This window comes from Muntiacus reevesi, chromosome 18 (genome assembly GCF_963930625.1).
Source record: "Muntiacus reevesi chromosome 18, mMunRee1.1, whole genome shotgun sequence".
NCBI lineage: Eukaryota > Metazoa > Chordata > Mammalia > Artiodactyla > Cervidae > Muntiacus > Muntiacus reevesi.
The window spans coordinates 19021425-19152182 of record NC_089266.1 but is presented as its reverse complement, the minus strand read 5'-3'; the positions used below and the strand labels follow the sequence as shown (position 1 = coordinate 19152182).

Sequence of the window (130758 nt, the reverse complement as noted above, 5' to 3'; positions counted from 1 at the left end):
GAAGTTTTGAGAATTAGTTAAGCAGCTCAGCGAGGTCCGATTCGAACTGGGAACTTGTCGAATCTGGCACTGAGTCAGAATCTCCGAGATTCTCTTGGCTCAGAAGCTCTGAGAATCTCTGACATTCTTCATGGTTGCAAGATAACTGTCACAACTCCAACATCACATCCTCATACAATCGCCTTCCAAACAGGAAACGAGGCCAAAAACTTCCATTTCATGTACCTCTCTCTTTTGAAGGAAGGCAAATCCTCTTATTGTTGGTAGACAGGACTGTTAGATGCTTCCTTGGAACAGTTGCTGTCAAAAGGAATAGCAATGACCAGGAATGACTTAGATGAATCCTGAGTCATCTTTAATGCTGGGTACATTGTTGTGTGACAAAAGCAGGGTTCTGAATCAAGGCAGAAGAGGAAATATCTACTGGATCATAGATACTCTATGCTTGTCACTGATGTGTTCTTCCCTGGTCCAAGTTCTGCCAGAATCCTCACTGCTGTCTTGGGCACTTCTAGCATACATGTGGTTCTATGGTGAACTTGCTGCCCTGGCGCAGGAACAATCCCTAAAGGCTCCACATTTAGTGACCCATAGCTGAGGTGGTTATGTACAGTCTTGCAGCTTTGTGAATGTGTCCTCTAGCAGAGCTGCTGTAGACAGTTGTGAGGGTTGTTTGTTGCACATGAGGGTCTGTGTCAAGGGGAGCAAGCCAGGACCAAAAATCCAGCTTCAGCTCCGCCATGCACTGTTGCAGGGGGTTGTGTCTCCTTGGAGGTAGGGGCATCTCCTCCCAATCCTCACAAAGGTACCCTAAAGGCTGGGGCTGCCCTGCCTTCCGGAAAAGTTGTAACAATTTATGCACATTCCAGCAGTAGGAGAGAATGCGTCTCTCTGTTACCCTCTCCCTTGCTAGGTATTATGGCTTCAGAAAATCTTTCATAATCTCTTATCCAGTCCCCCTGACTCCAGCTGATCTCTATGTACTTACTCCCAGACTTATCTTCCCCCAAATCTTAGATCAGTCACTTCCTTGCTTAAGATCTTTTATGACTCTCTCTTAGGTATAAATCCAACCCCTTACTTGGCCTTCTTGGCCCCTCAAGACCTGTCCCCACCCTAAGCTCCTGGCCTTATTTCTCATCATGAATCTTTGGTCTGAGCCAAATATTTGCTTATGCTGTCCTCCACCCTCAAATTCTTTTCTTTTCTGCTCGTTCTCAAAGCCATGGCTTGGTTCCCATCTCCTGCAGAAACATTCTTTGGTCACTCTATCCTGCCCTCTTAATCACCTCTGAATTCCTTCAGTTCAGTGGTTCTCAAACTTGGCTGCACCTTGGGTTTCCTGGTGAATTTCATAAAGTACTCATGGCAGAGTCCACCCAGGGGCATTCTGATTGAATCGGTCTGGGTGCCAGGCTGGGGGCACTGGGAGTTTTAGACCCTCTAGGTGATTTGAGTGTGCAGCTAAATTCCAGAACCACCCATTGAAATCATTTGGCCTTATTGTCTTGCATGTGGGAGAGCTCCCTGGGGGAGCTTTAAAATTCAGATTCCCAGGCTGCACCCCTGGAAGTTCTGACATCTGTTGTTTTTTTTTTTAAGCTCCCCAGGTGATTTTGATTTGATATGTGATTGATGACCTATGTAGTAGGCTCATACTTTTTCATATTTCCCAAGGGGCCATGTGCAGAGGTGGTGCTTAATAACATCTGACTGTTGATACATTGAGTATGGAGAAATAGAATGACCTAAGTATGTAAAAGAGATCCGACAACTATAATGTTCTGTGCAAGTGTAAGAGTTTATAATTAGGAGGTTATTGAGGGACTTCCCTGGTGGTCCAGTGGTTAAGAATCAGCTGGCCAATGCAGGGGACACAGGTCCCTGGTCCGGGAAGAGCCCACATGCCTCAGGGCAATTAAGCTGGTGTACCACAACTCCTGAGCCACACTCTAGAGCTCGTGTTCAGCAACTACAGTCAGAAGCCACACGCTGCAACCAGAGAAAGCCTGTGCGCAGCTCCGGAAACCTGGTGGAACCAAAAATGAATAAAATAAAAACAAATATAATGAGGAGATGCTTTGTTAAAAAAAAAAAAAATCCTTGGTGTCCAGTAATTAGGACTCAGTGCTTTCACTGCAGTGGACCTAGGTTCCATCTCTGGTTGGGGAACTAAGATCCTGCATACTGTGCAGGATGGCATAGGGGAAAAAAAGAGTTATTATGACTATTTTAAAGTTTCAAACTTGTCTTTGCAGTTTTTAAGGTAGGGCTATGTTTCCTGCCAATGAGTGCTTGGGGGACAGTTTGCTGAGTGGGTACATGAAGGTCTTTTGATGTCATGATGCAGGTCAGTACTCAGGCTTTCAGCCTCAGCACAAGCCCTTACCCATGTCCTAGACTATGGCAGCACTGAGCAATTCTTGGTTTGGAGAATAAGCTAGAGCCCTGAAGGTTACTAAATGTTACTATGTTACTAAGTTAGAGCCCTGATGTTACTAAGGCTTGTATTTTTAGGTCAGAGGCAAAACCAGTTTAAAAAAACAAAACAAAACAAAACAAAACTCTGTTTGTTCTCCTTCCTGCCCCTCCTTGTCCCCAGGTGCAAATGATGATGTGAGCCTTGCCTGGAACAAAAAGTATCCTCTCCTTTTTTCAACTGAGCCCAGAGATTTTGCAAAGGAAGACAAGATTAGGGTGGGGATAGGGGCAAGGAGGTGCCTTGGAGGAGGGTTGGGATGAAGCTGGGGGGTGGGATGGAGGTTAAGAGCAGAGAGCAGAAGATGGCAAGTCCCACTTTTATTTTTTCCTCTTCCCTCTTATTAATTATAGAAATAATACAAATTCAGTATGGACCTGAAAAACACAAAGAGAGCCTCTCAGAAATATATAGACATATCTAACTACCTATGATCCCACTACCTAGACAGAATCATTATTAGTTGAATTTATTTCAATCTTACACCTATGCATAACAAAAATGGTATCATGTGGTAGCCTGATTTTTTAAATTTTCATTTAGCAATATATCAAAAACATTGTATATATTCTTCTATAGCAGAGGTTGGCAAAGTTTCTCCACAAGGATTAAGATGGTAAATATTTCACCCTCTGTAAGTCATAAGGTCTGTTGGAACTACTGCCGTCATATAGCATGAAAGCAATTGTTGAGAGCACAAAGACAATGAGCATGGCTGTGTTCCAATAAAACTTTATTTACAAAAGCAAGAGAGAGGTCCGTTTGGCCTGTGGGTGTGGTTTTCTGACTCCTCTTCTATATTGCATTATTTTTAAAGAGCTTACTAGGTTCCCACTGTATGTCTACAATTTTTAATCTCTTACTCTTGAACATTAAATCATTTCAATGTTTCAATATTATAGATATCACTGTAAGTAATATCTGTGTACCCTGGTTTTCTTCCTTGAGATAGATTCCTAGAACTGTGATTGTTGGGGCATGGGATTTGCCTAATTTTTGCCCAGTTGCCCTCTAGGAAGTACAGTAGAAGAGAATGCTACTCACTTCTTGCACAATTGGGTATTAAAATTCTCTTAAATCTTTGTCAATTTGACAGATGTTTTAAAGTGTTTTTTGTTTTTTTTTTTTTTTTTTTTTTTTTTGCCATGATCATAATCCCAAGGGGTTTCATTTAATTTTCTTTTCATTCTGTTTTTGTTTTTGTTTTTTTTTTTTTTTTTTTTGGCTACTTCAAAACCAAAATTTGCAGATTCATTGGGGTTTTTACCTGTCCTTTGTGTTCAAGGCTGTAAGTATTTTAAAAAAATTATTTATCTAGTTATATTTTTGGCTGTGGTGGGTCTCCATTGCTGCGTGCAGGCTTTCTCTACTTTTGGCGAGGGGGACTATTCTCTAGTTGCAGTGTGCGGGCTTCTCATTGCTTTGACTTCTCTTGTTGCGGAGCATGGGCTCTAGGGCACAGGCTTCAGTGTTTGTGGCGAACGAGCTTAGTTGCCCCACAGCATGTGGGATCTTCCCTGAGCAGGGATCAAACCCGTGCCCCCTGCATTGGCAGGCATATTCTTAACCACTGGACCACCAGGGAAGTCTGAAGCTGTTGGTTTTTGGTAAGTGATGAACTGTAGTAAAAACTCTTTGAAAAACAAATGACTTGGTCTGGGTTGGGACCCCAGATTCCTGCTCTCAGTGTTTGGTGGAGAGTGAGACAGGAAGACTGCTACAAGTCTGAAGTTAAATATCATCTCTCCCCACCTCCAATAAAAGGAGAACATCTTTGTGATTTTTGTCTAAGGAAACAAACCCAACTCCAGGGGCCGGGGTGATGTCCTGCTCTGTGACACAGGAAGCATTGCCTTTGTGTGGTTTCCAGGCTTTGCTGGCTTCTTAGGAGTTTGATTTGGGAAAGGGAAAAAGAAGGTGACTGCCATCAGTTCACAAGATAAATGGCTAAGGGATGTTTCCGGTTGGACAATTTGCATCTTACAGGCGGTTTGGGAGTTTGGTGAATAGCTCATGATTGCAGATAAACACCACCTGCCATGCTGTCCACCGCAGCCCCCCCTTTGCTTGGAAGAGAGGTTTTTCTCTTGGGCAGGATTGCTGTTCTCCTTTTCCTTAACTCTCCAGTGCTTTTATGCTAACGCTTTGGAGCTAGATGAGCAAACTGGATTTATAGGAAAACTAGCTGGTTCCTCTGGGAAGAAGGAAGAGCCATTTCCAATAGAGGTTCGTCTACATTTTGATTAAATTGGAAAGTGGTGGCTGCAGAGGCCCTTTCCCAGTCCCCAGAGGTCCCCTTTGTATGGTCTGTGGACAGCATGCTTGTTGGAATGCAAAGTCCATGGCTCTACAGCAGGCCCAAGGCAAGCCAGGATTCTGAGTTTTTAACAAGCACTCCTGGGATTATGGGCCTTTACACAAAGGGTTCTAAACCTAGGTAAGCCTCATAATTATCTAGAAGGGGTTAAAAAACTGTAGATCTTCAGACCTGAGACCCTGAAGATTCTGACTCCACAGATCAGCTATATGTGCATGAGAAGTGGAAAGGGTTTTCCCAAGGGATCCTGGGAAGCAGCCAGGTCTGGGAATCACTACCCTCAGGAATTTATCAGAGGTGAAATGCTGCAGGACCTGGGACTTCCCTGGTGGTCCAGTGGCTGAGAATCTGCCTGCAGATTCCCTGCCTGCAGCGGACACAGGCGGGATCCCCGGTCCAGGAAGATGATTCCACATTCCACAAGGCAACTCAGCCTGTACAGCAGAACTACTGAGCCCACACTCTAGAGCCCTCATGCTGCAAGTACTGAAGCCTGAGTGCTCTAGAGCCTGTGCTCTGCAACAAGAGAAGCCACTGAAATGAGAAGCCCACGTACTGCAACGAGAGTACCCCCGTTTGCCGCAACTAGAAAAAGTCCACGTGCGGCCACAAAGACCCCACAGAGCTAAAAAATAAAAATTGAAAAAAGTAAAGAAAAAAAAAGAAATACCATAGGACCTAGAACAGAAGAGGCAAGGCAGGAGACCCAATAGCAGGCATCCTTTCTGGGGGCTGCTTCCATGTACCTCTTAAGACCTGGCTGAAACCTTGGAGTCAGAGGGGAGTTAACTACAGACCTCAGAGAGAGGTCTTTTGAACCAGCCCCTCCTTTGCTCCTCATCTCAGCACTGAGCCTAAGGCAGGCTGAGCTATGGGGTGGGGCACAGAGAGCACTGGACTAGGTAGATCAAAAATGTTCCTTCTAATTTGACCGACTCTGTGAACTCAGACAACTTTCCCTAACTTCTCTGGGTGGGTTTTTTTAAATTAATTACTTAATTTTTGGTCATGCTAGGTCTTCCTTGCTGCACATGGGCTTTCTCTAGCTGCGGTATGAGGGCTTCTCATTGTGGGGGCTTCTCTTGCTGCAGAGCATGTGTGTGGCTTCAGTAGTTGTGGTGTGTGGGCTTAGTTGCCCAGTGGCATGTGGAATCTTCCCTGGGCCAGAGATCAAACCCATGTCCCCTGCATTGGTAGGCAGATTCTTAACCACTGGGAAGTCCTCTGGATGGGACTTTGATTTCCTTTCTAGACACTATGTATTATTTATTAATGTAAGGAGGAATCCAAATAATAAATAGTACTAGGAAAATGCATGAAATCACAGACTTGCAAATTTAAGCCACTTTATATATATATGGATGGAATTTTTTTTTAATGAAAATCCTCAATGCTGGTGAAGTTGTAGTAAAATTGGAGCATGTATAGACTGCCAGGAAACATTGTAAATTGGTACCTATCTCTGGGAGAGTGATATGGAACTGTATGCCAAGAGCCATGAAGATATCCACATTCATTGACTCAATAGTTTCTGGAAATTATTTGAATAATTAAAGCAGAATCAGAGTTATGTATATAAACATATGTACTGCAGCATTCCTGATAAAGCAAGAAACCCAAAATCAATAAACATGGAAATTAGCTAAACATTTAACACTTGGGAGAGCATTTAAAATTAAAGTAGATCTGTGCAATGGAACACTATGTAGACTTTGAAAAGATCATTCATTATGAAAACCATATAACAACATGGAAAACATTCCTAAATGTTAAGTGAAAATAGCAGAACCCAGATGGTAGACACTTTGCCTGTATCTGTGTACACTGTAAGAGCAGGTATAAACAGGGAATGGAAGTAAAATGCAAAACTGAGAGTACTTATGCAGGGTGTTAGGATTATAGGTACTTTTCTCTTATAAACTTAAAAAAATATTAACTATGGCACCTTTTTTTTTTCACAATAAAAATTACTAGTTCCTAAACTGTGAAGATTGTTGTACATTTGTGAAAGCTCATTGGAAGGGAAATTACCATGTATGACTCATATTTTCATTCCTATCATCCCAGGTTGGTAAGATTGGATGCCCAGCTAAATGCTGGGGACGAAGAACTGGAGTAAGAGCTCTGGGTACCTTTAGGCCAGATCCTGAAGAAGGAGAAGAAGAAAGCACATGGGTATTAGCTTTAAGAAGCTCACAAAATAGAGAAGTAGACAACTTTGTGGGTGTCTGTTTATCCCAGTGGTTCTCATCTGAGGATAATACTCTTCCAGAGGCTTTCCTGGTGGCTCAGTGGTAAAGAATCTGCCTGCCAGTGCAGGAGATGTGGGTTCAATCCCTGAGTCAGGAAGATCCCCTGGAGAAGGAAATGGCAACCCAACCCAGTATTCTTGCCTGGGAAATCCCATGGACAGAGGAGCCTGGTGGGCTACAGTCCATAGGGTTGCAAAAGAGTCTGGCAAGACTTAGCAACTCAACAAATACTACAACAAGAATGAACTCATAGGATTATTCTTAGGATTGAATGAGTTAATACATGTAGAATTTAGAACAGTGCCTGGCACGTGGTAAATATTCAATTAATGTTGGATTATTATTACTCTTTGAGATCTAACTTCCCTATCCACTAGGATGGAGGCCCAGGTTCTACTCCCTGATCTCGACCATAGATGCCCAGATTCCTGTTTTCTCTGAGGCTTACCTTTTCCTGGTCCCACCCGTAATTCTATTGTAAATTCCCCTGTTGCTTGAGCTTGCCTGAGTTGGTTTTTGTAATCTGCAACTTAAACTGTGAGAAAAGACTCACCTGCGTGAAGCAACATTACAATAACACAAAGTACAGATAATACTAAAGGGCTCTCAATGAAATATGAGATCAAGAAGCTTAGAACATTTGTAGATGCCACAGATGATACCTAATCATAGCTGAGTGAAATTGTAATTCAGACTACTGTCATGAAGCGAATGGAATACTGCTAGCTAGGATCTCACTCTCTAAGAAAAGAGGCCAGGGGACTTCCCTGGTGGTTCAAGTGGTTAAGAATCCACCTCACACACACACACACAGACACACACACAGATACACACACAGACACACACAGACACTCACGGATGTGTGTTTCTGCCTATGTGAGACACGTTCACCCCAATGTTCATCACAGCACTGTTTATAATAGCCAGGACATGGAAGCAACCTAGATGCCCATCAGCAGATGAATGGATAAGGAAGCTGTGGTACATATACACCATGGAATATTACTCAGCCATTAAAAAGAATACATTTGAATCAGTTCTAATGAGATGGATGAAACTGGAGCCCATTATACAGAGTGAAGTAAGCCAGAAAGATAAACACCAATACAGTATACTAACGCATGTATATGGAATTTAGAAAGATGGTAACGATAACCCTATATGTAAAACAGAAAAAGAGACACAAATGTACAGAACAGAATTTTAGACTCTGTGGGAGAAGGTGAGGGTGGGATGTTTCGAGAGAACAGCATCAAAACATGTATATTATCTAGGGTGAAACAGATCACCAGCCCAGGCTGGATGCATGAGACAAGTGCTCGGGGCTGGTGCACTGGGAAGACCCAGAGGAATCGGGTGGAGAGGGAGGTGGGAGGGGGGATCGGAATGGGGAATACATGTAAATCCATGACTGATTCATGTCATTGTATGACAAAAACCACTACAATATTGTAAAGTAATTAGCCTCCAACTAATAAAAATAAATGGGAAAAAAAAAAAGAATCCACCTCCCAGTGCAGGGGACACATGTTCGATCCCTGGTCTGGGGAGTATTCCACATGCTGTGGAGAAACAAAGCCAGTGCTCCACAAGAGGAAAAGCCACTGCAATAAGAAGCCCACCCACCGCCACTTGAGAGTAGCCCCTACACTCTGCAACTAGAGAAAGCCTGTGCACAGCATCAAAGACCCAGTCCAGTCAAAAATAAATACATCATTCAATGAATCAATCCAATCAATAAGAAAAGAAAACTGACAGGTCAAGTGATTGCTTCTCCTGTCTAGGCATGTGCCAGAAAAGTCCCGGGAAGAGACCCTCTGCCATAAAATCATGCCCACTAGCATCTGAAATTCCATCCTTAGCATTCCAGGCCTGTGTTTTACAGGGAGTCAGCTTTGAAAACATGAATGTTCCTGGGAAAGGTCATTTAGAAAGCCTGCTACACCCTGCTGAGCATGCTTTCATTAAGTGGACTCCTCCACTTCACCAGCCCCAGCTGCTAACCCAGGCAGCCAGAGAGAGAGTCTGGGGAGGATGGAGGGGCAGAGCATGACAGAGCAAACCCTCCTTCAGAACTGCTGGTGGTCTCATCAACCATGCCCAAGAGAGCAGTGGCCCTTAAGGAATTGGAAAGAATGTTCAGATTTGTTTCTGTCTGGCACAGTGAACAGCATGAATGATTGGAGCTGTTGTTTGCCAAGGACAAATCTGATCTGACCGCTCTGAAATGGAGGAGGGGAGGAGGGCTGGCTTTTGGCTCTCCGGAATGGTTGTTCATCAATTATTTCCTAAGCCAGTGGTTCTCAAATTTTGCTGCATTTTAGAATTACTTGGGAAGTTTTAAAAATGCTCAGTACCCAGATTTCACCCCAGACCAATTAAATCAGAATGTCTAGGGGTGGTTGCCAAGCATCACAATTTTTAAATAACATCCCCACATCAGGAAGTTCCAAGGTGTGGTCAAGTTTGGGAACTCCTGTCCAAAATGGTTAGTGTGTGAGGCACCTTACACAGTAGGTAAGAACCTTGTTCCTACTCTCCAGGCATCATACTTAATTGTATTAAATTTGACTTTTTAAATTTATTTTTTTTCCTGCGGGTGTAGAGTTCAATGAATTTTTTGTCAGTATAATTCTTATGCCATAAAATTCACCCTTTAAAGTACATAATTAAGTGGCTTTTAATATATCTACAAAGCTGCTCAACATCACCAGTAATTCCAGAAAACTTTCATCATTCCCCAAAGAAACTCCATATTCATTAGTAGTTATTTCTCATTTATTCCTTCCCCAAAGCCCTGCCAAATGTGGATTTACTCTCTGTCTCTGTGTATTTGTCTATTTCCCCCTTAATATTTATTCAGTTATTTGGCTGTGCCGGGTCTTGCTTGTGGCACTTGGAATCTTTGATCTTTGTTGCAGCATGCTGGATCTTTAGTTGCAGCATGCGGCATCTAGTTCCTTGACCAGGGATTGAACCTGGACTCCCTGCATTGGGAGTGTGGAGTCTTAGCTAGACCATCAAGGGAAATCCCTATTTGTATAATTCTTGACATTCCATATAAATGGAATTATACAATATATGGCCTTTTGTGTCAGGCCTATTTTACTTACATAATGTTTTCAAGATTCATCCATATTGTAGCATGTATCAATACTTTATTCCTTTTTTAAGACTGAATAATAATACACTGTCTGCATGTACCACATTTTGTTTATCCATTCATCAGTTGATGGGCATTTGGGTTGTTTCTAGTTTTTGGCTATTAAGAATAATGCTGGGGGACTTCCCTGGAGGTCCAGTAATTAAGACTCTGGTATTCCACTGTAGGGGGTGTGAGTTTGATCCCTGATTGGGGAACAAAGATCCCACAGGTCGCTTGGCTAAAAGGGGGCCAAAAAAAGAATAATGCTGATATGAACATTTGTGTACAATTTTTCTATGGAAATATGCTTTTATTCTCTTGGGCTTATATCTAAAAGCCTACTGGATGTTTAACTTTTTGAGGAACTGCTAAACTATTCTCTAGGGTGGTTGCTCCCTTTTATATTCCCACTAGCAATGTATGATGGTTCCAGTTTCTCCACCTCCTCACCAACACTTTTTATTATTTGTCTTTTTAAAACTACTTACTTACTTAATTTTTGGCTGTGATGGGTCTTTGTTGCAGTGTGTGGGCTTTCTCTAGTTTTGAGCAGGGGTGACTCTAGTTGTGGTGTGAGGACTTCTCATTGCGTTAAGCATCTCTTGTTGCATAGCACGGGCCCTAGAGGCACAGGCTTCAGTTTTGTGGCTCTCAGGCTTAGTTGCCCCTTGGCATGTGAAATCTTTCCCAGCCAGGGATCAAACCCATGTCCCCTGCATTGGCAGGCGTATTCTTAACCACTTGACCACCAGGGAAGTCCTGTCTTTTTGTTTATAGCCATTTCTAGTGAGTAGTTACAGGAATTTTGACACATGTATAGATTTATATCACCATTCGCATAATCAGGATACAGGATTGCTCCATCATTCCAAAAAACTCCCTGTGCTATCCCTTTATTTCACACTTCTCCATACCTAACCCCTGGCAACCACTGATCTGTTCCCTACAGTTTTGTTATTTGAGAATGTCACACAAATGGCATCACACAGCATGGAACTTTTAGAGACTGGTTTCTTTCATTCAGGATAAAACCCTTTGAGCTCCTTCCAGGTTTTCTGTGCCAAAAGCTTGTTCCTTTTTATCGCTGAGTTATATTTCATTGTCTGGATGGACTTGGTTTCTTGATCCATTCAAAGACATTTGGAGCTATTTCTAGTTTTTGCCAATTATGAACAGAGATGTTATAAATATATATGTGCAGGTTTTTGTGTGGACATAAATATTCATTTCTCCAGAATACATGCCCAGGAGTGGGACTACTGGGTCATGGAGTAAATGTATGTATACTTAGCTTTGTTAAGAAACTGCCGAAATATTTTCCAGAGTGACTGTTCCATTTTGCATCCTCACCAGCAATGTATGAGAGTTCTAGTTGTTTTACATCATGGCCAGACTTTGGGACTGTCAGCAGTTTAAATTTTAGTCACTCTAATACTTGTGTAGTAATATCTCATCAGAGGTTAAATTTGCATTTCCCTAATGACTAATGATATTGAACAGTTTTTCATGTACTTATTTGCCATCCTTATTTCCTCTTTGGTGAAGGATTGTTCATATCTTTTGCTCATTTTTTTTTTTAATGTATTTATTTGTGGCTGCGCTGGGTCTCTGTTGCTGCTTGAAGGCTTTCTCTAGTTGCTGCGAGTGGGGGCTACTCTTAACTGTGGTGCACGGGTTCCTCATTGCAGTGGCTTCTCTGGTTTCCAAGCACGGGTTCTAGGCACGTGGGCTTTGGTAGTTGTGGCACATGGGCTTAGTTGCCTTGTGGTGTGTGGAATCCTCTCGAAGGAGGGATGAACCTGTGTCCCCTGCGTCGGCAGGCAAACTCCTAACCTCTGTACCACTAGGGAAATCCTTTTGCTCCTTTTTAAATCAAGTTGCCTGTTTTCTTATTGTTCAGTTATGAGAGTTCATTATACATTCTGGATATGAATCCTGTGTTGGGTATGTGATTTGTAAATATTTTCTCCCTGTCTGTAGCTTGTATGTGTGTGTACTCAGTTGCTTAGCCATGTCCGACTCTTTGCAGTACTTTTTGGACATGTGTCTGATGAGAGAAAGGAATGAAATTGATTTTTACTGAGTACCTAGTGGGCTTCCCTGTTGGCTCAGCGGGTAAAGCGTCTGCCTGCAATGCAGGAGACCTGGGTTCGATCCCCAAGTTTGGAAGATCTCCTGGTGAAGGAGATGGCAACCCACTTCAGTACACTTGCCTGGAAAATTCCATGGATGGAGAAGCCTGGTAGGCTACAGTCCATGGGATAGCAAAGAGTCACACACGACTGAGCAACTTCACTTCTTATGAGTACCTACTATGTGCTAGATGTTGGTTGGGTTCCTGGAGGAACAGAGGTGAGACAGTGTCCTAGAGACGGGAGTAGAGGTGAAATTTGAGCCACAGGCCAAGTCTGAGCCACTGGAGGGCACAGATGGGGCAGAAGAAGGAAATGGTAGTACTGAGTGGTGGAAAGCGAGAGCTCTGGAGTCAGACTCTCTGTTTCTAGCTTTACCATTTGCCACCTGTGTGACCTTCGGCAGGTTACTAAACCTCTCTGTACGTTGGTTTCTTTGAAAAACTGGGGTAGCAACAGTGTCTACTTCAAAGGGTTGAGGGATTAAATGAGATGATGCAGCTGGCACGTGGTACACTCGCCATCAATGTTATTATTTCTTTTTGTAGTAACATGGTCTTGTGGCAATCAGCAAAAGCTCCCTGGAAGAAGTGTCCTTTGAGCTGATCCTCAAGAACCAGAAGGACTTCCAGAAGCTGAGATGGCAGTGGTGAGGAGGCTGAAGAACCACAGATTTTGTCTGAAAGCTTGTTATTTCTTCCCTCTTCCTCGTTCCGTCCCTCCCTCTTCAGCTGGTAGTCTCTTCTCCCGGAGTCTCTCTCTTTCCTTTCCCGACCTCCTCCTTTTCCCTCCTCACCCACTGGAGGCCTCCCTCTGGTGTCCTTGACCTCACAAGGTCGCAGACTGCTGGGTTATGAGGCGCTGCTCTCGGGCTGCAGGGTCACCTTGTCGTCCCTCCATGGGGACTCTGTACCGGTTCCAAATGGAGGTGGGATGCTGTATCCAGGATTCTTCCCTTGCAGTTCAGGGAGAGATGGATTTAGTGCCGGTCACTTTCACTACAAATTATCAAGCGGGCTTCCATGTGGATGTCAGGCCTGTGTTAGGGCAACAGCTGTACCAGCTCGACCTTGTTCAGTTAATAATTTACTGCCGGGAAATGGGAGTTAAATGGGCCAGAAGGCATATTTTGTGTGAACCTTGGGACACCTCTGACAGCAATCTGTGTAATTTGTCCGGGAAGAGCCTAAAGCTATCTGAATTCTAATGTTCTGCCTGTCACACTGACCCTTAGACTCCTTTTATTAACAAGGTTGGCTTTGATTTATATTTATTTTTTTCCTTTGGTTTCTCTTCTGATCTCATGACTGGAGCAGTGGTGAGTGTGGAAAATGGCTGTGTGAGGAATTATGTTCCCCGTGTCCTTATTCGAAGAAATCCACCAGCAGCTGTGGTGTGGGTTTGTTTGTATGCAAAAGGAACTCATACTTGATTTAAAGCTCTGTTTGTATGCAAAAGGAACTCATACTTGATTTAAAGCTCTGCTATTACCATTTTTGGAATTCTTAATAATTTGTGAACAAGGGGTTGCCATGTTATATTAGGTCCTGAAAATTATGTACCTGGTCCTACAGGTATGCCTTGGTTTTTGATGTTGAACTTGAGTGTCCCTCCAACATCATTGTGTCCTTTCTCCTGCCTCCTGGACCATCCTGAAATTGTGTCGAAGACCCTCAGGGAGCCTATGGTGACTCTTTCCAATAAACCCTACCAGTCAAAATATCTTAAAACACAGACACAGGTAAAAGAAGTTGTTTGGTGGTTTAGATGCTAAGTCATGTCTGACCCTTGCGACCCCAGGGACTGTGTAGCCTGCCAGGCTCCTCTGTTCATGGGATTCTCCAGGCAAGAATACTGGAGTGTGTTGCCATTTCCTTCCCCAGGGGATCTGCCTGACCCAGGGATCAAACCCAGATCTCCTGCATTGCAGGCAGATTCTTTACCCACTGAGATATGAGGGAAGCCCAAAAGAAGTTGTTTTAAAATAAGTAAGATATGGATTTATTTCAAAATTCAAAGTACTGAGGGGTACTGTTGTTTTCCCCCAGTTTTCTTGTTCTCTTTCTGCAGAAGCAAGCAGTTATCCATCTCTGGGCACCTTCCCAAGAGAATCTGTGCTTTGATGAACACATATGTACATGTCTCCATATTTCTTTTTCTTCACCAGATGGTGAGATAACTTGTATACTATTTTGAACTTTCCTCTTTTTACCTAACTCTGCATTGTAGACATTCTAAATCACCATATAGATCCACTTTATTATTTTTCAGGTAATGATTTCCCATTGTTTGGATTTTTTAAAATTTACTTAACAAGTTCCCTGTTGACGGACACTTAAGGTGTTTCTGAATTATAAACAATGTTCTTGGAATAGGGTTGCCAGAATTAATATATTGAAATACAGTCTTTCCAGCTCAATTTCAATTTCAGATCAACAGTGAATTTTTTAGTGTAAGCATTTCCCCTACTTTTATCCCAAGAGGGCAGGGCATTTGGGACATAGTTTTTTTTTTTTTTTTGGTTTTGTTTTAGTTTTTATTGAAGTATAGTTGATTTACAACATTGTGTCAGTTTCTGCTGTATAGCAAAGTGACTCAATTATACAAATATACACATTCTTTTTTATATTCTTTTCCTTTACAGCTTATCCCAGGATGTTGAATATTGTTCTCCGTGCTATACAGTAGAACCTTGTTGTTTATCCATCCTATATGTAATACTTTGCATCTACTAACCCCAAACTCCCAGTCCATCCCTCCCCACGGACACAGATATACTAAAAAAATATTGTGATTTGAGGACTTCCCTGGGGGTCCAGGGGTTTAGAAGTCACTTTCCAATGCAGGGAATGTAGGTTCAACCCCTGGTCAGGGAACTAAGATCCCACATGCCTTGGGGGAGCTAAGCCACGACTACTGAGCCTGTGCTGCAGTGAAGATCCATCACAGTCAAAAATTAAAAATTTTTTAAAAATATTGTGTTTATCTGAAATTCAAATTTAGCTAGGTAGCCTATATTTTACTTGGCAACACTGTCCTAGAACAATGCCTAGCATATAGTAGGGGCTCAGTAAAGATTTATTAGATGAGTAAATAAATGTTTCATCTCTGGAAGGAAAGCTCATCAGGGCAACTACTTTGGCATGTTTCCTGCTATATCTGCAGTGTTTAGTATTTATTTGTTTGCTACATGGACAAGTGCTACAGTGAATGTCTTTGTGAATGCTTCATTTGGCCCATGAGAGAATATATTTGTAGGATAAATTCATTCATTTAAAAGTGTGATTCTGCCAAATGGCCCTCCACAGGCCTCTGACACCTCTTGCCTGAGTCGTCTAATTGTATTCATGCTCATCACCTAAAGTCATTTAACCCTTGGGGAACTTCCTCCTTAAGGCTGCCCTAAATGGGGGTCAGAAAGGAATTAAAAGTGACAACCCCATTATACCACTCCTTTATGCCTCCCCCATCAATTCCTGCCAAGAAACCAGGAATTTTAGATGCAAATGGCAGGGGATAACATCTGGCTCATCAGGGCCCCTGGCTGTCTGGTCCTTGGAGGGGCTGGAGAAGCCCATGGGTCCTGCCAGTTCCTGGTGATGGATGGTTCATGTGGGTTGGGCTGTCCCAGAGGTGCTTCCAGGTTCCTAGTCCACCTGCCTCTCAATCTTCTAATCTGTCACTGACACAGGATGATTTAATCATTGTAACAAGGCTGTCACAGAGCCTCTGCTGCCTCTGGTGGGAATGCCTGTTACATTTCTTCCCCAGCCAGCCTAGACATATGTGGTCTCCGTTTGCCAACCACCAAGATCTGTATGGATCTGAGGTTCTGGGAAGCAAAGGAACACAGTGGTAAGCTCTTTGAACTAGGAATCTGGATGCTTGGACCAGAGTCTCTATTTCACCACTTCCTGTATAGTGGCAGGGTGACCTTGGACAAATTACTTAACCTCTCTGAGCATCAGTTTCCTCTGCCGTAGCAGTTTCCTCTGCTAACACCTACATATGAACTCAAGGGTTTGTCATGAAATTTAAATCAATAACTTATGGGGGAAGGGGTGTAGAAATCATGAAGCATTCTATAAATATAAAATATTTTGAGTTGGGAGTGTGGACAACAGAGGGTCTTGAGTGGTTTCTGAGTTATATTACTTTTTTGCTGGCCAGGCCTCGAGTCTTGCAGGATCTTAATGCCTTGATCAGGGCTTGAACCTGGGCTGTGTCAGAAAAGAAATGAGCCTTAATCCCTGGACCGCCAGAGTATTCCCTATTACTATTATTATTTTGTTATTTCTTTTATCATCATGGATTCAAAATTTCTATCCAGGGGACTTCCCTGGTGGTCCGTTGGTTAAGGAGCTGCCTTCCAATGCTGGGGAAATGGGTTCTATCTCTGATCAGGGAACTAAGATCCCACATGTCAGGGGACTACTGAGCCTGCACACTCTGGAGTCCATGCCACAGGAAAGAGTCCACGAGCCGCAACTAAGACCTGATGCAGTCAAAAATAAAACAAATAAACATTTAAAAATTTCTATCCAGGAGGGCTTAAAGGATTCCTGGATAAAAATTGGTGGGAGCAGTGACCTGCCCTTTAGGAAAAATTGGAAATAGTCAATATCAATCACTAGCCCACATCAAAGCTGGGGAACAGGGCTGGCTGGTTACAGGAATGGGTGAAGTCTATTTAAGCCATCCCTTGGTGACCCCACTGTCTCCTCCCAGGGCTGGGAACTGGTGTTTCTGCTCTCTTGGCATCCCAGTTTCTCTACCTAGAAGATTCTTTCCAAGACTGTTCATCACTGACTCCACCAGCTTCTAGAAAACTTCCATTTCCAAAGAGGCAACTGTCCAACCTGATTTAGGATCAGGCTTCTTCCAAGTTCTCATCTTGGCACCTCTTGATCCACGGTGGATGGAAGCTCTTGCAATTTAAGGAACAAAGCCAGTTTCTCAGCTCTCCGGTAGGTGTGGAAGAGCCTTCCCAGAAGTGGCTGGGGAGCAGAGGAAGCACTGAACCCTGGGGCGAGGGAGGCTGGTTCATTATTACACCATGATGAGTGTCAGGACCTTTGAAGTGAAGGTCTTGATTCACCCCATCCCTGCTGCCAGCTCTGGGTTTGTGGCTCTGAATTCCTCTTTCCCCTCTGAAGTACAATGAAAGGTGGCAAATTATTCTGTGTGTGTGTGTGTGTGTGTGTGTGTGTGTGTGTGTGTGTGACAGAGAGAGAGAGAGAGAGAGAAAGGTGCAAAAGGCATTACTGACCTGGCCCCTTACCTCAAGGACCAGTGAGTCCTGGTGTGAAATGCCAGTGAGCTGCAAATTAAGAATAACTTCCAACATCTACTTCCAGTGTAAATTACCTCCAAAAGCATCATATTACACCTTTGCAGAGGAGTTGCCCTTGTAGAGATGGCTTTCTTTGCTGGTTTTCAGGTCTGACAGCTTCACACCCAGAGGGGGAAAAAACACAAGAATGAGAGTGAGTTTGTCTAGGCTGCTTGGGGGTGGGAGGAATTCCCTAGGTGGAAAAAGCAAACAGAACCAAGCAAAGCAGATCAAAACACAGCTTATGTCACATTGTTTTGCACCTGAGAGCCGACAAACTCTAAGCTCTAACAAAGCAGAGAAGTGACAGGTGGCTGGCTCTAGGATTTGGGGATGGTGGTGGTGTGAAGCTAGTTATAACTATTACAGTACATTGCCCTGGATGCCTCCACTCCCTTACTAGAGAGAGTGGAAATGCATGTAGCAGAGGAAGCCTCTAAACTTTGGAGAGAACTGATGGGCTACTGCCCTGGAGGGTGATGGCACACCAGTGTTGCCTCACCAGTTCTCTGAAAGCTGAACATGTCCCTTTCAGGGTTCTGTCCCAGGCATGGGGAAAATGGGTGAGTGGAAGAAGGATGTGAAATTTCCCATCTCCCATCTCCACTCCTAGACCCAGAGTCCCAGGACTCCCTTACCAAATAGAGTTTGGAAATTTGGGATTTTTCCACAGACTATCTGTTCCCTCCTGCTTCACTTCAGCTCCACTGGCCACCTTCCTGCCTCAGGGCCTTTGCATCTGCTCTTCTGCCTGCCAGGTTCTTGGAGAGACTTCCTCTGCAGCTCAGAAGTCTCTTCCTCAAAGAGGTCTCCCCCATCACTGCTTCCCACCCCAGTACTCTTGCTTGGAGAATCCCATGGGCAGAGGAGTCTGGCAGGCTCGCAAAAGTCTGATACAACTGAAATGAGTTAGCACACACGCATGCACAGGTAGGTGACAACCTGGACTTGGAATTAGCAATTGGCAAGTGGGGTGGGGGGCAGTCTTGTAGGACTGAGCCCTTAACCTGTGGGGTCTGATGTTTTCTCCAGATAGATAATATCTGAATTGAGTTTACTTGTATGACTCCCAGCTGGTATCAGAGAATTTCTTGATGGGGTGGGGAGAATTATCATCTATTGTAACTGGGTGCAGAATCCTACCTTCAATATCTTTTGGAGGGACACAGTTCAGCTCAGAACAACTGTTTTACCTTTGTGCTATAAATACATCACTGGGACTGGCTTCCCTAGTACGGAATAGTCATTCCTTGGTATGTTTAGGAGGGTGGGTGATTGGTTCCAGGACCCTCCAAGAATACCAAAATCTGAGAGGCTCAAGTCACTTATCTAAAATAGTGTGATAGTATACCCTGATAAACTAGAATGCTTGGGAGAAGAGGAAGTTCCAAATAATGGAGTTTTCTAGTTAAAGGAGGGCTACATTGTCCTGATGATTCTAGTATGGTATAGTAAAGGTGTTTGGATTTTTCTTTTTTATTTTTTTTTGACCCCACCACATGGCTTATGGGATCTTAGTTCCCTGACCAGGGATTGAACCTGGGCCCTCAGCAGTGAAAGTGCCAAGTTCTAACCACTGAACTGCCAGGAAATTCCCCTGGATGATTCTTAATTCAGGATCGACAGAAATGATGACTCCTGGCCAGCAATGGTTGATCTGTATAGCAAATGTACATAGGTACTTCAGGCCAAAACCAGTTCTGCATCAAAGACTACGCCTGGATTTTATGTTTGGGGAGACCAAAAGATTGGCTAGTTCTGCTTTTGTGCCTTTCAGTTAGAAGGAAAATACTGAACAAATAAAATTCAGTTAAAGATCCAGGTTAGATTGTGTCTGGTCAAAACAGAGATTTTATTGTACATTTGGATTATGCTTTGATATTGCACAACTTTGAATTACTAGTAGTATGTGACATATACTATAACATACATCACACCATCACACATAGCATACTACGTGCTAGGTACTATCCTGAGCTGTTTATGTTCATTAACACATTTAATCCTCACAATAATCCAATGGAGGTACTTTGGTTATCTCCATTCTACAGATGAGAAAACCGAGGCTCAGAGAAGTTATGTGTCTTGTCCAAGGTTATAAAGCTAAGAGGTGGAAGGATCAGAATTGAATCCAGGCTCCAGAGCCTACATTATGCTTTTCTGCCCTTGGTGGCTAACTTGTCCTGGTTTGCTAGGACATTTTGGATTTGGTACTGAAAGTTTCACATCCTGAGAACCCCTCAGTTCCAGGCAACCCACGATGGCTGGTCATCTTACCTCTGCCTCTCAAATACAGCATTCCAAGGTCATCTGTTTTTAAGTAGAGCCATAATTACCTCTAGCCTGTGTACCATTCAGTTTACTGATTGCTAATAAGATAGAGGGGTTGTGAAAATGACTTTGATCATGCTCTTGCTGTTGAAGTGGGTCATATATGGAGAAAATCTGTGGAGAGAACAAACAGGAGCCAAGGAAAATATTTCCAGATCGGCGATAAATAATGACTGAAAGAGAATGGAGTGGGTGAAGAGCTGGCTGTGACTGAGGCCAGAATATGACTGGAAATGCCTAAAATAATGAAGGTGGAGATGGTGATGGTGTTTTTCTAATATTGCTTGAGTACCTTGTGCCAGGTTCTGTGCTAAACACCTTACTCATTCAGCCTTCACGACAACCATGTGAGGTAGGCACTAGTATTTTGCCACTTTACAGATGGCAAAATTGAGACCCAAAGAAGTTAAAGGAAAGGAAAAGAAGCAGCAAAGGAAGCAGGTGGCTTCTGGGTGAGAAAGACAAAGTGGATCTAGGCCTGTTCTTGGCTCAAAAGATTTTTTCAATATGTTTCCTACTTAGAATTTTTTCCAGAATCTCTAAGGACAAAGCATTTTTTCCAGACCTGTAGTCTGCTCAGACTGGAAAACAGGAAAAGGACTGAGTGCCAGTCTGTCCCTCGTGCTCACCAGATATTTCCCTGCGATCAGTGCACTTATATATGCAGAGCTTGCCACACGTCTCTGGTTTTTCTGAGTGGGCTGGAGTCAGGCATCTCTTATGTGACTTGGCTAGACAATTGTATGTTAATGAGTGACTGATGAGAAAACTCAGGAGACAATTACCTGCAGGAGGTCTTCGTGCTGCAGGAGAAGCTGTGGGGGTGTCTGTGCTGGTCTCCCTGAAGGGCCCTCCTTTATTTTATATGCTTTGATGTATTATTCACCTGCCACCCCTGAGGGCTTGCAATTAATTTTCATTTATCCTGGTTCTTTACCAGAGGATTTCAAGTTACAAATGGCCCCCTTTCTGGTGTCCTACCAAACAACCTTTCCTTTTAAAATAATGCCCTGTTAATGGAGAGAAAAGAGCTCTGTAGATGGGTAATATATGAAGGAGTTTTTGTTTTGTTCTAAGGAGTGAGTGTCTTTAATTTGCCAAAATGCCAGTGGATGCCCTTGATTCTGCTTTCAGAGAGAATGCATTAAAAAAAGGAGTAGGGTGATGCACCGAGAGATTACCATACTAAGTGAAGTGAAGTCATAAAGAGAAAGAAAAATACCATACTATTTTATTTACATGTGGAATCTAAAATATGGCACAAATGAACCTATCTGCAAAAGAGAAACAGACTCACAGATATAGAAAACAGCTATGTGGTTGCCAAGGGGGAGGGGAGGGGGCGAGAAGGACCGGGACTTGGAATTAGCAAAATGTAAACTATTATATGTAGGATGGATAAACAACAAGATCCTACTGTTTGGCGCAGGGAAACACAGGATATATTCAATATCCTGTGATAAACCATAATGGAAAGTATAACTGAGTCACTTGGCTGTATAGCAGAGATTGGCAAACATGGTAAGTCAACTATACATCAATTTAAAAAAAACACCCAAAAAAGAAGTAGGGTGTTTGTTTTTGTTTTATTTTCTTGTTACCATAGGCTTTAAAAAAAATCCTTGTCTAATGGATGAGCAGTTTGATTTAGTCAATGAGGCTGAATGGAAGGGGAGCTGTCTGCAAGCATTCTTTTTTTTAATTATGATAAAATGTACATAATGAAATTTGTCAGTTCAGTGGCAGTAAGTACATTCACACTGTTGTATAACCATCACCTCCATCCATCCAAAGAACTCTTTTCATCTTGCAAAACTGAAACTCTGCTTCTCTAACTCCCCATGTTTTGCCTCTCACCTTTCTTCTGATAGTCTGTGTTAGGATGGTCAGAAGCAGCATTAAAGACATGAATTTGTCTCCCTTAACTGACCCAGCTTTCTGCTCATCACTGTTTCTCGGAAGAAATGATTATACAACCACATGGATCATCTGCCTCTAATGGGGTCAAATGAGTAAACATTCCCCCTTTACAATTGTGGGCAGGGAAGGGGCCTTGGAGTCATAATTCCCTGAGGCCTCTTAGATTCAACTGGCAAACTCACTGGGTAATTAATGGTCCAGTTAATAGTCAGATGGAATACATGCTGGGCTGACATTATTCTGAAGAAAGATCAGGCAATAGAATTTTTTTTTAAGTTTTCAAAATATTTAAAGATAAAGGGTGCCCAATTGTAAAGAATTTTAAACTGTATGAAAGGCTATAAAGAGAACATTAATTGTTCCTCCTTAGTTCTCTCTTCTGTTTCTTGGGCTTTTTTCTGGATTAAATGTGTAGAGAAGCATATGTTTTCAAGTATGTTTTATCCATCTGTATTATCTATTCTTTTATGTTTTTTTTCTGGCTCTAAAAATACATTTATTGCATCATCTATTCTTTAAAAAGGAACATGTGTGCGTGCTAAGTCACTTCAGTCGAGTCTGACCCTATGGACTATAGCCCTCCAGACTCCTCTGTCCATGGGATTCTCCAGGCAAGAATACCAGAATGGGTTTGCCACCCCCTCCTCCAGGGGATCTTCCCACCTCAGGGATCAAACCCAAGTCTCTTCTGTTTCCTGCATTGGCAGGTTGGTTCTTTATCACTAGCACCACTGCGAGGCTCCTTTAAAAGAAAATAATGATAGAATATTGTTCATATCGCTCTGCCACTTCAGGACTGCCCTGTGTTCCCTGTGTGGACATACCATGATTCACTATGTCATTTTCTTGGTGATGGGCATGAGGGTTGTTTGTAGTTTTTCACTAAGCAGTGTGGCACTGAACATGCTAATGCATTTGGTCATATAGTTTACATATACTTACATGCACCTGGCTATAGGATAAATTCCTAAAAACAAGATCTAAAAACTGGATGGATAGTGCTAGCTAAAAATTTAAGACAACTGCTGACCTCTTGAGAAGCTTGGCCAGCCCTTGCAACTCTATAAGCTGAAGAGATGCTGGCCCAGTAAGTCCGTTAGGACCATCCAACTGAAGAAAGTGCCCTGTGGTCTTGGCACCTGACTAATGTCAAGTTGGGGTACTCCTAGCACTGAAAAGTTTCATCCTCATTATAAATGGTCAATTTACCTTTCTGATTTCCAGTCTATCTTTAAAATATATATATATATTTATATATTATATATAAAATATTATATATTTAAATATAATAAAAATATATATACACATTGTATATATAATATTTATATACATATATTATATATATAATATATATTTTGTTTTTATTTGGCTGCAGGTCTTAGTTGCCACATGTGGGATCTAGTTCCCTCACCAGGGATTGAACCTGCAACCCCTGCTTTGGGTGTGTAGAATCTTAGCCACAGGACCTCCAGGGAAGTCCCTCTAAGTCAGCCTCTTGATGACTTTGGTGAATATCAATCAATTCTTTGGAGACTGCTCACCCATCTAAGGGGACCAATGCAATTTACCATCTATTTTTTCACTTAGGATTTGAGGTGATCAACCAAAGGACAGCTGCACTGCTGAAGCATTTAGCCTCCACTGCCCAGTTGCTCTGCTGGATTGCTGACTTGAATGACCAAATGCTCAGAGCTACTCTGAGACCTGGAATAGGTCTGAGTTCTCATTAGCCCGAAAGCCCAAGGGGATCTCAGGGTGATCTCGGCTGACCTGGAAGAGTCTGCCTTACGGAACATTTATCTTCCCATGGCAATTAGTCTATTTATTTCCTGAAGATTGGGTCTGGTTGGAATCCAGCCAGGACCTCCAGTTGTCCAAGGCAAATCTGAGTTAGAGATTTGCACCTAGCTGATTTTGCCTGTCCAAAAGGAACCGAAGCATCTGTTGTGTGCCTGGGGAGTCAGTGACAGATGCCTCCTAGGGGGTGCAGGAAGAGCTCCTGCAACTTCAACTGGAGATTCCCCAAGTGACAGCAACGCCTCTGCCTCCATTAACATTTTGATCTAATTTCTGCATGGGATTTCTGAACTGGTATTCTTCTGGTGACAAGGGAATAAAGCAATGACAGGCCTCAATCATCTTCATGTTCTCCCTGGAAGAAATCATGTTTTCTGCTCCTGAGATTGTCTACTAATAGAAGGGCAGGGTTTTCACCTCCACAGAACTTAGGCAGTGGAATTCCTCCTGCCTCCTTGAATTAGCTTCATATGGCATTGAAAGTAGCAAAAAGGGATTGGTGCTATGTGTACGGTCCATAAATCATTCCATAGCTTCTGCAGTAATTTTTTTTCTTGAGCAGTTTGTGTGTGTGTGTGTGTGTGTGTGTGTGTGTGTGTGCGCGCGCGCGTGCTCAAGGCACAGATTTCTCCTTATTAAAATTTTATTTATTTATGTTTTTTTGTGCTAGGTCTTCATTGCTACGAGTGGGCTTTCTCATGTTGTGGCTCATGGACTCTACAGCACAGGCTCAGTAGTTGTGGGACATGGGCCTAGTTAAGCTGAGGCATGTGGGATCTTCCCAGACCAGGAATCGTACTCTTGTCCCCTGCATTGGCAGGCGGTTTCTTAACTACTGGACCACCAGGGAAGTCCAAGGCATAGATTTCTAAAGCAGGTTGCTTGACTAGCAAGACCTTTCAATGTGAGATCTAACTGTCTCTAGGGCCAATAAGCACTGACTTAAGAACTTTCTGTGGGGCTGGCAGATCTGAGAAGTGCCTCTCTCAGGCAGTGGGGATTTAAGGTCTCTGAATCTGCAGTACATGAATTCATGATGGGGTTAGAAATGCTCAGTTGCAGATGTAACATCATGCAGTGGAGTGCAGAGCAAGATAGCCCAAGTTTGAGTAACACTTCTGTCCCTGGACAAGTCACTTCATGCCTCTGAGCCACATTTGTTCATTCTGCAAGTGGTCACTGAGCATCAGTAGCACATGGAATCAATGAATAAGTTTACTGAGTACCCACTATGCCCTGGCACCGTGATAGGTACCTTTCCCCAGTTTTCTTCTCTGTAAAATGTAGGTAATACTGTACCTGCTCTCTATTCCTCCACTATTGCTGTGGGACTCAAAACAAGATAACGTGGGAAAATACTTTGGAAGCAGAAAAACATGTAACCATGTAGAGGCCTGTTACCTTTGCTTTTTTTTCAGATTTTCCACTTCCTCTGTTTTCCCTTCCCATCCTTTCAAGTCTGTATGAGCTTGCCTGGTGTGGTTTCATGGGGCTGATTATTCACCATGCCACCCAAGTCCATTGTAGACACATAGCTGGGAGTGTAGCATTTCCTTCTAAACCCATGCCCTTAGGCACACGTGTCATCTTGAAATCTACATCAGTGGGAACACCAGCTTCCCACACGCTGTGGGAGATGGAGTTTGAATATGTGTGTGAATCACGTGAAGTGGAAGGGTTAGGTTCTGTGGCTTTGTACTATTTGTTCCCACATCAGCAGAGACAAGATCTGAGTGATCAGGTGAACTTGATCTGCAGCAAAAAGAGCATGATACCCTCTGATCCAGGCCTCTGTTCTGCCAGTTACTGATTGTTTAGATGGCTAGACCCAGCTAAGGCAAAAAAGGGAATCCAGTGGAAGGATCCTTGTTGTTGTTCAGTCACTAAGTTATGTCTTGCTCTTTGTGACTCCATGGACTGCAGCATGCCAGGCTTCCAGATCCTTCATTATCTCCTGGAACTTGCTCAAACTCATGTCCATTGAATCAGTGATGCCATCCAACTGTCTCATCCTCTGTCGTCCCCTTCTCCTCCTGCCTTCAATCTTTCCCAGCATCATGGTCTTTTCAAATGAGTCAGTTCTTCGCATCAGGTGACCAAAGGTATTGCAGTTTCAGCTTCAGCATCAGTCCTTCCAATGAATATTCAGGACTGATTTCCTTTAGGATTGACTGGTTTGATCTCCTTGCTGTCTGAGGGACTCTCACAGTTGAAAAGTATCAATTCCTTGGTGCTCAGCCTTCTTGGTCCAACTCTCACATCCATACATGACTACTGGAAAAACCATAGCTTTGACCATATAGACCTTTGTTGGCAAAGTGATATATCTGCTTTTTAAAATGCTGTCTAGGTTTGTCATAGCTTTTCTTCCAAGGGGCAAGCGTCTTTCAATTTCATGGCTGGAGTCACCATCCATAGTGATTTTGGAATAAGAAAATAAAATCTGATCCTAGATATCTAAAATTGGGGATAACCAAAGTCAGGGTCTTAAATACTTCCAGGACATTCTTTTCTCTCTGGATTTTTTTCTTTTTCCCTCTCTATGTGTGGCCTTTATTCTTTCAGTTCAGCTTTTCCCCAGAGAAGAGCTCATGGCTTCTGGCAGCTCTTGTTCATATGAGCTAACAGATCATAACTTTTCTGTTAGAGAAGGCCTGGTCTCTTCCTTCAATTTCGATGTCAAAAGTGCTAGAGAAATCTGATTGGCCTGGCTTGGTCCTGTGTCTGGTCTTAGACCAATCAACCTTGGCAAGGGGAGGGGCAGAAAGGGTCATGTGCAGAGATAAAACCATTCCTAGAGATTAGGATATTGATTGTGAGCCTGACAGCTAACTTTTTTTACACAGTTACTTCATCTCTCTGAGTCTTAATTTTCTGGCATGTAAGTGTGACTAATAATACTGTCCAATGTCACAGTGAGGTATACAACTCTCACATTTTGACACCTTCATCTTGCTCTTAGATTTAGCCAGTAGTGGAGGCTGAAAAATAATGAGACAAACCGGGAAATCTTTAATTTATTAAAACAAAAAATTTGGTGGCATGCAATATTTATTTTCATGTATCAAAAGTATGTAAAGCAGTTACTTCAAAAATTAAATTAATTAATTTATTTTTGGCTGCTCTGGTTCTTTTTTTTTTTATTTATTTATTTTTTTAATATTATTTTATTAGTTGGAGGCCAATCACTTTACAACATTTCAGTGGGTTTTGTCATACATTGACATGAATCAGCCATATAGTTACACGTATTCCCCATCCCGATCCCCCCTCCCACCTCCCTCCCCACCCGACTCCTCAGGGTCCTCCCAGTGCACCAGGCCCGAGCACCTGACTCATGTATCCCACCTGGGCTGGTGGTCCGTTTCACCATAGATAATATACATGCTGTTCTTTCGCTGCTCTGGTTCTTAATTGCTGCTTGCCCTGGGCTTCATCTAGTTGTGTCGAGCGAGGGCTACTCTCTAGTTGCTGTGTTTGGGCTTCTCATTGCAGTGGCTTCTCTTATTGAAGAGCACAGGCTCTAGAGTGCATGGGCTTCAATAGTTGCAGCACGTGGCCTCAGTATCTGCAACTCTTGAGTTCAAGAGCATGAGCTCAGTAATCGAGGCACATGGGCTTAGTTGCCCTGCGGTATGTGGGATCTTCCTGGACCAGGAATTGAACCCATGTCCCCTGCATTGGCAGGCAGATTCTTTCTCACCGAGTCATCAGGGAAGCCCAAACCAATTACTTTTAAACTCAATTTTGTTTTCTAGGCAAGATCTAAATTCTGGAATTCAGTGTCTAATTAAATCATATGGGGGGGGGGATCAGGAGGAGTAAGATATACACACTACTGAATATAAAACAGATAACCAACAAGGAATTACTGTACAACACAGGAAACTATACTCAATAGTTCAAAATTTTGTAATAACCTATAAGAGAAAACAACCTGAAAAAGAATACACATGCATACATATACATACATATACATATGAATCATCATGCGGTACACCTGAAACTAACACGAAATTGGAAACCAGCTATACTTCAATTAAAAAAATAAATAAACAATATCTTTAAAACTGGTCTTTCCCAACATAGAAATACAAAGGATCATAAGAGACCATAGACCAGCAGCTCTATGCCAATAAAATGGACAACTTGGAAGAAATGGACAAATTCTTAGACAAGTATAACTTTCCAAAACTGAACCAGGAAGAAATAGAAGATCTTAACAGACCCATCACAAGCACGAAAATTGAAACTGTAATCAGAAATCTTCCAGCAAACAAAAGCCCAGGACCAGATGGCTTCACAGCTGAATTCTACCAAAAATTTAGAGAAGAGCTAACACCTATCTTACTCAAACTCTTGCAGAAAATTGCAGAAGAAGGTGAACTTCCAAACTCATTCTCTGAGGCCACCATAACCCTAATACCAAAACCAGACAAAGATGTCACAAAAAAAGAAAACTACAGGCCAATATCACTGATTAACATAGATGCGAAAATCCTTAACAAAATTCTAGCAAATAGGATCCAACAACATATTAAAAAGATCATACATCATGACCAAGTGGACTTTATCCCAGGAATGCAAGGATTCTTTAATATCCGCAAATCAATCAATGTAATACATCACATTAACAAATTGAAAGATAAAAATCATATGATTATCTCAATAGATGCAGAAAAAGCCTTTAACAAAATTCAACATCCATTTATGATATAAACTCTCCAGAAAGCAGGAATAGAAGGAACATACCTCAACATAATAAAAGCTATACGTGACAAACCCACAGCAAACATTATCCTCAATGGTGAAAAATTGAAAGCATTTCCCCTAAAGTCACGAACAAGACAAGGGGTGCCCACTCTCACCACTACTATGCAACATAGCTTTGGAAGTTTTGCCACAGCAATCAGAGCAGAAAAAGAAATAAAAGGAATCCAGATAGGAAAAGAAGAAGTAAAACTCTCACTGTTTGCAGATGACATGATCCTCTACACAGAAAACCCTAAAGACTCTACCAGAAAATTACTAGAGCTAATCAATGAATATAGTAAAATTGCAGGATATAAAATTAACACACAGAAATCCCTTGCATTCCTATACACTAACAATGAGAAAACAGACAGAGAAATTAAGGAAACAATACCATTCACCATTGCAACAAAAAGAATAAAATACTTAGGAATATATTTACCTAAAGAAACAAAAGACCTATATACAGAAAACTATAAAACACTGATGAAAGAAATCAAAGAGGACACAAATAGATGGAGAAATGTTCATGGATTGGAAGAATCAATATTGTGAAAATGACTATACTACCCAAAGCAATCTATAGATTCAATGCAATCCCTATCAAGCTACCAACGGTATTTTTCACAGAACTAGAACAAATAATTTCACAATTTGTATGGAAATACAAAAAACCTTGAATAGCCAAAGCAATCTTGAGAAAGAAGAAAGGAACTGGAGGAATCAACCTCCAGTTGATTCCTGATCAACCAGCCTGCCTGACTTCAGGCTCTACTACAAAGCCACAGTCATCAAGACAGTATGGTACTGGCACAAAGACAGAAATATAGATCAATGGAACAAAATAGAAAGCCCAGAGATAAATCCACATACCTATGGACACCTTATCTTCGACAAAGGAGGCAAGAATATACAATGGAAAAAAGACAACCTCTTTAGCAAGTGGTGCTGGGAAAACTGGTCAATCACTTGTAAAAGAATGAAACTAGAACACTTTCTAACACCATACACAAAAATAAACTCAAAATGGATTAAAGATCTAAATGTAAGACCAGAAACTATAAAACTCCTAGAGGAGAACATAGGCAAAACACTCTCCGACATAAATCACAGCAAGATCCTCTATGACCCACCTCCCAGAATATTGGAAATAAAAGCAAAAATAAACAAATGGGACCTAATGAAACTTAAAAGCTTCTGCACAGCAAAGGAAACTATAAGCAAGGTGAAAAGACAGCCTTCAGAATGGGAGAAAATAGTAGCAAATGAAGCAACAGACAAAGGATTAATCTAAAAATACACAAGCAACTCCTGAAGCTCAATTCCAGAAAAAAAAATGACCCAATCAAAAATGGGCCAAAGATCTAAACAGACATTTCTCCACAGAAGACATACAGATGGTTAACAAACACATGAAAAGATGTTCAACGTCACTCATTATCAGAGGAGTGCAAATCAAAACCACAATGAAGTACCATTACATGCCAGTCAGAATGGCTGCTATCCAAAAGTCTACAAGCAATAAATGCTGGAGAGGGTGTGGAAAAAAGGGAACCTTCTTACACTGTTGGTGGGAATGCAAACTAGTACAGTCACTATGGAGAACAGTGTGGAGATCCCTTAAAAAACGAAATAGAACTGCCACATGACCCAGCAATCCCACTCCTGGGCATACACACCAAGGAAACCAGAACGGAAAGAGACATGTGTACCCCAATGTTCATTGCAGCACTGTTTATAATAGCTAGGACATGGAAGCAACCTAGATGCCCATCAGCGGACGAATGGATGAGAAAGCTGTGGTACATATACACAATGGAATATTACTCAGCCATTAAAAAGAATACATTTGAATCAGTTCTAATGAGATGGATGAAACTGGAACCCATTATACAGAGTGAAGTAAGCCAGAAAGATAAACACCAATACAGTATACTAATGCATATATATGGAATTTAGAAAGATGGTAATGATAACCCTATATGCAAGACACAAAAAGAGACACAGATGTATAAAACAGACTTTTAGACTCTATGGGAGAAGGTGAAGGTGGGATGATCTGAGAGAATAGCATTGAAACATGCATATTATCAAGTGTGAAACAGATCGCCAGTTCAGGTTGAATGCATGAGACAAGTGCTCAGGACTGGTGCACTGTGATGACCCAGAGGGATGGGATGGGGAGGGAGGTGGGAATGGGTGTTCAGGATGGGGAACACATGTAAATCCAAGGCTGATTCATGTCAATGTATGGCAAAAACCACTACAATATTGTAAAGTAATTAGCCTCCAACTAATAAAAATAAAGGAAAAAAAAGATTTCTTAATCTTACCCAATGTGAAAGAAATGCAGGGCAAAACTAAATTGATATAAAATTATAAACCATCTGACTGTGTTGCTTTTTAAGATTTTAAAATTTAAATTAATAATAAATCAAATAAAAGTTAAAAAAAAAAACAAACACTGGTCTTTCCTGGTAGCTCAGATAGTAAAGAATCTGCCTGCAATTCAGGAGGGTTTGATCCCTAGGTTGGAAAGATTGCCTGGAGGAGGGAATGGCAACTCACTCCAGTATTCTTTTGTAGAGAATTCCAAGGACAGAGGAGTCTGGTGGGCTACAGTCCATGAGGTCGCAAAGAGTTGGACATGACTAAGCGACTAACACTACTGGTAAACAGTGTGAGTATTAAAAAATACAAATTGATCTAAAGAGTATTATAAATATTACATAACTAACAAAAAGACAAAAAACACTAGTGTAGGCCTAAAAGAAACATAATTCAAAGGGAAATTTTTCTGTTTTATGCAAACCAGGTTTACAATTAATAAAGGGAAAGGTAAAATGTAGAAAATTTAATGGATAGTTTTTTAAATCAAAAATTCAAATTATAATAAATACATTGATAATATATCATTCTACATATACAACTTTTAATATACAAGAATATGCAATTTATGTCTGTCTTTTATATTTACAGAAATAACTGAATGACACCCAAACAGCATGTTTCTGTGTGCTCTGGAGAAAGAAAGATCTCCTTTGAGAAGGGATGTTAATAACCTGAGCATCATTTCCAAAGTGGCCAGAGAGTCAGTGTCTTGATCACAAACCTGCTTGAAATTTACAGGTAGCTGTGAATGACTGCGCCAAGCCAAGGCAATTGGGGACAATATGGCTCTTAGATGGAGTTGAAGGATATAGTTCCAGGCTTAAACCACTCCTGCTCAAATTTACTCCTGAAAAGCAGTAGAAATTGGAGACCCTAATCATTTGAGACTTGGCCAAATGGCCTGGCTGACCATCTCCCCAGTTCTCGGTATCTTGCAGATCCTACCTACCTCCTGGGGTTGTGATGATAATGACTAAAGCATTATTATACCCCTATCACACTATCATATGCCTATCATATCATTCAGTAGGTACTCAAAACCTACTGAATCTCATTCTTTTTCCTATGGCTAAAAAAAAAAAACTTTGGAAAATCATGGGCACATAAACAAGGATGGCTATAGACATTCATTGTGAGAGCAGGCCACAGGGCTCAAATATTGACCATGGTATCCACTGATTTGTTTAAAATTGGTCTAGAGGATCCCACAGTGATTCTCAATTTGATTCAAGCAAGCTCAATTTGAAAAATATCTCAGTATTCTAAGTGCTTCCTGGCCCCTAAGGAATCAGGCAAGTTAGAGCATGTTTGGATGAAGATTCACATTTAGCCCATGAAACTATATATTGCAATAAAATGCTTATATTTTATCTTGTATTACACAGACACATGATATAATTATACTGCATGGTATGCCAAAGGCTCAGAATAGCAAAACACTTATTTAAATTGCAGTTTAGAATTTCTCAAATCACTCCCTTTTCCTAAGAAGTCCAGGTCCTCATGACATTGTCAGTCCAATTTAAAAAAAAAAGCAGGAAATCTAGTTTATCATTTGAAAATATTGTCTCCATCTTATAGCAGAACATCTAGCCATGTGGCTTTGGGCAAACCATTTGATCTCTCCAACTTGAAAAACATTTTCATGCCTACCACGTGCAAGGTTTGGGGATGGACTTGTGTGGGATGACTCAGACATGCCTTTGATGAGAAAGGCATGCTGGGCAGGGATCTTCAGTAGAAGTAAGTAGAGAATCTGCAATAGTTCTGGAAGCAGAGTATTAAGGAGGGGGAACTAGCAAGTGGTTTGGTTTGGTGGAAGCATATGGACTTGTAGATGTGCAGGAGTGATAACTAAGGTTATTGGGAAGCTATTAATAGGATAGAGGGCTCCTAAGTGAGGCAAGCACCCCAAATTTGAAGGCTAGATGACTTGGAGCATTGGATGTCTTTTAAGCAGCATTAGGGAAAATGGCAGGAAGTGTTAGTGTGAGGGAAAAGAATGATGCTTTTGGTTTTAAACATGCTAAACTTAAGATCCTACTTGGATATCCAGCTGGAACTTCCAATAGGTAACTGAAATAGAAGATTAGAGTTTGAGAGTTGCAGGGGCTGGAGAGAGAGATCTGCGAGTTGCCAGAAGTGATAGCCGAATTTGATTAGATCCATGTTGATTAGGACTTGGGTTCAGCTTATATAATAGCAACATCCTGATATGGTGATTTCAAACAGACAGAAGTGTATTTCTTCCTCACATAATAATTCAGTAGAGAGGAGCCTAGGGCTAGTTTGGTGGTTCTGCTAGACCAGGGATAGTGCATAGGAAAACCCCACCAGCAGTAAAGAATGATTGCTGCCTAAAAGGTCAACAGCGTTAAGATGGAGAAATGTTAAGGTGGGGATTAGGGCAGTGGTTCCCAAACTTTGCTACACATTAGGAATCACCCAAGAAGCCTTAAAAAATCCTGATGCCCAGGTCACACCCAGAACAATGAACTCAGAGAATCTCAGAGTGAGACCCAGACAGAAGTAACTGGTAAATTCTCTGAACAGGGAGTTTTAGCAGTGACTGACACAGAGTGGGTTCTCAATACACATCTGTTGAATGAACAAATACATAAATGAATAACTTCAAGAGGGTGGAAGCAAATGGCCAGGAGTTGAGGGGATAAGTTGGAAAAGGAGGCAGGCAGGAGGAGGGGGAACAGAGAACTCCAAATGTAGTTTACATTTCTCAGAGCTCTGGTTATATCAGGAGATGGAGAAAGACAGTAGGATGAGCAAAAGCATATAAAGAAAAGATTTCTTATTTTTAGGTCAGTGGGGACTTGAACATGTTTGTAGGAAGAAGCTAAGAAACAAGGAGAGAGAAAGGGTAAGGATACAAGAGATCAGAGAGGTTGTCAATGGAGGGGACAAGATGAAGAGCATCGTGGATGCATGAGCTTTGAGGAGGAGAAAGGATACATTCCTAGAGACAGAAAGAAATATCAGGTGAAAGTATGAACTGATTCTGAGATGGAGGTGAGGGCAGGGATGGGAGGTAAGTCTTGAATGGCTTTCTTTTCCCCTGTATGTAGGAGGTGAAGACTTCTGAAAATGATGGTGGTGGGTGTGAGTTTGGGACTTTAGGAGAGTTTAGACATCTTGAATCATGTTGTATGGGAAACCACTGTCCAGAAGAGCCCTAATGGGGCCCAGGTGAAGTTCAAGATTATGAATTTATTCTGGGTTGAACCAGCTTGACCTTGGGACTGTTTCTAGCAATACCCAGCAGTGTGGGATGGAAGAAATAGGGTGACAGGAGACACTTGGGGTTGGCAGATCAGAACAGCAAAAAACCAAAGGAGGGAGGGATTCCTTGACATTTGTGAGCATATTTCCAAATGTTTGAGAGAATATGAGTGAAATTGAGAGAATGCTGATAGATTGGAAGCAAGGATAGATGAAAGATTTAGAGGCACCATGAAAATTAAGAGAAGGTCCAGTGGTGGAAAGGATACACTGGGTTAGAGAGAGAAGTTTCAGGCATTGAGGTCAGGGGAGTAAAACCATTTCAAATAATGATGGTCTTTAGTGAATGGATTTGATGACATTATCTCTTAAATCTTGTACAACTCTAAAACTTCAGGAGAAGTACACATGATTGAATATTGCCTTTTAACCCAAATATGCAAGTAGCCGATAGTGTGACCCCAATCAGTCCTTGTCACATGTGAAGTTTCATTAAGTCCAAGTCCATGGGGATAAAACAGGACAGGGATTTCTGGACATGCTAAATAAGAGAGGTTAATCAACCAATATGGAATCTCCATGTCTTGCAAAATTTTTCAGATAAGTTCTACCCACACTGCTATTTGAGAGTTAATGGAAGGTTAGAGTCTTTCTGGGTCATGTAAAAGCAAATCTATGGGGGGTAAGTTCTCTGGTGGTTCAGTGGTTAGGACTCTGAGCTTCCACTACAGGGGGCACAGGTTCGACCCCTGCTCGGGGAATCAAGATCCTGCAAGCTGAGCAGTACAGTAAAAAAAAAATAAAGCAAAAAATTTATAACTAAGAAGAAACACTATCTTTGCCCCCCACAAACCCATGTGAAAGACCTTTATCCTCACTTTTCCCTTTCCTCTCCCTCAGCCGATTTGCAACAAAAGAGGGTAAGATGTTGCTGTGTGGAACAAATGAACTTATTGTAAAGGTGAAACCACAGGCTGGAGGTCTCAGACTAGGAACACTATTGAGAGGCAAAGGGGATGCTCATTAGGATTTGCGATCATTACTGAACCAAGCAGGGAACCGGAGGCCCTCATCTCTGTCTCTTTTCTTCTTTGCCCTGAAAGCCAGAGCCTGGCTCCCTAATTGCCCCATATGCTGGTTTTATTTGGTGGCTCAGCTGGGTGGAGTGAACCCTAGGAAGAGATGCATTCATTTTTAGTTACCTCACCAGATTGCTAATTTTCACTCTGGAGGCATCAATCACCATAATGACTATAATCCCAGGACGAGAGGCAGCTATTTTGGCACCAGGGGAGCAGCCCTTGCTGCCACCAAAGATCCTCTGAGGCTCAGGGCCTGGAGAGGCCGGGGAGAGTCTCATACAGCTCTTTCTGCTGGGCAATCTCAGACTTGGGACGGAGGACACACTGGGAATTCATCCTTCTTTTCCTGGGTGAAAAAAATGGAGTTTTCGGAGGAGCAGTTTCTTTGGAGTTAGTGGCAAGTGTACCAATTAACACAGACCTTTGGCTGCAGCTAACTGGACAGCTGTTTACATGTCTGACTTGTAAACAGAACACCAGCCCCTCTGTTCTCTCCTCTTTTCCGATCAACATATTTCTTGGTTTGCCTTGTTTTTTTTTTTTTTTTTAAATCTCTCCCAAGGAAAGCCTTACGTTCCTAAAGAATGACCTCAAACAGAAACCAGAGGGTAAAGAAATAGCCTCCTCCCAGAGATGGGGGCTAAATATCACTAGAGGAAAAAAAAAAAAAAAAAAGCTCTGTATAACTTGTCACTTTGTTTCCTAGACTTCTAATATTCACTTAAAAATTTCTTTTCTTTTTAAAGAAAATCGACCTAAATGAAGTCTACAAAATATCCACTAGATCCTGAAGCTTAGTCACTTAAAGGATGATTAGCATTTAAACATTTCACATGATTAAATAAACATGTGAAAATTTCTTACCACTCCCACAGAGGGTGAGGAGGTAGAGATAGGGGAATAAATTCTCTTAACAAGTTCACCTCCTAAGGGTGTCTGATTTTTTTTTTTCCTTGACATTTTAAAGACAGCCCTTAAAGTGGGAGAGAAAGGAGGAGACTTGACTGTGACAAAAACAGAAAAAGCCTGTTAAGAAGGAATTTTTTTTTTTTTTGCCTACTACCATAAAACTTTGGAGAATTTAGAGTTCCAAACATCCATTATTAATGTGGATGGCAGGTTGATGGCCTGAAAAGGGGAAATTTAAGGTCAGGGACAGTTGGGGCAAAATGGAGGTTGTGCTTGGGCATTGGAAGATAAGGCAGACAAATAAAGGATTGCAACAGAAGGAATGGTCCTGTGAGGTGGCCCTGGCCCCATCCGCCCCTTTCCCTCCCCCGGCTGCCCTCAGCTGACCTAACGTGTGCTTTGTTTTTTGGTCTCCCAATCACCTGCCCTCCTGTTTAAGCAGCAGAGAGACTGGAGTAAAAAACACAACTCTGCCACCAGCCATGAGTGTGGCATTAAGAATATTCCAGTTCTTCCTTGATGACTTTCCACTGCCTTTCCTATCCCTAACGATGCTTTCCGGAACCTATCACAGTGCCTGGGGACAAAGTAGATGTTCAGTACATCACTGATGAATCAATTCAAATTTGGAGAAGAGTTTAGGGGGGAAGAGTGAAAAAAAAGAGGGATATTTCACTACTTCACTCTCTCTGGGCTTCTGTCCCTCTCAGCAAAGGCCTCAGATGAAAGGGTTCTGGCCACTGGCATGGATGTCTTTCAGTTGGTTCCCAGGCTCTCTGATAAGGTCAGGCCACAGCAGAGCAGTGAAAGTGAAAGTGAAGCCGCTCAGTCATGTCCGACTTTTTGCAACCCCATGGACTCTACAGCCTACCAGGCTCCTCTGTCCATGGGATTCTCCAGGCAAGAATACTGGAGTGGGTTGCCATGCCCTCCTCCAGGGGATCTTCCCAACCCAGGGATGGAACCCAGGTCTCCTGTGTTGCAGGTGGATGCTTTTACCATCTGAGCCACCAGGGCAGCCCCAAGCAAATCATTCTGATTTTGGCTTCCAGAGCAGAGGCATTTCCCCTAAGGTCCCAGCAGAAAAAGTCAGGGCTGTCTTGCTTGCAGCAACACCATTTTGTTTTGATGACAGGAAGTCCAGTGGTTCTTCTCACCAACTTCCCCAAGGATGCCATCTATCATCTCCACACACTTATGTTCTTTCTGCCCTCCCCCATCCAGACTACGATTGCCCAGCAACTCAAGACTTTCTTCTCTGTTTCCTACTTTCCCCCAACCCCCAATTTCTTATCCCAATGCCAGCAGCTGGGACCAGTCTCTGGGACAAAACAGAAATAATGTGGGAATTGTGGTGAGAGTAGGCATAAAAGTAAAGCCCTTGTTACTATTGGGTTGGGGTGGGAAATCATTTCTTATCCATGATGGGTGGTGGTAGTGATTAAGCATAAGCTCTTTGTTTCAATATTTTAAATATTGTCTTGTGAAGGCAGGTTATTTACTGGGAACCATCAATAGCTGTATTTAAGAAGCCAAATGGAGGCTGTCCAAGGAAAGTAATATAATACTGATGAGCAATTAATTATACCTGGTATAATATTTCTTTCTTTTTGTTTTATTTGGCCGCACCCTGCAGCACATGGGATCTTAGTTTCCCAAATGGAACCCACACCCCCTGCAGTGGAAGCACAGAGTCTTAACCATTGGACTGCCAGGGAAGTCCTTATCTGGTATAATATTTGGAAATATATTCAAAGGACAATCCAGAATATATCCAAATATATTCAACGTGAATTAATTCACTTTTGTTTTTTGGCCACACTGTGTGGCTTGAGGGATCCTTGTTCCTGGACCAGGGGTTGAACCCAGGCTCTTGGCATTGAAAGCGAGGGGTCGTAACCACTGGACTGCCAGGGAATTCCCAGAATTAATTCACTTAAAAATTATTTATTTTTTATTGAGGTATAACTGATGTACATTATTATGTAAGTTTCAGATGTACAACATAGTGATTCACAGTCATAATTTTTTAAGGTTATAGTCTATTTATAGTTATAAAATATTGGTTATATTTTCTGTCTTATACAATATACCCTTGTAAGAATAAACTCACTTAAAAATATTTTTTGGAATACAGTTAATTTACTATGTTGTGTTAGTTTCAGATGTACAGCAAAGTGAATCAGTCATACATATACCCACTGTTTTTTAGATTCTTTTCCCTGTGCTATATAGTAGGCCCTTATTAGTTATCTATTTTATATATAGTAGTGTGTACATGTCAATTCCAATCTCCCAATTTATCTCTCCCTGCCGTGAACTCACTTTTATGCTACATTTGGTTCAGTGTCTTTCATGGGGAGAGAGAGGAAGATTCCACATGCCTGTGTGTTTGGGCTAACAATTTATCAGTATCTATGTACTTAATGTTCTCCTCTGCCTTCAAAAAGCATCCCTTGGTATTACAGGGTTTATGTGTACCGCATAGGAAACTTTGACTTCTGAAAATTTGTACTTAATGGCATATACAAATAAAATCAATGTTTTCTTGTTACTATTTACTATTGAGATGTGTGTTCAATAATTCCCCCCCAAATTAAAAAAGTTTTTGTAGTTTTCCTATAGTACTGTTACCAGTACTACATATTATGGTTCTATAGCTTTTTTTTTCCCCTCAGAACTTTTAAAACAAAACAAACTCCATGTTTTCTCCCCCCATCCAGTTAAATATTGGAGGAAAGCAGAACATAAACGTATATGTATATTTTGAAAGGCAAAGAAGCACAAAGAAAAGAATTCAGTAGAATAAGCCCCAGGTAGCCCTGCTCCAAGCTGGCAAGTTGAGCTTGTTGAATCAGGTGCAAGATTTTCCATCCCATTCATGTGGGAACAGAGGAAGAGAAAGGGGAGTGGGAAGAACACAGAGGGTACAGTGCTGATCCTTACGATCCTGGAGACATGGAGCTCTTGGAAGTGATGAGAACTACAGTGAGGTGATGAAAGAAAAGATTTCAAAGACGTAGTAGTGTAATGTACCCTGAAGCTAAAAGCAAAAGGGTCTGACTCCCCCCCTTTGATGAGAAGGCCATCAAAAGGTACTTGGGGATGCCTCCTGCTTCCTCGTTCACCATGCAGAGCGGTGGGGTGTGGGAAATCCTCACCTCACCATGTTGCAGCTGCTGCTGTTCAGTTGCTAAGTGGCGTCCAACTCTTAGCGACGCCATGGACAGTCACCCCCCAGACTCCTCTGTCCATGGGATTCCCCCGACAAGAATACTGGAGAGGGTTGCCATTTCCTTCTCCAGGGAATCTCCCAGACCCAGGGATCGAATCCGTGTCTCCTACTTGACAGGCGGATTCTTTACCACTGAGCCACTTGGGAAGCCCCTCACCTCACCATAGGTTGTCACAAAGGAAAAGGGGACCTGAAGCAGAAGCTGGGAGACCTGAGCTCACTGACTTTGGGTTCACAGCGCAACTGATACTTGAGGGAACTTCTGAGAGGACTGAGTGTATTAGCGTCTGGAAAACTGGGGGTTGAGAAGTGGTGTTCACAGCAGAGGAGTCAGGTGGGTCTCTGGTGTCTGACTTTGGGGATCTATGCTTGACAGACTTGATGGGGGCCACTATCTCAGCTTTAGGATTATAGCAACTGCCATTGTACTGTGTTTATGAATCAGGATCCTTGTATAGTTATCTCATTTGGTCATCACCTAAACCCAGTTAGAGTAATATCCAAGTTTACAGATGAGAAAACTAAGGCCCAAGAGATTAAGGTCACTCAGCTAGGGAGTGGGAGTATCAGTTTCTTCATCTGTAAAGTGAGTTAATGACAGAACCAGGCTCCATCGCCTGCTGACTTGTTACAGAATCGCTTGGAATAGTCAAGATCCGAGCAGATGCAAAGCCACAGGAATACAGGGGTCTCCTGTTAAGCCAATCTTGCCTCTTCCAGAGTTGAATTCAGGTTCGTGTTTTTTTTGTTTTTTTTTCAAGACTTCTAAAGCGCAGGCGCGGCGGGTATTTGGAAGGGGGCGGCGGGGGAGGAGACGGGAGGAGGTGGCGGCGCCCCACTCCTCTGCTCGCCCTCGCAGGCCACGGTCGCCCTCTGCCGACACAGGGCGGAAGAGCGTGGAGAGTGTATGTTTTCGTGCCTGAAAGCCGGCCAAGAAGCTCGCCGACCTATAGAGGGCGCCCGTAAGCGTGTTGAGTAACCCATTCAGCTGTCCCTTCCTCGAGCACTTCCTGTCTGATCTCTATGATCCATCCGGTTACGTCAAGAAAAGTTCCTGGAGCTTTCGATTTATCGTAAACAAAAGAGAGGCGCACCGACCCGGAAGTTGAAACTGGAGCAGGGGCGGGAGTAGCTCGGAGGGCCGGCAGTGAGGGGGCCAGGTGGGAGTAGCTCCGAAGGCCCGCTGTGAGGGCCCGGGGGAAGCCGTAGCCATGGCGGTGGCTGTGGCCATGGCGGGAGCCGTACCCGGGACAGAGCTAGGTCCCGCGGAAGAACTCGCCAAACTCGAGTACCTGTCTTTGGTGTCAAAGGTTTGCACCGAGCTGGACAATCACTTGGGTATCAACGACAAGGATCTGGGTGAGTCTGCGGAGGTCCGTGCGGCCTCTGGGTTTGGGTTCGAGGAAAGCGGAAGGAGACAGGGGGTTGATGGGTCGAGCGTGTGGGTCCGTTTGTCTGTCACAGAGACTTGGCCCGGGGCACCAGCGGCCGTGGCCCCCTTTTGAGAATTCTCCAGGCCAAGCTGTTAGAAAGCTTTTCCCAGAACGTCAGTGAAACCCGGAGCGGCTGTCGCTGCTTGCTTCTCCCTTTGCCCCCCTGCTCCCCGCCCCGCCCCGCCCCGTCCCCCAGCCCCAGATAGTTAAACAGCATTAACAGCAACAGCGTAGAGTCACATGATGATGATGGTGATGATGATGTTGATTTTCATGGCAGCCACTTACTGAGTTCTCACTACGTGCCAGATATTATGCTTAGTGTTTTACTTTAGCTTATTTGCTCTTCATAGCACCCTGTGTGATAGTATTTTCTGTTTATAGATTAGGAAAACAAGGCTCTGAGTAATTAAGTAGCTCTCTTCAAGGTCACATATCAAATGTGTGTGAGCCTGGTTTGAAATCCAAGTCTGTAACTTTTAACTGTGCTCGTCACCATTCATGCTTATACTGTCTCTGAAGCACCAATGTGTAGTGTCTCTCAAACACTAGACGTCTTGGGACAAAATGCACATGCGGAGAATACAAACTGAGGAAATGGAGAAGACTAGGGCCTCACAGCTCAGGCTGCAGGCAGGTGGAATCCTTGTGGAGGCAGAGGGATGCATGGGGTCTAGGGCATGGGTGGAGGAATTGACTTGATAGGCACAGGGATGCTTCATTTTAACCGGAAGGAGGGCAGAATGTGATTTTAAATACAGATGGATTTAGGGGTAGGTGGTAGGGAGATGAGGGAGAGAGTTCCCATTTGACAGTTCTGTTTTCTAAATGAAGATAAAGTCATCAGTTGGAGAGATGGAAGAAAGGGACACATGCATGAGGAAGAGGGGTCAGGGAGGTTAGAAGTATGATCTAGGGTAAGATACATAGTTTCTCTGCAGCTGTTTTTTCTTATCTGTGAAATAGGGATGATACTGTGTTCTTCACAGGGTTACCTGTGTATTTTAGTTCACTTTTCTCTTGCCTGTCAAGAAGATGTGCCTATCTTGTGTAATTTTTTCTCAGTTTACTCTTTTTTTGATAATGAGGTGATAGACTGGTCAGTTTGCTGTCTCTCTGGGTAATATGTTCCTTCATTCAGCAAATGTTCATTGAGCTGGGGGATTAGGAATAGAGTAGAGTACAAGTGGGCTTATATTGTTTCCCTCTCTTTTAAACTACAGAGTACGAATGCCTTGGCCCTTTTTAGAGGAAACAAAAAGTTTTTGGGACCAAAACTGCCCCAGCTCCACCTCCACAGGCCACTTGGAAGTCCACGTTGTCACCTGCTATAGATTGGAGGTTTCAATGACCCCCTCCTTGGGTTTGATTAATTTATTAGAGCAGCTCACATAACTCAGAGACACATTTTACTAACTGATTTATTATAAAAGGATGTAACAGCTAATTGGAAGGTATGTAACAAGGAGAGAGGAACTCCCGTGCTCTCTGAGTGCCCCACTCTCCCTGACCCTCCATGCATTCACCAACCTGGAAACTCTCCAAACCCTCTCTGGGTATTTATGGAGGCCTCATTGTATGAGCACGCACACATTAAATAGGCACAGCTTGAATTGTATAGGCACAGCTGATTAAGTCATTGGCCATTGATGATGTTGTTCAGTTGCTAAGTCATGTCTGACTCTTTGCGACCCCATGGACTGCAGCACGCCAGGCTTCCCCATCCTTCACTGTATCCCAGAGTTTGCTCAAACTCATATCCGTGGATGAGTGATGCCAGCCAACCATTGATGACTGAACTCAATCTCTAGCCTTTCTCCCCTTCCAGAGATCAGGGTGGGGCTGAAAGTTCCAGCGGTCTAATCCTTTGATTGGTTTCCTTGACAACTAACCCTCATCCTAGTTACGTAGGGGCTTTCCTGCGGTTATCTCAGAAAAGTAAAAAAAAAAAAAAAAAACAACTTATTCTCTGCATTTAGGAAATTCCAAGGGTTAGGAGCTCCACTCCAGGGATGGAAACTAAATATGTGTTTCTTCTTATAAATCACAGCATCACACTGTTAAACACAGATTTATAGAACCAGTAACATTAAAAATAGTAATATAGGAAAAGTGTGATTGCCAGAGTTGGTTTTAGTAACAAAAAAGCTAAATTGCCAAAGTTGGTTTTCATAACAGAAAGTTATATATTTATTTCTTGTGTGTTTTACTTGTTGACTTGATTTTTAAATTTTGACCTTGATGTATTATCATTTAAATCAGTGTCATTATTTTTCCTGTTTTCAACAATGAGCTTGTTTTTAATGACTGATTCATTTTTGATAGTTCAGTTATATGATGTCCTCATATAATTCTGAAAATTAAAAATAAATCCTCATTAATGACAGCTACAGTGTGAATGCTGGTGACTGCTTTAGGATTGGCTCTTTTGAGCATTGTATGACTAGTACCATGTGATTTAGTTCTCTGTCCACATTCTCTAAAGAATTTGGGCTCTAAAATCAGATTTCTGGTTTCCAGTTCTGGTTCCACCAGTTATTTTTGGGTAGGTCATTGTCTCAAACCCTCAGCCTCCTCATCTGTGAAACAGGGACAATAGTACTACCTACCTATAAGGGTTGTGTGAGAACCATGGGAGTAACCCAGGTGAAGCACTTAGCATAGTGCCTGGAATGTAGTAGATGTTTGAGAAGTCTTAACCATTGGCACTGTTGTTATTAACTTGTTATTAAATAAAAACCTGATGGCATCTGGCTTCCACTTAACATCATAAAAAAGGTAAAGGCAAATTTCAGCATGGAAATGGTATGTGGTATTAGTTTATAAGTTGGTTATCTAGATCTTCCGTGTTATCATTATTATTTTTTAGGATTAAAATCCAAATGAAGGGAATTGCCTGGTGGTTCAGTGGTTAGGGTTCCATACTTTCCTTGCCTAGGACCTGGGTTCAATGCCTGGTTGGGGAACTAAGATCTTGAAAGCCACACGGCATGACCAAAAAAAAAAGTCCAACTGAAATCATTAGAAATTGAGGCTATTTTCTCAATCTATCATAAAATGCACTTTTGTCCTGAAAGTCTCTTAATTAATAAATAGTTCTTATGTTGGAAATTTTGAGAACATAGGCAGATTTGTGAAATTTGGGGGTGGGGAGCAAGTGAATCTTTCACCAACTTGGATATTGTACCACCCGGCGGCTGCCCGGCCCTCATATATATTACAGATCGTGTGTGTCCTTTCAGAAACTGTAGAAAGCATCCTATTGTGTCCATGTGTGCATGCCTGTGCACATGTGCGTCAGCTCATGACCTTGGACATGTGTGCCTCTAGAATCTGTATGGCGGAGTGCATGCCTAGTAGTTTCATGAAGCGTACAGTGATCTGCGACAAGGAGGTCTTCCTCTCTCAAATGCACTCACAGGCCTGGTGATCCATGTCTTCTTTTTATTTATGAAGATTAACTAGGCCATACATGGATAATCTTGGTAATCTAAATTCTTTCTCTACTCTTACTGAATGGTGCTTTTTGGTTTTTATGAAGACTGAAGACTGTTGGATAACCAAACTGATTTTATTTTTAACATACTTGAAACTAATTTCTTCCTAAAGTCTCCATTCTCCTGGTTTTAATCTCTTTTCTCATTTGCAGCTGAATTTGTGATCAGTCTTGCTGAGAAAAATACCACCTTTGATACTTTCAAGGCTTCACTGGTCAAAAATGGTGCAGAATTCACGGTATGTGTACATAGAGACCCCTGTTTTGTTTTAATATCACTGTTCGATTTAAATTTTGATAGTACATACCAATAAAGTGAACCGTTAAGTATGTGATGTTTTCATGCCACTAAGCAGTGGTGATATAACTGAATTGCCTGTGACACCTTTCTAGGAATACTGGGCAGAATTTCCATTATTAAGTCTTTATGGGTGCTTACATTCTTGTTCTGTGAATCAGGAAGTCAAAAACAAGAGTCTAGGTGTAAACCATGGGAAATAAAATAGTTGAAGGGAACTAAGTTACATCCCTGCAAAGAGTCATAAATATCAGTTTTCTCTGAGGCTACGTTGCTAGGTTTGGGCCACATCAGGTTGACACTCTGCTTTATTTGTCCCTGAATTTGCTAAATTCAGGTGCATTACCACTTTTTCTAAAGGACACCCCTTTTCTTAGTGTTTGTAAGCACTGATCCAGGAGCTGACAGTCTTTGTTCTGTTTCTTTTTAAAGGATTCTCTCATTAGTAACTTGCTGCGTCTCATACAAACCATGCGGCCTCCAGCAAAGCCTTCTACTAGCAAAGGTGAGCAGAGCTTCTAGCCAAGCTTCGACTCCAGTATGGCTTAGGTTGTGAGCATCCTGTAAATTGCATTTGTTTACCTTGCTGCAGCTGCTGAACAAGTAGATTAAAGTAATGACATAACCAGTCAAATGCATACTGAATCACACTCCCCATCCCCATGCCAGTATAGTTGTTGAGGGTTTTGTGATCAGTTTTTTTTTTAGGAAGTTGAATTATGTTTATAGTATAAGAGTAATATGTAGTGCTCGCTTCGGCAGCACATATAGTAAAATTGGAACGATACAGAGAAGATTAGCATGGCACCTGTGCAAGGATGACACGCAGATTCGTGAAGCATTCCATATTTTTGCTGAAGAAAAAAAAAAATAATATGTAGAAAAATGTTTTTAGTTTGATGCAAATCTAATGTTGAAGTTCTCCTGTTAATCACTAAGAATATTAATTATGTCTTTTTTTTTTTACCCTTTCATGCTTTTATTGAATTAAGATCCAGTTGTTAAGCCCAAAACTGAAAAAGAAAAGCTGAAGGAACTCTTCCCAGTCCTTTGCCAACCAGACAACCCTTCTGTTCGGGTACTGATAACATTTTGAGCTTGTCTACTGCAGCTACATGTCCCCCCACTTCACCCCTTTTCTCTGTCTCATTAGTTATTAATTTTAAGTTTGCCTTCACTGTAGCATAGTAGTAGTTTTCAAAGTAAAAGTGTCTGGTCACTCCCTGAGCACGTACTATGTATAGAGTAGTGTTAAAGGGTTCAGAGAATGATATTCCAGGGAAATGAGATTGGGAATTGTGGGAAGCAATGATTAAAGGATATGGAATAGATATGAAATAACTTAAAGTTCTGAAACAACTGCCTGTTGTGCAAAATTAGATTTTTTTCTTTGTTACATATTGTGTGTATGTGTTCGGTCCTGTCCGGCTCTTTTCGACCCCATGGACTGTAACCCATCAGTCTCCTCTGTCCATGGAATTTTCCAGGCAAGAATACTGGATCGGCTCGAGTACTCCAGGGGATCTTCCCTGACCCAGGGATCAACCCTGCATCTCTCGCATTGGCAGGCAGATCCAAAGTGTTTTGATTTTTTAATTTCGCTAGTACCTACTACATGCCAAACTGTTTTAACTATTAGGGTACAGTGGTGAATGGTGAACAAAATAGACTAGAGTGTCTGCCCTCTTGGACATTACACCCTGGTACTGGGGCAGGGAATGAACATGTGAACTCCTCTAGTGGGGAGGAGACAGGCAATACCCGAGTAAATAGATGATATAGCTGATAGCAATGAGAACTATGAAGAAAAATAAAGAGATGAAAGAGGGAAGGGAGTATAGAGGGAGAGTGCTGTGTAAAAATTTTGATGTCTACTTTCTGTTCATAATCACCACTTGCATGCTTTCATGGAAGGGGTGGTACCTCATTGCCACCATAAAGCTTGTATTAAGGACAAAGGGGATTTGCCAAGTGTGGAAATGACTTCCAGGAGCCTTTGCTCATTCCTTCTCCCTCTGTCTCAAATTGTGTTGGAAATCTCTGCCCCCTCTGCTTCCCTCACATTAGTGGTCAGAACTGTAGGGACTGTTAGATTTGCAGATGCCCCTGAAGTACAGATTCTTGAAAGTGGATTTTTCTTGTCCCCTTTTCTCCTGATGTGGGTGCCTCTGTCTCTGTAGACCATGCTGGACGAGGATGACGTGAAAGTCGCTGTGGATGTCCTGAAAGAACTGGAGGCCTTGATGCCCAGTGCAGCAGGCCAGGAGAAGCACAGAGACTCCGAGCACCGGTTTGTCCCTAACGTCCTGTCCTTTGCAAGTTTAGGATGTAGTGATAGTTGAATTGTGGACCAGCCAAGCAAAACTCTGGGTGAATTTACAGAATCTAGACTGGCCACATACCATACTGTTGGATCTATTTTCATTCCTCCCTGGTGAGAGTGTTTAGGCAGCAAGTGCTGAGATGTTCAGAAGATAGAAATCTGGGTTGAAAGAGGGCTGAATACGTTTGTGGTCTCTTCTGTTATTGGCCTGCAGGGATGTCAGTTGTAGTCATTGAAACTCCAGTTGAGCATTTAGTGGGTACCTTCCATATGCATGGCACTGTGTTAGGTGCTTGGGAAGGCGAGGATGGAATTGGGCTGGTTTTGTTTTTCAAACAAGTATTTGTTGCTAGGGACAAGGCCAAGAAAAAGAAGCGCAGCCGGAGCCGAGAGCGAGACCGTGACCGCGAGCGAGAACGAGAGCGTGATAGAGACCATAAGCGGAGACACCGGTCCCGCTCTCGATCACGTTCCCGGACCCGGGACAGGAATAAGGGGAAGTCTAGATACCGGTCCAGAAGCAGAAGTCAGAGTCCCCCCAGAGATCGGAAAGACCGAGACAAGTATGGGGAGCGGAATCTGGACAGATGGCGGGATAAGCACGTGGACCGCCCTCCCCCAGAAGAGCCCGCCATTGGGGACATTTACAACGGCAAGGTTACCAGCATCATGCAGTTTGGATGTTTTGTGCAGCTGGAGGGACTGAGGTAATGACACCAGCAAAAGGCAGAATTTCTTTTATCACTGGGGATTTTCATATTTTAAAAAGTGACTGTGTCAGGCTGTTAGAGAAGTTGACCTTTTATTTGAACTGTCATAGAGCCCTTTATTCCTTCCTCTGACTTCAGGAGATCCGCCCTTTTGCTAGTTGACACAGATGAGAATTTGTTGCCCCCCAACCTCCACCCTAGCCCCCAACTTTTTCTTTGGGAAGGTGGTAATTCTAGTTTATTGTTTGGCCAGTTTCTTGGAACTTTGCTCTTGAGTTTAAGACCCATTTTCCTTTGTTCATTTCCAACAAGGGTGGAAAATGGTTGGGGGAAAGGTATTTTAGGAATGTTCCTGATATGTCTGACTCCCTCAGGAAGAGGTGGGAAGGCCTGGTGCACATCTCTGAGCTCCGGCGGGAAGGCCGTGTGGCCAATGTGGCTGACGTGGTGAGCAAAGGCCAGAGGGTCAAGGTCAAAGTGTTGTCGTTCACCGGGACCAAAACCAGCTTGAGCATGAAGGTAGGTGAGATATGCAGCTGGTTTCCACATCTGATGGTCAAGGAGGCATAAGAGAATGGCAAGTAAGCTCTCTCCCTTGTTTTTGTGCCTTAGGATGTGGATCAAGAGACCGGAGAAGATCTAAACCCAAATCGACGGCGGAATCTTGTCGGGGAGACCAACGAGGAGACCTCTATGAGGAATCCCGACAGGCCCACCCACCTGTCCCTCGTCAGTGCCCCTGAAGTAGAAGATGACTCACTAGAGCGCAAGCGCCTTACCCGCATCTCTGACCCAGAGAAGTGGGAGATCAAGCAGGTTGGGGCCCTTTGCTTTTATGGCCACGGCCACTCGGGGTGTGGCATGATGGTTACGAGGGTGGACCCTGAAGCACGACGGCCTGGGCTGACTTCAGACCACTCAGCTTGTCATCCTGAGCCAAGTCATACTACCTCTTTGTGCCTCGGAACCCCCATCTGTAAAACAGGGCCAGTGTTGGCATTGTGGGGATTAAATGAGTTAGTAGAAGTGACGTTCTTAGATTAGTGCCTGCATGTGGTAAGTGCTGTTTGAATGATCGTTCTTGTTTTCATCATTTGTCAGTAAACATCAAAACCCCAGTGTTCCAGGTCACTGTGCGAAAACTAGGGGTGTGAGGATAAATATATCATGGTTCCTACCTTTGAGGAACTCCAGGTCTAGTGGAGGAGACAAATTGAACCAAATAACTGGGAAGCTTTACCTTCTACATAATATGGAATGTGCAGAGTGCTGTGGAGTCAGGGAGCAGATAACATGTCCTGGGAATGCGATTCTTGAGTTGTGCTTTTGGGCATGATGTTGTGCCCCCAGGGGTGGAATATATGGTGTTTGAGGCCCTGCAGTCTTGGGTCAGCAGAGGAAAAAACCGTGGTTTCCTACATGAAGTCTTTGTATAAAGTCAAAAGAAGAGTGTTGATGTAGCAGGCAACCAATGTTTCCTTTTATCCTTTGGCTAGATGATTGCTGCCAATGTCCTTTCCAAGGAAGAGTTCCCAGACTTTGATGAAGAGACTGGCATTCTCCCTAAAGTGGATGATGAAGAAGGTAACCAGCCACTTAGATGGAGCAGGATAATGGATTGGGAGGACAGTTGGCAAGTTCAGCCATGGATAGGGTTTATTTGTAACTTAAACCAGTGGTTAAACTCATCTGTTTCTTGGGTCTCACAGCTTTTCTCTCAAAGAACAAGGGTCCTTTCATGATGGAGGGAAAAAAACCTCATTTTTCTGATAAATGTTTAGATATTGCTATACTTGTTGCTTATGATCAGTTTTTAGGATATAAGGTGCTTAAATCAGTTTTTAAGATACAAGAAGTTCTGGTATTTTGGGGAGTGAATTTGATCTCATATTTTTAGTAATTGTTCTCTAAATCTTGGATCCACCTAGATTACCTCTGAGTTGCCATGGAAACAATTTCTAAGCTCAGCCTATTGGCAATTTTTTTTAAAAATTGTGAAATAAATTCCTTAATGAAGTGTATATGATTTATATAACAATAACAAATGAAAACCTGTGTACCTACCACCCAATTCAGTTCAGTTCAGCCGCTCAGTCGTGTCCTACTCTTTGTGACCCCATGAACCGCAGCACGCCAGGCCTCCCTGTCCATCACCAATTCCCTGAGTTTACCCAAACTCATGTCCATTGAGTCGGTGATGCCATGCAACCATCTCATCCTCTGTCGTCCTCTTTTCCCACCCTCAATGTTTCCCAGCATCAGGGTCTTTTCAAATGAGTCAGCTCTTTGCATCAGTTGGCCAAAGTATTGGAGTTTCAGCTTCAACATCAGTCCTTCCAGTGAATACCCAGGACTGATCTCCTTTAGGATGGACTGGTTGGATCTCCTTGCAGCCCAAGGGACTCTCAAGAGTCTCCTCCAATACCACAATTCAAAAGCATCAATTCTTCGGCACTCAGCTTTCTCTATAAGCCAACTCTCACATCCATACATGACTGCTGGAAAAACCATAGGCTTGACTTGATGGACCTTTGTTGACAAAGTAATGTCTCTGCTTTTTAATATGCTGTCTAGGTTGGTCATAACTTTCTTTCCAAGGAGTAAGTGTCTTTTAATTTCATGGCTGCAATCGCCATCTGTAGTGATTTTGGAGCCCCCAAAAATAAAGTAAGCCACTGTTTCCACTGTATCCCCATCTATTTATGAAGTGATGGGACCGGATGCCATGATCTTAGTTTTCTGAATGTTGAGCTTTAAGCCAACTTTTTCACTCTCCTCTTTCACTTTCATCAAGAGGCTCTTTAGTTTTTAACTTTCTGCCATAAGAGTAGAACTTTATCAGCACCTTTGAAGCCCTTACCTGCTCGCTCTGATTAGACCTTTCTCCTTCCTCATCTGGGTAATCACCATCCTCAATTTTACCTTATTTCCTGGTTTTCTTAGCATCTTATCACCTATCTATCCCTAAACACTGTATTGTTTAGTTTGTTTTTGAACTTCCTTTTTTTTCTTGAGTCACCATTATTCTTTCAGTATATATCTATGTTGATTTTTATAGTTAAATTTCATTTGTTTTCACTGCTGTAGAGTTTTTCTGTGTATAAAGTTGACATAATTTATCCATTTTACTTTTGATGGGCATATGGGCTGTTTTCTGGGGGTTTTTTGTTTGCCCTTATGAAAAATTTTTTATGAAATTCCTGTACTAGTCTCTTAATGCACGTGTGCAAGACTGTCTCTTTTTCCTGAATATGTAGAAGGAGAATTACTAGGTAGCGGGACATGCATGTGTTCAACTTTACCAGGCGGTCCCCATTGTTTTCTAAAGTTTTTGTGCAAATTTACATTACTACTATAAGTGTAAGTGAGTTTCTGTTGCTCTATATCCTTGCCAACATTTGATGTTATCCAACTGAACTTTCCCCCTTGCCCCCATTTATTGTGGGCTAAGAGTTGTTATTCCACATGAAGTTGAAAGGCAGATATCTTAGTACTATTTAGAATATCAGACAACAATTTTCCATAGCCTTAACTTCTTTTGAAATAATCTCTGATTCGTTCTTAGGCTGGAGCACAAATGCCTTTGAAATGGCTGGTGGGCAGGGTAGACAGTCACCCACAATAGAGTTTTGAGAGCTATCTTTGATAAAGATTGCTGATGCCTGTGGAAATTAATGGTTTCTGTGAGAATGATGGGTCATTTATGTCTTTTGTTTTTGGCTAATTTTTCTTTTGGGGGATTTTCAGATGAGGACCTTGAGATCGAGCTGGTTGAAGAAGAGCCTCCATTCCTGCGAGGGCACACCAAGCAAAGCATGGACATGAGCCCTATCAAGATTGTTAAGGTGAGAAATGCTGGGACTCTAGCCTGGATGTGTCACGTGAACTGCTTTTCCTAAAGTGACGATTCAGTTTTTCAGAGCAGGCTACTGGATCTGAGGAAGCAGAACTCGGGCCACAGGAGGCAGTAGTGACTGTTGGTTGGGGTCTAGAATGTTTTTGTTAAAGAAGAAGATTGACTTGATTTTGTTGTTTTTGCCTTTTAAATTCTTACAGTCTCAGTGTGTTTTGGGAGGAAGCAGAGATAAATATGAGTGCTGGACCTATTATCACTGCCTTTGTCCAGGCTTTAGGACTTGAGTCATCACCTTTCAGGTTCAAGGGCAATTGTTAATGGATCACTTGATCAATTGGGGTTCCCAGTAGAAAGCTATAGTACTAGATGTTGTGTAGGGTAGAGCTGTGAAGAGAATTCATGGAATTGTTATGATGAAATTTGGGGTTTGGAAGAAGGTATCTTAAAAGGCTCAATTGTTGCTTGTAATTCAACCATATATCCCCTGCAGTTCGTCTCACACGGTCTTCTCATGTCTGCTTGACAGTGTTGGTGACAGGGAATTCACCAGCTCTTGAGGAGACCCGTTGCATCCCCAGATGGATCTGATCAGTAGACTTCTTTAGATAGAACTAAATATGTCTTACTGAGGCGTCTACATTGGTCTTAGTTCTTAGGATCATACACAAGAATATGGCTTCTCTCTTGGGGTTCTCATCTTCAAGCCCCAAATCCCCAATTCTTTGAATGATTTATTGCTGTCCTTGTTCATGTTCTTTGAATATGGTACAGTTGATCCACTTCTTTCATGGAGTCTAATATGTTGATATGAAGTTTCTTCTGGGTGAGTCTCTCTTTTAGATTTGAGTGGCTTTTTTATTTCTGGATATTCAATGCGTGCTGAGACCCCATTCTGCTATTGCCTTGTCCTCTGTTGCACTAGAATCCAGATGGCTCCCTCTCCCAAGCAGCGATGATGCAGAGTGCCTTGGCCAAAGAAAGGCGGGAACTTAAGCAAGCACAGCGGGAAGCTGAGATGGATTCTATTCCCATGGGACTCAACAAACATTGGGTTGATCCTCTGCCTGATGGTAGGACTCTGGGGGTTGGTGGGTATGTGGACTTAAAAAAAAATCTGAACCTTCAAATATACAGGGAGAGGGCACTGTCATCACATAGCTGAAGATTTAGCCTTGACTTTGGTGATTCAGTTTTTCCCTTCAGTTAGAGCATGTTTTTGTTTGTTTTGTTTTTTAAATGTTTTTGTAACTGTGGTCAAATCATTAGACTGGCTGTTTTCTTTTGAATAACTTAAAACTTTTTATTTTAAAGATAATACAGCTCTGAAACTTCTCTTTTCATGTAATTTTTTGTGTAGTAAATATTAACTGACTGTTGGATACAGTCATAACAAATACTGTTTGTGTTAAGTATATGGGGATACAACTGTGAAGAAGACAGACATGGTCCCTGCTCTTATGAGGCTTACAGTTTGGTGGGGAAGATGTATAGTAACCAGATAATTACCAAATTACTAATTAGTTAAATCACAAACCAGTGCCAGATATGAAGTAGAGGTGTAGTTGGCTATTGTGGGTCACTTCCCTGGGAAGACAAAGGCCTGAAGGATAAATAGGATTTAGTCTGTCCATCAGAAAAGGCAATGGCAACCCGCTGCAGTACTCTTGCCTGGAAAATCCCATGGACGGAGGAGCCTGGTAGACTGCAGTCCATAGGGTTGCTGAGTTGGACATGACTGAGCGACTTCACTTTCACTTTTCACTTTCATGGATTGGAGAAGGAAATGGTAACCCACTCCAGGGTTCTTGCCTGGAAAATCCCAGAGACAGCAGAGCCTGGTAGGCTGCCGTCTATGGGGTCGCAGAGAGTCAGACACGACTGACTTGACTTAGCAACAGCAGCAGTCTGTCCATGGGGATGACATGGGGGTTGGGGAGTATGTTCCAGGCTGAGGAATAGCCTGTGCTGAGGCTGTGATGTCTGAAAGAAAACCTGTGTGGCTGTAACAGAGTGATGGGTGGAGTTCACAGGAGCAGGGGTGAGATGTGGCCGCCAGGATTTTGTAGATTGCATTAGGAATTGGGGCTCAGTCCTGGTGTTCACTGGGAAATGGTGCAGAGTTCTAAGCGGGGGAGTGGCAAGATCAGAATGGAATTTCCAAAGGATTATTGAGGGTACCCTGCAGAATTGAGTTGGATGGGTTAAGAGTAAATAAATGTGGTGAATTAGGAGGCTTTTATAATAGTTCAGAGGAGAGATGATGGCTTAAAGACAGGATGCAGAGAGGAGGAATGTGCTGGAGAAATGTGATCTGTTGAGGGTTGGGAAGGGACGGTGAGGTTGATAAGTCACCTGTTTTCCTTCACAGCGGAAGGCAGGCAGATTGCTGCTAACATGAGGGGTATTGGGATGATGCCCAATGACATTCCTGAGTGGAAGAAGCATGCCTTTGGGGGCAACAAAGCTTCATATGGAAAAAAGACCCAGATGTCAATCATTGAACAGAGGGAGAGCCTGCCCATCTACAAGCTGAAGGAGCAGCTGGTCCAGGTGAGAAGCTCTTTATGACATGTTGGTGGGGAAATCAGGGTGTTTTCTAAAAATGACATGTCTTAATTGAAATCAGTGCATTTGAAGTGGCTTTTCTGAAGGGAGTAGGAAAAAAAACAATATTTCTAACTACTTAAACACGTATATTATTAGTCTACATTTTTTTTTCTATGAGGAAATAAATCTATTTGAACTGGGGCTCCCTGGAGCAGTTACAAGTGGGCAGAGTATTGTGTTGAGTAAGAAAAATGGGGATGCTTGACTTCCCATTGAGGCAAGTCTTTGCTTCAGGTACTAATTTCCATTTTCTTGCGATCTGATTTAAGATCATGAAACCTTCCTGAGGCAACACACTTTATTAGTTTCTAGCAAATTCTTGCAATGATCTCTTATACAAACAAGTACAAATGTATGTATGTACATACACACACAGGTATCGTACGTTTTATATGAACCATGTGTGTTTCTAGATGGCAGTGTATTATATATACTGTTTTGTATTTTGCTTTTTCCCCCTCTGTGACACAGCTCAGCATTGTTCCCTATTTTTCTTTTAGTGCTTTGTTATGTGGATGTACTGTGGCTTATTTAACTAGTCCTGTGTTAATAGACATGTAGGTTGATGGCAATCCTTTGCTGTTATAAACAGTGTAGAAATCAAGTGACTTTAGGGGGTAAGGTACTGGAGATTTGAGAATGACAGTAGAAACGAACTCTATATTTAGCTTTTTTATTTGCTACTGAATTCTGCATATAATACTTGAAAAAACATACATATGTGTATATAAAATATCAAGGTGAGCTGGATAGTTTATGCTTTTAGCATCATTGTATTTTTATGAGTTTAAGGAAAACAATACATTTTTAAATAATTGAGTCAGTTTAAAGAAAAAAAAGAATACTCATGGAATTCACTGGTGGTCCAGTGGTTAGGACTCCATGCTTTCACTGCAGGGGCCCAAGTTTTATCCCTGGTTGGGGAACTGAGATCTTGCATGCTTCTTGGAGCATCCAAAAATGTAAATAAATTGAAAAGTTTAAAGTTTTTTATTTGTCATGCATGCGTGTGTGCTCGGTCGCTACAAGTCATGTCCGACTCTTTTGTGACCTCATGGACTGCAGCTTTCCAGACTCCACTGTCTGTGGGATTTCCCAGGCAAGAATACTGGAGTGGGTTGCCATTCCCTTCTTCAGGGGATCTTCCTGACCCAGGGATCGAACTGCATCTCCTGCATTGGCAGGCAGATTCTATACCACCGAGCCACCTGGGAAACTGTTGAAAGTGAGGGTGTTAGTTACTCAGTCATGTCCGACTCTTTGTGACCGCATGGACTGTAGCCTACCAGGCTCCTTTGTCCGTGGAATTTTCCAGGCAAGAATACTGGAGTGGGTAGCCATTCCCTTCTCCAGGGGATCTTCCTGACCCACATCTCCTGCATTGTAGGCAGATTCTTTACCTACTAAGCTAAAAAAGAACATCACCCATAGAAAATCACCATTAATATTTTTTTCTATGCATACTTAAAAATTTAAACCCTGGTTGTCATCTTACATATGTGCACCACCGTTTCCCCTTTTTCTCCTTTAATGTTAGAACTTAATCAATTTTTCTACTCCAGGGTAATGTTTGGCAGATTTTAATGACCTTACTTATATTTGGTTGCTTTCAGGCTGTCCATGACAATCAGATCCTGATTGTTATTGGAGAGACAGGGTCTGGGAAGACTACGCAGATCACCCAGTACCTGGCGGAGGCGGGCTACACTTCCAGGGGCAAGATTGGATGTACCCAGCCTAGACGAGTAGCGGCCATGTCTGTGGCCAAAAGAGTGTCAGAGGAGTTCGGTTGTTGCTTAGGCCAAGAGGTGAGTGGGTGATGATGCTGTTCTGGGAGTAATACTACCCCTTTTCAGGTTTCTCCTGAGAGAGAGAGGGTTTCTCATGTTCATCAGATCTGTTCAGGATCAAACCCCAGGCAGATTTTACTTTGAGGAAATCACTGTACATCTTAGTCAAATTCTATCCATTAAGATTATGGGTAGTAATCTGGGCTGAAATCGTGAGTGAAGATTGCAAAAAGGAGAGGTTTGTGTCTAAGGTTTTCCACTTCTGTTCTGCTTTAGGTGGGGTACACTATTCGATTTGAGGACTGCACCAGCCCAGAAACAGTCATCAAGTACATGACAGACGGGATGTTGCTCCGAGAGTGCCTGATTGACCCCGACCTCACTCAGTATGCAATCATCATGTTGGACGAGGCGCACGAGAGAACAATTCACACTGATGTGCTCTTTGGATTGCTGAAAAAGGTAACTAGGTGCTCTTCAGTGACCCTTCTGCCTGTTGGGAACTGAATTCTGGGAATAGATGTTATTTTTTAAGATTCACTTACTTGATTATTTATTTTTAGCTGTGCTGGGTCTTTGTTGCTGCATGTGGGCTTTCTCAAGTTGCAGAGCGCAGGGGCTACTCTCTAGTTCTGGTGCGGGGCTTCTCATTGCAGTGGCTCCTCTTGGTGGAGCGCAGGCTCTAGTCGTTGTGGCGCGTGGGCTCGGGTTGTGGCGCATGGGCTTGGTTGCTCTGCGGCATGTGGGACCTTCTTGGACCAGGGATTGAACCCTTTTCTCCTGCATTGGCAGGAGGATTCCTAACCATTTGACCCAGGAAAGCCCTGGGAATTGGATTTGAGTACCTGTGCCTTTTTTGGGCAGTCCTTTTTAGTAAGCTGCATTGCATTTCCCTTTAGACGGTTCAGAAACGGCAGGATATGAAACTGATTGTCACCTCAGCCACCTTGGATGCTGTGAAGTTTTCTCAGTATTTCTATGAAGCTCCCATCTTTACCATCCCAGGTCGAACATACCCAGTGGAAATATTGTACACAAAGGAACCTGAAACCGATTATCTCGATGCCAGCTTGATCACGGTCATGCAGATCCACTTAACAGAACCACCAGGTAGGGGATAAAGAGCATTTTTCCTCTTAGGCCAAAAGTCCTGAAGTGAGTATTTTTGCTCATTTTTTATAAAAATGCCTTTTAAATGTTGGTTGGTCTGTAGGTCTCAGGTTTGCATGTTTGAAGTGGTGGTGATGAAAATATAAATAATAGCATGCAGGGTATAAATGCATCTATTTAAACATAGCCATAAAAAAAAAAAATAAAATAAACATAGCCATAAATTTTTTAAAAATTAAAAAAGAATAAACATGGATAGCAGAAAACCTCTTGACTTGTTAGAGATCAGAATATGAGAGTGTTTTCCACCTTTTGGAGTTCTGTGATTGTCAGCGTGGCCTTTGTATAGAATACACAGCAGGGAAATCAGTTCATGCTCCTGTTCTCCTCTTAGGTGATATCCTGGTCTTCCTGACTGGTCAGGAAGAGATCGATACTGCTTGCGAGATCCTGTATGAAAGAATGAAATCCCTGGGACCTGATGTTCCAGAACTGATTATCCTCCCAGTGTACTCTGCTCTCCCCAGTGAGATGCAGACCCGAATCTTTGACCCAGCTCCACCTGGCAGCAGAAAGGTAACACAGGCGCTTGTGTTCTGAAACCACGTGGTGTATGCAACTGTTCCTGACGGGGATTGCTTATGGTGTCTGTGAGTCTTGTGTATTATATTTTAGGAAATAGTCCAACCAGTTTGTTCAGGAATGAGGGTCTTGTATGTGATCCCTGCTCTTCTCCCTCCCTTTTCCTTCATTTGACAGGTTGTGTTTTGAGCATTTCCCAGACTTTGGGGTAGACACAGGGCTGCCATCTGAGGATAGGCTCTGTCTGCTGTGGAACATCCACCAGTAGACGGGCCTTTACCATAGAGTGTGACAGTGCTACTAGTGCGCTGGGTCCCCAGAGGGGGAGCACCCAACCCAGTGTTCTTACTGGAAGTTAGAGTCTAAGCTAGTCCTGAAGAGCCCGTGGATGTTCACCTAGACAAGACGGGCAGGACAACATGCATTCCGAGTTGGCAGAACAGGCCCTCCTAGCCAAGAGCTGTGTGGGTTTTCAGGGAGATGTGTAGTTCCAGCAGCTGGAATTGACTGTATGAGTATGTGTGAGACAGTGGGCAAGGAGACAGATGGATTTTACAGTAATAGCTTTATTGAGATATATAATTTACCTACCGAACAATTACCCCTTAAAAGCATAAAATTCAGTACACATTAGTATAGTCACAGAATTTTTTTAGTATATTCACAGAATTGTGCAGCCATGAATTACCATTATTAATCATTCATCACTAACCATTAATCACTACAACTTAATCTTTATAGCAATCTTATCATCCCCAAAAGAGACCCTTTAGAAATCATCCCTCATTCACCCCTCTGCTCAGCCCCTGGGAACCGCTTTCTGTCTCTGGATTCACCTGTTCTGGACATGTCATATAAATGGAGTCATCATAATTTGTGGTCCTTGGGGACTAGCTTTTTTCATTTAGTGTGTTTTCAAGATTCATCCATGTTGTAGCATGTATAAGCACTTCATTTCTTTTTACTGTTGAAGAATACTCTTGTAGAACAGAATGTAGCACAATTTGTTTATCCATTCATCAGTTGATGGACATTTGGATCGTTTCCACCTTTTAGCTATTATGAATAACGCTGCTGTGAACATTTGTTTACAAGTTTTCGTGTGGACATATGTTTTCTTTTCTCTTGAGTACATACCTAGGAATGGAAGACAGATGGATTTTCTTTTTTAATTGAAATACAGTTGATGTACAACATTATGTTAGTTTCAGGGTTACTACAAAGTGATTTGACATTTGCATACATTATAAAATGATCACCAGAATGAATCTGGTAACCATCTGGAAGACAGATGGATCTGAATAACATTGAAGAGTTAGAACGGTCAAGACATAGTGGGCGCCTGGAGATTTAGGGAAGGGCAGCGGGGAGAAGTCAGGAATGACTACCAGGTTTCTGGCTTGGGCAGCTAGATGGAAGATGGTGCTGAGGAGGCAAATGAAGAGGAGCAGGTTTGCGAGGAAAACGGTGACTCCTCCTTTGTTCCTGGTGATCGTGCTTCTCTCCACTGGGGAGTTCTCTGGCAGGTAGAAGCCTTTCAGGGCCAGTAAAGTACTGGCAAGAGGCAAGACGTTCTGGTGCCTCCTGGCAATGATTTTTCCAAGCAATTGTGTTTTATTGTCTGAACCTCTGAGTGGAAGAAGAGTGGCAGTACCAGGCTGAGACCAATAATCTAGATCACATATGCTGCTTTTTACACACAGATCGTGAAATTCCTCTGCTGCCTCGTGGTTCATTTTATGATCAGAAAATGATCAGAAAATGTATTGTTCCACATACACAAACAGCTCATTTTGTAGTACAGATGTCCCTGTGGGGGAAGGAAAATCTCATTTTGCACTGGCACATGTGATACCAGGAAATCTCTGCTTTCCCAGGGTGCTAGAAAATTAAAATTGTAGTAATCAGCATTGAATCTAGAAAATGAAGGATGTAGCCATTTGTACAAATGAAATTGACTTTGCCTGGCCATTGCTTTTTCCTACTCCACTTTTCTCAGGTACCACTCCCTCCCCAGCCTAACTCTATAAGATGAAGGCACCTCCCCTTCCACCCATTTGAAGCCAAACAGATTAAGTGCTCTCTAACCATCTAGAGAGAGGGAGAGAGCTGTACAACCTCTTTGGAAAGATGTCCAAGTTCAGAAGTGTCATTTCACACCTCAGAACTGAGACTGGGCAGTTCAATCCAGCTACGTCCCTCTTGCCTGCAGGTAGTGATTGCCACCAACATTGCGGAGACATCGCTGACTATTGATGGCATTTACTATGTGGTGGACCCTGGATTCGTGAAGCAGAAGGTGTACAATTCTAAGACAGGGATTGACCAGCTCGTGGTGACTCCTATTTCTCAGGTAGGGCAACTTCTGGCAGCTTTTCTGAAAATCCTGGTTAGGGCTTTTCTGACATTTTTTATGGTTTTGTATTTTGAACTTTATTGTTTTAAGATATTGGCTGCTTTGTTGAGATACAGGAGATTTTGTGTTGTTTGTTTTTAATCTTCAGAATAGTCTTTCAACATTAAAAAACCCCATACAACTGGAATTAAAAAAAAAAAAGAAATTGAATCTTAGCACCGTTGATTATCTTAAGAATATTATTTTTAAAAATATTGCACTTAGCCACAAATATCTGAGATAGTAATAAAATTCAAGAAATGATAATAATGTGTTTCTTTGGTAATTATGGAACAGTTTCCTGCCTAAATTATATTTTAAAATGAATATCCTGATCATCCTTTTTGAAGGCAGTTTTTGAAGGCAGTTCCCCAATGTATCTGAAATGTATCTGAAATGTAAAATCTTGAACCTAATAGTTCTGCTTCTGGAAATAAATCTGAAAGTTAGAAATGATTGAACTCATATCCAAAGGTAATGGAAAAGGATGTTCATGAAGCATTATTTGTATTAGAGGGAACCTGGGAAAATTCTAAATTAGTTCTGAAAGGGAAGTAGTTTAATAAAGTATGGTAAATTCATGCCATAGAATGTTTACATTAACATAGTGGTGTGTATCTGTATTTAATGAGGTAAGCACATAACTGTGATATGTTATTTGAAAAAAGTGAGCTACAAAGTAGCATGAGTAGTATAATCCAGTTTTTGTTTAAAAATAGATGGTATGTGCCTGTGCACAGTGTATGTGAACATCCCTGCGATTGAAAGCGTAGTGTAGGCAAAATGTTAGGCAAGGTTCTTTCTCAGTGGTGCTGCTGATTTCTGTGCTGGTGGGTAAAGCACATTTTCTTCCCGATACTTTTATATATTGTCTTAATATTCTATAAGAGGCATGTGTTACTCTCATAATCTATAATTCCATAAGGCTATTTTCATTTTGAAACTTAAGTAATAATAGCTAACACTTGCGGGGCACTTCCCATGTACCGGGCACTGTCCCAGGTACATGCAAGTACATGCACATGAACTCATTACATTCTCAGTTGATCTTCTGTGGCAGATGTTATTATCCTCATCTCACAAGTGAGACTGAGGGCCAGTGACTTGCCTAAGGTCACATAGCTGGTAGAGCCAGGATTTAAACCTGGGCAAGGGAGTTCCCTGGTGGGCATGGTTAAGACTCTGCATTTTTAATGCAGAGGGCATGGGTTCAGTCCCTGCTCAGGGAGCTAAGATCCCATATGTCTGCTGTGCATGCGTGCATGTGTGTGTATATGCTCACTCGCTTCAGTCGTGTCCAACCCTTTGCAACCCCACATGCTGTAGCCCCCCAGGCTCCTCTGTCCAAGGGATTCTGCAGGCAGGAATACTAGAGTGGGTTGCCATGCACTCCTCAAGGGGATCTTCCCAACCCGAACCCATGTTTCCTGAGTCTCCTGCATCGCAGACAGATTCTTTACCCACTGAGCCACCTGGGAAGCCATGCCTGCTGTGAGATGGGGCCCAAAAAGGAAAGAAAAAGAAATTAAACTTGGGCAGTGCTCCCAGCATGTGTGCTTCTATACCAGTTCTTCTGGGGGTGATACGTGCAACTCGCAGTGATGGAGAAATTATTTATATCTGCCCTCCGTAATTTGAGAAACATCTGTAGAATGTTGTGGAATCTGATTGCTGCCTCCCTCTGAGTGGGTAGTGACCTCTCATACTCTTATCTTTTGGTTTGGAGCTGGCATATAAATTCATAAACCCTGATACTATTTATAAGACAGATGGTTTTGTCAGAAAATGGCCCTCTCCAGATTGCTATTCACTGGTTTCCTAGCAACCTAGGGCTAACCTACATATTGTTTTTAATTTTAAAAATTAGCGCCCCTCTCCCCTGAGTACAGAAGTAATATAACATTATTTTGAAAATTGCCCATAGTCCTATTGCCACCAACCACTGTCTTCATTATGATGTTTTTTCTTGCCCATCTTTTTTCATGTTTATTTCAGATTGCAATTTTAATAGTGTAGTAAGTATGTGAGTTTTGATTAATATTTAACTTTCCTGATAAGGTAAGTTAAGGTAATATATGTTCATTTTTGGATATTTGTTAAAGAAAATAGAACTCATCTACAAGCCTAGCATCAGAGTTAGCCAAAGTTAACATTTTAGGGCATTTTTTCCCTAGTTTTTTATTTCTGATAGTTTGTATATTTACATTAAGATTAAAAAAATAAAATTAGTATTGTTTGGCGATTTGCTTTTTCACCTCTATGAATGAACTTATTCATCTGTCATTGAGCATCTGAAAAACTTAGTTTTTAAAACAGCTGCAGACTCGTTCACTGGCATGATTACATTGTATTTATTCAGTTCAGTTACATTTTTGGTTATCATGGTGGAGGGTGGGTTTTGTCATTTGGTTTTATGCTTTCTTATGTTGTGCCATGCTAGTTTGAAGGTATATTTCTGTGATCTTTACAGTGTTTCTTCTATTCACTTGCTTGTATTAATATTTGGCCTCACTTGAATAGACTTCCCTGAGTGGGGATGATTAAGAGCAGTGGTAGGAACTCTTGGAAATAGTCCTAGAGGAAGTGAAATAAACCCCATTTTAGGTTTTGCCCATTGCAAAGTGCCCCCTTTCTACAGATTTCCTGGGTGAAGCCATTAAGGAATGCTTAACAGGCCTGTTACTTTTATTCGCACCCCTCTAGGCTCAGGCAAAGCAACGAGCTGGCAGAGCTGGGAGAACGGGCCCAGGGAAGTGTTACAGGCTATACACAGAACGTGCCTACCGAGATGAAATGCTGACCACCAACGTGCCAGAAATTCAGAGAACCAACTTAGCAAGCACAGTGCTCTCGCTCAAGGTAGAAATCACTGTCTTGTTAGAATGGGCTGGTGGAGCAGTCCAATTCTGTGGCCTTAGTGAATGGATCTCGGTTTTATGAATCTTGTTAAATACTTCAGTAACCTCATGGAACCCGTCCCTTTGGGTACAAGGCAAACGGCTGTGATAACAGCCTCTCCACCGCGGGTCTGGGGCTAAATTGGCGTGTGTGCTGTGTTGTTTTTTTTTCTTGCCATCATAACCAGCAGGATATTTGGTTATAAAAGATTTTAGTTAGGAGCATTATCTGTCTAACAGGATATTAGAAAAATCGAGCCAGTGCCAAACTGTGGATAAACTCACTTCCCTCAACCCTTTAACTTTCACATCCAAATTCTGTTCTTTTAAAACAGAAGCAAAACCCCCAATCCTAAAGCTTTGCAAGGGAACAACTGTTAGTACAGGTTTCAGACTAGCCCCTTGGGGCTGGGTTTCATTCTAAATCACTGCTCTTCCTCTCTCGGTCCCCATGAGAGCCTTCAGTCTCTCTTGGCAGGGGGAACTGCATGAGTAATTTCCCAGATGATGGCACCCCTACCCAGCATCCCGCCCCGACTCCAGTGCTGCCCTGGAGCTCTGGCACTTTACTAACGCACAGTGTTTTGTTGTAATTTATTATTCATTCCCTGTACGAAAGGCTAAAACAGAGCTTCAGAGGAAAAAGACAAAAAAACCTGCTCCAGTCTCTGAAGTGAGAACAGAGAGGCATCTGTGGCTCAAAGTTCTGCTTTGAGCTGTGTGTCTTTTGTAAATTTACCTGCTTGGCTCTCTGCCCTGTATTCTCCTCTCAAAGTGGGGGGCTGTTAATAGTCTCTCCTGTGGATAAATGAGATAGTGCAGGTAAAGGCACTTGGCACAACACGTACTGATTGCTAACATAATTCCTTGTTGTTATTCATACAGCAAGCAGTTATTGAACACCTGCTGGGTTTATGGTCACGATCACTTCTGTGGGAAAGAAACAGAAAGCTTAGGTCCTGCCTTTATACACATTGGATAGTGCATCGTTTGTTTCTTTTATTCATCAAATTAGCCAACATATGTATCAAATGCCTGCTTTGTGGCAGGCAGGTGATTGCATGTGGTTCTGTGTGTCACCATAGTGAACTCTGAGAGCAGGGGCCATATCTTAGTCCTCTTTGTATCCCTCCCACCTAACGTGGCACACAGGGCACTATCTGCGTACACAGGAGATATTATGTATGCAGGAGACAGGGCTAGCTGGTGGTTATTTCTTTCTTTCTTTTTTTAATTATGGTAAAATATATAACACATTGTCATTGTAATCTTTTAAAATGCCTAGTTCAGTGGCACTAACTGCATTCACATTGAGCAGCCATCACTACTATCCATTTCCAGAACTTTTTGATCATCCCAAATTGAAACTCTGTACTCATTTAGCTAAACTATCCCCTTCCCCTTCCCTCCTGCCCCTGCTAACCAAATTACTTTCTGTCTCTATGAATCTGCCTAGCCTAGGTACCTCAGATAAAAGGAATCACACCTATTTGTCCTTTTGATCTGGCTTATTTTACTTGTTGTTTTCAAGTTTCATCATGCTGTAGCATGTATTAGAATTTCAGTTGTTTTTAAGGGTGAGTAATATTCCATTGTATGTATATACAGCGTTTTGTTTATCCGTTCTTCTTCTATTGATGGACTTCTGGGTGGTTTCTACCTTTTAGCTATTGTGAGGAATGTTGCTATGAACTTTAATGTATAAGTATTTGTCCTGAGTCCCTTCTTTCATTTCTTTTGAGTGTATACCTAGAAGTGGAATTCTTAGATCACCTGGTAACTCTGTGTTTAACTTATTGGTGAATCACCAAGCAGCCGCACCGTTTTATTCCCATCAGCAATGTATGATGATTCCTGTTTCTCCATATCTTCCCAACACTTGTTATTTTCTTTCTTAAATTATGGCTGTCGCCATCCTAGTGGGCATGAAGTGGTATTTCATGGTGGTTTTGATTTGCATTTCCCTAATTACTGGTTATATTGAGTATCTTTTCTTGTGTTTGTTCCCATTTTTTTATGTATCTTTGGAGACATGTCTACTCTTGCCCATTTTTAAATTTTTGTCTTTTGGTTTTTGAACTAAATATTCTGAGAGTATTTTTTTTAATGTTTCCCAAGAAAGTATATGTTTTATAACAGTCTTGAGGTTTGTGTGACCCAGCCCTCCTGCTAATCTCTGTGGTAGCTTCTCTGGTAGCTTCCTAACTGCAGTTGAAGAAATAAGAAGGTGATAAGTAGTCTCCCTCCATGTGAGCACTGGTGAGGCTGACCCTGCCATCTACACATTGTTCCCTTCTGTTCTAGGCCATGGGCATCAATGACCTGTTGTCCTTTGACTTCATGGATGCCCCGCCCATGGAAACCTTGATCACAGCCATGGAGCAGCTGTACACGCTGGGGGCCCTGGACGACGAGGGCCTGCTTACTCGCCTGGGCCGCAGGGTAGGGGACAGCCCTAAACCTCGGTTGCTTTGGGGAAGATTCCCTGGCTAGCCTTCCATTCTTTCTGTTCTGTATAAAAAATTAAGCTCTGAGGCCCTGGATAAGCTTTAACTAGAATTCTGCATGCCTATGTTTAACTTGGATTTTCCACTATTGCTTTAAACTATTTCTTCTTTACAGAAAAAGAAATTCTATCCAACTAATCTTACTTCATGATATGTAATTGAGTTTAGCCTTTGGAAAGATGTCTGTAAAATTCCCACCTACCCCAACAGTAGTTATAATCTTAGTCATATACATTTTGTTGAAATTTATTTGGGAAATAAAAAAAAAAAATTCTTCCAATAGAGTGAGGCATCCCACATCATCATGCTTGGGTAAACTTCCTGTGGTCTGTTACCCACTCTGACCCAGTACTCCAGGTGGGTCTTCCTCAGGGTAACAGTTGTAGTTTCTTCTTCTCCCTCTAGATGGCAGAGTTCCCTCTGGAGCCAATGCTGTGCAAAATGCTGATCATGTCTGTGCATCTGGGCTGCAGTGAGGAAATGCTGACCATTGTGTCCATGCTGTCTGTGCAGAACGTCTTCTACAGGCCCAAAGTAAGGAGTGCAGGCCTGCGTTCATGTAGGGGTCAGGCGAAGTTGGGTAAAGTCAGTCTGTTGCCACCCAGGTGCTTAATGTGTACACTTGATTGGGCCATGGAGGGCGTCCCAGCACTGCTGGGTGTTCAGTCAGTAGGTATTGGGTGGGAAATGAGCTTCTCCCCACTGCTTGCAGGATAAACAAGCCCTTGCAGATCAGAAGAAGGCCAAATTCCACCAGACCGAAGGGGACCACCTCACCCTGCTGGCCGTGTACAACTCCTGGAAGAACAACAAGTTCTCCAACCCTTGGTGCTACGAGAACTTCATTCAGGCCCGTTCTCTGCGCCGGGCCCAGGACATTCGCAAGCAGATGTTGGGCATAATGGACAGGTAACACCCGGTGACTTCTTTTCAAGTTGCGTCTCCCTGAATGCCGTGCCGTGTATGTACATGTGTCTCTGCATGTGTCTGTGAAGCTGAGGGCGCCTGTACTCTTGCTCTTCACATAAAACTCTTCTCCAGCTTTTCCATCTCTGTTGTACTCCTTCCAGGTGAGGATGGGGCTGAGAGTCACTTCAGGAAGTTCCTAATAGGAAGATGATATATTAGTTGTTGAAAATGCTCTTTGTTTACAGCATCTGTGACATTATTAGTTGGGTTGAATTATAACCCAGGCAAAGTGTCTGGTTCTTGTGGCATCCGTCTTGCCCACTGTGTTGAGCTGCCCCTGTAGTGCACTTAAGGCTGGAAGGAGGGTCCTAGTGCCGAATCTGGGGGCCCCACGAGGTGGGTGTTGGGTACTGTCATTGTGGAACGTAGAACCTCAGAAAGCAGAATAGTCTCCCATCTTTGTCCTCTCTTGACTTATTCTCCTGCAAGACACAAGCTGGATGTGGTGTCCTGTGGTAAGTCCACAGTCCGAGTGCAGAAGGCCATCTGCAGTGGATTCTTCCGGAACGCTGCCAAAAAAGACCCACAGGAGGGTTACCGGACACTGATCGACCAGCAAGTGGTCTACATCCATCCGTCCAGTGCCCTCTTCAACAGACAGCCCGAATGGTAGGTGGACAGAGAGAACTTGGGAATCAGCTGGCTCTTTGTGTTTGTGTCCCCACTCACACCCAGCACTTCCTAATGTTGCTTATGTTTCTAGAGCAGCAGAAACCTGAATTAGACACAGTATTGGGCCCTTTTGAGAGAAATAAAATCACAGGGGTGAGAGCTAGGAAGGATCTTAGAGATCTAGTGAGGTGATTAAATTTTTACTTTTTCAAATAGTATTTAAAGAAGATTGAAATCTTACCCACCTTAACATAAAACTGATTTAAAACCACTGTGCCACCATGGTGGTAGAAGAGAGCTGGAGACACAGAGCCTGGCCTGCTCAGCTTTCCCCACTCCCATGCGGCAGCCTCAAGAGGACCCTGTCCTCTTCAGGGTCCTAGAGTTCTGTGGAGACAGCCCAGAAAGCCACCCTCACACTTCATAGAGCAGGAAACAGAGGTCCAGAGAAGGAATATGATTGGCTCCGTGTCACTTAACTCATTGGAACCGGCAGCTTTCTTGTGGTGAGAGGTGTGCAGGCACCTCAGTATTGGGGTATGGCTGTCATAAACAGGGACTCCAGTCTCCTCAGGAGTCAGGTCGGAGAGGTAAGAGGGTCAAGTGCAAGCTCAGCTGAGGCCCGCCAGGGACCAGGGTGACTTGACCCTGGAGCAGGTCCTATGTTGCAGGCTTGAGCTCTCTCTCTGCTCCCCTCAGGGTGGTGTATCATGAGCTGGTGCTGACCACGAAGGAGTACATGCGTGAGGTCACCACCATTGACCCCCGGTGGCTTGTGGAGTTTGCACCAGCCTTCTTCAAGGTCTCTGACCCAACCAAGCTAAGCAAGCAGAAGAAGCAGCAACGGCTGGAACCCTTGTACAACCGCTATGAGGAACCCAATGCCTGGAGAATATCCCGAGCCTTCCGGCGGCGCTAAAAGACAAGAGTATGTTGGCCTCACCTGCAGCCCTGGGCCAGGGCTCAGCCTCGCTCTTACTGATGAGAAGCTGGTCCTGAGGATACAGCTGTCTGGTGGCTGAATATCTCAACTGGGCATTTCCTAAACTTGACTCTCCTTCCTTCCCTGGTGGTAAAATAGAAACAGGGATTTATGCCTGGTGTGATCAGAGCCTCCAGGCTCCACCACCCCAAGGTGGGGCCAGCAGGGCTCACACCTGACGTGTGGTCCACTGGGTCATCTTCAAGAAAGGGGAAACTTCTTCAGCTCTTGGATGGGAAAGGAGAGCCACGAGCATCTGCTTCGTGGATTCAGTGAGGGCTCTGAGGCCCTGACTGGTACTCTGTAGGGGAGGGAGCCATGAAGCTCACCCAAAGTGTTGGCCTCCCCCCTCTCCTTCATACCCCTATCCAGCCCCTGTCCTTTTGCTTAACCTCCTGCAAATATTTATTTTCATAAGGAAATAAAAATGGTTGTCTGTGGCTGTTTCTTTTAGCTGAAAGGTTAGGCTATTGGCCTGGGCTGAAGGTGGGGAGATTTAGTATTTGAGGCTTCAGTGGCGAGTCCCCTGAAACCAGAGCCTGGGGCTCTTTGGACCGAAGGGTGACGCACACCCAGACCTCCAGTGTTATCTCTCAGCATCAGCACTGGTCCAGAGCTGCAAGGACCGCACTGTGATTAACCACATCCACTGCACAGGCATTCTGCTCTGGGAACCTGAGTGATTACAGATGCCGCATATTAAATACAGAAGGCTCTCCCTGGCTCCCTCTCCCACCTGCCAAACTCACAACATGCAGTGCGTCCTTTTTCCTCTTGAAACACACAAGTAGTGGCACAACTTTCAGCTTATTTTTGGTTTTATTTTTATCCCCCTGATCTCTTTAACAGAATTTTCTCTGGTCAAAGCCTCTCTTCCTCCACCCCAAAGTGAAAATCAGCATCACACCTCTCAGAGCCTATTAGTGCTGCCCAGGACCTGTGCTCCTGGCCGCGTGCTTGGTGGTTTTCTCCTAACATTTGGTTGGGGAATGGCCTCCTCCCAGGGCCCTGCTCACATTTCCTGACAAGCCTCTAGACTTGGAAGACCATCAGGCAGATGCTGCCAAGCCAGGCTGTGGAACTTCGGGAAGTTGGTCTGGTGGAGAAACCCCTGGCCGGTCGGGCACATCCTGTGTTATGGCCCGAACTGTCTCCTGTCTCCCTACACTTGAGAGTTCTGAAATGATACAAATACTAGGACTGCTCTGCAGTGGTGCATTGGACACTAAAGGAGACTACGACCTACTAGGATGTAAAGGGATGTAGGCCACTGTTGGGCAGCAGACCTGCCTAAGGACACAATTCAGAAACAACGCAGCAGAGTCTGTTGATGGTAGATCCCTGCCCCTTCATTAGCTGAGTGAGCTCCTGCGAGTCTCGGTGTGCCTCTCAGGAAACCTAGGCCAGCAGTTGAAGTCAGAGGTTCTAAAGGTTCTTTAAGGCCTTGTGGGGAGACGGAAGAAACTGAAGGAGAAGCAGAGGCTGGCTACCCAGAATTAAGATTCTTGGCCAGGTCTGTCTGGTTTAGGAACAAACTCTGGGCTTGGCAGCCCACCTGTCCCAGCTGGGTGACCAGCATTGACAGCATTGGCACCTCTGAAGTCATCACCGCCAAGAAAGGAGGTTTGGATTTTAAGCTGAAGTTGAAAGGGGTATGTTTAGCAGGCCAAGGCTGAGAGACAGTGGGCTGGTCATCTTTCTGGGTTAGGTGAGCAAAAGGGACCCCGGCTCTGGAGGTGTTCTTGAACATCTCCCCAAACAGCTGGAGTCACCGTCTCTGCTGTGACAGCATGGCAGGGGTCTGACCTTTTGACTGTCCAGGAGGAAACAGCATGTATGCAGCACTGCTGAGCCCGCCTAGAGAGAATGGGGGGCTACCGGCCAGATTGGGCAGGAGGACCCGCCTGCTGCTCCTACACAATGGGGCCCTTGTTTCTCCTCCTTGAAGCAATATTTCCCGAGATTGAGTGACAGCCCAGAAGAGGATGTGGGTCTCGTGCAAGGAGCTGGAAACATCTTGCTGTTTATCCCACCCCTGCGGGAGCCTAGCTCGAGTTTCCTGCCCCTGCACTTGTGCTGAGTCTGTGCCTGTCTGTGTGTCGGGGGACCGGCCCTTATGGGCCATGTGTCAGCTCTCCTGTTGGGTCAGTCGCCTTGGTACAGGGTCTCCCTTCATCCAGTTTGGAGTGCGGCTCGGTTTTGGCTGTCTCTCCTTCAGCCAGAGAATTCTCTCCTGGTCATAGTTGTGGTCTGGTAGCCATCTCCTCCTCAGAGCAGTGCCCTCCATGTGTAAAGATTTGAGCAGAGCTGTGAGGAGTGGCTTGTTAGCATTCCAGAGGACGGAGGTCACATGACTCAGCCCGTGGAGACCTTTCCAGGACCCTGTCTCTCCTCATAAGGCACCTGCTGAGACCTCAGGGTTTCCACTTGACCTTTGCCCCTCTTCTCACCATGATAGCCTAGGTTTCATGTACAATTGCAGGCTTCTCTGGGTTGGGAAGATCTGGAGGAGGAAATGGCAACCCATTCCAGAATTCTTGCCTTGGGATATCCCACAGACAGAGGAGCCTGGCGGGCTATATAGTACATGGAGTCAAAAAGAGTTGGACGTGACTGAGCGACTAACACTCATGTACAATTATGTATTTTTAAAAGCTTGTTTTTTAAAAATTTTCTGTCTATTGCTATAAAGTTAGCACGTTGTTTTCTGTTTCTGGGGGGGGAAAATAACATTGCTTTTTATTTGCGGGCAGTGGTCAAGAGGCATCTCTTCCTGCAGTCTTGGCCTGAGTACTGGGCAGGGGCTGTGGGTGAAGCGTCAGCTATGGTTGGGCTGGCCCCACCTCAGCGCAGAGGCTCGCGGCGGTTCTGATGTAATTGGATGGAGAGCGCCTGATTTCACCTGAGTCTGGCTCTTAGGAAGCTGTTTACACAGGGACTGCTCATCCTGCCCTTCCCTCCTCCACAGGCCCTGTCATATCTCCTACCACACTTCCTTTTTAGATGTCACCTCTCTTTCAGCCTGGGCTCCCACCTCCCAACCCTGAAAACGTGGCCCAGGGTTCTGTTCTCCCCGCAGATTTGGGCAAGGAGAATCCATGCTGTTTTCCTTCCCCTTTGCTGCGCAAGTCTGGCGTGCTCTTCCTCACTGGCCAGGACCCAGGACTCGGGGCTGCTCCAGCCACTGTGTACCCTCTTGCCTGGGTGCCGCCTTTTCCTGCTCCCCTCCATACAAACTCTGTCCCTACCTTCAGCAAAACAGTGACCTGGAGCCACAGCAGGAGGGGACACACAATTGGGATTTGTACACATGGGTAGCATGGTCATGGGAGTATCTGTGATCACAGAAACCACAGAACAAACCCTGCCTAAGGAAGCCCCAGGAGGGCTTCAAGGCTCTCATCAGTCCCCCTCCGCCTAACCTGGACGTGGAGATGGCTGCCCATCAATACATGAGATATTTCAGACACTCCTCTTGATAATCCTGGGAGGGAGAAGTCAGCAGCTATCACTGAGCCCTTTTTCCAGAGGAAAAAGGCAGAGGTCATTTGTTTATCCTAAACCCATATGGGAGGTTAAGTGTCAGGGCCAGGGCCCAAACTCTGGTTATGTCTTTCAAACCCCAAATCCTTCTCCCATGGCAGCAAAGAGGACACAGGAGAACTCACAGGAGAAGCAGGGGCCTTTATTAGGGTCTGGCAGATGTAGTGGAGGTGAAATCCCAGGCCTGGGCCTAGGAAAAGGCAGAGGAGAGGCAGAGGCCCCCGGAGCAGAGGCTAGCCCCGCCACACCTCTACCTGGCAAGCCCTCCCCTACCCCAGGTTCCTTACTCCAGCCTCCCCCTGCCTCTGGGAACACAGAGCACCAAGAACTGCCAAGAAGGACCCTCTAGGGCCACAGCTTGGAGGGAAGCACAGGATCCAGGTGGCTGTCTCCCTACCGTGAGAGATAAGGGGAGCTCAATGTTCCCCACTCTCCACCTGGATGAAGTGGGGAAGCTCCTCTGTCCCCTAGAAGAGAACGAACATGTTCTCTGTAGTGGGGGAGAGGGAGTAGGGCTTGGCCTCTAAGCAGGACCTAGAAAGAGGTCAGAGGTGAGGCCCCCAACGGAATTTCCCAGATGCTACCTTTACGCTTGAAGTCTCCCCTTTCCCTTCCCATCAGTTCTGGAGAGCAGAGCAGCTCAGAGTCTGGGCCAGAGTGACTGATGGGCAGAGGAGATCTACTCCAAAGACATCTGTGGATTTCAGAGTGGGGGTTTCTCCGACACCAAACTCAACTATGTACACAGGCAGCAGCCCCAGTGGCAGGGGAGCAACTGCGAAGGGCTAGTAAGAGTAGCCACCCTTGGGGCCAAAGGGCTGGGCAGGGCCAGCCAGCTCTGGGAGGTAGGCGGGGCTCTCGTCCAAGTGGGACAAAGGGACTGTGTCCTCCTCACTGACCGGGCGGTCAAACTCAGCCTTGAGAGCTGGACGCTGATTGTCCGGGAAGGCCAGAGAGAAGAGGGCCTCGGGCTCACACACAAACTTGTACACGTAACGCTCACCAGCCACCTGTCGGGGGAGAGGGCTGGGTCAATGTGGGGTGGAAAAGCAGACCCCTCCCTGCAGGCCCAGGCAGATGCATGGGTTCCTCCTGCTGCTTCGTTTAAGAACATGCCTCCCTTCACAGTTTTTTTTCCATTACTGCTCATCACTTTTTTTTTTTTTAAATTTATTTTTTGGCCTTGCTGCGTGGCATGTGGGATCTTAGTTCCCTGACCAGGGATTGAACCCGCATCCCCTGCATTGGAAGCACAGAGTCTTAACCCCTTGACCGCCAGGGAAGTCCCCTGCTCATCACTTTTTTGAGAGAGGAAAATCTTAGGGTTGTCCATAATTTCTGGACTTCTCTGACTGGTTCATTATCTCTCCTTCAAACTTGCTGAGAGATGCTCTCCTACCCCAGCACCTTCCCACAGCCACTGCCCCCTACTCCTATGTCTTTTTTTCTCTTTTTGGCTGCACCTCACAGCATACAGAACTTCCCCAACCAGGGATCAAACCCACCCCCCTGCAGTGGAAGCGCAGAGTCTTAGCCACTGGACCACCAGGGAAGCCCGCACCCACCCTGTCCTTGGACCCCTAACCCCTGACCTTCTGCATGATGCCTTTCTCGTAGTAGTATCGGAGTGAGCGGCTCAATTTGTCGTAATTCATAGCTGGCCGGTTCTTCTGGATACCCCAGAGCCTGGCGACCTGGGGATGGGGGATAGTTGGGGGATGGCCACTGCACCTCAGCAGAGGAAATATGGGGTGCAGGTCTGAAAGAGCACTTAAGATTCTTGGAGCACATGCTCAGCTGGCCCTGCAGCTAAGCATCAGCCCGCAGACCCCAGTTTGGCAGGAATTCAGGTTGAATAAAGCAGCAGTGCTGGTGAAGGCACATGTCACCAGTTCCCAGGGTTTCTTATCTCCAGCCCCCAACGCTGTTGGAAGGAGGGGTGGAGACATCCGAGAGGCCCACCTCCTCAGGCTCAATTAGTTTGAACTCCATCCCCCGGCCGGTCCAGGCAATGAAGTGGGCATTCGTTGGGTCATCAAGCAGGGCCACCAGAAACTGCCACAGCTGCAAGGCACCCCGGCGCTGGTAGGGTGGTCCCTCTCGGAAGGCTCCCATCCCTTCCTGCTTGATGTCTCCTGAGGAACATAGGAAACAAGAGGTGGAGGGCTTGTGCCTCTGGTGGCCCAAGCAACCCCGTCCCCTCTCCCCAGGGGTCTCTCCAGGTCCTTTCCCATGAAACGTGATGTGATTCCTGGGAGGGACACAGAGGAATCGAGCAGTCACTCCTCTGACCTTCAAACTTCTCAGGGACGACGCAGACATCATCTGGGAATGGCCGCAGAGGTTTCTCATAGCCATAGCCTTGAGGAGGAAGTGTGGGGGTCATTCAGATATGGGGGCTCGCTGATACAAGACCCCAGAGTTCAGAGGGACTCCCGGCCAGGAGCTCCTCCCCCACAGCAGGACTCTGTCCTCCAACCCGGAGGACTTGACAGGGGAGGAAGAGGGGGCTGCCTTACCCACGGTTCTGTCACCTGGAGAGGGCCCGGAGAAACCCTCTGTGTGAAGGTACATTGAGGCATACCCAGGGACATCTGGGGGGGAGGAGAAAGAGGGAGATATTGGAGGTGGCTGGGGTGGGGGCAGGGGCGGCAGTCCCCCACACATTCAAGAACATGCCAGCCTGCCTTCTGGTTCTTTCCCCATAGGCCTGCCTACCCCCAGGTCCCAGGGGGAAGTTCACCCAGAGGGAGTGTCAGGCACGAAGCCCTCAGCTTGAGGGCTGGGCCAGAAGGCCTGGATGGCAGCAGCTGAGGCCGGGCAAAGCTGCTCCACAAGGCCCCGGATTCCAGGAGCAGCTGTTTCCTGTGAGTTTAGGGGGGAGGAGGAGGGTAGAGATGAACCTCCGGGGAAAGGGTTCAGTGTCCCAGGCTAAGATTCCCCTGGAATGGGCTGACGTCCGGTCAGCAGGGCAGGTTCCAGCCCAGTGCGGGTGTGAGGGAGGGAGGAAAGCGGTGTGGGGGCAGGGAGAAGAAACACACATGCATCTATTTGTGGAAAAGGCAGTGGGCACGCCCCGGCCAGGCCCTACGTTTCCAGCTCTGACAGTAGACAGTCCGCTCTATTTCATTCCATTCCACAGGATTACACCCCACCTGGAGGACGCCGTGGTACAGCCAGCCTGTCAAGTGCCAGCCCCTTCCTGCCCTACCCGCTTCACTCCCACTTATGAATGAGATGGTGAAACCCGACACCTCCGGAGGAGGCGGGAGGGTGGGCTCATTCCTGCCTCCATTTTGTGAATGGAATTCCTGACTCCATTCAGAGGAAGCAGAAGGGGGAGGGGCAGGAGTTCAAGGGCATGTAACTCGAGCTCCTCCGGTCTGCCTCCTTTGAAGGTCAGCGGACAAGAGCTTCTCCCTCCTACTTCCTCCTTCTCACTGCGGGACAGGGCTCAGGCGTTAGGGCCCTGGGCTGGAGGAGAGGGGCTCCCTTCTGGTTGATTCAGGCAGCCTGGGGATTTGGGGCTCATGCCCCTACCCCTAAAAGACTGACACCAGGAAAAAGGAAATTTAAATTAGGCTCTAGGCAGCTCTGAGCCTAATCTAGACTCTGAAATTTATTTTTTCTATTGCAAGTTGGCAGATAAACTCAAAATTGGAGCTGGTAACAATGTTAATTAACTTGGGGCTTCCCTGGTGGCTCAGATGTTAAAGAAACTGCCGGCAATGTGGGAGACCTGGGTTCGATCCATGGGTCCGATCCATGGGTCCGAAGATCCCCTGAAGGAGGAAATGGCAACCCACTCCAGTATTCTTGCCTTGGGAAATCCCATGGACAGAGGAGCCTGGTGGGCTACAATCCATGGGATCACAGAGTTGGATGCAACTGAGTGACTAACACACACGACAATGTCAACAGGAGACAAGATTTCCTGGGCCTTTCCCTGGCTGCTTGGGGTTTTGAGCAGTAGCTGTTGTTTATGAACACCGTGGCTGAGTGCATCTCATTTCCATCAACAGCCAGGTGGAACTAGAATTTAAAGTAGTCCCTACTTCCAGTCTCCAGCTCTGGCCAGGATGGTGGGTTGTTTCAACCAGGAGGCTCAAACAGGATGTGGAAACCACACCTGAACCCTGCCTTCCAATTGGGAAGTGTGAGCCTGGCTAGTTCAAGTTCATGTTTCTCCTCATTCAAATCCCTTTGTATTTCTTAAGCTTCTGTGGGGACAGGGACCAATGACACATCCTATCCATCCGTGTCCACCAACTGCACACACACATGCTCCTGGCATAGTACTTCTGTCTCAGTAGGTATGTAAGCCCCCAAACACCTGTTAAATAGAAATGGGATGAAATGCCTTAACTTTCCTATCAAGTCACAAGCTATCTGAAGGCAAGGACCTGCACATCTCACTTATCGCTTATCTGAATATAAGTCTGCTGATTGAAAAGGGACAGTTCTTTTTGAATCTATGAAAAGAAGTGGTAGGTGCGTGGGTTGAGTATGTGAACTAGTAAAAGGATAGGAAGGAGAGACATGTTGTGTTTAACGGCACTGACCACTCGATCACATGCCACCCCACCCAACAATCCCCTTGAAACTCCTCCATCCCCTTCCCGGGAGCATCTCTTACCTGAGTCGTAGGAGAAGTCCGTCTGCTCCTGTTTGATCACCACCCCCGCCCCTGGGTACCTGTGCCCGCTGACTCCACCCTGGCCCACTGCCGGCTGGCCGGCCTGTTCATACAGGGGGTCAAGGTATTCCTGCTTGAAGCTCTGCTGAGGGTAGGGTGGGCAGGGCTCCGACAGCTGGTGTTGGTAGGGGGCAGGGAGGGGTTCCCGGCCTGCTCCCTGAGAGGGTGTGAAGGAGTGGCAGACATCCAGGGGCTGCTGGAAGATGGAGCTGCATGTGGTTGGATGGAGAAAGAAGAGAAGAGAATATTAAAAGTAGTCCTCCAACCCTGAGGGATGGGATGGGGAGGGAGGTGGGAGGGGAGTTCAGGATGGGGGACACATGTACACTCATTGCTGATTCATGTCAATGTATGGCAAAAACCACTACAACATTGTAAACCAATTAGCCTCCAATTAAAGTAATTAATTAAGAAATAAAAGTAGGCCTCCTTGTGCCTGCTGCTCTCAGAGCTTACAGAGTGTGGGGGGCGGGGGTGAAGGAAGGGGCAGGGAGAGGTCAATATCCTCACCTTTCCCCACGCCGGGTCTCTTAAGGGCCAGTGAAGAACACTCAAGAGAAAAACTGGTGAGATGCTGCTCTCCTTGTCTCCTTACCTGTGCTCCCCGAGGTACCCGTGGCCAGGGTGGGGCTGGGAGGCGCCGGAGGATCTCAGGAAATTCCGTTGTTCTGCCCGGGGAAAGGGCTGCAGGGGCGACTGTCCGGGGGCAGCAGGGGCAGGGGACTTGATGGCGATTTGTCTAGGGGGGTCATAGGCACTGGAGGTGAGGGGGAGGGAGACAGGGGTGAGGGGGCACAGAAGCTGGGCAAGCATCTTTGAACCTTTCATTCCCTGGGAAGTCAGGTCACAGGGATTATGGGAGAAGAGAGGGTACCAGGGTGCTAGACTCTGCCCCACATTCACTTTTTCTTCTTTCTTAATCCTAAAGCCAGGTGTAATCTTGAAAACACCTCTCCCCAGCCCACAGCAAATGGGTCGGGTCAGACAGTGGCTTCTCCAGTGGAACTACTCTGCCCTCTTTTAATATTTTGGCCACAACGTGAGGCATGTGGGGGGGGGGGTCTTAGTTCTCCAACCAGGGATGGAATCTGCACCACCTGTGCTGGAAGTGCAGCCTTAACCACTGGACCACCAGGGAAGTCCCTGCCCTGGTCTTAATATACATCCCTTGAACCCTCTGTTGTATTTTTCATCCTAACTACTCAGGAAATCCTGAGCTATATTACCCTATTACAGGACCTCGAAATCCTTTCTATTGTCTAATCTGCATCTCAAATGCTGCCACTCCTCACTAGGTGCCCACCCCCAACCCTCCATCCAACCCTTCCTTCCCCAGGGCAGGGCTAGGGCTCACCTGGAATAAAGGCACTGCTCGCCATGGTGATAGGGGAGTGGGGGCTTCCTGCTGCAGGACAGGGCCGGGTCTGTGCGAGGACTTTGGGGTTCCTTCTTGATCCTGGTGGTGGGGCTGTGGAAAGCTACTGTGGGGGTCAGAGGAGGCAGAGCAAGGCCAGAGAATGTCACAAGAGAGGCAGGAAGAGCTTCTGATGCCTTCTGACATCTTCTGCTCTTTACCCAGCAGTTGGTTGCTGGTATAGCCTCATCCCCCTTCTCTGGGTCACAATTGTCAGAAGAATCATAGACACTTGTAAGAACAGTCTGGCTATTTATATTATGTCTAGTTTTATACTGTTGGCTCATGTCCAATATGAACCAAAGAAACTGTCTAAAGTTCAACATTTAGTGCAACCCCAACCCACCCCCACCCTGCGCAAAACACCTTTGTAGGAGCAAGCAGCTCCCACCAAAGGCCTGTGGTTTTCCTGACCGTCCTGGAAAGTTCCAAAGGAGAGAAATGCTTTCTTATTTGGGGCTATAAAGCATCTTTCTTTTTCTGGTTAAGGTTGGATACTAGCCCACTTGCATGTCAGCTGACTAGCATCACACACACACGCTCCTAATTATCCGTGAAGAACACTGGCCTTTCCTGTGGCCCCTGCTGGGTCCGCCAACTCCAGCCACCAAGCCGAGCAGCAAAGAGTTGGTTTCAAGACTGCAGGTGTGAGTCAAAACCCACAATCGACTGCTCTGTTGTCGATTATTTGTGCTCTATTTCATTTCACTGGTCAAGACTGTTGAAAGCTAAGTATCAGACATTAAAGCAAGATTTCTCAACAGTTGCACCAGTGACACTTGGGCCACATAATTCTTTGTCACGGGGGCTGTCCTGAGCATCACAGAATGTTAGCAGCATCCCTGGTTCTAGCCATTAGATACCAACAGCACTCCACTCTCAGCTGTTAACAACCCCAAATGTCAACAGACATTGGTTTCCTGAGGTACCAAGTTATTCCTAGTTGTGAACGAGTAACTTAGAATGGTAGAACTGGCCCCTGATGCAGTGGTCCAAACCCCTCGCTTCAGAAATAAGGAAAGGATCAGAGAGGTGAAGCATCTGCTCCAAGGTCACACTGCTAGAATGGGCAAGCCCCAATGTGCACCAAAGTTTTCATCTCCCAGTTATTGCTAGGCCTTTTGAGTCCAAACCCAAGAATGGGGAGCTCTGCCCTTCACCCTTTTTCAGAGCACAGAACAAGTTGATCTTTTGTGATCCTCTATCCCTATGACTAATTTCCTTCCCTCCCCCACTCCCAATCCCCTCTACCCAGGGCCCTCAACTCACAGTTTTCCGAATGGAAATCAGGAACAAACTGCTCATCACTGTCCGGTACCTGAGCTGCAGAGAGAGGTCAGAGGTGAGTCCAGGCTGAGGGTCGTGGATGGCAGCCCCTGGAAGACTCCATTATTGCAGCCCTGCAGATTAGCACCAGCCTGAAGGGGCAAGCAGCTTTCTTACGACTGAAAGTAACTCCACCCAGGTCCTAGCACCCTCCCTCTTGGGGCTCCCTTAACACCCTGGAGGGAAGGCTGCAGTTCTCAGAACCCGTCTGAGCAGATTCCAGAGTTGTGTCTTAGGTGCTTTGTCTTTTTTCCCTCCATTTTTCTTAAGTGAAGACAACCCAGCCCCTCAGAGTTTACAAAGTTCCCTCAAAGCAGAGTCACATCTGGGATAGGCAGGCATGACAAGGAGTGAGAGTCTGTGGACTTAGAATCACATGGGAAGATTCTGAATCTGGGCTGGGCCCAGAACTTCCCAGGTGAAAAGTAGAATTCTAGAGCCTGGGAAAGGAGATGGAATGGAAGGAAAAGACTGGTTCAAAAGAGGTGATAAGAGTATGACAATGGGAGAGGAGGAGGCTGGGGTCACTGGCGGTCACGGTGCTTTGTCCCTTTGATGTGCAACTAGGAGAGAGAAGGGCTTCCTAAACTGGAGCTCTGAGGAGCACTCCCAGGGTGCCGATGTGGGTGGAGCTGGGTTTGGGGATTAGGCAGGGAAACTAAAATAGCACAACAGCTCATCCGTGGCCCCCAGACTGGATATCCGGGCTCTGATATCTAGTTCTTATTCTGGCCTCGCCAACTCCTTCAGGTGTGATCCAGCTGAGTACCTCTCCTGACCCGAGAATTGTTGCCAACTTTTTGCCCCTTTCTCAGGAATAAATAGATCACAGCAGGAAGGGAAAGGGTAGACACCAAGAAGGACTTCCTGATAGTCTGGGAAGAGAGTGGCTTGAAGGTAAGGCAATGGAACCCACAGAGACAGGCCTTTTGTCCCCTGTAAGCTGCTCTCAGTGGGCAATGGGAAAGCTCATGGATAAAATGACGGGAGAGTTGGACATGGCTGGTAAGGGTGAGGGTACAAGGAGATGGCTGGACCACACCGTCACAGTCTATACAGGACACACCCCAATCTCTGTGGCTTCCCTCCTGGGCCAAGGCTGCAGTGTCTTCCTTGGATTTCAGCCATGACCTCAGATCAGAACTCCCTACTACTCTCCACAAGGCTGTCAGAGGGGTCTTTTATAACAGAAATCCAGTCACTTCTCTCCCTTGCTTAAAGCATGAACCCCAAACTCTTTGCCCTTGGCCTCTATGGCCCCAAATGTTCTGGTCCTTGTTTATCTCTCCGACCTGCCTCTCCTTGCCTGTTACCCTCCAGAGGTCTGGTCTCCTTTTGGGTCCAGCTTGACCCCTCTTCCCCACATCCTGGCCTGTTGTCTTCTGGCCTCTGAAGTCTTAGCTCACTTTGCCCTTTCGGAGGCCTTCTCTGACCACCCAAACGGAACTGGTCCCTCCTGGCTCTCGATCACACCCCTGTTTTATTTTTTCCCGAGCACATATGACTTCTTGAAAGTATTAATTTAATTTATGCATATGTAATTTATGTGTAATTTATTATCTACCTCTTCTATGAAGAAGTTAAGCTTGCTGAGGGCAGGGGATTTATCTGTCTTGTTTGTCTGACTCCCAAGCACCCCTGAAACAGGGTCCCATTCAGAATAGACACTCAATGCATTATTTGTCGACTATATGAATAAACATACAATGACCCCTGTCCTCAGGCCAATGGGAGGGAGCAACATGGGCCTGGGAGCAAGAACTAAGGAGACCCTAATCAACCAGCCCTTCCTTCCCCTTGAGGGCCCCCTCTCCACCACCAGGTAATATTAGAAGCAGGTCCTCCAGGGAAAATACTTCTCACAAAGGATGCTTAAGGCTGTGATCAATTGCTTGGCAGGTGGATTCTTTATCAACTTGCTTTAGACATCAGAGGTGTCAAGTGCTTTAAAATACACATTTATCGAGGGGAGGGATAAACTGGGTATATAGGATTAACAGATGCACACTATAATTTATAAAATAAACAGTAAGGATTTACTGTGTACCACAGGGAACTCTATTAAATATATTGTAATACTCTATAAGGGAAAAAATAAAAAAAAGAATCTTGGTATAGACACACACACATATATATGTATAACCAAATCATTTTGCTGAACACCTGAAACTTAACACAATATTGTAAAGCAACTATACTTCAATAAGAAACAATAAAATAAAATACACATTTATAGATTGGTGACTTCTTGACAGAGGGAAACTAATGGCTGAAGGGTTTAAGAATCAGGAGCCCACCAGCCCCTAAAGAACTTATGGAAGAAAAATCAGCACAGAACAATTCTGAAGTGATCAAATAGATCAGCAGGGCATGAAATCCCTTGGCAAAAACAAACAAAAAACCAACACAGTACATCTTTTTAGGAGCACAACTAGGGCACAAAGGCAACCGTTCCCAAACTGGCCCCAATCAAGAAGCCTGGGGCACTCTTAGAAACAGATTCCCAGGCCCCACCCTTGGAGAGTCACTCCAAAGGCCCAGGGTGGGGGTATCTATCTATCTATCTATCTATATTTTTTTTTGCCACACTGTGTGGTAGGCACATGAGATCTTAGTTTCCCAACCAGGGATCGAACCCTCGCCTCCTATATTAGAAGCTCAGTCAACCACTGGACCACCAGGGAAGTCCCAGGCACCTGTATTTTAATACATGCCCCTGGTAGCTCCTAAGGACAGGCAGGTTTGGAAAACTGGATAAAGGGAAGGATGCAAACGCTCAACTGCCCGGGGGGATAAGACCCAAGCCCATCCTTGCTGTGCCCTTTGGCACAACCATAGATGAGAGCCCCTGAGACAGGCAGAATGGGGGTGACAGGAGCAAAATGAACACTATTTCCCTCCCTGCTACCTGGGCAAGAAGGGTCCCGAGGGTGAGAGAGGTACAGCACATGGGGGGAGGCTGACGCACTCTGGGCCCCCTCTGGGGCTTCATTAACTGCCAGTTTCCATTGAGGTAATGGGCTGGGGGCATCTCCTGCTGGCGTCACAAGCCAGGTCACATGAAGGTAGAGAACCCTGGGGTCATCTTGACTTTCCTCTTGCCTCAGGCTTGAAGGTTTGACCAGAACCCCCAATCCCCAAGCAGTCCTTCAGGAGGCCACCCCCAGCACCCTAGTAATACCTCAAAAGAGGTGGTGCTGTCCTCATCCCAGGGCCAGGAGAGATCAGCCAAGGCAAGAATGGGCTGTGGTGTGAACCCCAGTGCCTGCCTGGCCCTTCCCCAGAGTGCCAGCTCCTCCCAGAAGGGCAGGACAGGGCCTCCGTGGCTCAGAGACTGTCAAGGATGGAAATAGGAACACAGAACCTCGCGTTCCTGGAGAGCAGGAGAATTTCTAATGACCATGTTTGGTCTCGAGTGTCAGCCACTCTTTATTTATTTGTTGACTTGGCTGAGCTTAGGCTGCCAAGCCAGTGTGCCAGGGTCTGCCCCCAACTCCATCCTGGCACTAAGGTGTTTATCTGCCTGGGGACATGGCAGAGGATTAAGGAGGGGACAGGAAAGACGCCAAGCCACCATAATGCCCAGAAAGAGAATTTCAGGGAACATCCCTCCAATAGGAGGGGAGTCAGTTGAAAAGGGGCTTAGGGGCTTCCCACCTGGGCTCCAGGAGAACAGGTAGGTGAAAACAGCCAAGTAGCAAAGCCTATCCCAAGTAAACCACCCACCTATACAAGATATATTCCACCACCTTCTCCCTCTCTGAAGGTCCGATTACAGGGCAGAAGGGCCTCTTAAGGAGCCCCAGTGGAAATGGGGGGAGGCATCCCCCGGAGCTTCTCCTCCATTTTGTCACCACTGGCCTCTCCCCCTTACCCCGCCCCCACCCTGGCAGCATAATGGAAGGAGTCTGTTCTCTATCTATGGAGGGGACATTTGTCCCCAAAAGCCTTCTGGAAGGGGAGGAGACAGAAAGATATAGAAGGAGGCATTGTAGCTAGGGAAGACCAGAGGAGGGGATTAACCCCATCTCTTCTCACAGACAGGCTGAGCCCCAGCGTGCACACACATGGATTCACACACACCCAACTTGCCTTTTACTTCACAGCTTTACACGGGTGAAACACATCCACATGGGATCTCTTTTTGGATTTACAAATACGAACGGGGAAAACCAAAGGACGAGGGGCTGCAGACCTCAGAGGAAGACTTGGGACTGATGGTTCTTATGCAAAGGGGAGCACAGACCCACCCTTTTTAGAATCTCATAGGAGCTATGGATCCTTCTCTTAGAAATATTCACATTCCTTTGTGTATGTTGTACCCCCAATGATTTTATACACACATCGGAGGGCTCAAGGACCCCTGCAACCTATCCACAGAGCTTGTGGGAAGCCATAGACCCCGTTATGGACTCCTGCCTCATACAAAGAACATACATGACCCAGAGTCAACGTTCCTTATCACCAAGAGACCAAAGGCGTTGCCTCTGAGGGCTCCAGAGGGCTCCCCACAAACCCGGAAAGGAACCCTCGACCAGAAGCACATCTTTGACAATAACCAGACACAGCTTGGGCTCAGTCGGTCTGAGCCCGGGGTTTCCCTGCAGTAGTCTGGTTCTTTCTCCAACAATTCAGCAGATTCCCAGGCACCCCGAAAATAAACACACCTTCTTAGCCTCACATCACCCCACTCCCCTATCCATCTAGAAAACCCCCAATCCAAAGATGTCTGAGCTGCCTCCACAGACCCCCGCTCATCCTCACCCTCTATGTTGCCTGGACACCAGATGCTGAACCCACAACCACCTCTGCCAGAATCCAACCTGGTGTCCCCCTAATTCTTCACAGCCCCACCCATACTTCAAGGACCCACGGCTTCAATCCAAATTGGGGCTTTAGGGAGAAATCAAGCTCTGGCCCCCAGTCCTACGCACCCCACCACTGGCAAGTTTCCAAAGGAACTAGTCCCTCCCTGCCACCCCAAAGCTCCCTCTGGGCTGCAGGGGTCACTGACCTGGTGGGAAGAGGCAGGAGAGGAGGCTGGGGTGGTGCTGGGACGGTGCAGGGGGACAGGGCCCCGGCAGCTGCATCTGTCTCCGCAGAGAGAGCGAGAAGGAGCAATCGGCCACAGCATCCCCACCTCAGGCCTGGCCATCCATCGCCAGCTGGGAACCTGAGCTGCTCCCTCAGAAGGAAGGAGAGGGAACCAAGGAGATCCCAGCGCCTCCCCCCCCAACCTGCGTCTTGCGATCCCCACCCCCACCTCCCCACCCACTGGATTTAAATGCACGAGGACTTCCAGGGCAGCAGCGTGAAACACACACTGGCTGTCACGCTGACACATGCAGAGAGACACAAGCACAAGGTCTAGACCCCCACAGCCAAGGGGTGGGGCTTCCAAGGTTGACAGAAGATGAGAACGTTTTCTTCCCCTTCCCATTCCAAACCCCACTGCTTCCGAAACGCCAATGTCTGAGCCTACCCCTAGATCACAAGCCCCAGGAGCTGCCCACTTGGGGGAGCCTAGGGACCCTCAGCTGGACAGACAGGAGCCTGGCAAGCCAGACAGAAATCAGGCGTTAGGAAAGGAAGTCTTTGAGAGACCCTGGAAACTGACACCACTGCGTTCTTTTAGCTCCAGCCCAGCTCCGGAACCTCGAGCGGAGGATGGGCAGGATGGGCAGACTGGGCATAGCTCTGTTTGTAATTCGCAGCTGGGCACACAGGGCTTGCAGAATCAGAAGTGACGGCCACAATCTCCCTAGAGCCCCCAGATCTCTCCAGCACCCATGGGGACGTTGAGCCTTGAATTCCAAAATGTCTTGAGTGCTTGCTCCATGCTAGTCATTCTGTTAACATATATATTTAGGGGGATACCACAGCGGTCACAACAGATTTAGTCTGTCTAGTCAGGGGTCTTTCCCTTTTACTCCAGGCTTTTAAAGATGGTTCTAGAGGAGCTGGGTTTGAGTTTTAAGAAATCATCCAAGAGACACAGGTGGAGGGATGGGGAGATCTCAAAGAAGAGGAAAGCCCTTAAGAAGGGGTTCCTAGTGCTGTGGTTTCTTGGGTTTCAGTGTTACAGTGAAGGGACCCTCAGATGGGGGTATTAACTCTTCCCTCTCAGAGACTCTCAACACCAAAAGCCGCTTACCTGCAGTCCTGCTAGTGACACCCTTGGGCTCCACCCAAATACAGCAAGGAATCCCACTAGAAGACCTCCTAGAATACACCTCCCTACGCAAAGGCCCAGTTACTGACCCCACGCCAGCCAGCTCACAGCTCACCCCCCTCCACCACCAGCCCCCATTCCCGCCCCCAGCAAACTGGAGGAGCAATTTGCCTAGGGAAAGAGGAGGGAGGATCGGCTGCCATTAGAATTACAATCAAGGCGATTTGGGGGAGAAGCCCTGAGCTGCTTTGCCGAAGTGATGCAAAAAAACAAAAAAAGAATTATGTAAACTTTTGTTGTTCTTTTGGCTCAGACAGTAAATCATTTGGTGCTGGGAGTTGGGAAGAAGAGAAACCAAGGGGGTTTCGGCAATTCCAGAAGATAGGTAACGAATTGCTCCTTCTCTTTTTCCTGTTTCTCACACTCACTCCCCTGCCCCAAAACCCTAACACACACCTCAGCCTGGAGGCTGGTCCCAAACAAACTTTGCAAATGAAAATTTCAACCAGGAAAACGGGCCTGGGGCCAAGTTCCATTCAAATAAGCAAATACCCCACACAATGGTCTGATTCATCCCCAGGCCTAGTTACACAAGCCTGGCTCAGGGCAGAGAAAACAAATATCAATATAAGTATCCACAAGGGCGCTGGAAAGAGTGGAAAGGCAGGAGACTCGGGGAAGGGGCCTTGCAGAGGCCCTGGAGGCCAGCGAGAGAGGAAGTGAGCTATGTTGGAATACTAGGGGTAGAGAGCATCCCCCACCCCAATAATAGAAAAGGTCACAAAACTACTCACCTTCAGCGAGCCACGTCTCCTGGAAGTGACTTAGATCCTGGAAGAGATCTGAGGGAGTGAATAATGGAATGGAGGAGGTGAGGGGGAGGTGGCGGTGAGAGAGTGGGAACCCTAAGGAGCCCGGTGACCTCCCCCTTGGGGGTTGGGGGAGGATGAACAGAGTCCCTTGAAGGGCAATTTTTTGGGGGGGAAAAGGGCGAGGGCCCCAGGTTCAGCCCTCGGGGTGTGTGAGGTGGGGAGGGTCGCGTTTTATTTCGCTGTCTCTTTACCTTCGGAGTCGGGGGGCGGCAGGGAGCCCGGGTCCATGAGCTTCCCCTGTGGGACCGTCAGAGCTTCGCGCAAGCTCCCATTTCCGGGCGATTTCTGCGGGGAAGGGGAAGAATGCCCCGGAGTCACCCTGAGGCTGCCTGGTCGGGGGGGCGGGGCTGGGGTCCCGGGGTGACACTGGGGCGGGTAGCCCTGGACCCCGCTGGGGCCGCGGGTGGGTTGGGGCGGGTGCAGGGAGAGGGCGGGCGTGGAGGCCGGCGCGGCGCTCACGCTGCAGAAGGTGTAGGGCACTTGCTGGTCCAAGTATCCGCCTTTCATCCTCCGCTCCATCCGGCCGCTCCCTCCGGCCACACGGCCCGGGCCCCGCGCGGGGGCAGAGACCTGGGGGCGGGGGGACTGCGTTCGCACACCGTCTGGGGAAGGCAGCGAGGTGGGGGTGGGTAAGGGCGGCGGGGAGGGGCAGTCCCGAGGCTCCGGGTCCGACGGCAAAACTTCTCCGACTCACTCAGGCGATGGGGAGGTTTCCGCCTGCAGAGCTTAGCGCAGCCACACTGCCCTCCCGCCAAAGGAGGTCCCACCTGCTCCTGGGAACCGGGGTCGCCGTTTCGGCTGCTTTCTGCAGCCCTGCTTTGCCCAGACTTGGTTACATAAGACGTGTGTGTGTGTGTCTGTGTGCGCGCGCGCGAGTGTGCGCTAGCGCGCGGAGGAGCAGGCGAAGCGCGCACCATTCGCACGCCCACAACTCGGGCGCCCCCTCCAACCCTGAATCCCAGCGCCTCCCACCCCCTGCCCTGGAATCTGCGGAGGCGGCGGTGAGAGTGTGGTGAGTGTTGGAGGCGAGGCTGGGAATCACACTCTCCCTCCCTCTCCCTCCCGTAGCCTCACCTGAGGCCCGGGCGTCTGTACTGGAGCCGCGAGGGGTCCCGAGCATCCCCCCCCCCGGGTTGCACCGAGGGCCGCGGGGCTAGGCCGGAGCTAGGCGACCCCGGCCCAGGGTCCCCAGCGCACCGGCTTGTTTTCCGGGCGCCGCCGACAGTTGTGAGCCCGGGGGAGCCGCTGATTGGTGCATTTCCTTCGCCTCTGCCTTGGCTCTATCTACCCCCCACCCCGCTCCCTTTGTTTCATTGACTTTTGTGAATGAAACCCCAGGGCCGGGCACGCCCGCCAATCCCGAGACTCGCTCTGCCGAGCCGGTGGGGCGGAGTTTCCCAGCAGCAGGGGCCAATAAGAACTCAGGGGTTGGCTCCCGGCTTCATTCACCGCTTGGGCTCCCATTCATAAAAAAATAAACTCCTTACGGCCGGAGTTCATTCATAAAGAGCTGAGAGAAAACGAGGGAAGCCAAGGACCCGACGGCTTCTCTGTGGGACACGGTGGTGACCCTGACGCTCTGCTAACTCCTCCGGCTGGGGTCTGCACACGTCTCTGTGCACCCGCGTGTACGTGGGAATGTATCTGTATGTGCGCTCTGGGGGGAGGCGAGCGAACTTGCATGCCTAGAGGAACAATAATAACGAGCATTTATGAAGCTCTCTGCTTCCACGTGCTCATTTCATTCCCATAAGCTGGAGAAGGGGTTCTATTGTTTCCATTTTACAAAGACTGAAAATGAAAACTCAGAGAGGGGCGGTGGCTTGGCCACTCGGCGTCTGGAGTTTGCAGCCCCCATCCTCTACATTTTCCGGTATAGCCCTTTGAGGCTACAATTAAGTGAATTAAAGGTATGTGACAACAACTGATACACAGTAAGCACGCAGTAAATGGCTGGCACGGAATCCAGGCTTTTCCTCAAGGGTCTGTTCTCTGCAGAGCTGTTCTGTGACCCACTTTCTATTGATTGAAGCAGAAACTAGAGGCCCGGCTTGGACCTCTGAAACTGCAGTTCTCTCTCTGTTATCTTTCCTCTTGTCCTGAGAGCAAACACAGGGTATTAGGGAGCCAAAACCCAGAGATTTGATGATCTGAGAGCAGGCCTACATTCAGTTCTAGCCAGCAAGCTTCTCATAGTCTTTGTCACCTCATTCATTTAGTAATTCATTTGATAAACATTTATTGTGCCAGACATAGTGCTGGGTGCCAGACAGGAAGCTGTGACCAAGACAGACACTTGATGGGAGCTGGGCTGCTTAGGCTGGAGCCACTGGGGCACATAGAACTTGAAGTCCCCCAGGTCTTTTTTTTTTTTTTCTTCTGTGACAATCTGGATCTAGAGTCGATGCGTTCCTTAGAGGAGATACTGATTTTGTTTCCTACCTGTTTCTGATAAACACTAGAGACTGATCAAACCTCAGGCTTGCTTTCAAAATTCATCTAATCTAACACCCCCACTTTCCAGATGTGGCTGTGGAACTTCAGAGAAGGAAATGATATGTGAAACTGTTGTCAGGGTCAGAAGTGGGACTAGAACACCAAACCTCTAGCACCTGTTTGGGGCTCATTTCAGGAGATCGTCCCGGGCAAATGAAAATAAACTTCCTCTTCTCTTTTTAAAAACATTTATTTCTTTATTTGGCTATCCCGGATCTTAGTTGCAAGCATGTGGGGTTTTTAGTTGCAGATCTAGTTCCCTGACCAGGGATCCAACCAAGGTGCCCTGCATTGGGAGCATGGAGTCTTAGCCACTGGACCACTGGTTAAATCCTCACTTCCCTCTCTTTTCAGCTGAAATGTTTAAGACTCATGCCTACTGCCTCTCTTCTCCAGGAAGCCTTCCAGAGAGCCCTAGCCAGTTCCTTAAAGACACTACAACATTCTTGCCTCTATCTCTGTTGTTGGTATCTTTTTCTGCTACATGGTCATCGATTGTATGGAGAGTTCTCCAGGGCCTGGAGAAGATCTCATTTTATTTGCCTCTTTAAAATCTTTCCCCAGCCTACTTCACGCTTATAAGTGTCCCAGGAAATACTTGTTCAGTGAGTAGGTAGTATTAATACAATAAAGACCAAACTAATCGAGCTTAGCAGAAACCCTGCCCAAGAAAGGAGAGACAAGCCCAAGCAAATCCCAGCTTTAAGCTGGATGGGACCAGTTTAGGGAGGAGCTTATGCCTCTGAGTCAAGATAAGTGGGGGAGGAGTATGGAGGGTTCTTCCAGGAAGGCCGCTCTGATGTAGTTTCCATGACAATGAAGAAGATTCTGGCAGATCCTGGACAGAGTTCTCCAGTCTGGGGATCTCTTAAGGATGCCCAGTCTTTCTGAGTTTTTCCATTTCTCTGGAGGGCCCCTGACTCCTTGGACAGTAAGTGCTTCCTCTACGTTCCTCATCCAGGGTTATGGCTGAAGGGCCCTCCCCCTCTGGCTCTGGCTCAGAGTACTGGCTGAATGGGAGAAGATACTGCTGCTGTTGCCACTGGCCTCTGATTCAACATCCAGGCTCAGAGCAGTGACACCTCCAGGGGAAACATATGAGCCTCTTCCAGGGCTTGAGATAACTGGGGAGAGGAAGGAAGGGGCTGCAAGTTTCTGTTGGAAATCTTATCACAATAACCAACATTTAAGGACTTCCCTGCCAGTCCAGTGGTTAAGACCCTGCTTTCAAGGTAGGGCACATGGGTTCGATCTCTGGCCAGGGCAATAAGATCCCACGTGCCATGAGGTTCAGCCAAATAATAATAATAATATTTTTATTAACATTTCCACAATGCACTGTGGAAAATTCTTAAAGAGATAGGAATACCAGACCACCTTACCTGCCTCCCGAGAAACCTGTTTGCAGGTCAAGAAGCAACAGTTAGAACAGGACATGGAACAATGGACTGGTTCAAGATTGGGAAAGGAAACATCAAGGCTGTTTATTGTCACCCTGCTTATTTAACTTACTTGCAGAGTACATCATGTGAAATGCTGGCCTGGATGAACCATAGTCAGGAATCAAGACTGCTGGAAGAAATATCAATAACCTCAGATATGCAGGTGATACCACCTTGATGGCAGAAAGCAAAGAGGAACTAAAGAGCTACTTAAGGTGAAAGAGGAGAGTGAAAAAGCTGGCTTAAAACTCAGCATTCAAAAAACGAAGATCATAGCATCTGGTCCCGTCACTTCATGGCAAATAGATAGGGAAACAATGGAAACAGTGACGGACTTTATTTTCTTGGGCTCCAAAATCACTGCAGATGGTGACTGCAGCCATGAAATTAAAAGATGCTTGCTCCTTGGAAGAAAACCTATGACAAACCTAGACAGTGTATTAAAAAGTAGAGACATCACTTTGCTGACAAATGTCCATATAGTCAAAGCTATATGTATTTGGTTTTTCCAGTAGTTATGTATGGATGTGAGAGTTGGACCATAAAGAAGACTGAACACTGAAAAATTGATGCTTTTGAACTGTGGTGTTGGAGGAGACTCTTTTGAGAGTCCCTTGGACAGCGAGGAGACTCACCAGTCAATCCTAAAGAAAATCAATCCTGAATATTCATTGGAAAAACTGATGCTGAGGCTTAAGCTCCAATACTTTGGCTAATTGTGAAGAGCCGTCTCATTAGAAAAGACCCTGATACTGGGGAAGATTGAAGGCAGGAGGAGAAGGGGACGACAGAGGCCAAGATGGTAGGATGACATCACTGACTCAATGTACATGAGTCTGAGCAAACCCTGGAAGATGGTGAAGAACAGGGAAGCCTGGCTTGTTGCAGTCTATGGGGCCACAAAGATTCAGACATGACAGCGACTGAACAACATCAATAACATTTACTGAGCACATCCACATGCCGTGACCTGCTGCAAAGACTTGACCTGTATTTACTCCTGCAACCTTCACAGCAGTCCTGTGAAGAGGCACCTTCATTTTACAAATGGGGAAACAAAGGCCTTAGAAGCACATCTGCTCTCAAGGATCTGCTCAACAGACTGAGGACATTCCAAACAGACTCATGGGCCCGAAGACTACACTTTGAGTGAACGCGCAATGGAAGAGATGGAGGACATACCTGAGCCACAGAGTATACATGGACATACCCAAATGAAGGAATCACAGTCCCCTCCTGGACACACAGCTTTGTGGAGGACACACACAACATCCGGGAGATAGTGAAGGACAGGGAAGTCTGGTGTGCTGCAGTTCTGGGGTTGCAAAGAGTCAGGCACAACTGAGTGACTGAACAGCAACAACACAACATACCTCCTTACACCCCCCATTATACCTTTGGTGGGGGCTGTGTAGGTAAATGCTTCCTTCTCTAGAATAATGGGGCTGGACTCTGACTTGATTCCCAGGAATCTCAGTTATAAAATGTAAATGAGGATTTTAGATACGCAGGCGTTCAACAAAGGCAACCTGGTACTGTCCTGAGAGCTGAAAGTTTGGAGCACTGGGATGAGGAGTGAGAGACACTTGGATTAGACCAGGAGGCCCAGGAGCCATCAGAGAAGCAGGGTCTCCCAGACGGCCTTTCAGAGAATAGGGTGCAGAGTGATCTACCCAGCCCAACTGATTAGGGGATAGAAATGTCTCCAGAGCCCTGGCTTCCTTGCTGTGTGAAAGAGTTGAGAGTTTTAGAGGCTTAAAGCGGGGACCTGAGAGGGTAACCCAGCTTAACAGTAAGGCCAGATGGATGAGATAAACAGGGTCAAGTGGTAACCTATTGTCCCTTTACGTATGTGTATGTGTTAGTCGCTCAGTGATGTCCGGCTCTTTGTGACCCCATGAACTGTAGCTGGCCAGACTCCTCTGTCCATGGAATTTTCTAGGCAGGAATACTAGAGGGGATAGCCACTCCCTTCTCCAGGGGATCTTCCCAATCCAGAGATTGAGCCTGGGTCTCCTGCATTGCAGGCGGATTCTTTATCATCTGTGCCACCAGGGAAGCCCTTTAGTGTCTTCCAAACTGGAGATATAACCAAGGGAATGAAGCAGAGAATAGGGTCTGGCCCTGGAGTTGGGGGAACATGGGGTCTTTCCCATGGGCTGGTGGCTTTCCAGGTGGCCCTAGTGGTAAAGAATCTGCCTCCATTGCAAGAGACATGAGATGTGAATTAGATCCCTGGGTCAGGAAGTTCCCCTGGAGAAGGGAATGGCTATCCACTCCAGTTCTTGCCTGGAGAATCCCACGGACAGAGGAGCTTGGCGGGCTACAGTCTATGGGGTCGCAAAGAGTTGACTACAACTGAAGTGACTTAGCATGAGCACCATGGGGTGATGGGTCAGAAAAAAGAAAGTGCCGCTTTTGGACTTCACTTTGGACTCTTGGACTGTCTTTGTCTCACAGTCTGACTTTCTCATATTGCTTCCTATATACTGCAGGGGTTCTGACCCCAGGGTCCATGGATACACTACACCCTGAAACCAACCATCCGCATCCGTGTATTTTGCTGATGAGAGGTCCAGAGGTTTTATCAGAGCCATCACAGATGAGTGTATGATCCCACACCTCCCCCAGGTTAAGAACCACTGCCCTAATGTCTTTTATCCTAGATATCTTCACAAACATCTTGTCAGTATATGTCATCTTAAAAGTGGTTGAAAAGGCAGCACTTCTGGAAACTCTGCTTGGGAGGGAGTGAGGCAATTGCTTCCCTTATTCCTTTCTACCTTCCACTTAGCTGGGACACTTGAGACAACATTCCCCACCCCCCACCCCCAACCCCGCGGAAAAGGGAGAGGCTCTCCCTCCAGACGGTTGGCTGGGAGCATGTGGTCTGGCTAGGGGAAAGGTAGGGGTAAAGTGGATCCCTTGAGCAACCCCAGAGGGCACCCTGGTAGAGGAGAGCTGTCCCAGGAGAAAAGTCCTAAAGATGAAGCTGTGGGTAAAACCCAGACCTCTTTTTCTCTTGGGTGTTGTAGGGATGGAATGTACTTGGGAACCTTGGGAGAAAAAGGCGGAGGTGGTAACCACAGCCTGACTCCCGTGAGATCTTATGCAGCAGCTGGAGCCCACAGTCAGGAATCTGAGGTGGGAGGTTCTTCTCCCCCATCTGCCCCCCGCCCCAACCCACCCAGAGTGATTCTCAGGAGTAGAAGGATGGACACAGTGACCTCCATGGGGCCAAGCCAGTCCCTGGGAAGGGTTGATTTTTAGGACAGCCCCCCCGGGGAGTCACCTTTTGGAGAGCTATATAAGAACTGGTCAAACACCCTATGAGGAACATTTCAATATTTGTAAACAAGGCAAAATAAATCTGTCCTCCTTTCATCTGTAATATTGTCTGGGGAGGAAATTTGAGCCTAGTGGTGGGAAGAGTCTAGGAGGTCAAAGGGTGTCCCTGAGGAAAGTCAGTTTTTTCAGAAGGTGCTGTTGACTTTAGCTTTTCCTCTTTGCTGCTACAGTCACTCAGGATTCTCCTACGTAAAAGCCAAGTCTTCCTTGTCTTGCTCTGTCTCTTCCCCTAATAAAATTAGTTTATTTATTTATTTATTGGCTTCACTGTGCAGCATGCGAGACCTTAGTTCCCAGGGATCAAACTCAGGCCCCCTGCAGTGGAAGCACAGAGTCTTAACCACTGGACTGCTAGGGAAGTCCCTCCCCTATTAGATTAGATTTCAGCCCTTGGTCTTTAGACAAGGCTGCCCTGCTCAGGAAGGAGCCATCTCTGAAAACTGCAGGATCTAACAGTATCTTTTTTTTTCCTTCCGCTTTTGAAATTTTTCCCTTTCTGTCAAAGATAGACAAACGGACAAATGTCAGCAGCCTGAAGGATGAGAGAGGAGTAGGTGCCAGTTGGGCAGAATCCATGATGATTCTTTTCCCTTTTTAATTAAGTGAGGATTTGAATTATGAGGGGCCATAGCTCCCGCTGGGCGGGGCGCTGCCAAGGGGAGGCAATTTCTCTCTTTACAGATTAAATGCCATTTATTCCACTTAGTCTCTCCTCAGTTCTCTGAGTGTCTATATTTGCTCTTGTCATCTCGAATAATGGACCACCGAGTGGATGCCCCAGCTCGCTAAGGCAGTGGCAGGGAACTCACAGCAGGCTGAAGCCTGGATGCTTGACTTCCCCTGGACTCTTTTTGGAGGAAAGAGAGGTGGTGGTAGTAGTGGGGGAATTCATGATTTTATTTCTGAGTGTTTTTCCCACCAAATTAGAAACTCTTTTGTTACTCCACGCCCCTGACTCCCCCTGAGGCATCGTAAGGGCTTCTCTGCAACTCGGGGGACTGCTGCTATAGATTTATTTCTCCTGTTGATTCTCAGCTGTCCTGGCTGGTGACCCCAGCCCAGATTTATCTGGTAATTTACAGCCATGGTTGGTTGATTTACAATCTGGGGCCATGGAACCCAGAGCCTAGGAAATGATGCTTCGTTCTGGCAAAGGCACTGCTTTCTTTTCACTCCGTGGGGACCAAACACCTGGGTGGAGAGAGGATGGCAGAAAAGAAGGATGTTAGGGGAATGCACGCTGAGAGGACACAATACCTCTCCCAGGTATTCTGGATGGGGCCCAGGTGTTCTGGATCCCAGTTTGAGTTTCCAAAATACGGTGTTTTCACGTGTGCTTGTGTGCTTTACATGTTATTGTTTTCCTAAGCCTTTTTAGGTTTAGGTTATCTAATTCCTTTTTCCCAGCATTCTTCGAAGTAAGTCTTTTTAATTCCATTTTATAGTTGAGTACTCTAAAGTTCAGACATCAATCCGCCTTCTGTCACCTGAGGGTGGAGGGGGGGGTGGGGGGAATGGGAGAATGGACCGGACTCCTACCTCCTGATACCCTGTTCACACTCCACTCAGCTCTAGGAGCATCCTCATTTGAGAGCCAGGTAGAGACAAAAGCATATTGTTTTTACCAGCCTGATCCCCAGTCCTCTGATATCCTGACCCAGCTGACCCTTCCCTCCCTGTCGTTTCTTTCTTATGTTCTTTTTTTCCCCCTACAAGTCCCATTTTCTTGTTACTACCTGTTAGGGTCTTTTAAATTGTGTATCTTCTTAGGGGGTGGTTCAGTATTTTCTTAAATTGCACATCAGACATGAATGTCTCCCACAAAGGGAAAACTCATGGTGGGGGGAAGCATTTTGCTCCCTAGAAATTGAGAATGTAAAGTATATTTAATTAAAATGATAAATCTGATTTTCAGTTTTGTTTTTACTACTGCTAAAACTAATCTATTTTATGCACGTTTGCAGAAGGCTGCAGCTATCAAATCAGAGAATATTAGAGCTGGGAGGCACCTGGAGATCTTTCTGGGCCAAACCTTTCATTTTATAGACAAAGAAACTGAGTCTTGATTGGGGAAGGGACCCCTGAAGTTCCAGTGATAATGTGAAGGGCTGGTTCTTCACGGTCCCACCTTCTTTCCCTACTTAACTCACTGGTTATCTCAAGGGCAGGACTCTTCTAGCTGTACTTCTCTCTCTTTAAAATTTTCTCTCTGCACCCCCCACCCCCACCCCTTGCAAACTCCTGCTGGGTGGGGCTTGGCCTCTGGAACTCTTCCCATGCCTTCCCAGATGGTACAGATCACTTTTCTACCCAGTTCTGATCTCTCTGACTTTCCTGGTTTCCCAGGCTGGATCCTTATTCTCAGAATCATTTGGTGTGATTTTAAATTGTGTTTGGTTCTCTGTAATTTTCTCTCTGCTTCTTGAAGGTAGTAACCAGACCTTTTTTTTTTTTTTCTTCTCCCAATTGTGTCTGCAGAGTTGAAAGCAGAAGCTATTGAATTGACCTTTTATGTTGATTTTGCTTAAAACAAGGTTGGTAAATGTTCCAAACCATTATTGATCTGAATAGGTAAGACATGCACTTGGTACAAAATTAAAAAGTCATATACGGCTCTGGCAAAATTTTATCATCTCTCCCCTGGCAACTCATTTTGTGTTATTAGAGGCAACTGAGATGTTCAATTTCTTGGGCATTCTTGGTGAGACAAACAATACACATATACACAGCAGTTGCAGACCTCGTACACATACTAAATCTCCTTTCCTTTGTTCACACAATTTGGACATGACTAATATCAAGAGCCAAAGAAACTTCATCCTGACACAGCCTGGACTAACCAGAGAACAGGTAGTTCAGTAGCTGGACTAGAACTCCTAGAGGTTGTTATATGTACTGTTTAAGATGATTGTGTCCCTCTCGCCCACCTCCCATACAGTTAACAAACCGTAGAACAAGTTGAGTGGGCTTCACTGATGGTTCAGATGGTAAAGAATCCACCTGAAATGTAGGAGACCCGAGTTCGATCCCTGGGTCAGGGAGATCCTCTAGAGAAGGGAATGGCTACTCCAGTATTCTTGCCTGGAGAATTCCATGGACAGAGGAGCCTGGTGGGCTACAGTCTGTGGACTTGCAAAGAATCAGACACGACTGAGCAACTAACACTTTCACTTTTGGCTCAGGACTAAAGAAATTCATTTCCAACCCCTCCAGGTTCCTCCATCCATGGGATTCTCCAGGCAAGAATACTGGAGTGGCTTACCATTTCTTTCTCCAGGGGATCTTCCCGACCCAGGGATCAAACTCAGGTCTCCCGCATTGCAGGCAGATGCTTTAACCTCTGAGCCACCAGGGAAGCCCAAAGTTAATGGGTAGACAATGCCAAGCTAACAGGGACAAGCCCCATTTCAATCTCTATGTGAATGTATGCACAAGGTCTCTCTGACTGCCTCCTTTCCCTGCCTCCTTCCCCAGCCTCCTCCACTTAGGCCTCTCTAGCTCCTGGTGTCTGGGCTGATGTTTGGATAGGGGCATCAGATTTTCTGGGCAGAGCTAGGCTAGCTATGCGGTCAGAGGCCCCCCATGAAAGGGAAGAGGCTGAGTCCCAGTAACCTGAAAACTCCTCTCAGGGCTATTAGGCAGGGATGCTGCCAGGGTGAAAAGGAGAAAGCAGGTGAGGTGAGGGTGGGCTGCAGTTCTTTTCAGTCCTCCTGACTATTCCTTCTCCTTCCCTCTATCTCTTCCAGGCTGCTGTCCTGGGGAAGTCTCCATAGCTGGTTGGCCATGGATTTGGATTTGCCTGCTCACAGGCAAAGTGACCTTTCTCATTTACTGGGTATTGGTGGCCAGGCTCATTTCAGGTCTAAGAGAAGAGGATTTGAGGTCCCCAGGGTCTAGTCTTTGGTCCCTCGGTCGGGCAGATCCCCTGGAAGAGGGTATAGCAACCCACTGCGATATTCTTGTCTGGAGAATCCCTTGGACAGAGGAGCCTGGTGGGTTACAGTGTTACAGAGTCGGATGTGATTGAGCATGGCATGGCATGGATCTAGTCTGCAGTGGCTGTTGAGATGCTATGCTTCTGGGGACAAGGTGTTCTGCCTTATTTGACAGAAAAATGGGGATCTAATTAAGAGGCAGGAGGGAGGATTATGGGTCCATGTGTGTGTGTACATAAGTCATTGCTTAATTTCTTCCAAGAAATCAGAAAGCTGCAGTAATTTCTTCAGAATGAGGAGTCCTCCATCCCACCCCTACCCCATGACTCCCCATTGTCTGCAGGATACAATCCCAGCTCCCAAACATGGTCTCCAAAGTGTTCACACTCCCCAGCCCTATGCTTTTTTTTTTTTAAGAAGATGCTGTTTTAAAAATTTTTGTTTATTTACTTAGGCTGTTCTGGGTCTTCGTTGCTGCATGGGCTTTTCTCTAGTTGGGACAAGCAGGGGCTATTCTTCATTGCAATGCATGGGCTTCTCATTGTGGTGCCTTCTTTTATTTTGGAGCATGGGCTCTAGGGCACACGGGCTCAGTAGTTGAAGTTCCCAGGCTCTAGAGCACAAGCCCAGCAACGGTGATGCACCTGCTTAGTGCTCTGCAGCATGTGGGATCTTCCCGGATCAGGGATTGAACCTGTGTCTCCTGCACTGGCAGGCAGATTCTTTACCACTGAGCCACCAGGGAAGCCTCCAGTCCCTTGCTTAATACCAAGCTCATCACCATTCTGAGACACATGTTTCCTTTTGGGTTTCTGCCCCTTTTCAAATGCTACTTCTTCAGCCTGAAAGAAGCACAGATTCATCTATACTTCCACAGATGTTCATCTACAGATGAAATTTGTTCATCTACAGGTGAAACCTCACAAGGCCCGGATGAAGTGCTTCCTCCTCACTTTCCCAACAAATTGCCAACATCTGCTGGATCATAGAAAAAGCAAGGGAATTAAAAAATAAACATCTACTTCTCCTTCATTGACCATGCTAAACCCTTTGACTGTGTAGATGACAACAAACTGTGGAAAATTCTTAAAGAAATGGGAATACTAGACTACCTTCCCTGTCTCCTGAGAAACCTGTGTGCAGGACAAGAAGCAACAGTTAGACCAGGGCATGGAACAACGAACTGGTTCAAAATTGGGAAAGGAATATGTCAAGACTGCATTTGTTGCCCTGCTTATTTAACTTATATGCAGAGTACATCATGTGAAATGCTGGATTGGATGACTCACAAGCTGGAATTAAGATTGCCAGGCAGGGAGAAATATCAACAACCTCAGATATGCAAATGATCCTACTCTAATGGCAGAAAGTGAAAAGGAACTGAAGAGCCTCTTGATGAAGGTGAAAGAGGACAGAGAAAAAGCTGGCTTAAAACTCAACATTCAAAAAACTAGGATCATGGCATCGTGTCCCATTAGTTCAGTTCAATTCAGTCGCTCAGTCGTGTCCGACTCTTTGAGACCCCATGGACTGCAGCATGCCAGGCCTCCCTTTCCATCACCAGCTCCCGGAGTTTACTCAAACTCATGTCCATTGAGTTGGTGATGCCATCCAACCACCTCATCCTCTGTCGTCCCCTTCTCCCGCCTTCAACCTTTCCCAGCATCAGGATCTTTTCAAATGAGTCAGTTCTTCACATCAGGTGGCCAAAGTATTGGAACTTCAGCTTCAACATCAGTCCCTCCAATGAATATTCAGAACTGATTTCCTTCAGGGTGGACTGGTTGAATCTCCTTGCTGTCCAAGGAACTCTCAAGAGTCTTCTGCAACACCACAGTTCAAAAGCATCAGTTCTTTGGCGCTCAGCTTTTTTTTATAGTCCAACTCTCACATCCATACATGACTACTGGAAAAACCATAGCCTTGACTAGATGGACCATTGTTGGCAAAGTAATGTCTCTACTTTTTAATATATTGCCTAGGTGGGTCATAACTTTCCTTCCAAGGAGTCAGAGTCTTTTAATTTCATGGCTGCAATCACCGTCTGCAGTGATTTTGGAGCTCCCCAAAATAAAGTCTGCCACTATTTACACTGTTTCCCCATTGATTTGCCATGAAGTGATGGGACCAGATGCCATGATCTTAGTTTTCTGAATGTTGAGCTTTAAGCCAACTTTTTCACTCTCCTCTTTCACTTTCATTAAGAGGCTCTGTAGTTCTTCACTTTCTGCCATAAGGGTGGTGTCATCTGCAAATCTGAGGTTATTGATATTTCTCCCGGCAATCTTGATTTCCAGCTAGTGCTTCATCTAGCCCAGTGTTTCTCATGATGTACTCTTCATATAAGTTAAATAAGCAGGGTGACAATATGCAGCCTTAATGTACTCCTTTTCCTATTTGGAACCAGTCTGTTCCATGTCCAGTTCTAACTGTTGCTTTCTGACCTGCATACAGATTTCTCAAGAGGCAGGTCAGGTGGTCTGGTATTCCCATCTCTTTCAGAATTTTCCCCAGTTTATTGTGATCCACACAGTCCAAGGCTTTGGCATAGTCAATAAAGCAGAAATAGATGTTTTTCTGGAACTCTCTTGCTTTTTCGATGATCCAGTGGGATGTTGGCAATTTGATCTCTGGTTCCTCTGCCTTTTCTAAAACCAGCTTGAACATCTGGAACTTCATGGTTCACATATTGTTGAAGCCTGGCTTGGAGAAGTTTCAGCATTCCTTTACTAACATGTGAGATGAGTGCAATTGTGCGGTAGTTTGAGCATTCTTTGGCATTGCTGGTCCCATCCCTTCATGGCAAATAGATGGAAAAACAATGAAAACAGTGACAGACTATTTTCTTTGATCCAATATCACTGCGGATAATGACTGCAGCCATGAAGTTAAAAGACCCTTGCTCCTTGGAAGGAAAGCTATCATAAACCTAAACAGCATATTAAAAAGCAGAGATCACTTTGCTGACAAAGTCTATATAGTCAAAGCTATGGTTCTTTCAGTAATCATGTACACATGTGAGAGTTGGACCATAGAGAAGCCTGAGCACCGAAGAATTAATGCTTTTCAATTGTGGTGCTGGAGAAGACTCTTGAGAGTCCCTTGGACTGCAAGGAGATCAAACGAGTCAATACTAAAGGAAGGAAATTAACCCTGAATAGCCACTGGAAGGACTACTGATGCTGAAGCTGGAGTTGTAATACTTTGGTCACCTGATGGAAAGGACTGACTCACTGGAAAAGACCCTGATGCTGGGAAAGATTGAGGGCAGGAGGAGAAGGGGGCAACAGATGATGAGATGGTTGGGTGGCATCACTGTCTCAGTGGACAGTGAGTTTGAGCAAATTGTGGGAGACAGTGAAGGACAGGGAAGCCTGGCGAGCTGCAGCTCATGGAGTTGCAAAGAGTTGGACACAACTTAGCGACTGAACACTTAACTCAGCAGAGCACCCTCTCTCAAGTCCCACAGGACATTCAGAGTAGGCCTCTTCTGGAGGGAGACCTGGTCTGCATTGCTGGCATGAATTTGCTCAGCTCTCTTCCCTTGGAACTTTCTAGCTCTATGACTTTGGAAAAGTTACTTAACTCCTCTGAGCCTGACATGTGTGTGATATAGAGTAACTGAGTAACACATGTTAAATGGTTGGCCTGGACATGGTGAGGGCTGAAAGGAAGACTTGCTGTTATTTTGGACCGTCATTTACGATGTACTCACATCTCCTAGCATAGCTCCTGGCATGTAGCAGTTGCTCAATAAATGAATAAAATGGGTTCATTCATTAATCAATTGCATTCCACCACACCCTCCCACCTCAATCCCAGAGATGCTGTTATTTCTTCAAATTTGGAACCTCAGATGTAGCATCTGTTTGCTGTTTCCTTTAGTCTGGTGTTTCCTCTGGAAGGCAGGGCCCCTGGGGCTCCACACAAATTGACACCTGTCCCCACCCTGACTCCGTTCCAGAAATCGGGTAGCAGAGGGTGTCCTGAAGTGGCAGTCAGCAAACCAAGGTGTGAACATTTGTCCAATGAAACAGCATGAGACAGAGAATCGGAGGGATTCAGGCTCCAACTACTGTTCCTGGCTGTGTGACCTTGGGCAAGTTACTTAACCTCTCTGAATCCCCCGATTGTGGCATGAAAATGAGATGGGTGAGACTCAGCAGTATAAAGCTGCATGGAGATTATTCTGATGGTCCTCCTTCCCTGCTTTGGAAGACTGATATGGCAGGGTCAGAGCTTAGGGTTTCCAGAATTTGAAATTCTGAGGGGACCAGGAAAGAGGGGTGAACCAAAGCCACCACTGTTATCCTGGCCACAGAAAAGCGGGTAACTTGGAGGGCATAGGCGGATACCCTCCTATCCATGGGAAAAGGCACCATGACTATGGCTTAGGGCTGCCATGTTTCTCCCTTCACATGCAGTTGCAGCAACTGGGTTTGAGCCAAAAGCACAACTCCCAAGACTTCCCTGGTGGTCCAGTGGCTAAGGCTCTATGCTCCCATTGGAGGGGACTTTAGGTTCGATCTCTGTTCAGGGAACTAGATCTCACATGCTGCAACGGAAGATCTTGCATGCTGCAGTGAAGACTGAAGAACCCATGTGCTGCAACTAAGACACAGTGCAACTATATATGTATATACACACACACACATACATACATAAAGTGTTAGTCACTCAGTACTGTTCAACTCTGTGACCCTATGGACAATAGCCCACTAGGTTCCTCTGATCTGTGGGATTCTCTAGGCAAGAATACTGGAGCGAGTAAACGTTCCCTTCTCCAGGGGAAAAGACCTGATTCATTGGAAAAGACTGATGCTGGGAAAGATTGAGGGCAGGGAAGAAAGGGGTGACAGAGGATGAGATGGTTAGATGGCATCACCAGCTCAATGGACATGAGTTTGAGCAAACTCCAGGAGATAGTAAACCCTGGTGTGCTGCAGTCCATGGGGTCACAAAGATTCGCACACGACTCAGCAAATGAACAACAAATATATTTTTAAAAAACCACTTTGAAAGCAATTTAAAAAAGAGAGAGAGAAAAGAAATCAATTAGAATAATGTCTTTAAAAAAAAAACAAGAAGCCCAACTCCCTCCCCACTCTCTGAACAGAGAAAGTAAGCTTCACAACCCCTGGGTGGGAAGGTCGCAAAGTCACCCAGGCTCCCTCCCTCCGCCCCAGGGAGGACACACACATATTGGTGTGGTTCTGGAGTCTCCATTCTCGGCAGAGAGCAGCAGAGACCAAATGAGGGACTGAGATGCCAGACTGGGTGAGGGGGACCCTGCTTAGAAGGACTTCCAGGGAAAACCACTGTTGAGTGGAGCCTCTTCAGACTGGACCTGGGGAAGGTCCCTCGGGAAAGGCTCCCCCACCTTACTGTTGACATATACTTCCCCCAGATTGCCTTTGGTGCCTCAGACTTAAGTTATGAAAAATGTTGTTATTATTATAACATTTCATGGCCACCTCCCTCCCACCTCCCCGACTAGACAGGAAGCCTCTGGCAGGTAGAGGCCTGTCGGCACCTCCCTGAACAAACCCCTTCCCCCAGCACCCACTCACCTGCTTCCTTCCTTCACAGATACTTACTGAGCACTGATGTAGGTGCCAGGGACCCGACTTGAATGCCTGAGGCTCATCCTTTTGGGGTGTCAGCTGCTAAATCTCCCAGTTTGGTCTCCCAGGTTCCCCAAGGGAAAAAGTCCCCTACTCTATTCCCAGAAGGGCACAGTGGATCCAGTCTGGCAAGGAGAAGCCACGAGTGGTGTGCTTGCAATGAAAACCAATTTCTGCGTTCTTCCTTCCCACAGTACCAGGGGTGATGGTCCCATGGAAAACTTTAAAATTATTTATTTATTTTTGGCTGTGCTGGGTCTTTGCTGCTGTACTTAGTTGTGGTGAGTGGTGGTTCCTCTCTAACTGCAGTGCGTGGGCTTCTCATAAGGGTGGCTTCTCCTGTTGCTTCAGTAGTCCTGGCTCTAGGGACCCAGGCTCAATAATTTTGGTGCATGGGCTTAGTTGTTCCATAGCATGTAGGATCTCCCCGGACCAGGGACAGAACCCGTGTCCTCTGCATTGGCAGGCGGATTCTTAACCACTGGACCACCAGGAGAGTCTCCCAAGGAAAATTCACATGTAGGATCTGGAATCTCAGTGGGGAAGCAAGCTCAGACTCCTTTCAGAAGAATCCCTGTGGCCCAGACCAGGCCTGAACCCTGGGAAACATGTCGAAGGTCACTGGCATGTGCAGGCATGGGCAAAGTCCGGGCCAATGGGAGCCTCTCTTTCTCTCACACTGGCTTAGAATTTCTCATTTAGCTCTGGGGACAGCCAGCTTAGACATCTGGCCTGGGATTGCAGAGCTAAGATTCCAAAGAAAAAATTCCAGGGCAATTATCTCAGGAGTTTTAGTTTCCCCGCTTTCAACCTTTCCATGATCCCTTTCACACCATCCTGGAATCTTCTAACTTAGCCTCTTGCTTCCCAGGCTCCTGCCATTGGTCCTGATATCCTCAAAGCCTGGAATACCCTCTTTCCAGCCCCATACCTGAATCCTACCTCCTCCAATGCCAGATCCAACACCACCTTCTCCAAGAAGTCTCCTTGATCCTCCCAGGGAGAATGCGTCTCTCTCTCTCATTGGAACACCCAAGTTCAGGCTGTGGTTAGGACTTTGGCTTTCAAAATCAGACAGGACTGGATTCATAGGCTGGCTCTGCCCCTTCCTAGATAAGTTCTCTCTTCTCACTGTGCCTGTGTGTTCCCATCTACAGTACTGCAAGTGCCCTATATACAAAGCTTCAAGTTGAGAACTTTCAAAGATGCGAACATGCATTTGCATGTCCCATCACATAAGGGGTGAGTGAAATTGCAGCTTGCCCTCCATCTCCTATTGCTGATGATCCTTCAGGTCAACCAACTTCCTCACCCCCTCTCCAGTCAGTAATTCTTCTTGCCTGTTCACTCGATGCCAGCCCCTGTATGCCAGCTGCTGCACTGTACTACTGTACTTTTTGAGGTACTGTACTCTAAGATTTAAAGCATTTTCTTTATTTTTTGTGTTTATTTTTTATGCTATTTGTGGGAGAAGTATTATAAACTTATTGCAATACAGTACTGGATAGCCAATTATGCTAGTTGGGTACCTAGGCTAGCTTTGTTGGACTTAGGAACAAATTGGACTTATGAACGTGCTCTTGGAACAGAACTCATTCATAGGGGGCTAATGACAATACCTCTCCTTTCCCACATTGTTTTTGAGAGGATTAATTGTTTTCACACAGGTTTAGACTAGTGCCTGGTACCTAGTAAGCTATCTCTCTTTATTTATAACATCCTCCCCATAGCAGAGCATCTTCTCTACCAGAGGGAAGCTCAACCCATAGAAGAAATCCCATGAATGTGTGTTGAATGAATGAATGAATGAATCAGGAGGGACTGGACCAGCACTGCAGGTGTGAGCTTTCAAGAGTTGCTGTCAATGCTGTTCAAGATGGTCTCCTGGGGTTGATCCCAACAGTGACCCTTTCGACCTTGGTCTCAAGGAAATGCCGCCCAGACACAGGGTCTTCTGCCCATCTGATTCTTGGCTGTTCCTCTGGGCGAGTTTCCCAAGTGTCTCAGGCTGCCTGGCCTCCTCCCTGGCGGTGGACAAGGAAGGTGGGGGCACAGAGCATGCTGGTTGAACCCTTTCTTCATAGGTGGTAGAGGGCAGACCAGGGCCGACCTCAGTGGCACCGTGGCCAAGTTCTGCCCTGGGAGAAGCTGTCACTCCTTACCCTGTGGACTCAAGTCCAGAGCCCCGTAGTGATGGTCATGGCTCTCTCCTGAAGATTCTCATATCTACTTCTCCATCTCGTTCTGAAAACGTCAGCCTTCGGGACAGTGAAAGCAGGATGTATTTGAAGCCCCTCTTCTCCTTGTATGGATCTAGCTCTGGGAGGCAGCAGGGAACTGGAGCCAGATGGCTATGCCACATGGAAGGAAATCCCAAAGCCTCTGCCTCTTTGTCGCCTAACTCTCTGCTCTACCTCCTGGCTCTCATGATGCCAGAAAGATACACCCCAAAGGTGCTTCTCAGTCTCCTGGGCCGGGTTCCAGCTGGGAAGACAGGTTGTAGTTTGCCTTTCTCCTGACTTGCCCAGAAATACTTGGTTCCCTCCCTGGCAACCCAACCTTTCACATGTACTCCTACTATTGGTGAACTAGATCTCCCATTTACACTTTAGAGCAAAGCTTGGCAGACTATAAAAGATCAGAGAGTAAATATTGTAAGCTTTCTGAGTCATACCATCTCACTTGGAACTATACAACTCTGCCACCACAGCACAAAACCACAGACAACATAGACAGTACAACCATAGACAACACCTAAACAAATAAGCATTCCCAGGCAGCTCAGTGATAAAGAATCTGCCTGCCAGTGCACGAGATGGACAAGACTTAGCGACTAAACACACACATATCCCAATCAAGTTATTTATCAAAGTTATACTAAAATTTAAATTTCCTATGTTTTCCATATGACACAAAATATTGTTTTTTCTTTTGACTTTTCCTGATCATTGAAAAAGTAAGAACCCTCTGGAACTTATGGGCCTTATAAAAACAAGCTTTGGGTTCAACTTGGCCCATGGGCCATGGTTTTCAAAGCTCTGGTCCTTCCATACCTCTCAGGAGAGCATCCTCTGGCTGCAAACTCAGTTCCAGGGGTGCACAAAGCAGCTATCTTCCATTCAGTCTGAGCAAACTGTTCCAGGGGCTGGATTGAGAATCACAGGGGCACAGAAAAGGAGGGAGGCACCCAGCCTGCCCTCAAGGAACTTTTCATCCAATGGAGGGTGGATCCAAGACAAGTCCAAGGAAGATTCTGATATAAAATCCAGGAAGGTTGGCATCGTGAGAGAGACTTTACCTTTTCCAGTGAATAAAAAAGTTCACCATGGAATATAAATTGGTGTAGCTGTTATGGATACACTATGGAGTTTCCTTGAAAAATTAAAAATAGGGGCTTCCCTGTTGGTCCAGTGGTTGATCTGCCTTGCTCTGCAGGGGATGCAGGTTCAACCACTGGTCAGGGAACTAAGATCTCACATGCTGCCTGGAGCTACTGAGCCTGCAAATTCTGGAGCCTGAAGGCATGCCACAATGAAGAGCCCACATGCCGCAACTAAGACCCAATGCAGCCAAAAATGAAATAAATAAATATTTAAAAACTAAAAGTAGATTTGCCATGTAATCCAGCAATCCCAGCCTTGGGCATATATTCATAGAAAATCAAAGTTTTAAAAGATACATGAACTCCAATGTTTAATGCAGCATTATTTATAATAGCCAAGATGTGGAAACAGGCTAAGTGTCCATCTCCACCAGATGAATGGGTAAAGAAGATGTGGCATGTGTGTGTGTGTGTGTGTGTGTTAGTAGCTCAGTCGTGTCTGACTCTTCAAGACCCCGTGGACTGTAGCCTGCCAGGTTCCTCTGTCCGTGGGGTTTCCCAGTCAAGAATACTGGAGTGGGTTGCCATTTCCTCCTCCAGGGGATCTTCCCAACCCAGGGATCAAACCTGTGTCTCCTGCATTGGCAGGCTTATTTTTTACCCCTGAGCCACCAGGGAAGCCCAATAGAGTATTACTCAGCCATAAAAAGGAATGAAACAATGCCATTTGCAGCAACATGGATGAACCTAGAGACTGTCATACCAAGTAGAGTAAGCCAGACAAAGACATATATGATGTCATTTACACGTGGAATCTAAAAAATGATACAAATGAACTTATTTACAAAACAGAAACAGACTCACAGAAAACAAATGGAGAAAAGTGGGGGGGGGGGAGTAAAGGGCTAACATATACATACTGCTTTATATAGAATAGATCATCAGTAAGGACCTACTGTATAGTATGGGGAACTCTACTCAATACTCTGTAATAACCTATATGAGAAAATAATTTGAAAAAGAATAGTTTATATATGTATAACTGAATCACTTTGCTGCCCACCTGAAACTAACACAACATTGTAAATCAACTATACTCTAATAAAAATAAAAAGTTCTCTGTAAGTTGAGTTGAGAGGGTTGAGGGAGACTAATGGGCTCCCTGGGAGAACAAATGTGGCATGAAAGATTTCATGGAGGAAATGGCATAAGAGACAAACTTGAAGAAATCAGACCTCTAGGACTGATCTTCAACCCTAGTCTCACTTCAGTGAAAGGGAGGCTTCTGACTTTTGCATAAAGGCACTGAGCACATATAGCTACTCCCCACTTTCCTCCCCCATAAGCCATCCTTTGGTGGTGAGCTCCTCAGGACAGGTGTAGGCGCAGGGGCTTGTCTTATTTCTGAGCCTCTGGACTCCCAAGAACATTTTTTTGGCACTATTTATTTTGGTGTTAGTGTTAAGTCGCTCAGTCATGTCCGACTCTGCAACCCCAGGGACTATAGCCCGCCAGGGTCCTCTGTCCATGGGATTTCCCAGGCAAGAATACTGGAGTGGGTAGCCATTTCCTTCTCCAGGGGATCTTCCCGACCCAGGGATCAAATCCAGGTCTCCTTCTTTGCAGGCAGATTCTTTACCGTTTGAGATACCAGGGAAGTCCCTTGCTAAGACTGAACTGAAGTTGGGATTGGAAGGGGGAGGATGAAAAAGATGTCTGATGGAAATTGGGCCCAATAGATTGGGTTGTTCCCTCTGTTTTATCCAGCTCTCCAGACCCCAGAATAACATTATCCAAGGAATGTGCCAGCTGTTTTGGGCACAACTTTAGAGTTTCTTTTATTTTTTTAAAATTAATTTATTTTTGGCTGTGCTGGGTCTTCGTTGCGATGCTCGTGCTTCTCATTGCTGTGGTTTCTCTTGTTGTGGAGCCCAGGCTCTAGGGTACCGGATCAGCTGTGGCACATGGGCTCAAGAGCACAGGGTCAGTAGTTGTGATGCATGGGCTTAGTTGCTCTGAGGTAAGTGGAATCTTCCCAGACCAGGAATTGAACCTGTGTCCTCTGCATTGGCAGGTGGATTCTTAACCACCGCACCACCAAGGAAGCCCCAATCTTAGAGTGTTTTAGAGGGGCCTCTGAGTCAGGGGAAGAGGTCTTAAAGCAGTTCTGACTGATCATACCTTGGGCAGAGGGAGGGAGGGACCCCCCAAGAGTAGCTCATCTGGACTTCCCTGGTGACCCATTGGATAAGAATCCACCTGCCAGTGTAGAAGACACAGGTTCAGTCCCTGGTCTGGGAAGATTATATGTACCGAGGAGCAGCTGGGTCCCAGAGCCACAACTACGGAGCCTGGGCTCTAGAGCCGAGAGCTGTAACTATTCACTTGCTCCAACTACTGAAGCCCTCGTGCCTACAGCCTGCAATGAGAAGCCCATGCACTGCAACTAAGAGGAGCCCCCACTCGACACAACTAGAGGAAACCTGTGCACAGCGATGAAAACTCAGCACGGCCAGAAAAAACAAAAGTAGCTCATCTGTGATCCTGTCCTGAGGCTTATACTTCCCATGTCTTGCCACATAAGATGTGATGCCATTCAGTCAGACAGATGGCAGAGGCATTACTGCATGGCAGATGAAACCACAGGCTCAGGAGGCTGACTCTTTTTGCTCTGCCACAAATAACCCACCTATAGGGACTTGAGCAAGTGAGATTGTCTTTCCCTCAATTTTCTCATCTGTAAGTCAACAGTAATGAGTATCGACCTCAGGGAGCCGGTGTGATGATAAAATGAGATGATTTAGGGGAGCACATTGTCAGATTGTCCTTAAGGGTTCCACAAATGCTAGTTCTTATTATCTGATGTCACCTCGGGACCCTTCCTTGGATCCAGGCAGCATCTTGAGTCCTGACTGTCAGGACCACCTCTGAGTCTGATCTAAATCCCACCTGCTGGGACTTCCCTGGTGGTCCAGTGCTTAAGACTTTGCCTTCCAAGGTAGGGGGGTGTTGGTTTGATCCCTGGTCAGGAACTAAAGGGGGTGTCCCAGGTGGCTCAGACAGTAAAGAATCTGCCCGCAAAAGATTCTGCCTGTAGTGGGAACTAAGATCATACCTCCCTCACAGCCAAAAAGACATAAAATACAGAAGCAATATTGTAACAAATTCAATAAAGGCTTAAAAAAAGGTACATATAAAAATAATCTTAAAAAAATCAGTGAATCAGTCCCTCCTACCATAGGTGGACCCCAGCTTCTCTGATAGCCTTCTAGGACAGGGACGCACACGGCCACCTTATGCCGACCCTCTAATCTCAGCTCCTTCCCCTTCTCCCCTCCCCTGTGATTATCATCAACTCCCTGGAGCTAGCGGGCAGGCTTGGCTGCGCCCCATGCCCCTTTGAAGTCCGCAGCCAGGTTCCCAGTCCCACACACTGACTTCTGAGAAAGCTGCTTCCCATCAAATCCTGCCGCCAAAAAGACTCCCCTCTTAGGTATTCCTGCCAACTCCGTTTTATAATCTCCGCGCCGGGGAGGGAGGACAGTATAGGCACTTTGTGCGCAGGAAGGAAGCAATTAAATTATTAGCACTTTGAGAAATTAAACGACATAACTTATGGCAGAATAAGTTTAGCAAAAAAAAAAAAAAAAAAAACCCTTGTAATGTGAGAAAACAATTAAAAAGAATTATATAAGGTTGGGCTCGCTCCTTTATTGCAATAGAGTTAGCAGTTCATTGATTATCGTCTTGTTATAATGCAGCAGAATGGTGCGGGCTGCCACGGAGGCAGCGATACTCAGGAAGTGAGATGCTTAGCTGGGCCCTGCAAAAAGATGTAGAGGAGCAGCTGAAAGGTTTTCCTGCAGTGGGACAGGGGAGGGGAGACTGGGGTCAGAGGAGGATCCCCAGAGCAACTCTTGCTTCTCCTGGCTCCTGCTCTGGTAGACCTTGTCAGTTTCAGCCTGCCCAGACCCTGTGCCAGCAATTCCGCTCCTAGGTATTCAGTCCAGAGAAACGTTCACATGGCTCCAAAAGGGACATGGACAAGGATGATCCTGAGGCACCCAGAGTGGCCCTCTCTGGGCGAGTGGAAAGGTAAAACGAGATGGATGTGCTAAGCAGCAGCAGCAAGAAGCTACAGATGGCATGCCCATAGAACCACGTGGTTACATCTTAAAAACTTTGTGCTACACAGCAATGAAAAACACATCAATGAAAAACAGCAGAGGAATGCTACCTATACCACATGGAGGAGTCTCCCAGAAAAGTTGAGGGAAAAAAACAAGACATGAAAGAGGCCCCCACTGTGTGGTTCCATTTAGATGAAGTTCAAGAACAGGCTGAACTAACAGGTGGTGACAGAAGCTGGAATAGCAGTTACTTCTGGCAGCAGAAGGGGGAAGGGAAAAAAAAAAGAAGGGGGAAGGGAAGAGTTTATTGACTGGGATGGGGCACAGTGGAATCTTTCTAGGCTGTTGGAAATGTATTATCTTTTGAGCTAGGTGGTGGTTACACAGGTTGTACACATAGATAAAGAACTGAGTTTTATACTTAAGACCATACTTTGCTTGTTGTATGCATGTTATCCTTCAATAGGGGAGTACACAGCAAAAAATTTTGCCCAAGGGAAAAAGTAGGAAACATGGAGATATGACACAACACCATTTATGCAAATAAAAACCCACAGGCATGTGAAACAACACTGCCCATCCTCTAAGAACTCAGCAAATGGAAAGATAGACACTTTCATTTGGACATAGGCTATGGGGATGGCTCACACAGTAAAAAAGCTGCCTGCAATGCAGGAGATTCAGGTTCATTCCCTGAGGGAAGATCCCTTGGAGTAGGAAATGACAACCCACTCCAGTATGCTTGCCTTGAGAATTTCACAGACAGAAGAGTCTGGTGGGTTCCAGTCCATGGGTCACAAAGAGTTGGACATGACTAAGCGACTAACACACTTAGGGTGATAAAAGGAAACAAATGAATGAATGTATGAATGAATGAAACCAAGAATAAAGCCCTGCAAAGACTAATTATAATAACAGGCTATGAAGGGAGAGTATGGTTAACTTAACCCTGCCTTTGAGGTAGAAGTTTGTAGAAAATCATTAGTTAATTAATCAGGAGATCTTAGGGCTGAATGTTATCTGTATGGGGTGTTGGGACATTTTGATCTGAGGGGTGAGTGTAGAACCAGTCACCAATGCCTACCAAGGGGCCAAGGAGGCACCTATCTCATGTTTCTATCCTTCTCTACTGTCCGCCGAATGACACCACCATTCCCACTGCCTTAGAGGACCTCACATATGATTCGCAGATCCCTGGGGTAAATTTACTGGGGCCTGCACTTAGCTCAGACCTCCCACTCCCAGCTGGGTTCCCCTAGCAGTTTTCTTAATCTCTGGATTTCAGCTTGTCTGTTACATGGATGATAAACAGTGTCCTAGGTGAGGGTGTTGAGCAGGTGTTTGTTTGCTAGATCAAATGAAAGTTAACACCTAGATCAGAAGATAACACTTTTTTATTTGGCTGGGCTGTGCAGCTCATGGGCTTCCCAGGTAGCTCAGGAGTAAAGAATCCGCCTGCAAATACAGGAGACGGGGGAGATGTGGGTTTGATCCCTGGGCTGGGAATATCCCCAGGAGGAGGAAATGGCAACCCATTCTAGTATTCTTGCCTGGAAGATCTCATGGACAGAGGAGGCTAGTGGACTACAGTCCATGAGAGTCACGAAGAATTAGACGCGACCGAGCACAAGCGTGAGCAAGTACAGCTTGTGGGATCTTCGTTCCCCAATCAGGAATTGAACCCTGGTCTTGACAGCAAAAGCTCTGAGTCCTAAGCACTGGACTGCCAGGGAATTCCCTCAGCAAAAAAATTTTTTTTAGTTGCAGCATGTGGGATCTAGTTCCCTAAACAGGAATTGAACCCACCCGGGACCCCTTGCATTGCACAATCTTAGCCAATGGGTTACCAGGGATGTCCCTTAGCAAAGGTTTTATGTAGAAAAGAAAAGTGAAGTCAGATCTGACTCTTTACGATCCCATGGACTATAGCCTACCAGGTTCCTCCGTCCATGGAATTTTTCCGGCAAGAACACTGGAGTGGGTTGCTATTTCCTTCTCCAGGGGATCTTCCTGACCCAGGGATCAAATCCTGGTCTCCCACATTGCAGGCAAATGCTTTACCGTCTGAGCCATTGTAGACGGGGAAGCCTGTGTAGAAAGGCATATAGTAAATACTTAAAGCTTCGTGGTCCATAAGGTCTGTGTAACAGCTACTCTGGAAGAAGTCATAGATATAAATGGATGTGCATGGCTGTGTTCCAATAAAACTTTACTTATCAACACTGAAATTTAAGTATCATATGATTTTCATGTGCCACAAAATATCATTCTTTTGCTTTTTTTCCCCCAAACCATTTAAAAATGTGAGGATAGTTCTTAGCTTGAGAGTTGTACACAGACAGGTGGGGGTGGGTGCTGGGTTTGGCCAGGCTGTAGTTTGCTGAGCCCTGGTCTAGAGGAGGGAGTGAGTTGGAGCAGGGCCTGGCACATAGCAAGTGCTCAAGAAAGTTCAGCTGTTGCTGCTGTCACCCTCACTGTACAGTGAGATAGCAGAGGTGTGGAGAAGTGAAGTGGCTTCCCGGAGTCGTTGGGGAGTTAGTGGCAGAGCTGAAACTCTGACCCAGATCTGAGTTCACATTCAAAGGGATGGTCTTAAATCCACTTTGAAAAATGTTCAAAGAAGGAAGAGTCTGCTGATACCTTTTCCAGGGCCCATCCGTTTTTGCTTAAAAAATTATTTGCTTATTTTTGCTGGGTCTTTGATATTACCTGAGGACTTCCTCTAGTTTCAGCAAGCAACCATCTTGTCACTGTGCTTGGGCTTCTTATTGTGGCGGCTTTTTGCAGAGCCGGGTTCTAGGCGCACAGGCACAGTAGTTGTGGTGCATGTGTTTAATTGCCCCGTGACATGTGGAATCTTTCCAGACCAGGGATCAAACTTGTATCCTCTGCATTGGCAGGTGGATTCTGAACCACTGGACCACCAGGGAAGCCCAGGGCCCACCTCTTGCAGCAAGAAGTCTGGCGTCAGTCTGGGTGGCTAGTTGCACCTGATGAATCAGAGGACTCCTTGCATCCATCGAGTGCATTTTTACCCTTCAAAGCCCTTGGTCATCCTTTATCTAGATGGAGTGACCAATGTGACTTTACACTACTGACTCCTAATCTTTTTTTTTGTCCTATGGCATCAATGTGATGAGTTTTTTCATTCTGTGGATGCCATTAGGGGCATCAGAGTGAGCTTCTGATTTCATTTACATAAGGTTCAAAACCAGTGGTGTTGGGGAGAGGGATAAATTGGGAGATTGGGATTGACCTATACACACTACTATATGTAAAATAGGTAACTAATAAGAATCAATAGCACAGGGAACTCTACTCCATACTCTAATGACCTATATGGGAATAGAATCCAAAAAAGATTGGATATATGTATAACAGAAAGTTCAAAACCAGGCAATGCTAATTTGTGCTATTAGAAGCCAGGAGAGTGGTTCCTGGGGCAGGAGACATGTGGGGGCGTCTGGGGTTCAGGAAATGCTCCACCTCTTGATCTGAGAATGGTCTTTGTGAAAAGGCATTGAACCTACATTTATGATCTGGGCATGTTTCTGGGCAGATGTTCTACTCAGATAAACTGCACAGAAAATAGCTCCAAAAGCATCCTGGGAAAAAGAGTGAACTTTTCATGAGTCTAGGTGTGGGAACAGGAAGGCATTGCTGATGTCACCCAAGCCTTATTGCTCTGCTGGGCAGCAAAGGACCCAGTTTCGGAAGAGACCAGAAGTTCACCAGCCCATATGCACCTTAACATATAAGCTAGTCTTGTTTCTCTGGAGCACAGAAAATGTGTGAGTATATATGTGAAAGTGTGTAATGTGTGTGCAAGTGTGGATGGGTGTGATTGTGCTTGATGTGAGACGTGTGTGTGTATGTGTGACTCTCACCTTAAAACGCCCCAGAAACTTCCCTCTCCCTTTTGAGTTTGGATGTGGGATCTAGCAGGTGCATGTGTACACACATGTGTAGTGTGTGCCACACGTGGAGGTTCTGGGACTCCTCTCCCTGGTGCAAGTACTTGGCACACACCCCCTGTTATTCCTCCTATAAATAGCCTTTATGTGTTTTTGTAATGCACAGATATGGTAATGCTGCAGATTTATGCAGAGAAAATGGCTTCTGGTAACTGGCTGACCCTTTGTAGCCACTGCTCATTTGGGTAGATCTCGGGCCCTCTATTTGTTTCTGGAGGGTTTGCTGGAATTCTCTCTGAAGTGTGCCAAGCTTCCTGCCTAGGAAAAGAAATTGATATGACTTATTTAATTCAGATGATTACATTCTCTCATTCGCAGAGAGCAAACTCAGATTCTTGCATTACAGGACCCTGAAGGAGAGAGGGAAGAATGGAGAAGATTGAAACATGGTGATTCCAGCTAGAGCTGGAAGAGAACCTACCTCCCTTGGAAGGAGTTTCACACACTTGGACCTGAAAGATTGGTCTTCACAGACCTTAGACTGAGGTCCCCTAGTTCCAGCCTTTAGCAGCAGACCCCACCCACTGAGCTCCACCCCTGCTTACATCTCTGCCTCCCTTGAGCTTGACTCTTCTAGTCCTAAGAGCATGCCATGCCCCGACATGTTTCTCTAGTTCCTGGAACATCTTCCTTCACTCTCAGCCCACTGGGTGAACCCTGATTTGTTCTTAACTCATTTCAGACGTGCTGTTTTATGAGAGGTTTTTCCATCTCCCCTCCCTTGCAAATATGTCGATTCTGGTGCTTACCACACACAGCTATAATTCTTTGCACATGTGTTTTTCTCCCACATTCGGCCACGAGTTTCTCCTGGGTAGAGACTGTATGTCTTGTTCATCTCTGAATCACCGGATCTCAGGGCAATGGTGGCCACAGAGGAGATGCTGGGTGAATAGAAGCTTCCTGACTGAGCACACAAGTGGGGGTGGGGTGGGGTGCTGTTAACGGGTGGGAGGACCTGTGGGACAAACTCCACAGGCCTCAAATGCAAACACACAGATGTGTACATGGCTCCTCACCATGCCACCCCTCCTATGCTAAAGAGTATTCACCCCAGGCAGGGACTTCCCTGGTGGTCCAGTGGTTAGGACTCTGTGCTTCCACTGCAGGGAACGTGGGTTCCATCCCTGGTTGGGGAATCAAGCTCCCATACAGTGGGCAGCGTGGTCAAGAAATAAAAATAATAAATAAAGAAAGAATATTCACTCGGGCAAGTACAAGTTCCCGGCCCCTCACTCACTGAGTTGAATTGTGTCAGTCAATTCTTGTTTTACACCCCTTGGCACTTGCTTTTCAGAAGGACTCTGGGTGGCAGCGACTGTCCTTTCAGACAAGGTCAATTTGCATCTCAAATAGCCCAAGACGAGGGTGAAAGGTGGGACAGGAGGGGCATTCTGATGTTCGACCAAGACCAGGTTGGGGGGACTTGGTGATTTGGGAGACTGGTTGGAATCAGGCGGCTCTGCACAGAGTCACAGGCTGGGGTGGGAAGGCTTGTAGGGAAAAGGGTTAGATCAGTGATCCAGAAGAGAGAAGGATCAAAGGCTGCCCAGAGAGATGCTATCTCTCCATGGATGAATGTCCCCATAGGCATTGGCTACTCCTCTGCACTCAAGCGCTTGCTAGCCACGGAAGCTCTTGTGAGAACACATACGAGCACTTGGCGTGGAAAATGCACGAACGAAAGGATGAAAGAATTCATTGTCTGAGTTGGGCACGTGATTTATGTCCTTGGGACTCATGTCTTCTCACCTGGAATTGAGGGTGTGGAAGTACAGGAGCCTTTCTGCTTCTGCTCCTGCCCGACTTCCCTCTGTGTTGGTTCATGGCATGTGTGCTGCCCAGACATAAATAATCCTACACCAACATTAAATATTAATTTTGCCTTCACCCTCTTGGTATCCTCTTGGGCTCTCAGCATAGGGGTGTGGAGACTCTGGAGTCAGACAAGGGATGGTGTCCATGTTTGAGCTTGCCACTAAGCTAATTGTGTGATGTAGGGCAGATTCTTTTATCTTTATTTTTTACTTTTTGGTCACACTGCGTGGCACGTGGGATGTTAGTTCCCTGACCAGGGATTGAACTTGAGCCCTCTGCAGTGGAAGCTCAGTCTTAACTGCTGGACCACCAGGGAAGTCCCGGGGTAGGTTCTTTCAGAAGCCGGTTGTCCTGATCCCTTAGAGATGTGAGCGTGAAGTGAGATAATACATTCAAAAAGTTTCGCAACCTGTCAGTGTTACTAAGACGGCGTTCTTTATGATGATTCCACACAGTGGGAGCTCAGTAAACTCTCAGTAAACAAAGTGACGGAGTTTCTGGATTTTCTTCTATAAATACCTTTGCTCAGGCTCAGCTAACGTTAATTCCCCTGTGTGTGTGTTTAAGGGCCTTCATCCCAATGCTGCCGGGAGCTTGAAGCAGTGTGACCAGAAGTTCTCCATCACCCCATAAAGCCCAGCACCTAAACGATGCACCTTTGTTCCTCCCGTAAGTCAACAGAAGCGGTGGGGGTAGGGGTGGGGGTGGGGGAAACGAAGGAGCCCTTAGCAGGTAGGAGCAAGTCGGTTCAGTCTCTGTGCAAGTCACCACCAATAAAACCTAATCAATGCAACCCCTTTTAAGTTGGTTGGATCAGTGACCCAGAAAATAGCTCCCCTGCAGAAAAGGAAATGATAGTCAATAAACTGAGACGTCAATGGAAAAAATCTATTAAAGTGAGTGAGATATCAGGAGACCTCTGGTGTTAACGGAGACCCTTTGGAACGGAGCCACGGACAGAGAGTGGGTTTTTAACCCTCTCAAGGCCAGAGTCGCATCTGCCCCAACCCAGCAGCTTCTGCAGTTTCTGCTGCTTTGCTCAGTCCTATGTCTCCCCAAGGGCTTCCCTGGTAGCTCAGGGGTAAGAATATGCCTGCCAATGGAGGAAACACAGGAGATGCAGGAGACGTGGGTTCAATGCCTGGGTCAGGAAGATCCCCTGGAGAAGGAAATGGCAACCCACTCCAGTATTCTTGCCTGGAGAATCCCATGGACAGAGGAGCCTGGTGGGCTACAGTCCATGGGGTCGTAAACGAGTCGGGCACGACTTAGTGACTAAACAACATGTCTCCCCAGATGGTAGGGAGGAGCCCATGTTGTGCTGAGTGCTTTGAGCTGCTTGACCATTCAGGGTTCTCTCCTAGATGATTGGCAGGTGGGACTGGTCTGAGGCTCTGTCTGGGGGGCTTCCCTAGAGATGACACCTCTCTGGCTCACAGGGAAAGGAGCTGGGGGTCTCTGCATCCTCAGTTGTAAGAGCTGCTCTGATCTGGTTGTGTGGAGCCAGATGCCTCACCTGAGCCGGAACTGCTGCCACTACCCTGCCAATCAACAAGGCCTCTTGCCTCTGTGACTTACAAGGAGATGAAAGCTGTCCCTGAGAATCTGTTCTGCAATAAAGTCAAGTGTTCTCCCGGCCTGACTGTGGTGTCAGTGACTCTTCACACTCCCTGTGGTCGAGTAGGGCAGACGATGAGGGTAAAGCTGTTGAATCAAGAAAGATGTGGGATATACAATGGAATATTACTCAGCCATAAAAAGGAACACATTTAAATCAGTTCTAATGAGGTGGATGAACCTAGAGCCTATTATACAGAGTGAAGTTAAGTCGGAAAGAGAAAAACAAATATATATTGATGCATATATATGGAATCTAGAAAGATGTACTGATGAGCCTATAGGCAGGGCAACAATGGAAACACAGACATAGAGAACAGACTTACAGACAGGGGAGAGGGGGAGGAAGGAGAGGGTGGGATGAATGAAGAGAGTAGCATGAAAATATGTACACTGCCATATATAAAATAGAGTCAATGGGAATTTGCTGCATGACTCAGGGAACTCCACCCGGGGCTTTGTAACAACCTAGACGGGTGGGAAGAGGTGGGAAATGGGAGGGAGGTTCAAGAGGGAGGGGACATATGTGTACCTATGACTGATTCATGTTGATGTATGGCAAAAATCAATGCAATAATGTAAAGCAATTATCCTTCAATTAAAAATAAATTAATTTAAAAAAGAAAGATGTGGGAAGCACATGAGCAGGAGAGTGTACAGGATGGCGTGTACAGGTTGTGGGATGGCCGGACAGTCCACCCCAGGCCCTTGTCCCATGCCCCTCATGACCACCAGCCCTGAGCTGCATGGCTTATGTCTCTGCGTGCAGCTGCCACTTGGGTCTTTTGGAATGAGGGCTGCTGTTAGGAAAAGTCACCATTGCATCAGGTTCAACAGACAGTGACAATGTCTAAGATAAAGGACATTTAGATGTGTTACTCTACTGTGAAGAACTGTGAAAGTTAGAGTAAGTTTAATAGGGGACTTGTTGATGTGGAATTGGAGTAATCTAGATGGGGGCCAGCTTGAGGGCAGAGCGTTGTAAGGAGTAAGACCTTAGCTGTGCGCTTCCTCCTTTCATTTGCCTTTGGACTGAGATTTTGTTGGTTAACAAAAAAAAGTCACCACACGTATCTTTTCCGGTCGTGTGTGCATGCTTAGTCACAGCAGTCATGTCCAACTTTAGGCTATTAGGTTATCATCCTTTAGGTTATTATTATTGTTATTGATATTGTTTAATCTTTGAGTTTCACAGTCTTTTGTTTTGGCCACATTGAGAGGCATGGGGATCTTAGTTCCCCCACCAGGGATCGAAACCTCATCCCCTGCAGGGGAAGCATGGGGTCTTAACCACTAGACTGCCTAGTCTTATTTTGGAAGAAGTAGAATTATACAGCCTTAGCATGCCATTTCAGTGTTAGCAGGGTCTAGAGGGAGATATTGGCAATGGCTTGGTTTATCTGGGACATTTCAATGACTCATGGGTAGGTGTTTATGCCCTAAGGGGCCAGAAGCCCACAAAAATAAGATTGCTGGATGAGACAATTACAGACTAATATCTCCAGACTAGGGTTAAAGATCATCCTGAGAGGGAGGTGGGAGGGGGGATCAGGATGGGGAATACGTGTAACTCTATGGCTGATTCATATCAATGTATGACAAAACCCCCCCAAAAAAGATCATCCTAAATATAGTTTTTTTTAAAAACAATTACATTATAACTGATGTGTGTGTGTGTGTGTGTATATATATATATATATTCTTTTCAGATTCTTTTCTATTATAGATTATTACAGGATACTGAGTATAGTTCCTTGTGCTATACGGGAGATCCTTGTTGGTTATCTATTGTATTAAATATAGTGTTTAGAAGCCATGACCTGGGTGTTAGGAATGCTTGTTGGGTGTCACTGTCCCCAGATCTCTAAGTGGGCAGAGTTAGGGCATGTGTATGTGTACACACACCAGGCTTCCCTGGTGGCTCAGTGGTAAAGAATCCACCTGCCAATGCAGGAGACACAAGAGATGCAGTTTTGACCCCTGGGTCGGGAAGATCCCCTGGAGAAGGAAATGGCAACCATTCCAGTATTCTTGCCTGGGAAATCCCATGAACAGAGGAGCCTGGAGGGCTGCAGTCCATGAGATCGCATAAGAGTTGGACACAACTCAGCGACTAAACCACCACCATCACCATCATTCACACACACAGCCACATTTAGATTATGGGCACACCTCAGATACATTGCAAGTTTAGTTCCAGATCACTACAATAAAGCACATATTGAAATAAAAAAGAGGATCTGAAGGTTTTTTTATAATAATAATAATAATTTTTTGGCAATGCCATGCAGCATGTAGGATCTTAGTTCCCTTACCAAGGATTGAACCCTTGACTCCTGCAGTGGAAGAGTGGACTCTTAACCACTAGACTACCAGGGAAATCCCTAGAGGATTTTTTTTTTTTTTAAGATAATTAAAACAGGAGTTAACAAATGTGGCTGGTTGTTTTGTGAATAAAGTTTTATTGGAACATTGCCGAGCAGCTCTTTCCTTCCATCCTTTCTGATGATAACCACATTGCTTGAGAGGTGTCAGGTATTATGGGGGTTACATTTGGTGGGGATTGTGAAAGATGTTCTAATGTGTCTGAGGGTGTAACTGATAAGCCCTCTGTGAGGATATAGCTTCTGGAGCTGGGCCTGTCTTGCTCCTGGGGTGCAGGAATGTGTCAGGAAGAGAGTCACTTTTCCCGAGAATATGAGAACCAGATCAGACTCTGACTTCATTTGCCATCTCAGGTTGGTCACGGCCTCCAGGAGATGATAGCAAGGTTTCCACTAGTGGTGACAGAATAAATTGACAGACATGCTGCAGAGACATGATTTGAGTTTCTGGTTCCTCTGAGTCATGGGTTTATGCCTTTGTTAGGACCTGGAGGTTTCCTTTGGCGTTTAAGGGGAATGTTCTGGAAACTTCCCTTTGCCTGGCGGATCAAGAGCCTTGCATGAGGTTTCATCTATTCCCATTCCAGGAGCAGGGTAGGTCTGTTCCTTTGAGAACTTTCTCCCTCATCCCTTTCAACTCAGTGACTCCCCAGCTTAAGAGGCCCATGAATACAGTCTGAAATACTTGAGAAAAATGAACCACCCATTGCCTGAGCTTTGGAGTCTGGTGATCTTTGCCTTTTAGAGTAATCTCTGGGCAATTCACTTCACTTCTCTGAGGCCCAGTCTCATCTGTAAAATGAAGGCCAATCATATCTTCCTCACTGTGTGATTTTTAGGATCAAACAAGATGAAGTTTGTGGAACATAGTTGTTCAGTAGCTCAGTCGTGCCTGACTCTTTGCGACCCCGTGGACTGCAGCATGCCAGGCTTCCCTGTTCTTCACAAATTCCTGGACTTTGCTCAAACTCATGTCCATTGAGTCGGTGATGCCATCCAGCCATCTCATCCTCTGTCTCCCCCTTCTCCTCCTGCCTTCAATCTTTCCCAGAGTACTTACCATCTTAACTGGCATATAGTATGAGTTTGGAAATTGTAATTCCTTCCCTTTTCTAAGACAGTATTATATTGACAACAAGTGTCTTATGTTACAAACTGTAAGAAAGACATTTTTGGAAACAGAGCTGATGTTGATAAGAAAGCATCTGTGTTATAAGAGAAGGGTGGGGTGGCGTTAGAGGATCCTACTGGCCTCCAAGGCTTTGACCACAAAGGAGCCAAATGGAGGCCTCAGCCGGGAGTTGTATGTTTCTAACACAAGGTGGCAGTGTTGGCAAACACACCACATCCCATGCGCCACAGAGAGGCCCAAGTCAGAAGAAATTTTACCTCCAATTTAAATCATTTTTAGAATGGGAATGCTCTTAGAGATCACCTACTCCCACGATTGGACACCTCGGGAAATGGAGGCCTAGAGAGGGGAAGAGTTGTCCCCAAGATCCCAGAGCAAGTCAATGGCAGAACTGGGTTCCCAATGGATCTAGGATTCCCGATGTCTTGGTCATCCTACTCGGTCCATCACCTTCCTTGCCTCAGGGTGGGAGGTAAGGGAAATTACAAGAGTTTGAGAGCTCTTGGTTCAGTCTTAGCATCTCTGTTTTCAGAGGCGCCAACAGGAGCCCCCCAAAAGGTTTACATGATTACCGGAAGTAAACAGAGAGATCCCAGAGGCCCCAAGATCTTAACTGTATATCCCTCGCTTCACTTACCCTTAATTAGTATCCTGCTGACACAGGCAATAAGAAAACCATTTTTCCTCTCCACCTCCCTGCAATTGTCTGGTATTTTCTTAGGTCCAGGGTGAATGGGTGGCTCAGTTCTGGTTTGCTTGCTCTCTCACAGGAGTAAAAGGACTCCAATAAATAAATTAAAATGTTTTTTAAAAAGGACCCCAGTCTAGGAGCACTTGTTGAGGCTTGACTTGCAGTTGGTTTGGCTTCTGCTCTATGCTAGGAACCGGGTAATTGCTGATGGCCCCACCCTCACTGGGTGATGCTGGGAAATAATGGTTACATCCAACTCAGAGCTGAGGCACAGAGAGGTAAAGTAACTCACCCAGGGTCACACAGGATTTTCCGGCTTCTGAGCTTCTATTTTTGCTAGGCTGGCCCAGTAGGGTGAGGGGGTGTCATGGCGGTAGATGGAGACGGCCCACCTTTAGGCTTTGCGTCCTCAGAAAGCCCCTGGGCAGTAGGTTTTGTGAGCCGACTCTCTCGCCCCCTCCCCTTACAACTTCCCACGGGTTCCTTTCCAGAGCAGTCACTGGCTGAACGGGTTGCTTGTGGAAATGTGGTTTTCAACTTTGGGAAATCTCCATTAAGTCCTTTTATTTAAGGAGGATGTCATTATCACGCCTCCCCGAGGACTATTACGGTTCTATTAGGCAAGGCCGCAGACTTCCTAGGTACTGTCTGGGGTCTGACTGCTGGGCAGGAAAATGTGAGACAGGAAGAAGGGGAGGTAGGAGGGGGCGAGAGAACAGGAGATGGGGAGGGGGAGGAGAAGGAAGGAAGGAGGAGGAAGAGCGAATTAAGGCAGGGGTGAGGAGTCACTCACACACGCAAGGGCAGGCTCACCCTTTGCTCCCTCAAGTGTGGGGAGAGGCAGAGGCCCTGGCTTCTGGCCCACCTGCTAGTCCAGAGCCGTGAAGATTAACCTGGAGAAGACGTGCTGACCCTTCCTTCTTTTACCCTTTGGGGCAGATCCTTCCTGTCCTCCCGCTTCCAGTCCCACCTCAGGCCTCTGGGTTCAGACTTGAGGCGTGGGGGCTGTGTGAGGGAGAGAGGCCGAGGAGGCCCAGGGACAGCAGTTCTGGAAACCGAGTCTGGATTCAGGGCCTTGGCCGTCCTGATGACTCCAGTGAGCACACTGTTCTCCTGTCCTCTGCCTCTGTCTCTAGAAGGTAGGCTTCAGAGAAGCAGGATTGGGATTTCCCTGGTGGTCCAGTGGTTAAAACTCTGCGCTTTCACCACAGGGGCCGTGGGATCGATCCCTGGTCAGGCAACTAAGATCCCACATGTTGTGAAACATGACCAATATATAAATAAATAAATGAATAATAAAATAAAATTAAAAAAAGGAGGGCTTTCTCTCCACTCTTGGCTGTCTCCTGGGCTCCTTGAGCAGTGCCAGACGTATAGTAGGTGTATGGATGAAGAAATAATTCTACCAGTCTCTTATCCTCTCCCTTGTTGAGTTCAAAACAGCCTTCCGGTTCTAATGGATCTTCTCTCTGTTCTCAGCAAAGGCGAGTGATCTTGAGGCCTTCAGATTATCCTCACACACACACACACACACACACGGGTTTACGGAGGGTCAGGAACCGCGTGGCAAGCAGCTGACACTGACTTGGCCACAAGAGAAAGAAAAAAGTATATGCCTCTCCTGGGACCTGTCTGTTAGGGGGTTACCAGCCACAGGCTGGAAGCGGTTTTAACCTCTGGGCAGGAAGGCCGCTGCTCTTTAGACAAACATCCTGCCTGGGAAATCCCCCTGGCCTGGGGGTAGGGAGGGGGTCCCTGGGACCTGGCAGCCTCCCTCCGTGCCATCCTGGCTTCTACAGACCCATCCCCAGCTCCAGGCTTGAGGCCAGGCACCCCCCTCCACCGTCAGGAGCCCCGGGAGAAAGAGCCCAGGCCCCTGGGGCACCCCTCCCTCGGAGCTCCTGTGCAGAAGTGATTAATGAGGCAACAAGCCTTTCTTCCCCAGCTGTGTCAACACGCCCCAGGCCGCCTGGAAGTGGCCCCTTAGCTGCAGGTATGGGAAGCAGTCCCAGGTCTCCTTTATGCCTGTTTTTCCCTCACCAGGGGTTCCCTTTAGGGCTTTGGGCCTCCTACTGGGTCATTGGAGTCCTGAGGGTGATGATGATGGTAATGGTGATGATGGTGATGATGATTTTATGATGCCAACAGCACCCGATATTTGTAGAGGGCATGGCCCTCCTTTTCCTCAGCTCCTTCCTCCAACTGCCAGAGCCAGAGGCTTGTGTGTGACTCTCTTTGGGTCACAGGGAGCAACTGAACTATAGTTGCCAGAGCTTATGCCACCTCCTCTGTGAAGTTTTTCTCTCTCTTTTTTTTTTTAATGATTATTATTTTTGGCTGTGCTGGGTCTTCGTTGCTGCGTGGGCTTTCTTGTTGTGGCAAGTGGGCTTGCCACTTTGCTGCGTGGGCTTTCTCTAGTTGTGGCAAGTGGGGACTGCTCTCTGGTTGCAGTGTGTGGGCTTCTCATTGCGGTGGCTTCTCTTGTTGCAGAGCATGGGTCCTAGGCGAGTGGGCTTCAGTAGTTGTGGCACGTGGGCTCAGTAGTTGCTGCTCCCCGGCTCTAGAGTGAGGGCTTTGTTCCATTGCATGTGGGATCTTCCCGGACCAGAGATAAAATCTACATCAGCCGGCAGATTCTTTACCACTGAGCAGCCAGGGAAGCCCCTGTGAAGGCTCTTTGATCACCCTGGCAGATTCTGCGCATACTCTCATCCTCCAGTCACTGCCGGGTATTGTCACTGCCTGGGGAACACATCTGTTTCCCTCACTGCTTCCTTAAGGAAGGAGACTGTGTCTTTCTCTGGGTCTCATTCATTTTGTACCTGCAACCCTCTTCCCCCGCCATCCTCACTCTCACAGCAGCCTAGCATGACGCTTGGCATGTGCAAGGATAAATACTTATTGAATGAACGAATGGCCTGTAGATTTGGAATGATCTGAAATTCCAGGGCTTTGGTCTGTCTGTGGTTCTGCAGCCCGAGTCCCTTGTGTTCCTGCTGGTTCAAACCCGCCCATGACCACACATCCTGCCTCTGGCCCCAGCTCGTCCTCATGGGACTCTTAGTGGTTGCCACCCAAGGAACTCTGATGGAGCAGCAGATTGTGAATTTGTGCGGTGGGGGAAGGAGGAGGAGTAGTGAGGATGGGGTGGGGGGATCAGGAAGCTAGAAACAGTCATGATTTTTTTAAAAAATAAACTTTAAATTTTGGAATAATTTTAGATGAAAAGGAAAGTTGCAACAGAGTTGCACAGAGTCCTGTACACCCTTGAGCCCAGTTTCCCCTCATCTTAACCTCTTCTATAACCAAGGTATTTTAGTCAAAACTGAGAGATTAACATGGGTACTTTACTAGTAATTAAACTCCTGTCTTTATTTGTGTTTCGTCAGTTTTTCCATCTGTATGCTTTTTCTGTTCCAGACTCTCATCCTGGATCTCACATAGTATTTAGCCCACACGATTTGGAAAATGATGTTTTATTTAAAAACTCGTGCGTGTCACTTTCTTTTTCATAATCCATCTGGGTTGATTTTATGTGGGAACAAAGCTTTTCCCAGCCAAATATTCCAGTCAGCGATTGTCACCGTGTTTGTTTCTCAAAGCTTCTCTGGCTCTCCTGAACCTTGCTGTGGCTCTCCAGGGAGTGAAGCGGGGTCCCAAGAGGACAGTCTCAGGGCATCTTCTGGATTCACAATATTAAAATCTGCTGGCTGCTGGTCTGATGTGAACGAGAAACACGGCTCATTGGGCTAGTCTAGGCCTGAGGGTGGCAGAGGGCTGAATGAGAAAGGATGGATGTGACTGTGTTTTGGGGAGGTTTAGGGAGAAGAGGGATCTTGGGGCGGTAGCCTGGGCTCTCCTGAGAGGCAGGGTCATGATGTTTGAGCTGTGTTGGAAGGGAATTGTCCTGGGTTCCTCTGGTTCATTGGTCCTCAGCCTTTGTCTCTCTCTCTCTTTTCTGTGCTGTGCTTAGTTGCTTGGTCGTGTCCGACTCTTTGCGACCCCATGGACTGAAGCCCGCCAGGCTCCTCTGTCCATGGGGATTCTCCAGGTAGGAATACTGGAGTGGGTTACCATGTGCTCCTCTAGGGGATCTTCCCAACTTAGAGACTGAACCCAGGTCTCCCGCATTGCAGGTGGATTCTTTACCATCTCAGCCACCAGGGAACCCTCCAGGGAAGCCCTCTCTCTTTTCTATTGAGAGGGTTAACAGGTAGGAAGGCCAAACGGCCTTGGGTAGAGGTCCCCAAGCGGCAGGAGAAAATAAATTGCAAGTGGCAAACTTTTTCTTCCCCCTTCTCTACACAAAATTAAAAGATGTTTTTTTTATTTTTTTTTATTTTTATTTTTTTTAATTTTTCAGTGGGTTTTGTCATACATTGATATGAATCAGCCATAGAGTTACACGAATTCCCCATCCCGGTCTCCCATCCCACCTCCCTCTCCACCCGATTCCTCTGGATCTTCCCAGCCCAACAGGCCCGAGCACTTGACTCATGCCTCCCACCTGGGCTGGTGGTCTGTTTCACCACAGATAATATACATGCTGTTCTTTCGAAACATCCCACCCTCCCCTTCTCCCACAGAGTTCAAAAGTCTGTTCTGTACTTCTGCGTCTCTTCTTCTGCCCTGCATATAGGGCCATCGTTACCATTAAAAGAGGTTTTTTTTTAATTCTGTGTTGAGGACACCTGGTTCTGCCTGAACTTTTCTCAAACCTTGAGCTAACCAATGCGTTTTTCTTATGGAAAATTTTTTTTAAGTTGTGTTAATAAAACTATGCATTTGCTTTGGAATCTGTCTTTCTTCAAAATGGTTCCACCTAAGACTGCTTTTCTTTTTTCAAACCTTGGGCTGATAATGGTGTGACAAACCAGTATTCATGTCAATTGTTTTATGGCCAGAGATGACACAGCTTGTGCCACGCTATCTCAAAAATGCATATTGTGGAAGAGGGGCTTGGTGAAACTCCCTCAACCTTAAGGTGTCTCTATTATCTGATGAACAGCTTGCTAACAGACAGACATAAAACGCCTTGCTAAAAACTAGCAAGGGGGATTCGTTCTGCCCCCTTCTGATGACTATGTCAGATGCTTCCCCTATCTTTTTTATACTTTAATAAAATTCTGTTACACAAAAAGCTCTGAGTGGTCATGCCTGGTCTCTGGCCCTGGATTGAAATCCTCTCCTCCAGAGGTCACGAATCCCAGAGTAACACACAGCTTGCAGCAGCGACCTTTGACTGTCTTTTCACGTGTGTATCTATTGGCACCTTCGCAGTTTTGATTTTGCTTGCATTCCTGGTCAGCTGGAATAATCAGAGTTAAAATTTCAATTAAACTGTTACCGGATGTTCTGTTAAGAGCAGACGCAAACATTACTCCTGCTTTAAGGAAGACAGGATCTTCCTGTGCACTGAAAGCTTTAGAGGGCTGAAAGGCTGGGGGAGAATGAAGCAGAATACAGGCGGGGCGACGGGTCAGTTAAGGCCACTGCTCTTCGGCCCCCTCCCCAGACCCGCTCCCCTCATGGTACAAGTCTCTGTCCAATGTCCGTTGATGTCATTTCCACACTTGTGATTTCTAAGTCTCTTTATTTCAAGAGGTGGACAGGCTGGTGGGTCTGAGGGAGGATGTGGGAGGGAAGGCAGCTGGAGTTTGGTTTTGGAACTCTTGCTACTTTTGAAAGGGTAGCCAGTGACTTCTGGGAGAGCCCTCTGCAGGTTGGCTGCTCTGGTCAGGGCCTGGGCAGAGGCAGGAGGAGGGGGAGGTTGAGGATGGAGAGCGCCACCCCGGCTGGGAGGGCCTGAGGCCAAAGGGCCAGCCCACACTCTCAGGCTTCTACCCTTGGCTCCCAAGTTCTTATACTTTTTGGAAGGAGGAGGCCTGCAGAAGGCCAGCACCAAGTCAGCAGATAGGAGAGCCCTGGACACAGGGCTCCCCTGAGCCCGCAGACACCAGTGCGTTAAGTGGGCAACTCTTGCCATCTCTGGGTGGAGGGAGCCAAGATGTGTGTCATGGGAGCAAGGAGCATTTCCCACCGTCTCCATCATTCTCTGCTACACATCCACTTCCTGGTCCAAATGTGGTCATTTCAAGGGTCCATAGTAGGTGCTCAGTGCCTTAAGAATCCTTGAATGGTGGTTTGAAACCTCATCATTTCCTGCCCCTAGTCATTCTCCTAATTCAGACCATGTCAGCTGGTTTAGAAAAGAAATAGGTCTATTGTGCTGGATGGGTTTTGGGGTGCTTGCCTGCCCATCTCTCATTCCAGCCTCTGTAGTAAGTGCTGGGTTTAAAAGTGGAGGTGGGACCTCCCTGGTGGTCCAGTGGTTAAGAATCCACCTTGCAATGCAGGGGATGCGGGTTTGATGTCTGGTTGGGGAACTAAGATCCCACGTGTCACAGGGCAACTAAGTCTGTGTGCCACAACTGCTGAACTCATGTACCACAACTAGGGAGCCATGCATCGAAGACCCACATGCCACAACCAAGACCCGACACAGCCAAATAAATAAGTAAATACTAAAAAAAAAAAAGGTGGAGGTGTCCTGGGTCCCCGGGTCCCTCCTTACTGCTCTCAATAATTGGAGCAGGGGTGGGCACCTGACCTAAAGACAGGCAACTATAGACTGGCTAGTGACCCAAGGCCTTGCCTGAGCTAGAACTGGGCCAATTGGATCCCTGTCTTGAATCTTCGCTGGAAAACAGAAGCTGGACCTGGTGGCAACTCGGATAGTAGCTGGTGGGGAATCTGTGAAGCTGAAGATGAGAAGTCAAAGCCTCCTGCAAACCAAAGTTAGAAGGGAGCTGAAGAAACAGAGTGGTGGAAATGGTTGGCAGAGAGAGAACAATGGTAGAGATATCCAGAGGGGAACAGAGCAACTTCAAGACAGGGGCCAAACGCTGCCACCTTCTCTGTGGCTTTCCCATTTGCATTCTGGCTCTAGACCCTGACCACATATATCCTTGTCCCCCACTCCCCTTTCCTTGGGGTGACTTAAGTGGTCTCTGTTCCTTGCAGGTACCTGAGGCAGATCAGAGTAGAGGTCCATCTTGCCCATTCCCGAGAGCCCAGTTCCTGCCTTCTAGTGTCTTTAAGATGGTGAGATCTTCTCCAGGACTCTGAGCAGGACTAAGAATTGTGTTTTATCTTATGCTTCTGGTGAATTAGGGGTGACATACGTTTTGGAAGTATGGCTGGGGAACTAAGTGCTCTCTGGGAAAATGAGGGTTGAACTTGAAACAACCAGTTGAACAAGGGCCTTGGAGTTTGGGGCCTGAGCTTGGCATTCTTGTGCAGCTTAATTGGGATCTCACTTCTCTCTTCAATGCCTTTCCTCTTGATCCTAAAACCCTACTCAAATCTCTCTCTCTCATAAGACCTTCTGTCTCACTGTCTTGGAACTCTGTCTATCCTACAAACATCATCTTCTCTTCATCCCAGAACTTCCTTTTTTTTAAAAAAAATGAAACAAAACAAAACAAAACACCCATTTATTTATTTGGCTGTGCCAGCTCTTAGTCTCTTCATTCAGGGTCTTTTTTTTTTTTTTTTTTTTCTAATTGCAGTATGTGGGATCTAGTTCATTGACCAGGGATCGGACCCATGTCCTCTACATTGGGAGCATAGAGTCTTAGCCACTGGACCACCAGGGATGTCCCCGAAACTTTTTCTTGTGTGTGTGTGTTTGGATAGCATTCTTCTTTTTTTTTGCAATCATCATTCTCCTGATGTCCTGATACTATATTGTTTATCATATTAATATGAACCTTTAAAAAAGCAATAGAAAATCACCGAGAAGGAAACATTTATTTGATTAAGAGAAATTTGGAGTTTGTAGGATTCTTCAAGTGACTCTTGAGTAAGTACACTGCTTTTGTCTGATTCAGAGATTTCATCAAACCCTTATTTTCCAAAATCTTGCAAGTGTCTCTAAAAGAGATTCCTCCAGCTTGTTCCATATTTTCTTATCTTCTTCCTGTTGTAATAGTTTTGTTTTCTGTTCTCAATCTGGCTTCTCATGCTAAATACTTAAAGCCAAAAGCTGTCAGTTTCATAATCCTCTTGTTCTTAACAAGTTAACCTCCGTAACAATGGAGGATGCCTTGGTGGAATAACAGGATTTGGGTTTCTTGTTGACCAAAAAGGCAAAATTCTTCACTGTAGTTGATAATTTGGTCACCTATTGGTACTACATCATGTGGTCTTGCCAGTCTTGGAGGGTCTTCTGGGGAGGCAGGGGGTAAATGTAGTTCACTCTGGGGACTTGGACCCTGATGATGAAGACTTTGAGGAACTGTCATCCATGTGAACAAGTCATTTAGCATCCCAGAACTTCTTGAAGGCATCATCCACTTCCTCACCTCCCATGGATTCCTCAACCCTCTTCCCACCATCCCATGAAGACAGATGTGGGAGTCCATGGATTGAGTGGAGAGGCAGATTTTGGTGGATTTTGAAGTTGATCTTACTAGAGTCACCAATGACCTCCTCAGCTTCAAACTACAGTTTGGTTCTCATCTTCATGTCCTCATCACTCTGCTGCATGGAACCCTTCCTCCTCCTTTTGTCTATCAGCTCTCCTGGTCCCCTGGACAACACTCTTCCCTGCTCTTATTCCCCCTGGATCTCCTTGCTGACCCCTGGTCTCTCATCTCTTTTCACTCTTCCTCTGCTGACCTCTCTTCTTTAGCTCTCTTCTCGCTATACCCTCCCTCTGGCTTGGCTCACCTGAGCCCATCTCTCCTTAGCTTACACAGTAATCTCCAGCTTCAACTTTGTCCTGAACCCATCATATCTCCTTTTGGTTATTTCATCTGAGCATCTTCCATTCACCCAGAGTCAACAAGTCCAAAATGGAGTGCACCCACTGTTCAACTAGCCCCTCCTCTCCTATTTTTCTGTTTGGTTTGCTGTTGCCACTGTGCACAAGCATGCTATGTGC

The 130758-nt window shown here is 45.6% G+C and overlaps 2 protein-coding genes, 1 long non-coding RNA gene and 2 other non-coding genes across 14 annotated transcripts; 3 read left to right on the top strand and 2 right to left on the bottom strand.

The window, feature by feature from the left end:
• Positions 1-19175: 19175 nt before the first annotated feature.
• Positions 19176-19248, bottom strand: TRNAE-UUC (transfer RNA glutamic acid (anticodon UUC)). Its single transcript has one exon. It is a non-coding gene; the product is annotated as a tRNA-Glu (tRNA).
• Positions 19249-40420: 21172 nt separating this feature from the next.
• On the top strand, positions 40421-70501 carry DHX8 (DEAH-box helicase 8). Its single transcript, XM_065909077.1, has 23 exons — positions 40421-40667; positions 44391-44476; positions 44968-45040; positions 45528-45613; positions 46716-46825; positions 47212-47565; positions 47943-48087; positions 48181-48384; positions 49065-49152; positions 51316-51413; positions 52347-52494; positions 53793-53974; positions 55645-55839; positions 56098-56283; positions 56721-56931; positions 57326-57507; positions 59726-59866; positions 62612-62767; positions 65110-65247; positions 65718-65846; positions 66025-66221; positions 66711-66890; positions 67593-70501. The coding sequence occupies exons 1-23, from the start codon at positions 40520-40522 to the stop codon at positions 67810-67812; spliced, it is 3657 nt and encodes a 1218-aa protein (XP_065765149.1). The 5' UTR covers positions 40421-40519; the 3' UTR covers positions 67813-70501.
• LOC136150356 (U6 spliceosomal RNA) lies at positions 45282-45388 on the top strand. The gene has a single exon (XR_010659791.1). It is a non-coding gene; the product is annotated as a U6 spliceosomal RNA (small nuclear RNA).
• A 1042-nt stretch (positions 70502-71543) lies between the features above and the next one.
• ETV4 (ETS variant transcription factor 4) lies at positions 71544-87185 on the bottom strand. 9 transcript variants are annotated; one of them, XM_065909539.1, is made up of 13 exons: positions 86973-87185; positions 86358-86500; positions 86090-86183; positions 85821-85868; positions 78798-78851; positions 77469-77595; positions 76710-76871; positions 76055-76323; positions 73938-74012; positions 73711-73779; positions 73381-73553; positions 73011-73112; positions 71544-72428 (listed from the first exon to the last, which is right to left on the bottom strand). In XM_065909539.1, the coding sequence occupies exons 1-13, from the start codon at positions 87016-87018 to the stop codon at positions 72204-72206; spliced, it is 1587 nt and encodes a 528-aa protein (XP_065765611.1). In that variant the 5' UTR covers positions 87019-87185; the 3' UTR covers positions 71544-72203. The 9 variants fall into 9 exon arrangements, with proteins under 9 accessions (XP_065765611.1, XP_065765614.1, XP_065765613.1 ...); XM_065909542.1 differs by having other exon boundaries at positions 76710-76853; XM_065909541.1 differs by having other exon boundaries at positions 77469-77592.
• On the top strand, positions 85207-117911 carry LOC136149343 (uncharacterized). 2 transcript variants are annotated; one of them, XR_010659662.1, is made up of 3 exons: positions 85207-85803; positions 116555-116656; positions 117427-117911. It is a non-coding gene; the product is annotated as an uncharacterized lncRNA (long non-coding RNA). The 2 variants fall into 2 exon arrangements; XR_010659663.1 differs by lacking the exon at positions 85207-85803 and adding an exon at positions 87687-87808.
• Positions 117912-130758: the final 12847 nt, after the last annotated feature.

Coding starts and splice junctions, on each gene's coding strand:
- DHX8 (XM_065909077.1), top strand. CDS start 40,520: ATGGCGGTGGCTGTGGCCATGGCGGGAGCCGTACCCGGGACAGAGCTA. Junction 59,867..62,611: donor TGGTGACTCCTATTTCTCAG/GTAGGGCAACTT, acceptor GCACCCCTCTAG/GCTCAGGCAAAGCAACGAGC. Junction 65,847..66,024: donor ACGTCTTCTACAGGCCCAAA/GTAAGGAGTGCA, acceptor CACTGCTTGCAG/GATAAACAAGCCCTTGCAGA.
- ETV4 (XM_065909539.1), bottom strand. CDS start 87,018: ATGCTCGGGACCCCTCGCGGCTCCAGTACAGACGCCCGGGCCTCAG. Junction 86,501..86,972: donor TACAGACGCCCGGGCCTCAG/GTGAGGCTACGG, acceptor TGCCTTCCCCAG/ACGGTGTGCGAACGCAGTCC. Junction 78,852..85,820: donor GGAGACGTGGCTCGCTGAAG/GTGAGTAGTTTT, acceptor CTCTCTCTGCAG/CTCAGGTACCGGACAGTGAT.